Source organism: Lutra lutra, chromosome 16 (assembly GCF_902655055.1).
Source record: "Lutra lutra chromosome 16, mLutLut1.2, whole genome shotgun sequence".
In the NCBI taxonomy this organism is placed as follows: Eukaryota; Metazoa; Chordata; class Mammalia; order Carnivora; family Mustelidae; genus Lutra; species Lutra lutra.
The window spans coordinates 30,461,424-30,605,602 of NC_062293.1; the positions used below are offsets into that span (position 1 = coordinate 30,461,424).

General features: G+C 41.3%; 2 protein-coding genes and 1 pseudogene across 7 annotated transcripts; 1 reads left to right on the top strand and 2 right to left on the bottom strand.

The window, feature by feature from the left end:
• The first annotated feature begins 10,151 nt into the window (after window positions 1-10,151).
• On the top strand, window positions 10,152-115,573 carry PCTP (phosphatidylcholine transfer protein). 6 transcript variants are annotated; one of them, XM_047707441.1, is made up of 6 exons: window positions 10,152-10,173; window positions 105,942-106,059; window positions 109,028-109,107; window positions 112,060-112,231; window positions 113,172-113,239; window positions 114,346-115,573. In XM_047707441.1, the coding sequence occupies exons 2-6, from the start codon at window positions 106,017-106,019 to the stop codon at window positions 114,409-114,411; spliced, it is 429 nt and encodes a 142-aa protein (XP_047563397.1). In that variant the 5' UTR covers window positions 10,152-10,173; window positions 105,942-106,016; the 3' UTR covers window positions 114,412-115,573. The 6 variants fall into 6 exon arrangements, with proteins under 6 accessions (XP_047563397.1, XP_047563398.1, XP_047563393.1 ...); XM_047707442.1 differs by lacking the exon at window positions 10,152-10,173 and adding an exon at window positions 90,660-90,680; XM_047707437.1 differs by lacking the exon at window positions 10,152-10,173 and adding an exon at window positions 90,687-90,866.
• On the bottom strand, window positions 59,382-71,160 carry TMEM100 (transmembrane protein 100). The gene is made up of 4 exons (XM_047707443.1): window positions 71,076-71,160; window positions 64,976-65,055; window positions 62,058-62,200; window positions 59,382-60,633 (listed from the first exon to the last, which is right to left on the bottom strand). The coding sequence occupies exon 4, from the start codon at window positions 60,565-60,567 to the stop codon at window positions 60,163-60,165; it is 405 nt and encodes a 134-aa protein (XP_047563399.1). The 5' UTR covers window positions 60,568-60,633; window positions 62,058-62,200; window positions 64,976-65,055; window positions 71,076-71,160; the 3' UTR covers window positions 59,382-60,162.
• Window positions 90,968-95,534, bottom strand: LOC125087482 (probable ribosome biogenesis protein RLP24; annotated as a pseudogene).
• Window positions 115,574-144,179: the final 28,606 nt, after the last annotated feature.

The following is a 144,179-nucleotide window of genomic DNA, read 5'->3' on the forward strand; positions in this document are numbered from 1 at the left end:
AGACTGTCTCCAAAAGAGCTCAAAATACTTCCAAGTTAATAAAAGGAAAATGTAGGACAAAGGTCACTGGGTATATGCAGGTGGTCAGTAAAAGTCAGGGTGGTCATTGTCTTGGGGGTCAGTCACATAGGGTCTTGCTGGCTCAGGGCAGCCTTAGTGCTCGAGGGAGTGGTTTCAGTTCCCATCACGGATGCTTTGCCAGCAGGGTCTTTTGCCTGAGATAACAGATAAGCCGGAAAGAAGAATTTAATCAATTAGAAGGTTTGAGGTCAAAATGGAGATAGTTGAAGTTCTCTTTCATGGGTGCATGGTCAAGTTAGCTTGGCCACTTCAAGTTTCCATTTCTTTATTGACAGAATGGGGTTGCATTAGTTTCCCCCTATGCTGTTGTGAAGAGTAAATGAGATAATGAATGCAGCAGTTGCTTTTTCAACAACTAGTACATAAGATGGTCTCAAGCAATACTAATTGAAATTGGATGCTTATCTGTTTTTCTGATATCTGAGTCTTTCCAGCTTCCCTGTCCTCCAGATTTTTCCAGTTTTAGCCTTCACTGCCTAACCCTTCTCAGTTGTTATTTATACTCCTTCAAGTGAACATACTGACCTTTGCATTGGATGCCTGGAAAATTATTTGTCTCAACATTCTAAGTCCATCTGTCAATTAAGATAAATTTAGTGCATTTCTCAAGCCTTCAAGGTTCATTTCTACTGGAAAAATTCAGATGCAAATGAGACATCTGGTTCTTATATACAGATGGTCCATGCATTACTTGCATCTTTGTCAAATAAAGTTAATGTGAAGCCTCATGTAGACACAGTCCACAAGTCCTCTGTTTGCTGTGTTAGGGATTAGAAGATGATGAAAAAATGGCAAGAGTATGAGGAAACTCTTTTCTGAAGTCCTGTTAATTTATGTTTTGCTCTAAGTCTAATCATTCAATTGTTCTTAGCAAATGCTTTTTTATTTTTCCCATGTGTATGGCACTGTTTTCAATTCTGTAGGAATTTAAAGAAAATCGTGGTGTAAACTCTGCTCGAAAAGGTAACATATAGGCACCTGGGTAGCTCAGTCGGTTAAGCATCCAACTGTTGATTTTGGCTCAGGTCATGATCTTAGGGTCATGGGATTGAGCCCCAAGTCAGGCTCTGCACTCAGCGGGGAATCTGCTTGGGACTCTCTCTCTCCCCCTACCTCTACTCCCTCCCTGCTCTCACACATTCTTGCTCTTAAATAAATAAATAAATAAATCTTTTTAAAAAAAAAAGGTGACATGAACTCTCTCAAAAACCGTATCTTTTTATGTAGGTCTCAAACCATGGATTGCAGATCGTAGGGCTGGGTTTTCTAAAGTTTTTTTTTTTTTTTAAGATTTTATTTATTTATTTGTCAGAGAGAGAGGAGCGAGAGTGAGCACAGGCAGACAGAGTGGCAGGCAGAGGCAGAGGGAGAGCAGGCTCCCTGCCAAGCAAGGAGCCCGATGTGGGACTCGATCCCAGGATGCTGGGATCATGACCTGAGCTGAAGGCAGCTGCTTAACCAACTGAGCCACCCAGGCGTCCCTGGGTTTTCTAATTGGAATCATGATTTGCAAACTCTGGGTCTGATTATTAATGTAAAATCAATTAAAAGACAATAAATATTTATTAAATGAGTGCTACTTTTAGCTGTGGGTTATCAAAGATAAGGCAAGTTCAGTCTTTGCCCTTTAGAAGATTTTAGTTTACTTGAGGGAGGCAGACAAGTAACTGGATAATTGTAATACAGTATGAGCAGTCCAAATATCAGAGCTATAAGAAGGAATTGAAAACACACACACACAAGAGCTAGGGTGGGTTTTAGTCCAGGCTTAAATGCCACCTTCCTCCCCTGAACTACCTCAGCATTTCATCTGACCTGCCACGATGGTCCTTTTCCATTTTTGCATCCTCCACAAATATTTGTAGAATGAATGAACAATTTCCTTACCTTTTCCAAACACAGGAAGCTGGTATTTATAGCTGAATAGTTACTGTTCGATATCTGATCCTGTATACTGTTAGATAAGCTGGTAGCTAAGTGATAAAGTCCCTTAGAACCCCTCCCCTGAGAACTTACATCTTTGCAAGACCCTAAAGGGGATAGGAATTTAATGAAATAAGTACATAATCAAATAAAAGAACCCACCCCTGGAACTTAGAACATGGCAGATTTGGCTACACATCATGCTGGGGGATGGGGAAGGGGGTCATATGAAAACCAGATGTGGCTAAAGGATCTTTACAAATATTCATCCAAGAACACCCTCCTATTCCCTCCCTTAGTCCATGGTCTCCTTTTATTTCTCAGTTCACTTCTTCAACTCCCATGTTTAATCTGGCTTCTATCTCCACTTCTGACCCTTCTCAGATTTGGAGACCTGCCCTATTCCCCTTTCCTAACCTTTGCTTCTACCTTTATTTTTCATTTTTTTTCTGCCCTCTTGGTATCACGGTTAACTATAGCTTCAAATAAAAGACCCCTGCATGCTTCCTTCCTGAGATACCCTCACAGGCTGGTTGGACCCATTAAATTCCCCCTCCAAAATTAAGACAAGTAAAGGAGGATGGAATTGAGGTGTTCTGAGTCCCACATATGACACTGACCAACTATGTGATCTTAGAAAAGAGTCTTTACCTTCCTGTGTCTACATCCCCATCTGGAAAAATAGAGATAATATTTTATGAACACTCAAGTGGTTCTGAAAATCAAAACCAAATATATAAAGTGTCTGGGACAAAGATGACACTCAACAAATGACAGTTCTTTCCCTTGTCACCTCGCTCAGCTGTGGCTTCTGTTTCCTCCCAGGCACTGATGGCAAAGTGACATTTCTGCTAAGACAAAAGGATTAGGCAGGCCCCTTTCTAGGGAAATTCCAGATTCACCTACCTACCTTTGGTGCTTCCTCCTGCTGTTCAGAGTTTGTTTCCTGTTTGCTCTCTTGGTTCATCTCAGGAGCACTGGTGTAATCCTCAATCCAGCACAGTTATTTTGTCAGCTAACTCACTGATAGTTTAATATGACACAAATTCATGTATTGGTAGTACCAAAAGAGTCAAGTTAATCAGCAAAAAAAGGACTCGAGTTATGTTATATTATTTCCAATGGTATAAAACAAGGATATCTGGGCTATCTTATTTTTGACTGGTGCCTTAAGGGTTTTATATTGCCTTTGCGTATACATACTCTTATGTACATAAACTAAGCTGTGAGAGTGTTTTTACTTTAATAACCTGGATCTAAGTGGATCCCCATCCCCTGAGCCTCACTCTGTTGCCCTCTTGAACAGGGAATAGTAATCCCTGTGCTTTGTTCACTCAGCGGCAATATGGGGATACCAAGAAAGAAATGCAATTTAAAAGATTTAGAAAGAGGGCACAGAGGGCCTTGGTGGCACAGTTGGTTAAGCATCTGACATTTGGTTCAGGCTCAGGTTGTAATCTCAGGGTCATGGGATAGAGCGCTGCATCAGGCTCCACGCCCAGGCCAGAGTCTGCTTGAGATTTTCTCTCCCTCTCCCTCTGCCCCTCCCACTTGTGCTCTCTCTCTGTCTCAGTCTCTCTCTCAAATAAATAAGTCTTTAAAAAAAAAAAAAAGAGTTTTAAAGAAGACCAAGAATGCATTCTAACACATGGAATCAAAAGAATATGCCCAAAGGAGCCCGAGTTTTTATTTATTTGATTTTTACCATCTACTCTATCAGAATAGGGGGCTAAATGAATATCTTTACCCTTGATCCTTAACCATCCTTAGAGATTGAGAAGGCAAATGGGACACTTGTCACCCCAAGTATTAGGGTTCTCCAGAGAAACAAAACCCATAGAACAGTGTGTTTTGTGTGTGTGTGTGTGTGTGTGTGTGTGTGTGTGTGTTAGAGTATTGGGAGATCAAGTTCTTGGCAGAATGTTCAGATATATTTTGGGCATTATAAGTTTGAAATTCCTCCAAAAAGGCAATTAATGTAGGGGTTCAAAATACTAGGGAAGGATCAAGACAACTAGTTTATGTTGAATGGTAATCCAGGAAGTTGAATATATATAAAAGTTTCTGGTGCTCTTTGGGGATGTTTTATGACCAAAGTGGGTATTTGATTTTACCTGATTTCAAAAATATTCCAGCCTAAAATTATCACAGTCATGCTGTCTGGCTTGGGGTTTAGAATTAGGATTTTCCATCTCCTTGTATGCTGGAGAAACTCCCTGATTACTTTCTTAGTCTTCTTAAGAGATTTCTTTGAACTCATTCCTGTCAGGGGAGGGAGAACCTTTTCTCCATACCCTTGTCCTTTTTCCACCAAACACAAAGAGATATCAGTCTTACTCCAAGATCAGCTTTTTATTAAGATAAGTAATTTTGTCCTTAGCTGGTCTAATGAGCTGTCATGAAATGTGGCTTTAAACACAGCTCAGAAATAATGTATTTATTGTTTGCCATGAAGCCCGCATTTCATATACCTCCATTAACCACATCTTACCTGAACATTTTTCAACCTCCAGCTCAAGTGATCCCTGATTCCCCTTAAAGACATCAGTTCCCAATATTGGCGGCTGCCTGTTTTCATTTGTGCCTTCAGGTGAGAAAGGAGCATGTGGGGCGGAGTGTAAAGTTTTTAGCTAACAATTCACGTTCCTCATGCCATCCAGCGTCACCATTACTTGTCTTTCATCTGTGCCTCCAGATACTAACGTTCTGGTCATCTCCTGTCGTTCACTGAGTTTGGGTGTCTGCCTCCATCTCTTTCTCTCTACCTCATGTCCTGTCATCCTCCTGGATGTCCCAGTATCCTAGCCCCTTATTTGAATGTTTCCCTAAGGCACTCAGTGGTACATCAAGGGTTACATAAAGCAGCTGGGGGGAAAAAAAACATATATAGAGAGCCAAATATTATTTGAAGATTTTATACTTATTTTGAAATAAGTACAGGTGGAGTACGAAGTAGAATGTAAGTATATGGAGTTTTTTTTTTTTTAAGATTTTATTTATTTATTTGACAGAGAGAGAAATCACAAGTAGGCAGAGCAGCAGGCAGAGAGAGGGGGAAGCAGGCTCCCCACCGAGCAGAGAGCCCGATGCGGGACTCGATCCCAGGACCCTGAAATCATGACCTGAGCCGAAGGCAGGGGCTTAACCCACTGAGTCACCCAGGTGCCCCATAAGTATATGGAGATTTTAAACACAAAACAGAGACAGGTTGCTTCTGTGCGTTTTTTATGCTTTGTCTTTAAAGGATTCTTGGTGGAGAAGTGTGACAAGTGCTACCCTAGATTTTAAGTTCCTTGTAGGCCTCAATTCAGCCACCAATGACCATGGCCAAAACCCTAAAAAACTTACTTATCATCCAGAACTTGCTCATCTCTGAATTTTTATCTCCAAACACTGGTCTCTTTGTAACTTTGTAAACTTTGCCAGTTTACTTGTAGGAAAATGGTGTTTCAATTCAATTCACTTTACAGGGGTGCCTGAATGGCTCAGCCGGTTAAGTGGCTGCCTTTGGCTCAGGTCATGATCTCAGGGTCCTGGAATTGAGTCCCATATCTGGTTCCCTGCTCAGCAGGGAGTCTGCTTCTCCCTCTCTCTGCCTCTCCTCCTGCTTGGTGTGCTCTCTCTCATGCTCACTCTCCTCTCTCTCTCAAATAAACAAAATTTTTTTTAAAGATTTTATTTATTTATTTGACAGACCGAGATCACAAGTAGGCAGAAAGGCAGGCAGAGAGAGAGGGGAAGCAGGCTCCCTGTGGAGCAGAGAGCCTGATGTGGGGCTCCATCCCAGGACCCTGAGATCATGACCTGAGCCGAAGGCAGAGGCTTAACCAACTGAGCCCCCCAGCACCCCTAAATAAATAAAACCTTTAAAAAAATAAATTCACTTTACATTTGATTCCTAATGAGGTTGATTTTTTTTTTCATGTTTGTTGGTCATTTTTATTTTTTCTTATTTATTTTCCTGCTTAGGTGTCTTTTTTTTATAGTTGGGTAGTACTTGTACCAGCAAAAATGTTTTATTTAATTTTTTATCATTTTGTTTTTGTAAATCATTTTATTTTAAAAATTATGATTGTTTTTAATTCAGCTTACCAGACTTTAAAAACATTATTTTAAAAATAATTGGATTTAGGGGCACCTGGGTGGCTCAGTTGGTTGAACGTCTGCCTTCCACTCATGTTACAATCCAGGAGTCCCAGGATGGAGCCCCGTGCCCAGTTCCCCGCTGCTCAGTGTGGAGTCTGCTTCTCTCTCTGCCCCTCCCACTGCCTGTGTGCTCACTCACTCTCTCTCTCTCTCTTTCTTTCTTGAATAAATAAATTAAGTCTTAAAAAGAAAAGAATAATTGGGATTGGGTTAAAAAAATACCATTACTTTAGGACGGAACTGTGTCTTAACTTTATAGGTGGGTACGTCTCATCTGGCAATTGACCTGTGGCCTGTTCTTCTGAAGTGAACCTTCTTCCTGCCTCTAGTAGTTATAAATAGTATCTAGAGGCTTATTAAGAATTTTAAAAATCATTTTCATTAATTTTTGTGTTCAAAATCTCATATACCTGAGAGAAGTTTTCTTTCTTTCTTTCTTTCTTTTTTTTTTTTTAAGATTTTATTTATTTATTTGACAGAGAGAGAGATCACAAGTAGGCAGAGAGGCAGGCAGAGAGAGAGGAAGGGAAACAGGCTCCCCGCTGAGCAGAGAGCCCGATGCGGGTCTCCATCCCAGGACCCTGGAATCATGACCTGAGCCAAAGGCAGAGGCTTAACCAACTGAGCCACTCAGGTGCCCCGAGAAGTTTTCTTTCTAAGGACAGTTTCTTTTTTTTTTTTTTAAATGAATAATTAAATGAAATATCTAGTTAATGATATATATAGTATCACTCCAGACCTTGGAACTATTAGGAACTTTGAAAAGACCCAAGAAAATAAATCCCAAATAGACCTTAGACCCAAATGCTTCAGCAGCAACTACTTTCAATTTCGCCTGATGTTAAGACAGTACATAATATTAGACTTTAATTTTAGGATCAGTATTTAGGGCCCTTTTTTATTAGGATCTTGAACACAGCCTTTCCATGTGTGTTCTAACTGTGAGAGGAATGCCTCCCTCCCGTGTGCTTTATAGTTTGTCAGAGGCTTTACCAGAGCAATTTTTAGTATAAACAGACCTTTCAGTTTTGTTTTGTTTTACTACTCGTCGAATCCCTCTTCACAGGGAAAGCATCCAAATTATAGACACGACGCTGTACTCATAAACCCCAGTCCCTCTGGACACTGGGACTTTGTTTCTGGTAAAGCACATCTGTCTGCTTTCCCAGGGGTCCTCTCAGACCCTCAAGCAAATAGATCCATGGTGGGTCCTGCCATGGAGTCTGTCCAACACCCACAGATGTGTCAGAATCCGGAGGTGGTCGGGGACTCAAGCTGGCATCTCTGCCCACCACTGCCTGTTCTAGAGCCAAAGGGTGAACAGTGGTCAGAATCAGGGAGAGCAGCAGCTTCTGAGTCTCTAGAGCTATTTCTGTTCATGTGGCCACAGGCATTTCTGGTCGAATGCTGCCACTCACAGCACTCACATAAGATCTGGAAGCCATTTGGAGATCAAAGACACCCACAGACATCAGCAAAGCAAAGCTAGGGGCAGCATCTGGCTGTACAAAGGGTATTAACATACACTTCTATTTAAGAGCCCGGAGGCTTCCTGGTCGAGCTGCTGGCTGAAGAGTTGCTGAAGAAAATCCATGGCTTCACCATTTTGTCCACGTCCAAACCTGATTGGGTTTGGATCAGGAATGGGAAGCACCCTCAGTAGAATCAATGGAGTGTCCAGAGAGGAGTTTGTCAAAGGTTGGGAGATGAGGGCACCCTCTCCACCCTCCTCTTAGCACTCATATAGCAAGGACTTGGCCTTCCTGACTGCTCAGGATGCAGATGGGATCCCTTGAGGCAGTGAACCAGGGTCTGTTTCTGCTCCTCAGAGCACACAGCAGATTTCATGTGATGTTCAGCTTTGGAGTTCCTGAACCAAGAACAAAAAAGGCTACACTCCATTCCATTTCTTATTTAAGTAATCCCCCTTTCATCCCTTCCTTCCCTTTGTTTTTTCTCCTCTCTACGCTCCATCTTCTCACCTCCTCTTGCCATTCTTCCCTCTCCCTTCCATCCCCTCTCCTTCCATCTCCTTTCCTTGCTGCTGAGCCTCTTAGAATTTAACTTTAGTAGAGGTTGGTACAAGATAGTTTAATCTAGATTCTTGCCTCTTTGATCAGGGTCCCATGGTGCCTCATGACTGAGAGGAAAGAATGAATTCCTTTGGGGTTGATGAGTCTGAGCCCTGAGACATTTCTTGTAGCAACCCCACTATCAATTTCCCGTGGAGAAGCTGGACAAACTTCCAGGGTGAGACATGGAGGCAGAAACCACTGGGGTGACCCACTAGGGGTCACTAAGAGTGGGCTCTGAGAAGGGACAGGTCATGGAAGCCAGAAGAGAAACAACCTATGATCTAATCTTGCTTTCCACTTGTGAGTCCTTAGGCAAGTCACCTTCCCTCTCTGTGCCTCAGAGTTCTGTCTGCAAAAATTAAGATGCTGGACCCAATGGGCTTTTCCAGTGCATTCATTTTTTGGTCTCCTTTGTTATGCATTGCCAGAAGACTGTAGGCTTCCCACCCGCATAACAAATATTATTTTCTTTGATAAATGAACAGGCTTATAATGTCAGTGACCCTTGAAAAAACTTGCAAGCAGAGAAAAGGGAACAATTCCTGTTCACATCTGACCCTGGGAAAATGTCACACACACAGTCTCTGGCTCCTGCCTCAGTAGCTCATCTCTTACTGACATCACCCACTAGCTCCAGGAAACTCTCAATCTCTTTCTCCAGCGTGTGCCTGGGGGCGGGGGGGAAGGGGATCAATCTTCTTTTTAGAAACTCAGAAGATGTAGAGGTTGAAAACTGAATGTGCCTTGGAAAACAAGCAAAAAAGCTAGTATTTCTGAATATAGGCTTCTGAACATGTTTGGGAGCCAAGCTCAGATAAGCTACATTCTCAACAGAGGTTGTTTTAGATCCACTGAGTTCTAATGAGATCTTCAGACTCTCAGAAGACTCACTCCCTCCAAGTTTTATGGCAACAAAATTCTAGTGTTACCACAAGAGATCTAACAGTCCCCAGAGCTGGCTCTGTGATGGGACTATGACCAGTGTTTACAAAAAGTGGGGTCATCTGGAGGTGGGCCATGGGAGCAGATCAAAGATAATCCTCATTCTGCTAAGAATGCTCTTTTCACCACCTACTCTGTTCCCCCAGACCACAACTTGGGTCCTGATTGTTAAGTTCCCTCATAGGAGAGAATGAAAAAAACATCAGCCTCTCTGTTCTATGGCCAGTAAAGCCTTTGGAAATGGAAAACTAAATTCAGGAATTCATATGGGAAAATAATCACTGGTTGGTTGATTTGTTTCCTTGTCATCAGACTTGGTTTCTGTCCCTGATCATTATTACAGACAGTTCCCATGGCCCTGGCACGAGCCACACGTACGTGAGGAGGGTGGGGACCTTGGCCTTTGCTCCCCATCTATGGTGAGGGGCTTCCAAGAGCTGTGGGGAAAGAGGTGGGGCTCAGAGATTATTCCCATTTGGGAAAATAGAATGAAATACTAGGGCAAATTTCTGGTACTAGGAAATGCATTGTTGTTTCTAGTGAGGACAGTTCTCTGAGAAAGTGAATGGGGATAGAAAGCAGATGGTATTCCTGGTACTCTCAGTCGTAAGACGGACCAGTCTAGTCTCTTCTTTCTAAAATACTGCAGTTCCAAATTCTTCAGTCGATGGTATCTAGATAGCACTGGCAACAGACACCTCTGCTATTCACACTCCTGTAGCCCTTTACAAATCACACTTCTCATAATTTACTGCACAAGGAGATTAATGGAGACAGCCATTATCCTTGTCATTACACCTGGAAATCTTTGGGATGCAATGGGGTTGTCTTCCCATTTCTCTCTGAATGCTTTGTAATAATTGTGACTTCCCCAAACCTGAGGAGCTATGTCAATAAACCCTACTTTCCTTTCACAGGTGGGAAAACAAGACCAAATGACTTAATATGACTGGATGCTGCGGACCAGCGTTAGAGATGATACACCATCTAAAGCTGCAACTTTTTGGTATGTATTTGCTTTACTTTGAACCTCAGGAATGGGGAAGAATGGTAGACCTAGGTGTTATAATTTGGATCCTCCGGAAACTCCAGTGAGTGATCCAAAGGCACACAATTTGTAGTTTGAAATGGAAACTGAAGTGACTGGATAATGTCCTTAAGCACTAATGTGGGCAAGAATGTCAAGTATTAGAAAAACCAATGCTGGAACACTGGGGATGCAAGGAGGTCCCCTGAAGCCATGTTCTTTGAGTGACTTCCTGTCATGGCTGTCACCCTGTCCATTAAGGATTTATTCTTCAAAGACCGTGCTTCTCGGAACATTGCCCTGTCCCTGAGTGACTCTTCCCCGATGTGTCCTGGGCCAGATGGTCAGAATGCTGCTCTGCTACAGTGTGTGGAGACATCAGGCTATAATTGCCCTCACGAGTAATGACATGCCTGGACATACTGCTCACCTCAGCTCTGGTTGCCACAGAGATGATTTCACTGTCCTTTCCATTCCAGCTTACTGTTTTGCCCTGCCTGTCACCCCTCCAGTAACCTTCCTCTCCTCTCAAGCTGCAAGTCTCCCTCATGCCCTCAGACATGACAGACAAACAAGCATCTTCCTAGATGTATCTCAACTTCATAAGGAGGTGTCCATGAAGACAGTTTTTCCTCTGCCCCAAGAGAAATCATTCTCAACTTGGCAGTCTCCCTGGGTTATGTCCCCCCAAATTCCAAGACCTAGAGTTTTCTTTTTGAGGGATAGACCGCAGGGGAGAAAGTCTAAGAAATATATCTCCAACCTGTTCTTTCTTTCAGCTGTCCTACTTCTCTTATCAGAGAGCTTTGCAAATTTATGCCTACAATTTCTCCAGATATTCGTATTTTTTTTACCCACTACGTAAGTCACCAGCCTATTTGAATGACACAGAGTTCCTATTTCCATATGATATTCAATACAACTATGTATATATAAAACCTAATTCCATTTAAATTAAAATAGACATATATATATATTTGTAAAACTGAGAGACATTTACTTTTCACATTTTTAGTTCTTTTTTTTTTTTTTTAAAGATTTTGTTTATTTGACAGAGAGAGATAGTGAGAGAGGCAACACAAGTGAGAGTGGGAGAGGGAGAAACAGGCTTCCTGCGGAGCAGGGATTCGATGCGGGGCTCTATCCCAGAACTCTGGGATCATGACCCGAGCCGAAGGCAGACACTTATTGACTGAGCCACCCAGGCGCCCCACATTTTTAGTTCTTTGACTATAAAAGTAAGGTGTATATGTTAGAACAACTCAAAAAACATAGAAGGGTCTAAAGTCAAATAACTCTCTTCCCCCAGTTTCACAGTAAGAGGTACCAAGGGCGCAGTGCACACAAATAGATTTGTGGACATGTGTAATGTTTTATTCAAAATGTGATTACGGGCTCAGTTAAGTGTCTGCCTTCAGCTCAGGTTATAATCCCAGGGTCCTGGGATGGAGCCCCCTGTGGGGCACCCCACTCGGCGGAGAGTCTGCTTCTCTCCCTCTTCCTCTGCTGCTCCCTGCCCCACTCATGATTTCTCTCACTCACTCTCTCTCTAATAAATAAGATCTTTAAAGAAAACAAAACACAATGTGATCATACACCACATATTACTAGTCTTTAACTCTTTTTACTTGATATGACTATTCTTCTTTATTAATATACAAATCTTCCAAATTTTTCTGTTTTTTTAGTTGATTGATTTTTAAGATTAAGTAAGATATATAAAGAATATCTAAAGAGTAAAGACAATAAATGTACATTGTCAAACGTGAAAACAATGGAAAATGGGCATACAACAGAAAGTATCTTATCTTTCCTCAGACCTCTAGTTTCCCTTTCTCAGAAACCACAACTTTTAGCACTCCTGCGACTTATTTTGGAAATTTGGAACAATGGATATCTTTCAAATAAATGTCTACCTCACTTTCCCCCTTTCTTCATACTCATAGGTTAGAAAAACAAGGAAAATCCTTTCTTTTGTAAATGCTCAGGGTCTTCATGACCTCACAAAGCACTAAATAGAAATAATTTTTCAGGGAAAGCCACGAACCATCTGCAGCTGATAGAAGAGTGTAAGGATAACTCAGAACTGGAATGAGCCATGGCCATTACAAGTCTAGAGGACTGTGACTTTTTTGCAGTTCACTGACCTGGTTGAAATTTTCAAAGCTACAAAACATCTTGTCATAAAAATAAGCATATATGTGTTTGCATAAAATTATTGTGCAATTATAAAATTGCACAAATGTCCTGGAGCCTAGCCATAGGCTCCAGGTTAAGAACATCCCCTTCCTGTAGAGAGAGAAAGCTGAGGCAAGGTAGGTAAATATCACAGACAGCTTGAGACAGAGCTCTAATTGGAACCAAGGTCTTCTGACACCTAGTCCCTTACTTGGTTTAAATGGCGTGTCCATGAGGACACTGTGTTTAATCTTCTTAAATTTTTTTCTTTTTTCACTCTGTTTAATCTTACTCTCTAATCTATAAAGAAGTGAGAGCATTGTGCAAATGAACAGCATGGTGAATCGTCCTGCTTAATAGTCTAGGGGGGAGTGGGCTACATGGTGGTTGGATGATAGAATGTGTAATATGCCTGTTCAGTGTATTTGTCAGAGCTCCCCAGAGAACCAGAACCATAGGAGGTATGTTCTTGTGTGTGTGTATGTATGTATGTGTGTATATATATATATATTATATATATATATATATATATATATAATATATATATATTTATATATACATATATTTATTTATTTTAAAGAATTGGTTCATGCTGTTATGGAGTCTGGCAAGTCCAAAATCTGCAGGGTGGGCTGGCAGATCCAGGAAAGAGCTGATGTTACAGTTAAAGTCTGAAAGCCATCTGCTGCAGAATTCTTTCTTGCTTTGAGGTCAGTCCTTGTTACATGAAGGCTGCAAGTGATTGGATGAGGCCCAGTCATATTATGGAGGAGTAGCAATATGTTTTATTCAAAGTCTACTGAATCAAATGTTAATCTCATTCCCCAAGTGCCCTTCAAGTTGACACATAAAATTAACCATCATTGGGGCACCTAGACGGCTCAGTCAGTTAAACATCTGCTTTCAGCTCAGGTCATGATCTCAGGGCCCTGGGCTCCCTGGTCAGCAGAGAGTCTGTTCCTCCCGCTTCCTCTACCCACTTCCTCCCCCCACCCACCCCACCCTGCTCATGTGCTCTCTTGTAGGCATTCTGGCTCTCTCTGCTTTAAAAAAAATAAATAAATTTAAAAAAAAATTAACCATCACAGTGAGTCTTGTCCTGCTCTTTCTATCAGCTCTTTCAGACTTAGGTCATAACCCATGGGAATGTAATTGAGCCTGGAAGAGCATTTCCTGGAATTAGGAGATGCATTTGTATTATCCTCTGATGACAAAGCTAGAAATGTGTACTTTCTGGTACCAGCAACTCACTCTAATGAGTGTACATCTGTGTTCTAGTGAGGTTATACAGGAACTGGCAATTTTATACACAAACGATATTAAATTTGAAAACTTCCTTGGAGTCCAGAAAGTGTGCAGAAGTTCAGCATCCTGAACTTCTGCTCCTTAACAGTCAGGTGCCCAGCAGTTGTGTTAGCCATTGAGGAAATAGAACAGCTCCTATGTCAAGAAACTTACCGTTCCCTGAGAAGAATAGACCAGAAAATTTCCCTCCAGCTTTCCCTCCAGTCAATGCTCTGAAAAAAGAGTTTGCACAGAATGCTGCAGGAAGCACATTCTCAAGGATAGCTCCTCTCTCACAGTTCATTCCCCCTTCGTGTTTACTGCAAACACTTGCTTTTAGGACGGGCACACAGAGATCCCCCTGGCTGACTTGTTTAGCTTTCCTTATCTCTCTCCATCTTCTTCACCTTCAGAATCCAGTTTCTGTAAGTAAGGTGGTTTCACCAGAATAAAAGTGTTTCAATGCAGATTGGTGCAATGCAGATTGGAGAATGAGGAATTTGGGCCCGGAGTCTAATTTATCGCTACATCTGTGGAGGGAAGCCACATGGATTGATTTGGGTCCTCAGAAGCACAGCCCCTGGCATCAACATAAATAGAAGCCCCTTGAAGGAAGGCAGCTGGGTAGCTGATAGATTTCTGAAATAAGGGTTCTATTAATAAGGTCACTATGTTGTACTGTTATGTTAGCAATTATCACAGAGGAAGTTAGTCTGGGAGTAGGACCAGATTTTCCAAAGCTGGACTTGTAAATACCATGGAAGTAGACTTTCCTGTTGGTGATAGAAAGACTGACATTTCACAGCACACGTTTGTGAGTGCAGGTTGATTAGATTATGGTTTCAAGGGGTTTCAATTTCTGGTTCGCTGAAAGCTAACTTTAAACCACAGGTCCAAAATTTCACCTCTGATACCTTTGTGCTGTGCTAGCCCAGTCTCTGCAGCTGAGGGGAAGGTTCTAGACTGTGTTTACTATCTAAAATTAAACAGGGCTAGTACAGCACAGGCTGGTTATGAAAAGCCTAGTTCTGTCATCCTAAATTGGTTAAAAGCTCTTCTGAAACCTGCTATACTTTTCTTCTAGAAGAATTCATGCTCCAGTTCAGAATTTAGAAATTAAGCAATGGGTGTATTCACTGAATACTGGGAGCAAGAGAGTGTACATTTCTTATTTGCCCAAACTTGAAACAGAATGAACCAAACCTTATTCTGTTGTAGAAAATAGTCTCTACATTTCAAATAGGACCTAATATCTGGAACAGATTAAAGTAGTAAAAAGCTTAATGTGGTTTACTTTTGAGTAAACAAAATGAAAAACAGTTGTTGGAAAACAACCCTATTACCCAGAAAGAAGAGAAATGGGAAGAAAGTCCAATTAGGTCAACCCCAAAGAACTTTGACCTTACCTTATTAACTTAAACTGAAATCCAACAGAAGAACCGAAAATCACTTATGAAAATATTTATCATGGTAGTATTAGTTAGGTATGCATTTGATATTATTCAATGCATTATCAAAGAAATACTCAGACATCCTTTTGTTTCAAGCTGGCTAATTATCTACAAAACCAAATTTAAGACCCATTGCGGAAGAGTTTAGCAATGTTGAAAATTGGCTGCAATTAGCCAATTCTTTAAAAATACTGTGGAGGGCGCCTGGGTGGCTCAGTGGGTTAGGCCGCTGCCTTCGGCTCGGGTCATGATCTCAGGGTCCTGGGATCGAGTCCCGCATCGGGCTCTCTGCTCAGCGGGGAGCCTGCTTCCCTCTCTCTCTCTCTCTCTCTCTCTCTGCCTGCCTCTCCATCTACTTGTGATCTCTCTGTCAAATAAATAAATAAAATCTTTAAAAAAAAAAATAAATAAAAATAAAAATACTGTGGAATAAGCTTACAGGCAAATGGTCAAACATAAGGTTTAAGAGGGAGCAGGGACCTATGTGAAGTCAGTCATGATCTTAGTGTAAAAAAATATTATTCCTAAAGGTATTAAAAATCACCGAAATTAATAATTTCAAAACCCAACGGACATGCTCTTTTGCTGGGTGATGTAAGCAATAACATGAGGCACCATTTGTGATGGTGTTTAAACAGGGGTCAGGGATGGTTATATTGGCAGCTTATCCTTGGGAGTCTCTTAGTGCTACAAGAAACAAGGAAAGGGGTGATGCCAGAATGAAAAATGTTTTCTTTAGTGGTAAGTCTCATTAAAGTCTGAGGTGATTGGCTTTCTCCAACACGACATGAAAACACATCTCCGTGGCTCTGAGTATTGTGATTTAGTGGCTCAAATATTTTGGTGGGTGTGAGCCAACAAAGGACCAAAACAGGGTTTGTAGAAAAATATTAAATGGCTGGTAGATATGAATAAGAATGTGATATACTTTCTACAAATCCTAGTACCATAGAAATTCAAAACTGTCCTACAGACTTCCCTGCTTCTATCTTCAACTTCTTTTAATCTCGTTGGCTCCTTCCCTCAACTTATGAATGTGTTTAATTACGATTTCTTAAAAGCTTCCTTTAATATAGTTTATTGTTGTAACTTTTATTTTTTCACATTCCTATGACATGCAAGATTGGGATACTTTCATTTTATGTATTTCCTTATCTGTATCATTTTGAATTGACTGAAGTCATTGTAAGGGCCTATTCAGCCAGAGCAGCCCCACCCCGGTTGAACTGCCATTTTGCTGTAAAGCTTAAATTGACCTTGGCCCCCCACCCCCACCCCAGGAGAACTTACTTAAAAGCAAGTCCGGTAAACCAGTCCCAGGTAACAAAGTCCAAGTATAAGGGTGGGTCAGGCCAGGTGGAGGTGTTCAATCAGTGGGGGCGCATACTGTCTCCTAGCTACCAAGGAGTAGGGGCCCCACCCTTTGGGAGCCTTTTGGCGCCAATCCTAACCAAGGTGTGATAGGCTGGTTCAAATGTCTACTAGGGTAAATTGTAATTCAATTTGTCGCCTAGCATCACTGGAGTTTCCTGTGTGTGTGTTACAATCTCATTGGCCTCCTGTGTGTGGCCAGGCCCAACCACATGGCCTTTGCTCTATAAAAGTTAGTCTGGAAAGCAGGGAGGGGTCGTCCTTTCTGGAGGGGCGGCCCCGACCAGTCTGTTTGATGGTCGGTCTGATTCCTGATGCTTGGCGAAATAAAGCTTTGCTTGACCTTTGCTTTGTATCAGTCTCGCTCCTTTAATCACGGACCCATTATTGGGGTACCCAATTTTGGGGGGACCCAACAGTCATCTTCACAGTAATTGTTCTTGCTCAGGTCGTCAATGATTTCTTAATTTCCAACTGCAAAAATCGAAAATCGGTGGTTTTGGTCCTCAGCCCATTTGATCTCAGACACTAACACTTCCACAACCTCCTCTTTTAAAATCATCTCTTTTGAAATGCAGAGAACATTCTTTTTTGACTCTCTTCCTATCTCTGGTTCCGCAATCTTCTTTATGTGAGCTTTTCTTCCTCTTTCTCAGAGGTTCCTTCCCAGCCTAGTGAACAATCTCATTCCTCCCCTGACTTATGCAACTACCTGTTCTCAGCCCATGATTCCCAAAGTCCAACAACCATTCCTGTGTTGAAAGATCATTCACTGAGCAAGTTTTACATCCTAGGCACTGGGAATACAATGAAGACAAGGACCTTAAAGTTTAGAGTGGAAACAGATAATTCCTTTATAGAGGGATAAATGAAATTATGCTGAACAAACTATTTGAACACAGAAGATCACCTCCCTCAAGCTCCCATCTCCCTTTCAAACGTCACAGATATATCCCCAACATCTTCAGTGAAATATTTCTTTGTCACCACAAACTCAACATGTTGAGGTGAGAATAATATGTTCCTCCATCCTACACTTGCCTAGCACCTAAACCCTCAGTTTGCCCTGATACTTCCTATCTTGGTTAATAATAAAACCATACAAGCAGATGTCCAAGCATGAATTCCCATGTTTCTTTTTTCATCCCCTTTTCACCCTTTATATTCAAATAGTCACTCCCTAAGCATTTCTCAAATCTGTTTGTCCTTCTTTTCATGACATCTGACCTTTCCTTATTTTAAGATCTTTTCTTTTCTGTACTATATTATCCAGTCCTCTGAACGGTCTCCTTGCCCCTCAAATCTTCCCTTCTAATCCAAATTACTAGAAATAGCATTTTACATCTTAGGGTTGTTATTCATTTCATTCATCCAGACATGTGGTCATCTCAAAAATTGTTAAGCTCCTGTTAGGCATCATCCACTGTATAGGTACCAGGGATAGAAATGTGCATAGAAGCAATTCCTAGCCTTAGGAAATGCATGATTTAATGGGGGTAGGAAGTCATTAAACATCAGTATTCATAAATGTAGGCATTGAATATTATATTTAATATTTGAAATTTAAGACAAAATATGAATCAAGCCATTAGAGAAATGTAAACAAAGAACCCAAGGATTTGAGAGGAATGAGAAGTGAACTGCAGTTGGCAATCAAGAAAGCTTCTCTACGGGAGAAGTCTTGTACTATGTCTTACCCTCTATTAGGGATTCTACATGGGGTTTTCCAAAAACCTCTCTTAGAATCCCAAAGGTGAAACAGATTAATATTTGTTTAGAAATTACTAAACAAGGGACCTGGGTAGCTCAATGGGTTAAGTGTCTGACTCTTGATTTTGGCTTTGGTCATAATCTCAGGGAAATGAGATCCAGCCCTATGTTGGAATCCACACTGGGTGTGGAGCCTACTTGGGATTCTCTCCCTCTCCCTCTCCCTCTTCCCCTCCCCAACCCCCTTGTGAATGTGCTCTCTCTCTCTCTCTCTCTCATTCTCAAATAAATAAATAAATAAACAAATAAAAATACCATTCCAGGAACTGTAAGATATAACACATACAATATTCATTTAATATTTACAAAAAACCTATGAGATAGATGATTTTCATTTCCATTTTACAAATGAGGAAACTAAAGTTTAAATAAGTTAATTAACGTGGCTGACTTCATGCCCCAGCTAGTAGCAAAGCTGGAGATGGCACTCAGGGCCTACTGACTTCATTGCCCTGGCTCTCTTACACGTTTCTCAAGAGGCTTATCCCTAAGAGCCACGGCATATAATAAAGAAGAGCTTGGATTATGGCAAACATAAATGAGGTGTGTGCAGATCCATCACAGTCCATATGGGAAACAAAGGGCACATTCAGTGAGGTCATTGAGTGATGAGTAAGAGAAACACTTATGAAGTCATAGGCAGGAGTACCAAGCCATTCATAAGGAATGAATGGCAGAATACTCAGGCTTAGTAATGGAGGGATACCTCTCACTCCCAGGGCCAAAGGGGCAGAGGAAGGGAATAGTCACCAAGACCCAAGGCAGAGAGGTATGTGGAGAGGGCCACCTGACAGATGAAGGATGCTGCCAACCAGTAGTGACTCTGCAGATGGAGAGCCACGGGAATGACTGTCCTGACCCACTTTCCACTCAGCCTCTCATCTCTGCATTGGACAAACTCAACTGGAAGTCTGGGAGCGAGGTAGATCTTGGGAGAGTCTGGCAAATGAAAGAATGAGGGACACAGGAAAAAATGGAATAGGCCATCATGGTACCTTCCCTGAGACTATGCCATGATATTGCTGCCATTCCTTCATACAACAATGAATCTTCAAACTAACCTTCAGATGGAGTCTTTTGAGTTCTAGGACTGGGTCTCATACAACTTTCTATTCCCAATTTCTAGAATGAGGCCCAGTAGATTAACAGGCTCTCAGTGTATGCTTATTGAAATGACTTGAATTAATAAAGGAATTGTATTGCCTGGTAGATATAAACCTAAAATATTTTAGAAATATAATTTTCATCTGGGAGGGAGGGTACTCCCAAATTTCTCAGATTTTCAGACTCACAATAGGACTAGAAACTGGATAAAGGTTTGAACAAAATGTGGATAACTCAGAGAACCTGTGTGTGGCTGTCAAGAATGATCTGTCATTTTAGACACACAGTTTGATTGATTCCTCATGAGGTTGCCCAGGAGGAGGGCAAGGAGGCCGACTCAGCATTATTGCATCTTTATTCGCAATCACGAACACATGCAGAAGAGCAAAGATGATGCTGTCAACACCTGCGTGCATAGCGACGTGGAAGATTCCAACACAGTGCGTGTTGCTGTAAACAGACCCTCCAAGCAATGTGTGGTGAACAACGTATGATAGATCCCTCTCTCTGCCACCCACACATTTGTCTTAATGGAAGACCCTTCCAACCTCTCTGTCTCTTCGTCACAAGAAGTTATTCAACAAAATTAAAATCAGAAAGGTCTAGATCCAAAGGCCCTTATATGTGTTTTGTTGTATTCTTTCTTTGCAGCCGAGGAAACTAAGACCAACATACACTGGCGGAATGCCTTACTTGCATTATACCTAACAAAGACAGCATGTTCAATCCCTTACCAAGCAAACAGGTGTTGCACGAAGTCTGACCTTTGCTTTTCAAAATCCTTTGGCTGATGGCAAGTGTTGTTCTCAACCAGAGCCTAATTTGTCTGAACCTCAGTTTCTTTATTTTATAAGAAAGAGTATCATAATAATCTCCAAAGGTTATAATGATAAAAGTGAGTGGATACATATAACCTTAAAATGCACTAAAATTCATTGAGTTATTCACCAATAAATGAATGATGCTCACTGGTGGCCAACTCTACACTCCTCCACTCAGGCTTTGGAGACCAGCTCCTCTTCGAGGATTTTGCTCTTGAAAGTTTTCTTTTTTCTGTTTCATCCCCCCCCCCCCAAATAAACTTTTTATTTTATAGTGGTTTGAGATTGACAGAAAAATTGGGAAGATAGTTATGGAATTCCCATGAACCTCCCATTCTGTCTTATCAATTTTTCTCTCTCTTGAGGACCCTTCCTATCAGTGGACACACATTGTGCATCCCATCTTAAAACAGAATGACAGCGTCTTCTCCCTTCACATCCCTTTTCAATTATTACTCTGTTTTATAGGAGAGAGCACAAGTAGGTGGAGTGGCAGGCAGAGGGAATGGGAGAAGCAGACTTCCTACTGAGTAGGGAAGCCAGTGTGGGGCTCCATCACAGAACCCTGGGTTCATGATCTGAGACGAAGGCAGATGCTTAACCAAGTGAGCCACCCAGGTGCCCCCCCCCACCTTTTTTTCTAAAGATTTTATTTATTTCTGAAACCATTCACACTTTTTCCATCTCCAAACATAACCATTCATTCTAAGTTGTCTGAAGCCTAGCCTACTGAAAGGTTTCCGAAGTGGTGGTCTTGTTTCTTTTGCCTCCTCCTCCCCCAATTACTATTTCATACCTTAGTTTTAATTTCTCCATCGCACATATAACTATTTTAAATCTCACTCTTCTTCATTTATTCTTCTCCCTCTAATGCAGACCTTTGGAGAGCAGACACTCTGCCTGTCTTGTTCACCACTAACCCCAAGGCCTTGATACTGCTGGCACATAGTAAGGCACTCCATAAATATATGTTCAATGAATAAATGAAAGAATGTGCTCAGCAATAGAAATGTAGTGGCAAACAAACGTAAAAACTTGTGATTGTTTTTATCACCTTCACAACAGGGGCCAAAGTATCAAAAAAAAAACACCCATTCAGAGCCACCCAGATAATCCCACCCTACCTGGCCACACAACCTAAGAAGAAGAATGAATTGGTTGTCAAGAGCTCTGTGGTGGATTAGTAGAGGGTGGTTGACTTCAGACACCTTTGGAAGGCCAGTGGTTATGAGATGTCAGGACTACACAAGGCAGTGCAGAGGCATGATGCCACTAACTGAACACATGTGCTCTGTGTTGGGAACGCTGCTCAGTGCTTCCCTCATATTATCTCATTGCATTAGATTCTAGTCATTCCATAAAGCATCTATTTGTTGCCCTCACTTTTCTTATGAAGTAAGTGAGGCACAGAGGGATTGTGTAAATTGAAGAAAGTTACGAAACTAGAAAATGACAAGTCAGAGATTCCAAAGCCTGGTTTCTCCCCATTGCATACTACAATTTTGAGAACTATATAAGACATCTTGTCAAGTTATAGTAACAAGAAGGTGAACCAATAATTGGATCCCAGGTCCCAATGCTTGTTTGGGGTTGAATTCAGTGTCCCAGGTATTAGCCAGATGAAGAATCTTTTTGTGAGAAACTGAAATGATCATTAAAAATGTTCCGATATTAAGAATTAAAATGAGACCTATTCCCCCTCTTATTCATTTCCCAACTCCTAGTGAATATTTACTGAGTGTCTACTATGCGCCAGGCACCTGACAGATGCTAGGGAAGTAGTAGTTAACGAGACTGACATAATGTCCTTTTGAAGTTTCCTTTGGAAGGAAAGAGGCTACATTCAATTCTTTACCACATACACCATTCAGTTTCAGTGTCTTAATAGCAGTGGGGTTCTTCATGGTCTAGAGACAGCCATGGGTCCTCCAGCAGTTTCCGTGGAGATGATACATCAGTGATGAATTTAGATGACACCATTTCCATCCAGGTCATCTTTGTTAGCTTAAGAGTATGTCTTCCTGGGCGCCTGGGTGGCTCAGTGGGTTAAAGCCTCTGCCTTCGGCTCAGGTCATGATCCCAGGGTCCTGGGATCGAGCCCCACATCGGGCTCTCTCCTCAGCAGGGAGCCTGCTTTCCCCTCTCTCTCTGCCTGCCTCTCTGCCTACTTGTGATCTCTGTCTCTCAAAAAAAAAAAAAAAAAGAGTATGTCTTCCTTTAGCTAGTTAAGTTTTGCAAAAGTTTGCTTACACTGGAGAAAACCTTGGTATGTCGTAAATTATTGATTGGGTCTGGGAAATTTTTTTTTTTAATTTTTTATTTTAATCACCCAGTGCTCACCATGAAATGTCCACTCCTTAATCCCCATCACCTATGTCACCCATCCCCTCACCCATTTCCCCTCTGGTCCATCTATTCTCTGTTAAGAGTCTATTTCTTGTTTTTTTTCTTTCTCTCTTTCCCATTGTTTGTTTCATTTCTTAAGTTCTACATATGAATGAAATCATGTGGTATTTGTCTTTTTCTGTCTGATTTATTTCACTTAGGATCATACTCTCTAGCTCCTTCCATGTCATTGCAAATGGCAAGAGTCCGTTATTTTTTATGGCTGAATAATATTCTGTTATACACACACATGTGCACCACATCTTTATCCATTCATCTGTTGATGGACACTTGGGCTGCTTCCATATCTTGACTGTTATACATAATGCTGCTATAAACCTCAGAGAGCTTGTATCCTGTTGAATTAGTACTTTTGTATTCTTTGGGTAAATACCCAGTAGTGTAGTTGCTGGGTCATAATGTAGCTCTATTTTTAGCTTTTTGAAGAACCCCCATACTGTTTTCCAGAGTGGCTGCATCGGTTTCCCACCAACAGTGCAAGGGGGTTCCTTTTTCTGGGCAATGTTTAAGAAGTGGTATTGAGAGGCTTTGGGGGATTGATTGGAGATGAAAGGGATGAAGAAATGGAAGAGTCAAAGATGACTTCCTGGCTTTGAGTCTGAGCAACTGGGTAATTGGTGTTGTCATTTATTAGAAGAAATGTACTAGAAGTGGAACAGGATGTTTGTTTAAGAGAAAGATCATGAAGTCAGTTTTTGATATGTTGACACAGAGGTGCTCTATGAGACATTCATGTAGCATGTTCAGTAGGCAGCTGAACACCCAGGGTGGAATCTCCAAAAATAAATAAATAAATAAATAAATAAATAAATAAATAAATAAATAAATAGAGAGGGGAGAAAGAGAGAGAGAGAAACCTGGGGAATTATCAACATATAATAATAAAACCACAAAAGTGGAAAAATGCATCTTATGAGAGGTGAGCCATGGAATTCAATAATTCAGATAGAGGGAGTAGTTTTCTATTATTTAGACAAGGCATTTTTAACTCTGTGGATTTGTTTTCTTTAATATCCAAATACTTTACTTTGGGGAAAAAAAAACCAATAAAAACAAAAGAAGAATCAAAGTAAATGAAACAAAAAAATCCAATGTCACTTTCTCTTCTAATAATCGTCTTTAAACAATCTCATCTTGCCTAATTGTTCAGGATCAAGTCAGATAACTATTCCCCCAAGAGAAAGACACAGAAATGGAAATTGAATTAAATTCTAACAAAATGAGCCAATATATTTTTCCTCCACTTATGTGTAATCCTGTTTCATCCCAGTTGTGACTGAAACCTCTGATTAAAAGAAAAAAATGTGTGGCTGATTTAAACAGTGTTGTGCAACACATACCCTGTTATGATCAAACCTTTTGGGTTTTTTCAATTTTGTGTTGTTTATAGCTTTTTCCTCTTTGCTTTTTCCCTTGAGAATATGGTGGGATGCCCATGGACTTTGAGACAGAAAGTCTAGCTTTCTATCCCAGCTCTGCAGTCTCTCACCTGAGTAACTTTAAATCCTTTCTCTCTGACATGATGTAGATGTAACAGTTGCCATCGGGGGTGGCAAGATTGATACTTGGCCTGGTGTGAAGTGGGAGCTAGTGGCAGATGCTGTCAGTTGCCTGTCCAATGTCTATACTCTCCTTTCTTTCTAACAGAACGCCAGTTTGGTTCAGGGTGGCAAGGTGCCCAACTTTTGGGCTGAACAATATGAAACTGTTTCCTTTTTACTTGAAAATGCTGAAATACAGGCAACCTCCTGTGGTTCAGTATAAGGCAAACAAAATTTCTCTTCCTTGCTTGTCTTACCATTAGAGGTGGCACAGAGTTCTTCTGGTCAGTGAGATGTTGTAGAAGGAGTATGTGGAAGCACCCTTTCCTAAATAAAAAGGTGAAGCCTATTTTATCCTTCCAGGACTGTAGTCATGGTGCCTGGAAGAGCAGTTGACATATTGAAACTGAGGATGAAAACCATACACTAGAGATGTTGTGGCAGAAAGCTAAATAACTTCCTTGACAAATAAACCTCTTCCTCTTTCAAGTCACAGGTTATTTGGGCTTTCTGTTGCCTGCAGCTGATTGAGATCCTTTCTGGTATCAGGCTCATCAACTTTTGTTTCTTTTGACCTCTCTCTCAATAATCATTTCATTTTTTTTATAATTTCAAGATTTCTAGTGTTCTGAGATAGGGCTTCTTCTCAACTCTAAGATAAGTCCAACTCCTAGATGGAAAGATCTCAGCATGAAATAGTTATTTGGTAAAGTGACCTCACCCCTCAGAACAATCAGTATAATTTCTTGAACACATATGATGTCAGGGAACATGCCAAGCCCTTTGCATACAAGGTCTCATTTAATCCTCAAAACAACCCTATAGCAAAGTAACACTAATCATTGCCCACTATAAAGAAAAAAACAAGCAAGAGAGGTTAATGAACAGGTGCGAATGGACTAGACTAATCTTCTAATTCTACTACAATTCATTTCTCTTCCTAGCCACTATGCCACACTGCCTTGGTTCATTCCTTGTGCTATGACCAAGTCTGTAATGGTTTCCCTCCATGACCAGTTCATTTCATTTCTTTATCCTGCCTTTCTCTGTAACAACACTGTCCAATAGAACTTTCTGCAGTGGTAAAAATACTGTATGTTTTCCCCTTTAATACAGTGCTATTACCCAACACTAACAATATGTTCCCTGTTTCTTTGAGTTTTTTAAAAATTTCGCATATAAGTGAGATAACACAGTATTTTTCTTTCTCTGACTTATTTCACTTAGCATAACATTCTCAAAATCCATCCATGTTGTACCAAAAGTCAGGATTTCCTTAATTTTCATGGCTATTTCATTTAAAAATACATACCCCATTTTCTTTATTCATCTGTCAGTGTCCACTTAGGTTGTTTCCATGTCTTGGTTATTTTAAATAATCCTGCAACGAACATGGGATGTTCATTTTCTTTTAAAAAGTGATATCTCTTTTAAAAAGATACTCTTTTAAAAAATGATTTCATTTCAGGGCGCCTGGGTGGCTCAGTGGGTTGAGTCTCTGCCTTCGGCTCAGGTCGTGATCTCAGGGTCCTGGGATTGAGCCCCACATCGGGCTCTCTGCTCAGCGGGGAGCCTGCTTCCCCATTCCCCTCTGCCTGCCTCTCTGCCTACTTGTGATCTCTCTCTCTCTGTCAAATGAATAAAATAAAAAATCTTTAAAAAAAAAGTGATTTCATTTCTTTAAAAAGGGAACAAATGTTCCCTTTTCTCCACATCCTTGTGAACACTTGCTATTTCTTGTCTTTTGTAACTTTTAATTTTGTGTTAGGTAACCTAAAATAAGTAGTCATATGTGGCAAGTGACTGCCATATGGGACAGTGCTACTCAAAAAGACTACAACCAGATCTAGTCCCTTAGGTGTCTGCTTTGGTGCCTATGCCCTTGATAATCCCAGTATTTTCTAGGGTTGGTGGTTGTCCCCTACAGACCTTGCTTGTGGAATTCACTAGAAGAGACCAAGCTTTTCAGTAGCACCCACATCTTTCTTTCAACTCAGTCCTATGAAAACGATAGTATCTGTCTTCATTGTGTTATGTGTTACTCTTTTGCAGCAGAAGTAAAATAGCAAAGTCACTGTGAAATGATGGTAATAAATGTGACATTTTTGCAGGTTACAAAAGGGTTGTGAGACCATCATTTCTTTTCTTTTTTTTTTTTTGACTTTTTAAAAAAAATTTATTTATTTGAGAGAGAGAGAGAGAGAGAGATCACAAGCAGGCAGGGAGGCAGGCAGAGAGAGAAGGGGAAGCAGGCTCCCTGCTGAGCAGAGAGCCCGATGCGGGACTTGATCCCAGGACCCTGAGATCGCGACCTGGGCCGAAGGCAGAGGCTTAAGCCACTGAGCCACCCAGGCGCCCCGAGACCATCATTTCTTGAGGTGAGTGATTTATCTCAGGAACTTGGGCATTTAAAGGACACAATGGTATGAAATAAAAACCAAATGGAAGCCATAAAATCCAATAACCCTTTGATATTTCAAAGCCAGAATATCATCTATCATTTTCTTACTTCCAGCCTGGGTATTAAGTCCTGCTTTATTTCATAATTGGATTCCAGATGGTTTCTCACACTTTTAGTTGGATTTCTACATCAGGAAGTAATAAATCTGGTCAGTGGAATTTCTTAAGAAAACTATCTGTTTATAGTCAAGCAGCTGGGACAGGTACATGGCTATTTACAAACTCCCTTCAAATGATCTCTCATAGAGCAGAAATGGTGATTGCGGTTTTATCTCCCTAATTGGGACAGGAACTTAACAACTATTAGAAAGAGCCCAAGGTAATGATTAAAAAACTTAGTTTTCTACTAATTTGCTGTGACTTTGGGCAAATAATTTAATCTGTCTTAACTTCAGGTTTTCCATACATAAAAAATGAGGATAATGAAGACAGTCATTCCAACTTCAAAAGCTTGGGCTCTATGGTAGGTGGTACATTCTGGGACAGTGGCAGCATGGTACTTTGGATGAGCAGTGAAATACTGGGAGGTTCCAGTGGCCCAAGTATATAGACTAAGATGGAGGAAGAGGAAGAAGATCGTAAGTCAGTGGTTTAGATTTGGGGACAGAAAATCTACAACAGCAATAGCACACTATAGAAGTTCAGACATGCAGATTTCTGAAGTCTCTGCCTGCCTGACTTTAACAAGGGATATAGTCTCAAATGTGAATAGGATGTTTGAAGAAGGGAAAAGACTGATCACACTGGAAAAAAAAAATCTTGAGGAAGAGAGGGAAGGACATAGGAAGGCAGGAACAAAAGAAGAAGAGTAGTCATAGATGAACAGTCTAAGAAAAGACACTGCTACCTATTATTCTCTTCCATAAGTACCTTCTGTCACAGTTCTGGGCATATAGTAGTTCATGTCTGTCTTCATCTATCTAGATTATTGCAATGTATTTCTCACTGGTGCCCCTCCCTTCAGTCTTGCTACCTGTAATCCATTCTTCATATGCAGCCAAAGAGACCCAAGGTATCTCCTGCTCTACTGCTTAGCTACAGAATAAAGGCACTGACTCTGACATTGGAAAAATATAGCTCATATTTTCATAATCCATTTTCTTGAAGTAAGGAGTTTAATATAAAGCCCTAGAAGGGAGAAATTGAAGTTAATTTGGAACCCGTATCAGAAGAAAGAAGAGTAGCAGAACTGATGGCATCATGTTATTTTAGGAGAGACTACAGGTCACTCAGGGAGGTAATGTGAGTGATGCACATGGTAAATGTAGCAGGTGGACCTGAGATTTGGTCTGAAAAATACACGGACAGTAGCACTGTGACATGTAGTGGATATATCTGCTGTGTTGTTTCCATTAGGGACAGAGAAGAGATTTAGCTGGTCGAACTGACAACCAGAGGCATGCCAAGTAAGTCTGCATAGAAAGTATAAGATTAGAAAACATTTCTGATGTGGAGAACTGGTTTTGACAGGGCTTTCTGTGAAGGGAGATTATGAAAAAGTCCCTTGACAAATGTGAAAATCATCCAAGAGGTAGTCTGAAGAAGAGGTGGCAGGGGGACCAACATTTTCTTGGATGGCTGTGTATTAGGCATTGCATCTTACCACTAATAATCTTAATGAAAATTTAGGAAGCATGTCTCAATATCATGGGTAATAAAAATGAGGTTCAGGCAGCTTATATAAGCTCTGTAGGTTCATAGATCTCTGTTCTTTTCAGTGTGCTAGCATGTGCAGCAGAGACATCATCTAGCATCCAAGAGGAGAATTAAAAGAACTGAGCTGGTGGGGCACCTGGGTGGCTCAGTTAGGTTAAGCATCCAACTCTTGATCTTAGCTTCGGTCTTGGTCTTGATCTCTGGGTCATGACTTCAAGCCCCACACTGGGCTCCACGCTGGGTATGGAGCCTACTTAAAAAAAAAAAAAAAAAAAGAACTGAGCTGGTAATGCCTGCCCAACTGAATGGAGAGTGTCTCTCTTGATATGAAAAAAAGAGAAGACTAAAAGACTAAAAGCCCATACTGGGTATCTACATTGTTTCATTCACTGCATTCACTCCTCTTTCTGTTCATTCTCCTTCCTTGACAGTACCCTACTTTCATAATGGAAAATAACCTGCTCCCATTTTATTTAAATTCACTGAAATTATAAATATAGAATCCTTTCCTTTGCTGTATGGAAACTTAAAGTGTTCCTCAAGGCTATTTCTATCATATCCTTTCTCTAACCAACCTGATACTTAAGCTTAGTCAATCTGACTTCATCTTTTAGGACTTTAAATCTTGAGTGGATAAACATAAGGCTGAGGAATTGGCTGGATTTTATTCATTCCAATAGCACCTTGATAGTTGATAGTTCCTCTCCTGTTTCCAAAACTGTTTGTCCAGGCTTCCCACTGATTCTTTCCCTTAAGGTAGTTAGCACCAGGACCCAGAAAAAAGAGAATGTTAATCTAGTAGAGGAGAACAATCGAGTCTCAGATAAATTAGCAGGCTAGTAGAAGTCAAGTAAAAGAGTGTGAGGAAAGAATTCAGAAAAAGTGCTACAGCAGTAATTAAAATTATGTTATGATGTGTACAAGTACAACTTCAATTGACAATTTGTTAGTCAAATAACATAGGAAATGAGAACAAGGCATTGAGAGAAGAAATACTGGGTGTAATTTTAGAGCAATGTACAAGATTGACTATAAAGAGGAACACTTAATGCATGAGAAGGAACTGGAGTATGGGAGCCTTCACACTAATAAATAGTGGAAGAAACTATAGGAATGGTAGAAAAAGAGATGTGTAGAAACCCTATGATTTATATTTGAAAGGAGTCAAAGCTAAAGAATTCATTGGGAGTTTTATGACTCTGGCAATAAAATGGGAAGTCATGTCATATTTAAATTTATACAGTGTTATATCTCAGTTATATCTCAAAAATAAGGATGAGTTTGAGTATGCTATCAAGAAGGAAAAAGAGGGTGTTTTACGAATATAGACTGTTCTTGCACACTGTAATGAGGATGGCAATGGAAAAAGATTTATAGTACATGTGGGTAAGGAGGGATAAGGTCAGAAGTAAGCAACTTACTTGGTAATTTCTGAAGCCAAGTATTTTTAAAAAATAGTTCATAAGGGGCGCCTGGGTGGCTCAGTGGGTTAAGCCGCTGCCTTCGGCTCGGGTCATGATCTCAGGGTCCTGGGATCGAGCCCCGAGTTGGGCTCTCTGCTCAGCAGGGAGCCTGCTTCCTCCTCTCTCTCTGCCTGCCTCTCTGCCTACTTGTGATCTCTCTCTGTCAAATAAATAAATAAAATCTTTAAAAAAATATATAGTTCATAAGAGATCAAATTGAAAGGTACTTCTTTATTCAAATTTTTAACAGACTAGAATGTACTTATCAAAAAAAAAAAAAACCCAAAACAAAAAATGAACACAAACTGTTAAGATTAATGTAACATATAGGGGATAGAATTTATGACCTATAAAATAGAAGACCTTGCTGTTTTCATCAAATTTTTAAGGATTTTATTTATTTATTTGAGAGAGAGGGAGAGAGCACAAGCAAGAGAGAGTGTGCGTGTGCACAAGCCGGGGGTGAAGAGGGGCAAAGGGAGAAGGACAAGCAGACTACCCATTGATCAGGGAGCCCAATGCGGTGCTCTCTCCCAGGACCCTGGGATCATGTCGTGGGATCATGACCTGACCTAAAGCCAGATGCTTAACCAACTGAACCACCCCAGCGGCCCCTCTCATCAGTCTTTTTTTTTTTTTTTTACAGCTTAGTAAATTGACAAAAATATTTGGAGATGAAGGAAACCTTTGATAGTTGAGAAAGCAGTGCTTAATTTGAGAAAAGAATGGTCCGGAGAAGTGAAGTTTCCATGCCTAAGTTACCAGAGTGAATGGAGCAAATTAACTCATATTAAAAGAGATTTTGGGGGTGCCTGGGTGGCGCAGTCAGTTAAGCATCTAACCGCTCTTGGTTTCGGCTCAGGTCATGGTCTCAGGGTCATGAGACAGAGCCCCACTTAGGGCTCTGCGCTCAGCAGGGAGTCTACCTCTCTGCCTCTCCCTCTGCCTCTCTGCATGCTTGCCCACAAGCACACACACACAGCCTCTCAAATAAATAAATAAATCTTGAAAAGAAAGTTCTAAAGGGGGCGCCTGGGTGGCTCAGTGGGTTAAGCCGCTGCCTTCGGCTCAGGTCATGATCTCAGGGTCCTGGGATCGAGCCCCGCATCGGGCTCTCTGCTCAGCAGGGAGCCTGCTTCCCTCTCTCTCTCTCTCTGCCTGCCTCTCCGTCTACTTGTGATCTCTCTGTGTCAAATAAATAAAAATAAAATCTTTAAAAAAAAAAAAAAAAAAAAAGAAAGTTCTAAAGGGAAATTGTGAAGGCCAAGGGTTAGAAGAATAAAAGAAACATTTTCGTTTTCAGATATTAATATAGGGATGTATACATGGAAAAGTAAGAGATAGGGAAATTAGAACAGAAAGAGCAAAACTATAAAAATCAATATGACAAAACTCATTATAATGATCAAACTTATGATAGAAAAACAACAAAAAACAAAAAGTAAAGTAAGAATAAGCCTGCTGGCCTGTGCAATGGCTATCATTTCTTTCACTTGGAAAAACAAATTCATGTGTCCTTATCAATATATATGTGGTGCTAGAATGGAAAGACATGAAGGAAGGAAGTGGCATTTCATAGTTCATCAACTTGTGAATTAAAAAGAAAAAAACCCAGAAGTGTGAATGATAGAGAAAAATATGGTGGGGAAGTGGGCCAATGTCATAAACTCAACACTATGGATAGGAGAAGAGGTAGTAGAGTCAGAAAGATTTGAATACAAAATCTAGTTTTGCCATTCTATAGCCATGTGACCTTGGGCAAGATGCTTAACCACTATGTGGGGATGTATTGTATCCTAGTTTATAAAATGAGGAAGGGAGGGAAAATATTATTATTATTATTTATTTGACAGATCACAAGTAGGCAGAGAGGCAGGCAGAGAGGGAGAGGAGGAGGCAGGCTCCCTGCTGAGCAGAGGGCCTGATGCGGGACTCTATCCCAGGACCCTGAGATCATGACCTGAGCCGAAGGCAGAGGCTTTAACCACTGAGCCACCCAGGCGCCCTGAGAATATTATATTATCCTGGTCTTACAGGGTTCTTTGTAAGAATTGTCTGAAAAAAGTGAACGTAACATACTAGAATAGTTTTGAGCGCATGAGTAAGCACTCAGGAAATGGTAGCTAGTGGAGCACCTGGGTGGCTCAGTTGTTAAGTGTCTGCCTTTGGTTCAGGTCATGATCCCAGGGTCCTGGAATGGAGCCCCACACCGGGCTCCCTGCTCGGTGGGGAGCCTGCCTCTCCCTCTTCAACTGGTTGTGCTTGCTCTCTCTCTGTCAAATAAATAGATAAAATCTTTTAAAAAAACGGAAGCTAAAAAAAAAACTAAAATAAATAAAAAATGGAAGCTAGTATTTAAAAATATTTGATGATAATACTGGCAATGAACAAATTAATATGGGGGTAGAGAAAAACAATTAATATGGCATGGTACAGGACCTTGACTTCTGGATAGCAGTTGTGGAGCACTGGGAGCTGGTTCTGCATTGTAGGTCTTCATCAGAATAACCAGTAGAATAATGAAAAGACGAAAAAAGCTTCAAGAGTGTTTGAAACTAGTAAAGAGTGCCATTCACAAGACAGCAAGTCTGAGGAACCTCCAAGTGATACACTTCAGATGGAACCAAGTATTCTCACTCTAAGGTTAATTTATGACACCTCCTCATGAAAACAAAGGCAGAGTCACAAGAGGGTAAGAGACCCCTATAAATGGGTAATTAGGAGAGGTCAAAAAAGGTCAAGGGACAGAAGAGAAATATACCACTTGGTCCGTCTATTTTCAGCAGGAGTATCTAAACCACTCTGTAGAGTGGCCTTGAGATCAAAGCCTTAGTTATCTTAAGAAAGGTAGCAACTAGCCACTCGAAGGAGATATATATATATATACTTCTTCAGCTTATGCCTGAGTTAGAGACCAGATGGAATGCAACATTGGAAAGTGAATCCTGACACAATACTTCAAAAAAGATTTTATTTGTTTATTAGGGAGAAGTAGGCAGAGAGCAGGCAGCAGGAGAGGGAGAAGAAGACTCCCTGCTGAACAGGGAGCCTGGTGCGGGGCTTGATCCCAGGACTCCAGGATCATGACCTGAGCTGAAGGCAGACACTTAACCACTTGACCACTTAACTGACTGGGCCCCCCAGTTCTTTCAATAAACAAAAAGCAGAAACCATGGAAGCAGGGAATTCACCGGCTGGCACTCTCTCTACTTAGGTAACTGAATTACTGAACTCTGAAGTTCATGGTTAACCAGTTCAGTAGCTTTAGGTTAACAGGGAAAAAAAGCCAAATATGTACATCATTCCCTTTCAGAATGAGAAAACAGGATAAAATCAACATGAGGCCTATACAGAGCCTCTGTAACATAAATCTTAAAGAACATACCACTCAAAATACAACTGTAAATCTCAGACAAAGCTGGCAGTACTTAGAAGTAAATGACACTCCATAAGGGGTAAAAGCAATATTGTTTTATTTAGAACAATGAAAACTTGAAAGCAGAAGGTACTCACTAACACAAACTACTACCATGTGTCATAAGGAAAACAATTTTCTGAAATAATCCCAAGGAACCATCAGCAGATAGCACCAGGTGGAATTCTAGTAATTTGAAGATGAATGAAAAACAAAAAGGCCAAGTACTTCTAAGAAAGGTACAGTATAAGCACGATAAGAAAGTACTATAAGAAAGGTACAGGAGGGGGGCGCCTGGGTGGCTCAGTGGGTTAGGCTGCTGCCTTCGGCTCGGCTCATGATCTCAGGGTCCTGGGATCGAGGCCCGAGTCGGGCTCTCTGCTCAGCAGGGAGCCTGCTTCCCTCTCTCTCTCTCTCTCTCTCTGCCTGCCTCTCTGTCTACTTGTGATCTCTCTCTGTCAAATAAATAAATAAAATCTTAAAAAAAAAAAAAAAGAAAGGTACAGGAGGGAAACAGAATTTTGAGTGATTAGATAAATAGGGAGTGCTTCCCCACTTACTTTAGGAGGCCAGTATAACCTTGATACCAAAAAACATGTAAAAGATTTTACAGAAAAGAATTAAAAAACCCAAACAAATGTGAGCGCATATGGTAATCATGAGTTGAATGACTCAGTATTGTGACAACTTCTCCCCACATTAATCTGTAGATGCCTTACGGTTCTGACCAGAATCCAAGCATGTATTTTTGTGGAACTGACAAGGCTCATTAAAAAATATTTGGAAATGCCAAGGGCTACAAAGAGCTAAGTCTTTAAGAAGAACAAAATTGGAGGACCTACACTACCGTATATGGAGACTTATTTTAAGGCTGTAGGATTTTAAAAACACACAGTGGAACAAGGATAGACAATGGACAGAAGAGCAAATCCAGAGGCTGACCCCTGTATGACGGGCACAGTCAACTAATTCACGACAAAAGTGCCAATGCAATGCCGTAGGAAATTGCTAATTGTGTGAGTAAGCCACAGTTCTTCTCAAATTCCCTCTCCCGTCACAGCTTTGAGTCTTGGATGGAAAAAATCCAAGCATACCTTTTTAAATAGTCCCTTTAGAGGCCCTCCTCAAATCATTCTGATTGAAGTGTGTCCCTGTCTCCTGCTGGGTCACTGAGAAACATGGGGCAGGTGTCACTAAAAACATATATAGTAATTTCTTTTGCATTTAGGCAGAGATGTACTTTTAACAGCTTAGCATAATGCTTTTCTGTCCTCTCCTAGCTGTTTTTATTTTTATTTTTATTTTTTTTAAAGATTTTATTTATTTGACAGAGAGAGAGAGAGATCACAAGTAGGCAGAGAGGCAGGCAGAGAAAGAGAGGGGAGGAAGCAGGCTCCCTGCAGAGCAGAGAGCCCGATGCGGGGCTCGATCCCAGGACTCTGGGATCATGACCTGAGCTAAAGGCAGAGGCTTTAACCCACTGAGCCACCCAGGCGCCCCACCTAGCTGTTTTTAGAGAAAGAAATTAAACATCTTCCCTCAATAATGTATCCATTATTGAACCTTCTCAATAACATATCCAGCATTAAACAGACCTTTGTGGATAGAAATTTATGTTTTATACACAGTGGAAATCCATCCCTCTTTCCCTTTTATACCTACTACAGAGATCATAGGATGTCAGTGTTAAGAAGGGACCTTGGACACCATCAGATCCAGAGGCTTCCTAATGGGTGTTTTTTTTATGCCCTGATGTGTGTTCTAAAGTTCAAAAGAATCAATCCAGGTTATTCATTTGTCTAGAGTAGAATCACATGGGTTTTTCTGTTGTTTATAACATATTTAGTGGACAAAATCCTTCCAAACACACCTTCAGTATGAAAAGGTTGGGGACTTGCCAACCTAGTTGAACCTCCTCCTTGTAGCTCAGGGAGGTTATACCCAGTTAGTTTGTTGTATAACTTGAAATACAGCCCTGGTTTCCTCACTCCTGATTAGTCCTCTTTCCATTAGATAGTCCTCCTTCTTAGGTGAAGACTTCATGCCCCAATATAGCTTTATTATCTATGTTCTCTCAGGATAAATCTCCAAAAACCAAACTGCCAGATAAATGTAGCCTCGCTACTCACAGTGTGGTCTGAGAACCAGCTGCATCGGTATCACCTGGGATCTTCTTAGAAATGCAGACCCTCAGCCCCACCCCACCCCGCAACCTGTGGCATCTTAACAAAATCCCCTGTTGATTCATAAACATCTTAGAATTTGAGACACTCTGGCCTGCTAATTTCAAATCTCTGAATGACACCTGTCAGGGGCCCATTGCCAGCATCCGGATGCAAAAGTACATGCCTGTTTTCCCCTACTTTCATCACCCACAGTAGAATTGGCTATAAGAAGGGTCATAAGGAGGAAGAACTGTCTGAAATCTCTTTCTTCCCAGAACAGAAGGTTGATGCTACTTTACTATGATCCCACCTGGCACTTAAGAGTAGTTTCTCTGGTGAAATACTTTCAGCTTGTCCAGTATTGGTCATCCTCATGAGTTGAGCTTCTTGAGAAACCATGTTTCTTCCACCTCATTGTCTGAAACCTGCTAATGGAAAATAGGAAATGAAAATTGACGGAGGTAGGGTGGGGAGGGGAGAAAGCCAGCTGGACAAAGGGAAATCATCTGGAAATTAAAAACAAAGCAAAATATGAATCCAGGAGTCTGGGAGTTGAAAAGGGAAGTTTTATGTAATTCTAACCAGTTGATGTCATCTCAGCCAGTTCTCTGACTGACTAGGGAGGCCAAGGGGCTGGGGGACATGGAGGTGGGAAGGACAGAGACCTTCTCCTTTGGATCTAAGGCTCAGCCTTACGTGTGCAGGATGCGGTCAGTAAGAACAAAGGGATGTGTCTGACCAAGAGCCAGGGCCATTTCCCTGCAGAGATTATTCCGCAGTCCTCAAGAGAGCTCATTATCCCTTCTGCCCCCCGCCCCCCCCGCTAGTCGTTTTGTGGTCTCCTGAGCCCATCTGAGGCATAGTGACACCTCACAGGCTTCTAGCTCATCTGTGCTCAGGAATGGGAGGGTCGGGGCCACTGACACACACCAGTATCCTGCAGCCTATTATTTCCTGTCCATCCTGGCTCCTGTCCAAGGCCCAGCATGACAGGTGGATGAATTTCACCAGAAAGCTCAGCAATGGGCCAGTTTTCCAGGAATGCTGTTGCTAACTAGATTCACATACTGAGCCACCCGCACCACCCCAGGCTGAATGGAGAGCCTGCTGAATGGGAAGATTTTTTTTTTTTTTTGGTTGTTGTTTTTTTTTTTTTTTAAACTCTGTCTCCAGTCTGGATCCTGTGATTGTTTTCAACTGGTATAAGCAACTCCCTACTTAGGCTCCAGGGTTCCAAGTGCTTCCAAATCCCTGCAAGGAACAAAAGCGATTAATTCATGTCTTTGTCCTCAAACCAATGCTCCACAATTGAGGACTGGAAGGAAATATAGCAGGTGCCATTGGGGACATGGGAATAAGGGAGCATGAGGGCCTTTGGGCTGCTTTAGCAAGAAAAGTTTCAGGGTGATATATAGTAACCTGATTATGGAAGGAGAATGTGGGGGAGAAGCAAAAACAGATCACAGCTTTTAATGTGTTATCCAGAAATATTTAGAGAACCAAATTAAATTCAAAAGAGAGAAATTATTCCATTTGAACAGAGTTTGGAGATTGTAAAAAGTGTCTGGTCTTCCAATATACTTTTGACTATTTTTCCCCGACTAAAACTAAATTAATAGGTCAAATATTCGTGCAAATGATTCTTGTTTATCGCCTCAGGTTGTGTGGTTTAAAGACATCCCAACTCCACTGAGCGCTTACTATGTGCCTCCCACTGTACTGAGTGGGAAAGGAGAGGAGGAGGAATGACAAACTACATTTAAGTTCTTGCCCTCCTGGGTTGCTCAAAAAATCAAAAATGGAAATCCAGTAATTCTTTTTTTTTTTTTTTAAAGATTTTATTTATTTATTTGACACAGAGAGAGAGATAGAGGGAACACAAGCGGGGGGAGTGGGAGAGGAGGAAGCAGGCCCCCCACTGAGCACGGAGCCCAATGCGGGGCTCGATCCCAGGACCCCGGGATCATGACCAGAGCTGAAGGCAGATGCTTAATGGGCACCTAGGTGCCCCTGATCCAGTAATTCTACTACGGGGTATTTACCCAAAATAAAATGAAAGCACTAGAAAAGATAGATGTGGGGGTGCCTGGATGGTACAGTCAGTTGAGTGTCCTACTTTTGGTTTTGCCTCAGGTTGTGATCTCTGGGTCTTGAGATCAAGCCCTATGCTGGGCTCCACACTCAGCACAGAATCTGCTTGGAGTTTCTCTCTCCCTTTGCCCCTCCCCTCTGCTCTCTCTCTCTCTCAAATAAGTAAATAAGTCTTAAAAAAAAAAAAGAAAAGATATATATATATATATATATATATATACCCCTATGTTTATTATAGCATTATTTACAATAGCCAAGATATGGAAGCAACCCAAGTGTCCATCAGTAGAGGAATGGATAAAGAGGATGTGGTATATGTGTACACACACACACACACACACACACACACTAGAATATTACTCAGCTGTAAAAAAGAATGAGATCTTGCCATTTGTGGGAACATGGATGGACCCACAGGGTCTTATGCTAAATGAAGTAAGTCAGACAGAGAAAAATACCATATGATTTCGTTTATATGTGAAATCTAAAACAACAACAACCACAATAACAAAAGCAAACAACCAGAAACAGACCCATAAATACAGAGAACAAACTGATAGTTGCTAGAAGAGAGAGGGGTGTGGGGATGGACAAAATGGGCGAAGGAGAGTAGAGGATACAGGTTTCCAGTTATGGAAAGAATAAGTCACAGTGATGAAAGGTATGGTGTAGGGAATAGAGTTTATAATGTTGTACTAGCATTGTATGGGGACAGATGGTGCCTACACTACAGAGACCCTGAGATCATGACCCGAGCCGAAGGCAGAGGCTTTAACCCACTGAGCCACCCAGGTGCCCCAGAGCATAACGTATAGAGTTGTCAAATCATTATGTGATTGTACATCTGAAACTAAGGTGATGTGTGTCAGCTATAGTGCACTAAAAAAGAAAAAGTTCCTTCCCTCCTAGAGCTCACAGATAGGCAAGAAAGACAGACATGCAGGCAGACAAACTATTATATTGTGTGACCAGCATTGCGATGGAGGCACGTGTCATTGCTATGGCAATACAGAGACACCGGGAAAGATACCAATGTTGGGGGAGGGAGAGTTGCACTCTTAACAATTCTGGGAATAAGTAGAGCCAGAATAGGGTAGGCCTGGTCCACCAGATCTTAAAGGCAGACAATCTACTAATGGAACTATCAGGTGGGAAAGGACCTTTGTGTAAATAGGCAATAGATCTATGGGCGAGGGTCAGCATTTATTTTATCTTTGGCTCTCTTTGGATGCTAAGTAATGGACATCTGTTCCTGCTATGAGCCCAGGCACCAACTGGAGAGGCATTTTCAGAAGTCCTTAGAAGGTTCCCAATAATCAGCAAGGCTTCTGGGAGAGAGCATAGATGTCCTGGAGATCTGGAAGGAAATTATTTTGGGGTAGAGGTATGTATTTCAAGATCCTGGCCAACGTCTAAATGACTTGATTCTATTGCCTTCATGGTTAAATATTAAGTCTATCTTCCCTATGCTATAGCATCAGTGTAAAGGAATGAACCATAAGAGCCAACCATCCCCCACCCCAAACCACTTCCTCCCTGGGAGGGAAAGATTACTTGAATTTAAGGCTAATAAACCCTCTTGCTGCTCCTGTATAAGGTTTAGACAAAGGATAAACAAAGGGATTGACTCATCTCACTCTCCCTCTGGTGTAGGGTCTTCGAAGACTATATTTTATATAGGAAAGGTTTTACTTTCCTCATAAGGCTCTAGACTACATTTTTCTAAATATGAGTGTTTCTTCTTGGGGCAAACAGTATATGCCTGTGTGTGAACACATATGTGTGTGCCTTTGGAGCAATTTTTTTTTTGCTTGAAAACTGGGCAGAAAGAAAAACTTATCCGAGTGGCACACTGATAAAGATCTATTGAAAGGGACAGCCCTCGGAGTACCACAGTTCCAATGAGATGTCATTCCAGCCTTGAACTGTCTTGCCAAAGTTCCTACTCCCTCTTCTGCCTTCCTTTCCTCCAGGTATTTGTCTAAGGGAATAAATGAAATTTTGGAAAATTTCTATAACTTATTATGTTCTTCTAGCAATTGTGCTGTTGTGTTTGGAACAGAGATGGGTGAATCCTGCCCAGTACTCCCGAAAAAGGGTGAAGGATTCTTAAATAGTAAGATCAGTTGCAATGCAAAAGACTAATACAAAAGCAAAAAGCAACACTGTGGAAGAGAAAGAGCTAATGTTAGAAGAGTCAGGGTAGCTAGATAGGAGAGATTATACTCATGAGGAGCTTCCCCTGTAAAGATTTTACGTTATTTTGATCTTTTGCTTTGTTCTATAAAAATAGTACTATTTAACTGTAGGTTTGAAGTTGTCCTCTCCTACTTCGCAATTCTCCTTTGCTATAACAACCCTTTGGTAAATTTTAATTGAACTTTAAAGAATTCTGGCAGTGGTATTATGGGAATTAGGGACTTTCCATATTTCTCTTTATTGGCCGAAATTCTTACTACAGTAAGAGCATTGTCTTCAGAAGTACAGTAGTACAGGCATTCCTGGTGGGAGTAAACTTGAGACCAAAGATCCTTTTCAAAAATGTAGCAGAGGGAGGGCATGTTGAAGGAGATTTAGATGTGCAGATGCAGGCAGAATTACAAAAGAAAAAAGAGAGAAGAAAAATTCTCATGAGCCTGCTACCCTCAAGAATTTTTAATTCACTTAAGAAGATAAAGCATACACCCATGACTCTGATTTTCCAGTTGTGGTCATCATTTGCTCATCCTGCCTTGGCTCAACTTGATTCCCCTATTTTTGTTAATCCATTCAGTTTCCAAGACTGGAATTTGGATGCCAAGTTTTGATTCTTTCCTCTTCTTTACCCTCTACAAATAATCAGTCTCAAAGTCTTATTGGTTCCATTCTCTCAAATACTTATGCTATTTTTCATCTGATACTCTTATGAAGAATGACACTGGAGAAGATGGACTGGGGAAGCTGCTGGATTTAGCAACTAGAAGACCTTTAATGACTTGTAAGGGACCAGTTCAGCAGCCATATTACAAGGGGTTGAGCAAGTATGGGTGACGAAGAAGAGATGGCTATTGTGTCTAATAAGTACTTGGGGAGTAATAATATTTAGTCTATGTTTAAACTAAAAAGTCCAAATTATGCCTTCTTTAATAATTCAAATGGACACTTTACTCTTCTTATTCCACTGTTCTATTTCATTATTTCCTTTTCTTTTAAAGGAAAATGGTTATAAAAATTATGGTAATGATATTTTGGGAAAATGTTAGCCTTTCTCACCCGAAGAGCCCAGGCAGTAAAATTCCACCATCTATGCAGAACTAAAAATAGAAGTTTAAAAATCTCCTGGATTCCAAGATGGTAAATAACTTTTGGGCCCCCCCCAATTTTTTACTTTTAAGATTTTTATTTATTTTTTTTGACAGAGAGGGATACAAGGAGAGAGGGAGCACAACGGGGGGAGAGAAGGAGGGGAAAGCAGTCTTCCCTCGGAGCAGGGAGCCCGATGTGGGACTCGATCCCAGGAGCCTGGGATCATGACCTGAGCAGAAGGCAGACGCTTAACTGACTGAGCCACCCAGGTGGCCCCCAGTTTTTTTCTTATGACTACTCCTATGAATACTTTTCTTGTGAATCCTAACTTTCATGTATTTACAGCTTTTCTCTAGCTTTCCAGCTTGCTTTCTGCTAACTAAACCAGTTTCCTTACTATTTGTATGACCTTGACTTTTTTTCCTTGGCATTTTTATTTTAACTTAGTTTCTCTCATCATCCCACTAGTCTACAGTTGCAATGAATTTCCAAATTCAGCCAAAATATGACTTTAAAGTGTATAGAGAATCTGGCAGTTCGAGTATGTAGGTTTGAGTATTGGGTACACTGCAAAATGGTTGTATGAACTTGGAGAAAAACCTAATGTCATATCCTTAGGTTCTTCACCTATGAAATAGGAGGAAATTATTTCACCTCAGTAAAGGTTGGTGCAAAGGCTAAGATATGAGAGTGCCTGACTCATAGCAGCCATTTAATAAATGTAGTTTCTTCAGACACCTTCTCTAAAGTCCCCTACTTTATTCTTGAGCTATAGACTTGTATTTCCAATTTCCTATAGACAGACATCTCTACACGTAAGTCTTTCTAGTGGAAGTCACCCTTTCCATCAGACTTGTCCTTCACATTTCCCTCTGTATTTTTTTCATGATACCATCAGTCTGTCACTCAACACTTTTTTTCCCCCCAACTCTTGTTCCACCCTTCACTGATACCTGGCAAAGACCATGAGATGCCTTTAAAGTATCCCCAGGTGAGAGCAGAAGCACCAGAGTCTGCATTGAGGAAACAACAGGAGCTGCAATCTACTTAGTGAAATTCCTTGGAGAGACTTTCTAATCCTGACTTCCCTTCTCCCCTTCATCCTTTTTCTGGTGTGCTATGCTTGGCTCCTGATCCAGACTTAGGATCTGCTTTTATCTTTGCTAGTTGAGGATCCAGCTCAGCTTTTCTGGATTGCAGATTAATGGCTAATCTCTGGAACCTCAACTATTGCAAACACTCATGAACTGATCTCCCTTTCTCTAGTATCTTCCTGTCTAATCCAGCCATCCAAAAGGGATCACCTTAATTATCCAAACAATTCTTTTAATGGTATTACTCCTCTACAGATAAACCTCAAAATGCCCCTCCCCCCTACATCTATAGCATAAATACCAAATTACCTTGCCTGGGAAATAATGGGAGGAACTGTGTAACTTGGTTCTCACCTGTACCCTATATTTCTAGCCTGATCTCTGACCATTGTCCAGGATGAATTCTTTGCTATCATGTCAATTTAATTACTTATTCTCTAGAGTGTACTTAACTGTCCGAAAATTCAACCACCTTACCTTCTTATTTTGGGGAGAATCTTTCCATTACATTATTATTGGTGGGAGGTAGGGTCAAATGCATCATCTATTCTCTGCTTGCTTCCATGGTATGAGCACTGACTAAGGCTTTGACAGTCAGATGCTCCATCCAGGACAATAAAAGTGAGTGAGTGATGCAAACCCAGAGGAGCAGTTGGGATTCATTTACAGCTGTGGTGGTGGTGTGGGCAGAGTCCTCTGGCAGGTGTAGTAGCATGCTGGTTAGATTCTTTCTGCTAAAAAAAGCTATTGTGTTGGGGTGCCTGGGTGGCTCAGTGGGTTAAGCCTCTGCCTTCGGCTCAGGTCATGATCTTGGGGTCCTGGGATCAAGCCCGACATCGGGCTCTCTGCTCAGCAGGGAGCCTGCTTCTCTTCCTCTCTCTCTGCCTGCCTCTCTGCCTACTTGTGTTCTCTGTCTGTCAGATAAATAAATAAAATCTTAAAAAATAAATAAAATAAAAAATAAAAAAACTATTGTGCTTCCTGTTTCTGGGCTCTTGGGAATACATTTGCTTCTTACCATTTTCTAACCTGATCCTTCCAGCTTTCCTATGTTCTATAAGTCACTGATTCTTATTCTAGCACATTCCATTGTTCTTCTTACAGACAGAGATGTTTTCTGTTGCTTTCAACCCCAAGAATCCTAGCTTATATCCTGAAACCTGCCTTGTTGTTTCACCAGCATTTCTTTACTAGGCTAATTCTGGTGCAGAATGCCTTTCTTACTTCAGTCTGCTTTTCCATATCCAGCTCTCACCTCCTCTTTCTTGGTTATCTTAACAGTTTCTGAGTATACCCTTTGAGCTGGATCCCAGATTAAAAATATGCAGAGGAATATATACAGTCACAAAATAGAGATAGAAGACACAGCCCCCAGCTGACTGGAGTTGTCGTGCATAGTGAAAGACAAACATATGAAGAACAATTACATTTCAAAAAGTTAGAAACCAGGATGGACGTATGTCCTATGTCCATTAGGGCATGAAGGGAACGTTCTTACTTATGGCAAGTGTCCATTAGGAAGGGGCCCTGCAGGTATTGAACTGCAGGAAGGATAATACAGGCACAGAGGCAGCATGAGCAAAGGCAAGGAGGTGTGAAGGAACATGGCAGCACTGAGCCATGGCTGAAGCTTACTGTGGCCACAACATAGGATGTGAGGGGAAGGAGAGTGGTGGGAAATAAAGCTGGGGAAGTGTTTTCTATCTGACAAGTTAGTGGTATAGGCTCCATCTTCAAGGCAACAGTCTTTAAACCTTTTTTGATTGTGCATTCCTTCCTTTAAAGTCCTTATACAGTACTATGATGGATTCATATATGAGACATTAAGTATGGTTAATTTCATGTTTAAGTTTAAAAAGGTAACAAAAAACACACTAGTAATTGTCTCCCCACACTGTGAAGGATTGTCCTTGCTTGGCCTCAAACTGGTGTTATTAGAAGAGTTTATTAGAGGGCAAAGGAGTGTTTACTTTTTGTAGGATAATTCTACGAGCAGCATGGAAAAAGGATGAGACCTAAATTCTTGGAGTTTTTTTTTTAATTTTTTTTTAGATTTTATTTATTCATTTGACAGACAGAGATCACAATTAGGCAGAGAGGCAGGCAGAGAGAGAGGAGGAAGCAGGCCCCTAGTGAGCAGAGAGCCTGATGTGGGGCTCGATCCCAGGACCCTGGGATCATGACCCGAGCCAAAGGCAGAGGCTTTAACCCACTGAGCCACCCAGGCGCCCCTAAATTCTTGGAGTTTTAATGTGTGTAAAACTCATCTGGATTGTCTTGAAAATAAAGAACTGGAGTCCCCAGTGAGTTAATGGAACCAAGCAATGTTTATTAACGACGACTAATATTATTAAAAGACAGCCAGACATTTAGCGCCCCCAGATGGAAGTATTTGATACTTCACACCACCTACAAAGTATTCCCGCCAAAACCACCAAATCTGAATCTGGTCAAGGCTTTACATTTAAATGATAATAAGGAAATTATTAGTAATTATGACATAATTACTAATTTATATAATATAAAGTAATAGCTATTATATAATTACTAATAAATAACAAAGTACCAACAAATAAAAATCTATACATTATAAATTAATTATTATATAACATTATTAAATAAATCGAAGAAAACTACAGGGGTCAAAGGAAACTCTACATCACAAACAACCCAAATTCTTCAACAAATAAGAAGCAAAAAGTGGAACAAGAGTGTTATAGGAGGAAAAAAAGAGACAAGGGGTGTATCAACCATTGCAATGTGGGAAGTTTTTTGGGATGGGGCACATGGCTGGCTCAGTTAGTAGAGCATGAGACTCTTGATCTTGGGGTCATGAGTTCAGTCTCCACGTTGGGTGTGGAATCTACTTTAAAAAAAACCCAAACCAAACTGTGAGATAACATGGGAAATTTGAATATTGATTAGATGTTCGATATAAAGGAAAATTGTTGATTTCCTAAGGTATAATAAATGTATTTATATTTTTTAAAAATTCTTTATTATCTAGAGATACACACTGAAATACTTATAGATGAAATGATATGATATCTGTTACTTACTTCAGAATAATCTGGGATAGGGGTATTTATCAAACAAGATTGGCCATGGATTGATAATTATTAAAGCTGGGTGATAAGTAGGTGATAGCTTACTATATTTTTCTCTGTACTTTTAAACATGCTTGAAATTTTTCTAATAAAAAGTATTTTAAATTCAGATTCCTGGGTTTTGCCTCCTAGAGATTGTGTTGCCATAGGTATAAGGTGATACTCAGAAATCCAGACTTTTAACAAGCACCCAAGGAATTTGGAATCAGATGGCCCTAGACGATCATTTGAGCCAATTCAACCCAAGAGTGCAGTGGCTTGAAGGGAGGAAACCAAGTAGGAGAAATCGCAGTATCTTTAATAGAGTAGGTACTCCAGTAAGTATCTGAAAAATTTATTTGATGATCGTTACAAATAATTATCCCAAATCTTCATAGTGTTTGTGTATAATAATCACTCAGGGTGTGATTACTGGTGCTATTTCCTGATGTGGGTCTTTTTTCCATTAGATTTTTTGAGTCCCCTAATGCTTGCCTCATGAACCAAGGCTAATTCCCTGATTAGATAATCATCCTTGTGAATGCTTTCTTCCTAATCACAATGGTAGGAGAGATGTTGCCAGGCCTTCCAGGAAGGGAGAGACACCCAGTTGTGACCCATTAAATTGGCATCAGCTCTCACTCCACCCCTTCCAGGAGGAAAGGGGAGGGAACAGAGAGGTGACCCATCCATCGCAGTGCTGTCAGGTCACATCACATCTCACACACTCCACACCCCCTATTTCTTTCCACTTTTGAGATTTTTCAACTGGAAAGTGCCTCAGGAGTTGTATAATGAGCTGGGGTGTGTAGGGAGACAGGGCTGGTGACATGTCATAATGCAAACTAACTGAAAATGGGAAGGTCCTGCCATGGCTCCTCAGAACATGGGTCCCTCTCCATCAGTTACTGCCCCCGCCCAGCAAAGTAACATAAAAAGCTGCTGCTGGCTGAAGCATTCTGAGATTTCAAGAATGCTTTTCCGGGACGCCTGGGTGGCTCAGTTGGTTGGACGACTGCCTTCGGCTCAGGTCATGATTCCAGGGTCCCGGGATCGAGTCCCACATCTGGCTTCCAGCTCCATGGGGAGTCTGCTTCTCCCTCTGACCTTCTCCTCGCTCATGCTCTCTCTCACTGTCTCTCTCTCAAATAAATGGATGGAATCTTAAAAAAAAAAAAAAATGCTTTTCCATCCAGGCAAAGCTCTGCTGTCCTGCCAGCAACAGAAAAACAGTCTTCCAGAAGAATCTTCTCCTAATCTAGAGTAGCTCTAGGCTTCAGACCTGCCTGGGATCAGCTCACCTCAGGGTCAGTAGATGGAGTAGCCACATTCAACCCCTCCCCAATATATTATGAACTATAATAGCCTTTCCTCTTCTGCACAATCCAGGGAAACCTTGCTGTACCCCACTGATAAGGTAATGAAACAATAGTAGCCAGAGATGGGCACTGTTTGTATCCTGGTTTTATAGGCAGAGACCTTCAAGTTAAGGGTTTCAATGATTTATCCGTGATCACTCAGCTCAGGGTCAGAACCAGGATCAGGTAATCCTGCTTCAGACTTTGTGCATGTAACTCCCTAGAGGGTTTTTTGGTTTTTGCCTTGATGCAGTCACCTTGCCTTTTAAATCCTATCCTGCTCCTCCACCCCAGAGGGAACCTACCTTCCTGCCAACATGAACTCCACGTTTCCCTGAACATGTCCCACTTGTTCTCATATATTTCCCTTTTCTTTCATTTTTCCTTCTCCCTGAAACCCTTTCTTCTCCTCAACCCCCATTTCTCTCATTGAGATCCTTCTCCAGCTTGACAGACTTCTAGGATTCATTCACTGTTCTCCGTAAGGACATTTCCCTCTGCGTCTTCATCACGCCCTGCTGATAACATTTCTTGTCACTCACATTTGTTTCGTTTTCTTCTATCTTCCTTACGATGGCATCATGGCCATGTATGTACTTGCCTGTAGAATCCTGTTACACTCCAAACTTCTTGAGCCAAGTGACCGTGTACTACTCAACTTTTTATTTTCTGGGCATTTGCAACAGTGCTGTCTTACAACAGGAGCTTTAAAATTCTATTGATGTGAATGTGTGCAACCCTGCAATAATGTATAACCTCGTTTTCATTTATCAAAATACAATTAAAGTGTCCAGGGGAAGTTAAATGCTGCAAAGGATCGATGCTATGATTCATCCTCACACAGTTAAAACTAAAACTCCTTCAGCAACATCATGATTTACTCAATACCTTGAAAGTGAATCACCATATGGGAGTTTTGAATGTCTCGCTCCCACTTCTCCCTCACAGAGGTGTGGAAGCAGAGGGGACAAGACAGAACTACAGAGCTGCCTGGGGTAGTGAGTATATTCAGATGCTCACCCCTAAGCTTCCTTACCCTTTTGTGATTCCGGATTGGTTTGGGTGAGTGACTAGGGAAAGGGCAGCCCTCTGGGGAGATTAATAAACAGGTCGGAAGGATGAAGATCAAAGAGCAGCTTTGGCTGCAGACCATGGAGTAACCTTAGTAACCGGCAGAGGCTCTCTGATCTCCATGTTCCTCCACACCCGCTCTGAGTTCACACTAGAATTTGCCCCCTTTCCTGGGGGGTTACCACCCTTCTCAATTACAATCCACCCTTGTTTCTCCAAAACTCTACATCCTGCAAGACGATAGGTCTGCTGTTTATTTGCGTATAACTCACTATCTAGCCATCAGATAGCACCACCAGGAAAAGTTTTATGAAACTTTATGAAACTGGTATGAAAGCAAATGTTGGTTAGTATGAAAGTTCAGGGAGAGCTTGTTTCAGCTTTTTTTAAAAAAATTATCTAAAATGAATTATTTAAATTGCTTTTCTATAGTATTTAACTTCACTAACCTACAGCCAACTCATAAATCTTATAAAAGTTTGCCTTTTAAATCATCCATTGCATGTTGTCTGGGGTTTATTCCAGAATAATTTGGTGTGGTATATGGGAGTTGGGGGAAGGGTACAAATGACCAAAACTGGCCATAAGTTGATAATTGCTGAAGCCACTGGTAAGGGACCTGGGTGTTCATTATGCCATTCTCTCTTGTATTAGTTGATGTTTGAAATTTTCCTTATAAATTTCTTCTTTTAAAAAAAAATCATTTGGGGCACCTGGGTGGCTCAGTGGGTTAGGCCATTGCCTTTGGCTCAGGTCATGATCTCAGGGTACTGGGATCGAGTCCCACATCGGGCTCTCTGCTCAGCGGGGAGCCTGCTTCCCTCTCTCTCTGCCTGCCTCTCCGTCTACTTGTGATCTCTCTCTGTCAAATAAATAAATAAAATCTTAAAAAAAAATCATTTTGTCTTCAAATTCTGCCTCCATGTAATTCTAGTGTGGTTAACTTTTCTGTTTTGGAAGCGAGGAATCATTGTATTGGTTCATCTGCTCTCTCTGACTTCCTTATCATCCCAACATGTATTATCTGCTTTACATGTCCTAAGGTTGGCAAGACAAGGGTCTGTCTGCCTAGTTGACCTCAAGTACTATCCACAGAGTGGCCCAAGAATCTTGGGCATTGCCAGGCTGAATGCTCAGACTCCTTTCGTAACCATTTAAAAATATGCCGTGGTAGCGGGAGTTCTAAGCTTGAGGGTTTTATTTTCACTGAGGGCTTCAAATACTGCTGCTGGGCTGCAAATAGAAACTAGGGTGGTGGCTTATTTGCAAAAGTTCTGTGTTCTTTTCCTCTGTCCTCATTCCTTCTCTCTCTCTCTCTTTTGTCTTCTATTAGAAAAACATCTATTGGTGGGCGGTTACCAATCTGAGGGTAAGAGAACTTTCTGGTGTTAAATATTTCCAGGATATCAGTAACCAGAGGTGTTGGGACTGCTGTGAACAACACCATAAATTGGCACCCTGTGTCCCTTTTCTGGAGACTTCAACAATGTTATTGTTCTGGGAGGAAAACAAATTCAAAAGCTGAATGGGAGACCCTCTTTGAGGAGGTGACAGGTCGTGCTTCATAGGTGTTTTGGCAGTAGCAAGTTAAACCGGGCATTTCTTGAATCATACAAGCAGAGGGACTTGCCATCTGAGCCACAGCAGAGCTTGTCGTGCACAGACTACATCCAGAGTATTATCCTGCTCACTAGGCGATTCCCTGCAGCGTTAGTACCTGGCAGGCGTCGCCTGAAAGCCGCTCTTGGGAACTTCTGAGGTCTTGCCTTTCTCTGCAGCTTGTCTGATTCCATGAGGTCCTAGAGATGCCTTGAATGACCAAGAAAGTCAAAGTGAAAAAAAAAAAAAAAAAAAAAAGAGCAGTTCAACCAGTTAGAGCCCTGGGCTGTGGAGGAAGATGGCCAAAGAGGTTAGATTTACAGCTGTCTATCACCCCTCTCATTTTGCACAGGAAAGGCATTTCTCTAATCCACCTGTTCAATTATTTATCATGCTATGTGTTTCCTCCTAATTGTTACTCAGGCAAAGCCTTTATGTTGTAAGGGGACACCCTAGTATTTTTTAACGACCTTAGGCAAAGTGATTGACACTTGATCCTGGAGTCAGATGTTCCTAGTGACGCAGCTTGCTCTCCCAGTAGCAGAAAAACTGCCTGCCGTGATTAAGTTAGAACTGTGAAAGTGCTAAAATGTGTTGTCAGCCTTCCTCTGATGCAAGCACTTTTATTATAGAGTGTGGTTGCAGAGGAGTGAAGCAACACAAACCTTGCCTCCAAATATCCTTTTTTGCTCTGGACTAGCCACTCTATACAGAAAGGCAACATTTGTTGGAGGCTTGAAATACCAACGATCACAGTCCCGCCTTATCCAAACTTATAGTTTTTCTGGGTCGACCCCTCCCCCCTCGCTCTGTCTTTTTCTGGGTTCCTTTGACAATGTGACCCCAACTGATTTGTGCCTGGCAGGGTGCCAGTCTCTGAACTCTCATTAACTACCCCAGTCAAGCAAAACAAGAAACAATCCATTCTGTATTTGAACTTGAAATGGAAAATCATCTGTGTTTGCTTTTCTCGATAGGAGGCTGAGATGGAGCAAAAGGGTAATTCTATTTTTTTTGGACATGGGCTACTTCCCAATGAAAATGCTGGGGAACCTGTGAGCAGTGGGTATCAGACCCACTGTGACTCAATCCTGGCTGTCCATTCTATGTTAAAACCACAAAAAGGGCTTTCTCAATGCCACCTGCCTGAGTTTTTTCTACTGCTCTTCAGGGTTCCTAGGCAAAGGGTATTTTTAGGATGTGGCTGTCTCCTGAGGGAATAGTCTTAATTACTAATGATTCATTAATTTACTAATGTGTACCACAGCTAATGCAATGAAACCAAATACACATAAGGCTATGGCCTATAAAAATTAGTGATTAAATATAAAGGAAAGTGAAAGCAATAGAGTATGTTATATTCCTATTACTTTCACATTCAAGACTCTTACCGGTATTTATTCCAAATTACTATAGGCACTTTGTTCCCATTCTATCTTGATGCCAGAGATACACGAATCCAAATATATTTAATTAATACACAGATTGGGTTGTTGACCCTATAGGCTTTTATTGTTTTTGTAGAAAGTTTATGCCTGGACTACCTTAGCCAGACTTTCTTAATTCAATCACAGAATGTTTCTTTTTAATGCTTGGATTTCTGATACCTACCCATGTTTCACACATTTTACATGCCCAGTAAATATTAAGCAAGTGATTGAACTAATGAATGAATGAATGGAGAGGATCATCCCAGTCTGGCTTAAATCAACAGTTCCCAAACATGGCTGCATATTGGAATCACTTATGAGCTCTGTATTTTTTTGTTTATTTTAAAGATTTTTATTTATTTATTTGACAGAGAGATTGAGAGAGAGCACAAGTAGGCAGAGCAACAGGCAGAGGGAGAGGGAGAAGCAGGCTCTCTGAGAAGCAGGGAGCCTGATGTGGGACTCCATCCCAGCACCCTGGGATCATCACCTGAGCCGAAGGCAGACGTTTAACCAACTGAGCCATCCAGGCACCTGAGCTCTGTATTTTTATTTGTAATGTTTCTCAAAGTGCCCCTTTATTCCCCTCTCATTCTAGATTCTTTTAAAGCTAATTATTGCTCATTATAATAATCAAAGCAACTTAGAGGAGTCTAAAGAAAACCTGTCTCCTTTTCCCGGAATCAACACTCCAATGACGGACATGCTTTTAATGGGTCACCATGGGTTCTTCTATAGTTTTTATTTAAACAAGCTCAAATACACTTCCAATTTATTTTACAAGAATGGTATATGATAAATATTAGTTGAAAATTTGCCTTCCACATAATGTGTTGCAGACACTCTGCAATATATCCAAATTATAATATCCAAATAATATTAGTATATACCAATTTACGTCATTCATTTTATTAGTTACTGAGTGTATATAATACAGATGTACCATAATACATTCAAAGGTTATTTTTGGGTAAGTGTGTGCCAATGCTGGCAGTGCAGAAAGAAATATTCTTTTTTTTTTTTTTTTAACAATAACAGTTGTTTATTTTGAACATAACGGAAAGAATGGGGAACACGGGGAAAGAATCTGACTACAAAAGTAGAAACAGAATTCCAGAGAAAAACATTCCAGTGTTCCGTGGTTCTATAAATATTCTTATAGTTCTGTATATCTATGTAAAGATATAAAACTTATGATCAGATAGGTTTTCAGAAGTGAAATAAAGTTGGAATAAAGAACATACACATTGAAATTTTAATAAAATATTGCCATATTACCTGATGTCTCGCCCTTGACAAATCTATACTTAACCAGTCTTCTACCTTATTATAAATTTATTGAGAAATAAAACAATTTGTAGAGAAAAAACACTGTGGTTATTAATTTTCATTTCCTGGGATATTTGGGGTTTTTTTGTTTGTTTTTAACAGATTGAAGGTCTCATTTTGAATCTGCTGAACCAGAGCTTCTGAGGTCAGCACCTGTGAATTCTGGTCTTATAGAGCTTCTGGGTGAGTCTGAATTTGTCAGGGCTTGGACAGACATTTGGGAACCACTGATAAAGACAGTCTCTTGTTTGAAACATAAGCTGTATGGAGATGTAAGCTTCTTTTATCTAGGAACAAACAAACCAACCCTCAAAAGCAACAAGAGCTGTTTAGTGGAAAATGTGCATTTTCTACAGGATTTAAAACTACATATTTATTTCAGCTGTTGATGCAAATCTCAATTCACCACCTTAACTCTTTAAAAAATGTCTTTGTCCAATCAGAACAATAAAGCATAGCTGTAAGTATAACCAATTTCAAGGCTTGTTGAAACAGCCTTAGCTGTCTGGCCTGGGGGCATAGACCCCCAAGGGAGGGCATTCCACAGGAACCTATAATGCCCAGGTAAACAAGGCAAGGGCAAGGTGGAATGGAAAGACAGAAGACCTGGATCAGGGCATCTTATTTCTGTCATATATGAAATGTTTGATCCTAAGCAAACCATTTAACCTTTCCAAGCCTCAATTTTCCCATCTCAACGTGAGAATAATGTTTCATGGAGCTTCTGGAAAGAGTTAGCATGGCAATGAATATGGAATTGCTATGTCTACATCAAAGTACTATCCAAATGCTAACCAGCCCTCTATCAGGTAGCTTGATGCCATCAGGGTTATTTTTAAGATATGTAAATTTGGGTATGAATATGTTGAACATAAACAGCTTCTGACTGAGCAAACAAAACAGTGATAGGTAGATGGATTTGGAGGGGGTGTCTTCTTTTCTGATAAGACCAAATGCAAATTTCTATGTCAACCCATTTTCTCTGTGTTTGAAATTTCTCTCATGAGGTAAATTGCTGGTTTTCTACTAATATCTCATTTGAACTGATTTTCTGGTAATTTCTGTAGCTTTTTATGTCAAAGCATATTGGCTATGCTTTAAAATCAAGATAGATGCTAGTACCACTTAATAATATATTGAGTACCAGTCATTGACATAAAGCACTTTTTATCTGTTAAGTCAGTTAATAATTATTACAACCCTATGAGGTGTACAATTAATATTCCCATTTTGTTGACGAGGAAACTGAGGTACAAGTTTACTTGTATAGGACACAGAGCAAGGAAATGGGAAAACCAATTTCAAGTCTAGGCACTTTGTATCTCGAGTCCATGCCTCTAACAGGAGTGCTACACCATCTTCAGAGAAGATAATTATTGAAATGATGAGGAAGAGGAAGATTTTAGTTATACTATTTTTTATTTACCATCCCCACAGTGCTCATACATTAAAGTGAAGTGTTTCTGCTCAATTAGAACCTGAACATTTGGTTCTCGTTAAGTTTGAACCTTATGGATATTGGAGTTATTGAGCCTCTTTGCTTGGATAAAATTTTGTAATTGGTAAATCCCCTTAAGGAGTTTTTTCATTGTTGCCTAGAGCAATCGGGTGAGGTGGAGAGGCTGGGGGCTAATTCTCCCCATGACCTTTCAGCACTCACTCTGGGTTTTCCCTCAGGGCGTATCCCTGATTGTTTCTCTTTACTTACTCCCGTCACCTGGCCAACTCCTCTACCTGTCCTGCTCTTATCAAGACCCCACCTGCAGGAAGCCTTCTTTGATTCCCCCTAAAGTACGTCAAGTTTTCCTGCTGTGCACTTCCGTCACACCCTCCAGTTTTGGGCTGAGCCTGGCTGATAATTGTGAGTCTTGAATTTTCCACACAGGAAACTCAAGGAGGCCGAGAATGAAAGCACCAGATTTTGTGGCAGAAGATGCGGCTGGGGTCCTACATCAGTCCTATGTTTGTTAATAGGAGTGTCTTGAAAGGTGCAAAATGCTGAATTACAAGATATATTATAAGAAGACCTGGCTTCAGGTGGCAAATGATTCGGTAATCATCTACCTCTTCAGTCCTGGTTTCTCCAAACTGTTGACTCACTCTTTAGCTTTAGCTCAAACTCTTGACCCTGTATTGCTCAGCGTCTGGTTGGGACGTTTACTCAAGAATCAGGTTTTGGGGGGCGCCTGGGTGGCTCAGTGGGTTAAGCCGCTGCCTTCGGCTCAGGTCATGATCCCAGGTCCTGGGTTCAAGCCCCACATCGGGCTTTCTGCTCAGCAGGGAGCCTGCTTCCTCCTCTCTCTCTGCCTGCCTCTCTGCCTACTTGTGATTTCTCTCTGTCAAATAAATAAATAAATAAATCTTTAAAAAAAAATATTAAAAAAAAAAAAAAGAATCAGGTTTTGGAAGGTTAATGTGTACCAGGGAGTATCAACATGGTGGGTAAGTGAGTGGGTTCTGGAATCTGAACCCAGACCCTACTCTACTAACTGTGTGATCTCAATTACTTGGTTTAATCTGTGACTCTGTGTCTTCATCTATCAAATGGAAGTAATAGTAGTACCTCCTTCGTTGGATTGGGCTGAGGTTCAGATGAGATCGTCCATGCAAAGCGCAGAGCATGATGCTTCAAGCATAGTGAGAACTCTGTAAATGTTGTTAGCATGGCGAACTCAGCCTTCAGTTTTTAGCCTGGTTTCTGGTCTCCAGAGCACTTCCGGGAGAATTTATCTCTTGCCGTTTGCTTTTTCAAAGCCCAAATCTAATTTGTATTTTTCCACTCTAATCTCTTCTCCCACCTCTAGCCTGCACTGCCCTAGTAGAGCCCAGCTTCCGGGGCCACATCCCTTTTCTTAAATATATATTTTAAGAGCAAGTGTTACATCCACCACAATGACTGAAATGGAAGATTGAAAATATTTTGAGAATTGATGATGATATAATGCATCCAGAACTCTCTTGAAAGTTCTGATGAACTTTCTGATGAACTCTGATGAAAGAATAAATTGATTTTACCATTTTTGAAAACTCTGGCAGTAAAGCTGAACACACACCTACCCTTTAATCCAGTCTATTCCTAGTTGTATTCTCAACAAAGATGTGTGTGTACGCACACCAAAAGTCACGTAGAGGAAATTTCACAAGAGCACAGTGTTATCTGTTGCTGAATAACAAATTACTCTAAAACGTATAACTTAAAACAACACACATTTATTATCTCCCAGTTATTGTGGTTCAGGAATCCAAGAGTGACTTAACTGAGTAAAGGGCCATTAGGTCCAGTATGTGCAGTGCCTAGAGCCCACAATCCTTGTCAGTACAATTTTCTTTTTGTAATAAGTGAAATACATTCTCCTTTTCCTCCCTTCCCTCCCCTCCCTGACTTTCCCCTCTCTCCCCCCTTCCTCCCTCCCTCCCTTCTTTCTTTTTCTTTCTAGTGAAAGGAAGGGCCCATGAAGACAAGTGCCTAGGACCTACAAAAATCATAGACTTCAGCCCTGTGGTTCCTGCTGAAGGTGTCTTAGGAGGTTTTAGTAAAGCTGTCTTCTGGGGATACAGTCAGCAGAAGATTCCACTGTGGGAGGATCCCCTTCTAGGTTCACTGAGGTAGTTGCTGGTAGGTCTCAGCTCCTCTCTGGCTATTAGCTGGAGGCCTTAATTCCTCACCACACAGGCCTCTCCAGAGCTTCTTGAGTGTCCTCATGACATGGCAGAGGGCTTCTCCCAGAACAAGGCAGGAGAGAGAAAGAGAGAGAGACAGAGAGAGAAACATTAAGGCAAAAGCCTCAGTGTCTTTATAACCTAATATTGGACATGATGGCACATCAAGAGGCCAGGCACAAAGAGTACACTTTGTATGATTTCCATTTATATAAAGTTAAAAAAAAAAAAAAAGAGCCAAATGACTCTATGTATTAGAGGTGAGAATAATGTCCCCCTGGAAAAATAATGACTGGAAGTAGATTTAAGGGGGCCTTGGGGAGGCTGCTGCATTTAGTTTCTTCATCAGGGTTTTAGCTCTATAGGTTTGTGAAATTCTCTGAGGTGTACACTTTTCTCTATGTACATTATACTTCAAACAGAAAAGCCCGTGTCAGAGCACCTTTATTGTCTTCCTTTCCTAAAGAGACATTCTGGAAATGACATCTGTTATGGCTTGGTGTCTATCTTTTGGTCAACATTTTGGTCCTGGCTGTGAAACCTTGACTGAACAAGTCACTTATCCTCTCTGAAGGTGGTTTGCTCCTCTGAAGAGCTGGGCGGACACATGCCCTTCCAGCTTCAAAGTGTGATTGGAGAATGTTGGGTAACGTCAGGTACAGTTGAATACTGTTGTACACAAGATTAAGTCCTAGAGTAAGGGAGTACTCTAAAAATCAGCTATAAACAAACTACCCTTGACAGTTCTATAGATAAGTCCTAAATCACAGGGATGCCCTTGGAAGCTCAAAAGCCAGGTACTAGGAGTTCTCTTCTTTTGTTTCTCTTTAGATTTCTACCTTTGGTCTTCCTTTCTTTGGGGCAGGCCAGGACAAGATTGGCTTGAATGGCAGTGTGGGGGGAAGAAAAGGACTTTTTACTCTCCTAATCTTTTATGTTGAGGGCACCTAATTGAATGTCCATATTACATATACCTTTATAGCAACTCCTATGTATGTGAAAGCACTGGAAATTATAATCATATTAAGGAAATGTAAGTTATGATTCATCTTTGGAACAGGAACTTTCCTCAAATTATTTTGGGTCTAGAAAACCTTTATGGATAATGTCAAGGTTAAACAAAGTGTCTGATTAAAGTCAATTAACCAAAACAGGGGCTGCTTGATGCTTAATGACATGTTGGGATAATAATCAGAGAGAGAAAGAGAAGCTAAGGTCAACATTAGATGTTTTCATAAATAACAATTTTGTAATTATATAGTACTTTATAGTTTAAAAAATCTAAATCATTTCTTAAAAATTAACCTTATTTTAAAGATGAGGCTTAACTGCTCAAGGTCATCTGACTAGTTTTAACAGAACTGGGATTTATAGTCAGATCTTCTAAGTTCAAAACAATAATACTTCCCAGGAGACCAGGAGATCTCCCCCCACTTCATTTTATGAGTGGTGGTGGTACAAAGAGGTAGCTTTGAGGATTTGTGATCTGGCTCTCCTGGGCTTGTGCCCTGACTTTAGTCACCTGCATGATCCCTATGACCTTGACCATCTTCTCTAGGCAAGATTCCCAGGATTAATCAAGGCAGTGAGGTGGGAAGCACAGAGTTACCTGGGTGGCTATGATTCTCACCTAGTTAGAGACCTGTTCAACAGGATGAGGTCAAAAATTGTTCCTGTTTAAAAAAAAAAAAAAAAAAAAGTTCTTGTGTGACCCAAGATGAGTGGGGTTTAGGGTTATCCAGCTGGGTGAGACAGCTGGTTTCTAGTGCTGCACGATGGGGCCAGGTTTTTTTTTTTTTTTTTTTTAATACATATATATCTGCGTCATTCTTATGAATGCATTCCATATCTGCTTACCACTATATAATAAAACCTTTTGAAAAGACATCCTTGCCCAGTAAAGACATATGTTGTGAGATAATTGTGATATGGTAATTCACCCTCATGAGAGTTGGAATTCACAGTGCATAGGACAATCTTTGTGCCTTTAATGGGACTGAAGGCTCCCAGACAGGGCTCATCTGCTGACTAGGAGAACCAGATGTAGCCATTGTGAAATGGCTTAGGAAGGAGAGTAGTAGTGTGCTCAGTGGAGAATCTTCCCCACCTCCTCACATTTAGGAGATATCTTGCTGTGTCCAGATTTGATTCCATTTCAGTTGTTACAATTTGTCATTCCAGTGTTTCCTTTGGGACTCAGGTAGCAGCATGAGGCCCCCTGGTGGCCTGAAATCATTCATGAGTTTACTTACCAAGCATTTTGAAGGGCAGGTGTAGCTGGAGAAGTAGGAACAAAGGTAGTAAGCTCTCACCTGCACCTTGCTTACAGTTGAGGAAGGCAGAGTAGGATGACCTATTTGGGAAGAGCTGAGAACTAAAATATTTTCTTTTAAGAGAGTAAAATAAATGGACTGTGATTCTAGACTTGCTTTCTGATTTACACTTGCTTTCTGATTTTTCATTCTTTAGTTCATTTAGCAAACATTTATTGAATACCTACTCTGTGCAAGATGTTGTATTTGGCATCACATGAGGGTTAAAAAAAAAGGACATCATCCCTTCTAAAGAGCTTTGGAAGAAGTTAAAATATTTATGCCACCAACATGGCAGAAAATGAAAGGTACCCTCAGAGAATAAATGAGTAAAGACTGAAAGAAATAATTACTTTGAGATAAAAGGGAAGGTTTTTTGGGAAGCTGTTTTATTTAGGCTAGGACTCTAATGAGAAGCAGGATTTGGAGACGTTTAGATGGAGAGGAACAAGATGGCATTATGGAGGAGGGAAAACAGAAGTTGAATGTACATGGAAGCAGGAAACCACAGTCTGATTCAGAATGTTGAATAGTCTGATCTGACTAACTCATGAGTTTTCGGGCTGGAGTGAAATGAAAGCTGGATACATCTGTTTGGATCGGATAGTGGAGAACCTTGAACACTTGCCTGAGAAATTTCTTCATCAGCCATGGAGAGCCTTTGACTATTCTGAGCAGAAAAGAGGCATGTCAAAGCCCAGACTCTCTCCCATTGAAACCAACCCGGTGCTACATACTTGGATTTGGCCCAGTGAGGTGTGGAGGAGTATGGATACGCATGCATTTAAGATAATTGTGGTGTACTCTACTATAATGAACAACTCCAGGCTTGCCCCATCTGACCTTCAAAGCCAGGAGAAACGAGGAGGCCATCAAGGCTTCTCCCCTTTACAAAACTACTTGGGCACTAGGCAGCAGTCAGCACCACAGGGCTTTTGTCATATTTAATTAAATTCCTTAAGAGGGTGCTTCTCTTGAAAGTGCTAGATGAGGTTTGTTTTGTTTTTCTTTGCATTTCTAAGGTTTAAGAAAGGCTTCATGCCTCAGTATCTTCCCATACTCATTTCATGTGGTTTAAACTACATGGACCAGCGATATACCTGGCGACAGTTCTGGGGTAGAGTCCTAGCTGGGTTTAGAATAGCCCAATATCCACAGAAGTCAAGCAGTGATCTTACTTGCATTGTATTAGAACTAACTCATTTAAGCATCCTAAGAATCTACACAATGCCTGGCATAGAGTTGATGCTCAAAAAATAAGCAAGTATTTAACGGCTGGTGGAATAGATAACACACATTTAATAACACATTATAAAATCCCTGACTCCAGGCATTGATTTCTTTTTTTTTTTAATTTTTTATTTATTTTTTATTTATTTATTTGACAGAGATCACAAGTAGATGGAGAGGCAGGCAGAGAGAGAGAGAGAGAGAAGCAGGCTCCCCGCTGAGCAGAGAGCCCGACGCGGGACTCGATCCCAGGACCCCGAGATCATGACCCGAGCCGAAGGCAGCGGCTTAACCCACTGAGCTACCCAGGCGCCCCCCGGCATTGATTTCTTAACTGTGAACGGCATAGATGTGTTTAGAATGTAGTGAACAATAATTAATATTATTCTTCACAAGTCACAAAGAATGATACAATAAAAAAATAAAAATCCTCTAGATAAGTTAGGGAGAAGCAACATGCCCATCTGAGAGAAATGTGCTTGAGATGTTTCCAACGAGGCAAGAGGAAGTTGGGCAATTTGGAGCTGCAATAAACATAACTACAACAGCAACAAGCATTTAAGAAATTTCAGCAACAATAAGTATTTATTATTTTGAATGAAATGTACATTATCAGACTTTATATAAAAATCAAAAGTGCTAGGTTGGATTATTTTAACATTAATTTAACACCCCCCCCATGTCATTTAGTAGCTACATCTTTTACCTTTTAACTTCTGACTCATTACAATCATCTAAAACTGTCCAATGTTAAAACATAAAAAAAAATAGTTTATTCTTTAAGGAAAAAGTACCACTGATGATGAGTTATTAAAAGCCAAAGAAAAAGGAAGTTGCCGGAGAATCTACTTATTAAGAAAAATTATCACAGAATTTCATAGAAGGATGTAAAATCCGAGATGATTTAGACTCTCAGCAGAATATTTTTTTATGCTACAACGTCTTAAAAGTGTGGGCTTTTGTATTTGTTTTTGAGGCAGGTCGCTGGTGTGCCAGAACTATCTATTTTCTCATCTTTCATTGGCTACTTTCCAAGGTGAACTGAACATTGCCTAATGCCATGCACCCCCCATGACCCCTCGAATGTCTAATGTAGAGAAAAAGCTGATTTTTCAGTCTTAGAAATAGCCCTTAGAGTTAAGTTTGTCATTAAAGAAGACACAAGTAGAGTCTTCATAAAACAGAACCCCCTATACCCTCCCACACTCAGTTCACCCCCATTCCTCTGGTCTACCGCAATGCACCATTCATTCTCTCCCACTCTGGTTCTGGGTGAATTGGATGACACAGGGAGAGGAAGTTTTCCAGGCCACATATCCCATTTGGTCTCATTCAGTCCTAAGCAATCAGGCTTCTCTGATTTGCCACTAGAGCCGTCTGACTTTCCCGTCTCTTGGCTTTCTTGCTCCTCTGCCTCACCTTCCAGCACAAGGCACTGGAGGCTAACAAAAAAAGTCCAGATGACAGGAGCACCAGACCCAAGATGGAGATGATGGAACCGTGGGAATTGAAGCTGTAAGCCACAGCAGTGACCACTATCCCGGCAATGAGGACCACCACGGCGAACGGAATGATGCAGCGGTAACAGGAGAGCTCAGCACCGCCTGTAGCAGCTGTCAACTGAATCTCTCTGACCAAGGGGACCGTGGTGACCACCACTTCGCTGTTGGGGTTCTTCTCCATTGTCACAGGCTTGGAAGATGCTGGGCTTCCCACGATCTCCTTTATGGGGTCTTCAGTCATTTTTACTAGTGATGTTTCTTAGCTGGGTTCACAGACTAGGCCTGGGGGCTCTCTCCAGAGTGGAAACTGTGGAGGAGACAGAACATATCAGGTAAATGCATCAGAGTGAGCCCTGTAAGTAGAAGTAAAGAGCTGGGGAAACATCTCTTGGGTTCTTTTCTAGGACACACATGTGCATGTGAAAATCAGAGTTCGTATTTTCTTTTCCTGATTGTTTGCATTCTCTTTGCAAAATGTAAGATAAAACGATAGCCATAAAAAAAGGGAAGATATAAAAAGCAGGAAGCACTTTACAGCGTTCAATATACTCTGACGATCTACAAATGTTTTACAAGGCTTTCCGCTCTGTCTATTGCTTCTCATTCCTCTAAACACATGGAAAAGTCTCAATCCTAATCCAAAAGACAGCCTCCTTCATGGGGAGAAAGCACTATAAACAATCCTTCAGATAGTTCATTCCAAAACTCATAGCAACTTAGTTCTGCCAATGTTTTCAGGCATAACATGCATTCCAAACTATCACCAATTCACTGCCCACCAAATGAGTGTCAAGACCAGCAGTGAGTGTACAAATGATGTTCTTCTATAGCAGATGACTGTCAGTAAGTCTTCATTGTTGTAACTGTTTAACAGTGCAATATGTGCCCTGGGACCACGGTAGGGGTGCAGGTCAGCAAAAATTCAGCAGCAATGAGACTAGGATTTGTGATCTGAAATGGGGCAATACCTTCTAATCCATTTGAAAAAGGAAGAGCAGGGGAGAAATTCAGTTTTGTAGGATATAATTTTGTACTTATATTAAAGATAAGATTAACTCTTAGAGTAATGAGCTATCAATTCAAAAATTTCCATGGAACTCAACAAGGAATTTCAACACTATGCAGACCATGACATGTATTAAAAAATAAGCGTGCTAGATTTTCAGCAAAGTTTTAGACTTTCTCGATTTTCCCATGCCCTTGCTGCTCTTTCTGGATATTTTGAACCAGAACATTTTAGGACAAAATCTGAAACTCTTGGTCAAAAGCATCTGGTTGAAAGGCTGCCTAGGAGAAATCAGTGAATGCTCTTGTCTGCTGTTCAGACATGTTAAGTCATTCTCTTTTGTCCCTGAGAAGCGATGGAGCAGCCAAAGAATGGAGCAGTTGCAGTCACTGAAGAAATTTAGAGGAAGATTCTTGAGGCTGTTTCAATGAGATTAATACTTTGAACATATGAAGCATCCACTGAAAACAGATTCAAGCCCAAATCAACATATCACTCCCTGTGCAATGAAGCTGGATGTTAGAACTGCCTGCCTGCATATAATTTTTAGTCACCAAAATTAATCACTGCTGTCCAGTGATATCCTGGTATCATCATTTCACCAGTAAAAGGGTATTAGAGATTATATAAGAAAGCAAAAATAAATAAATAAATAAATGGCCCCCAACGCTGAGGCATATGTTAACTTGCAAATGAAGATCTGTCCCCAGACGACATACACCTACCTCAGAGAAAAGCAATCCATTACCAGGGGAGCCACCGGACTTGGGAGGGAATAAACAGCAGCCTTGAGCTTCTTCCGTCAACTTCTGGGAAAAGAGCCTGTAATAGCACGTCTGTCAATAAAATGACAGGACAAGAATCTGCTCTGGGGAAAAGAAAAGATAGAAAAATACTGTGCCGTGTGCTTGGTTTCAGATCCTGGAGTTCCTTCCTTCACTCTACCTCTGTTCCTAAATGACGCTTGTCTTTCCCTCTCTCTTTTTATTTCCTACCCCTCCGGATTGCCCCTCCCTGTCATTTTTTTTTTTTTTTCCTTCGTTCTCTTCCTTGCCAGCAGATTTCGAGTTTTGGCTTCCCCCAACTCTGCTCTGTGACATGATAAGTCAGAATCATTCTAGAGTCCCCAGAGACAGGAGCCAGCTTTTACTTTTATTTCTTTTGCAGCATTTACTAAGTAGACGGCTTTGCATTACTCATTTTTCCCCAGCTAACCTCCAGATCTTCCTCCCACCCATCAGGCATTTTCATAAGAAAATCCCAGAGTCAGCGTTGCAGACCCAACTGAGGGGACAGAGCCGACGGGACAGACACTTTAGGGCAGCAGGAACAGCTGTGAAGTCATGGGGCAGCTGAATTCAGCCTGGAAGCCAGCAAAAATCCATGTTCCTAGGCTTCCCCAGTATTCTTTCTTTATATGTGTGTGAGGCCATCCAAGGCTTAAAACCTCCCTTGTTTGATATTAATTCACTTAGCAACGAGGGTAGGAGATGCCAAACATTTATGATTGAGGGAGAAACCAATCATCTTTATTTAAACACAGTCACTTACTGCTTGTGCTAGGAGGTGAGTACTGTTGGCAATGCTGAAATTATCATGATCATCACCACCTTCATCACTGTCATTTACAGAGCACCTACTATGGATGTGACCCATACAGTGTTCATGCAATAGTGTTAATTCCCACTAGCTTAAAATGAGTTTGTAGTAGTGTATAAATGAGGCTCGGAGGGGTTAAATAATCTCATAGAGGTCACGCAGAAAGAAATCCTTGGTTTGAGCCCCAGTCTTTAATGGGCACATAAATCATGTGGAGAGCTTATTAAGTGTAGACTCTGAGTTAGTAGGTGTGTAACAAGCTCCTTGCTTATGCCATGGCATTTGCTGCTCTTTGGCCCACTTTTAGGAACAAGATATTTGAAACATTCAAGGACACATGGCTTGATGCATCCCACTCTCAGACAATGAAGTTAAAGGTTTATATTCACCTATTCCCCAAGTGGCCTTACAGGTTTATACTTTTTTGCAGATAAGCTATTTGAAATTTTAAAGCCCCAGATTGCCCTTTTGAGAGAACAGTGAGATAATACCGGGACAGTTATAAGCTCATCCCTATACTCCTGGAGCTAAAAGTTATCCATCCTCTCTATTTTAATCTGTGCAAGTTGTAATAACTTCTTTTTAATTAATACAGTGAATCTGCAAATGTAAATTAAATCTCAGAAGAGATTTGTTCCCTTCTTTCTCTTGGGTTGTTAGATTTCTTTAATTATTGGTGCAGGTCTTGGACATTCCCAGGCATCCCCCTTCTGTTCTAAGATAACATCCTGCATCTAGTAAAAATACGTTGATGATTTTGTCCTAAAAGGGGAGGGAACAGAACTCCTTTTTTTCTAGAATGGAAGTCGGAGAGAGGGCTTCCTCATCTCAAATAAATAAATAAAGTTGAAAAGTCCCTGAGGTCTGACTTCACCGACTCAGGGGAGCCCAGCGTGCTGAGAACAGTGACTACCTGGAGGTCCTCCTAGCTGCCATCCTTGTACTTTTAAAATGTGGGGGCAGAAGAGGCCATCATCCGGGAAAAATGCTGTCACTTGGTGTCAAGGATAAGGGATGCTTAGGACCTGGGCTTCTCAGCATTTGGCTAACATTGCCCTGGGAAATGGTGATATGGAGGCTGCTGGCTACATACACTAGAGGCTTTGGGCACACTCCTAATAAAAACATCAGTCCCTCCCATCTGTAGACTGTGAAGTTTGGGCACAGTTCCTCTCTGTCTCCTAGCATAGGTCTCTTCCTACCCCCCGCCCCCCAATAATCCAGTAAACCCAATGAAGTTCTCAATATCACCTTACCTTGCTGAACATCATATTCCCCTTTTACTAAAATCAAAGGTACATAAATCAAACTTTTGCCAGAGAGAAACCAGAGGCAGACTTTTTCCACAGTGAGCCCTTGGCTGAATCTATAATAAGGGACAGTGAGTGTATCTGTGTGCTGGGAAGGGGGGCAAGTCTGTCACTACTTGTAACACCAAAGTATTCTTCAGCCTTTCCAGGCTCCAGGCATCTCATTCAACCTAATTCTTCAGAGAGAGTATGCATATGCCTAGGAACACAGATGCACATCTCCAGACTCCATAAGTAGACAGTTGATGACTTGTATTGATAAATACAAAGACGAAGAAAGTTTTGGGATAAAACAGAAGTTGTATGCGAAGAATGGGCACCAATCATTATACCTACCGCGACATACAGTTTCAACTGACTTTTAACTCTTCAGGGAGAATTCCTAGTCATCAATGCTTGATGTCTTTGAATATTTTTACCTGCTTCCACTCTGTGCCTGTAAGATGTTAAACCCCCTTGGGAATTGCTTAAGGGACACCTGCCCCCAAAGGCAAAATCTTCTCTACAATGCACCCAGTCTTCTTTCTGCAAGCCTTTCAGAAGGGAGAAGAAACCTTTCTGGTTCTTTTTGAAAACACATGGCTCCAGGAGATTCTTTTAAGTTTGGGGAACATTTCAGAAAGCTTCCAGTGCTTGAATTAAGTCGATGCCCTGCCACCACCCCCTACCACCCCTCTGTAGGCTTTCAACATTGTTCTCCCAGATCTTTCAGAAAGCAAGGCAAATACTCTTACCTTTCCCAGCCAGAATCCGACTGAGACAGCTGCCAGCTCCGGCCAACAGCAACCCGGAGAGGGGGATGCAAATCACCACACTAGGGACCGTAAACAAAGTACTCAGCAAGGCTGAAACACAAGGGACCGGAGAAAACTTGGAGAGAGGAAATCCTTTAAGTGCTGCTGCATTTTGTTCTATTTCCCTCTGTGAGAATGTCATCCATATTTTTAAAAAGGGAGCCAAGTTTGAAAAGAATGCCCTGCTTTGTTTTACTCTCTTTATAGCCTCATTCAGGCTTCTCATTTTCATTTTCAAGATGTTCCCTACCCAAAACCCCTATCCTGATAGTTCTCTGCCCTACTTGGAACCTGCAGAAAATAATTTGTCATCTTTGTTCTATACTTCCAGACAGGCTCGGGTGGGGGTTGGAGGTGGGGACAGGTCGGGGGCGGGTGGTTCGGGAGGTATGGGGGCAAGGGGAGCTGGGTGTAAACTAATCTCTTTCGTCCTGATAGGCAAATAAGCAGAGGGATAGTTGGAGAGGAGGATTCATGGTGAAAATGGCATGTGGTCCGTGTGTGGACCCTGTCCCTAAAGTCCCAGTCAGTAATGGTCTGATCAGTACTCTTCATCAGAGGATGGCAAGGCACCATGGAAATGATGGTTTACTGGAAAATCTTATTTCTGAGGAACTGAACTCCTGATCAGCATATAATTTCCAGGCTTCAGCATCAGTCTGGTGGTGGGAAATTGAAACCACCCTGCAACATGTAATATTTCCACCAAAGGCATCAGCAGAGCTTGCTGTTCTGGAGAGAATTTCCCCAAATTTGAAAAATCTTATTTCATTCAGAAATTAGATAAGGAACGAAGCTTTTTAAGTGCAGAGGATACAGAAGTGGAGGAGGGCACGGAAGAAAGTGGTGACATAGAGGAGATTTCGCCCCTTCCCTTAGATAGAAGCCAAGGTTCAGTCTCTGGGCTGGAAAGGGGGGCATTTTGATTTTGCCATTGCCTTTATGCTGCTGAAGACCTGGAAGCTGCTCCTTTGGGAGCACACAAGCTTTGCATTTTGTGAAGAGCACCCCCATGTGTATTCAATTACTCGCCCATATTTACTTTCAGTTTGCTTTTGCTTGGGGTGGTTGAGTTGGCTAATTTCTAGCAGCTCTGAAGATGCCAGGTCCTTCCGGCACTCTGTCCAATCACTGCATGCCTTTGATCTGGGTCATCACCCAGTCCAATTGGATTCAGTGAGCTTTGGGAAGCTGGCCAGTTTTTCTTCTTTGCAGTGCTTCTTTTAAGGGTGTGTCTGCATTTATGTTCTGATATCACTAACATTTTGGAAAGTGATCTGTGCGTGTGTGTTCATTTTGGATAACAGGTCATGTTATTACTGCTTTCCCCACACCACTCCCCTCCCCCAGGCACTTTTCTTTGAGCTCTGGGACATTAAATAGAGAGATCTGATAGCACCAAGAGGAACAATAGATATGCCTTAGGTATAAATATATATTTTACTATTTGCTGGTCAATTTCCATCTACCAGAAACTCATGAAGTCCATGTGAGTACAGAAAGGAAAACAAACATCTTTTAGATACAAATCCTGGTCACCATTCTCTTACCCATTTTGTTCTGAGTAACTATGAATAATCATATAAACATAAAAAAACAGAGTTGCTAAATCAAATGACACAGTGGAACCTTAGGGAGGGCTGAGTAAATCACCTCCCACGTCAACAAGGAGCTAATGGGCACTCCAGCCTCGGATGAGAATTGACTTTCTTGTTTCAAAATCTGAATATATGTTGAACCTACTGTGTTCCTGATACATCCCCCTGTATCTTGCATAATCCTTTGTATTTATGTATTACTACTCTTTTGAGCCCTAAGATGAGGAACCTCAAAGGTCAAGAGTTATAGAAAATTGGGCTGACATTTTCCCAAACAGGTACATACTGCTCAGGTCAGCCTTCCCTAGTAGACTATGGGTCATGTATTCAGGGGCTTGTGGGAAACCCACCATATTTGCCTTTTTTCCAGGAGAGGAAAAGGAAGGGATAAGAATGAGCTCACTCCTTTGCCACTCCTCTTGATACTTGATAGTATGAGGTCTTACTATGCCTTTTTACAGAAGCCATCTCCCCCTAGCCTCTGATGAGAAATGTCCCTTGTCTTGTCCATAAAATAATTGGGGTGCCCATCGTGTGACCTCAGTCTACTCCTGATCAGCACATAATTTCTAGGCTTCAACATGAGTCTAGTGCTGGGAATTTGAAACCACCCTAGAGCAGATAAAATTTTCTGAAAATGACTGATCTGTGACATCCTATAAGGATCAGTTAGCTTTCCTTTGTTCCACATCCATAGAGCAGGATACACATTCCGACCCAATTAGCCATCTCTCAGTTGTGTCGTGATGGTCTTAAAATGACCCACATAGGATGGGTACATCAGGGCTGGCCTTCCCCCACATCATGAAAGCTACAGTTGAAACTATAGACTTTAAGCTCTCTATATATGGGCAAGAGGGACATCAAGTAAATTGTCATGAATAGTTTTTGTCAACTTTCAGCTATCAGCAACTCATTAAACCCATGTGAGTATAGAATAGAAACATGGTTGTAGAAGCAGAGGTTCAGAGGAAATCACTGTTCCCAGGTTTAAGGCCAGAGTCCGGATGCCTTGGTTGTGAGCTGCCCCCCACAACACTCCCAGGGGAGAGAGGAGGAGCATATTAACACTTGCTTGGTGCCCAGTGTGCACCCCCCGTAACACAGACCCCATCTCAGGTGTTCATATTTTCATTTCGCTGATGGAGAAACTGAAACTCAAAAGGGTTAAGTACTTGCCCAGTATCTACTACTAGGGAGAGAGGCAAAGCCAGGATTCCAGTCCGAGTGCCTCTTTCTCCTGTGCTGTGCTGGGAGGACTCTGTTGGGTAGGATTATTTACGAGGTTGTGTGTCTCTTCCTAACTTCAGAGGGCGTCCCATTTTCTTGGGTTCGGGATGACATAGTCTCACTAGGTTTCATTTTGGAAAAGTGTTTTGAGAAGGCGTACCTATTGCTTCTAGGATGTTGAAACCATGTATGTTGCCTCATAAGCATCTGGGATTTAAAATTGAGCTGTGTTACTAAGCAGATTTGAGGAGGTTTAAGACACAGGTCTGGTACCAGTGGACTCTGTGCCAGATACCACAGCACTAGGGACATTTCAGATGTCACCAGGCCATTCCTGTGCTTTCATGAACATTAAGTTCCACTCATTTTTACTATACTCTTCTCAGGTGCCAGGGATTTGTTTAATGCTCTAAGTTGAGAAGGTACAAACCAGTAAACAAAGCATGGTCTCTGCTCTCAGGGAGCTCATAGCCTAGGACAGGAAAGCCATAGGGTAACCTATGTGAGTGACCTTTTTACTAGAGGGAATAACAAACTGCTATAGGGAAGCCCAGGGAAAATCAAGTTGGTTTAGTGTAGGTGGGAAGGAAAGCTTGATGGTAAGCAGACATCGAGAGTATTTTTTTTTATATTTTATTTATTTATTTGAGAGTAAGAGAGAGCACAAGCAGGGGGAGAAGCAGGCTCCCTGCTGATCAGGGAGCCCAATGTGGGGCTCGATCCCAGGATCCTGGGATCATGACCTGAGCCCAAGGTAGACACTTAACTGACTAAGCCACCCAGATGCCCAGACATCGAACATATTATAAGTAGGGAAGGAGAGAAGTGATTAGAGGTGGAAGGATGCATATAAACATAGCTCAGAAAAGTATGGGTCTTGTGTAGAGAGCTAGGAGTAGCCCTTGTGGCTGACTTGTAGAGCGCCAGGGACAGACAGAGAGCAGTCCGAATTAAGACTGGAAAGGGTTTATGATGAGATTATGGGCTCAATGTCAAGGTGGGACTGTATTCTGAGAATAGTGTTTTTTGAGCAGAATGGCATGCTGAGCTCTCTGCATTATCGCAGGTAGCCTGGCATGAGAATGTGAAATGCAACTTGGGAAGTAAAAATGGGCAAGTCAGAGAGTATGACTGGGACACCAGTTAGGAAACCTCTATCCAGGTGAGAGGTGCTAGGGGCCTGATATTAGGAAATGTGGGTAGGTCTGAAGACACCATAATAGGCAAAAGCAGCAGAACTTGGCAATGAATTTTCTGTGGGGGAGGTTATCAAGGGAGAAGGAATGGTAAGGTTTTAAGACCTAAGCAATTAATCGGTTGGTGATACTGTCACCAGAAACGGAAGGCCAGGACGAAGAGCAGGTGGGGTGGAGGATGAATGCTGGATTTTGCTAGCACAGCTGGTCATGTCTCCAGTGGAGACACATTATTGCCTGCCTACTAATTCGTGAACCGGTGTCTGACCTGCCAAATAATGTCATTATTAGCTCACAGGTAAATTTGCCTCTAAAATTATGAATGAATTTATAATTTACTTCATTCCATACATGTACACACAATTGCTGACACATATACAGTATACACACATGACTTGACATTGCTAACTTTTTTCATACAATGAGAAAATCAATATTTTAAGAATTCCAATTCGATGGCGAAAATGAACCAGTCAGGAAACGACAGGTGTTGGTGAGGATGCAGAGAAAGGGGAACCCTCCTACACTGTTGGTGGGAATGCAAGCTGGTGCAGCCACTCTAGAGAACAGTATGGAGGTTCCTCAAAAAGTTGAAAATAGAGCTCCCCTACGACACAGCAATCGCACTACTGGGTATTTACCCTAAAGACATAAATGTAGTGATCCGAAGGGGCACGTGCACTCGAATGTTTATAGCAGCAATGTCCACAATAGCCAAACTACGGAAAGAACCTAGATATCCTTCAAAAGATGAATGGATAAAAAAGATATGGTATATATACACAATGAAATACTATGCAACCATCAAAACCCTGAAATCTTGCTATTTGCAATGACATGGATGAAACTAGAGGGTATTATGCTAAGAGAAATAAGTCAGAGAAAGACAATAATCATATGATCTCTCTGATATGAGGAATTTGAGAGGCAGGGAGGGAAAAAAATGAAACAAGATGGGATCAGGAAGGAGACAAACCATAAGAGACTTTTAATCTCATGAAACAAACTGAGGGTTGCTGGGGGTTGTAGGGTAAGGATAGGGTGGTTGGGTTATGGACATTGGGGAGGGTATGTGCTATGGTGAGTGCTGTGAAATGTGTAAGCCTGATGATTCACAGACCTGTACCCCTGGGGCAAATAATACATTATACATTAGTGAAAAGAAAAAAAAAAAGAATTGCAATTCAAGCCTTTGGTTGTCCTAACTATGCGCAAAGAATATATTGATCCCATTTTAAAGTTCAATTTTAAACTTTTTGAAAATGTTAACATAAATAGCAATTCCTTTGTATAGGTGTGTACCACAAAAAACAAAAACACAGATGTTTTCTGGGAATGAAAGTGTTTTCTCCTGCATTGATCACTACCCCAAGCAAGGGACTACTCATGTTTGAAGACTAAATGAGGAAGTTCCAATCTCCCCATATCACAGGTGGAGAACAGCCTTTGTCTTACCAAGAATTATTTTATGTTCCCCCTGAGCTAATGCTAAACAACAACCAAAAAAAAAAAAAAAGAGAGAGAGAGAGAAAGAGGAAAAAAAAAGCAAAAACCAAAGAAGAGAGAGAGAAAAAAAAAAGGCAGTCCAAACTCTCTGTGGATTTCTTTAGAAATGTCATGTTTGGTCCTCAAGCAATGTAAGCAAGCCTTTGTATTGGGGTTTACCAAGATCGTATTGACTGGAAAGTCTCCTACATCCTCAAGGATAGTATCAGCGATTGTGTGTGCTCAGAAAGTCTTTGCAAATGAATGAACAAATAAATAAAAGACTGACTGCACATTGAAATCAGATATAAACTTGGAAACTCAGAACATTATTCAAGTGGATAATTTCAAAGTGACTGGTATTTAGTGCTAAGTACATTAATCAATTACTACTGGCATTTTTTTAGTAGTCTTTGGGTGGTAGGTACCATGTAGATCCAGCCACAGACTTCACCTAATAATAAATATTTACTGAGCACTTTCCTTATGTTATATACCTTTTATAGATTTATTATTTCATTTAATACTCACAAATAATCTGGGAGTTCATGCTAGAAATAGTTCCATTAAACAAGAGACTTGCCTGGGGAAGTCATCGTTTGGAAAATGGTAGAGTCCAGGGTTAGAATCAAAGCCTGTTTGACTGCGAATTTTCCCCTTAATCCTTGTGCAATATTGTTTCTGTGTTCAGTTGATGTGCACACTTTCTGTTGCTCACAAGGAGTTTATATTTCATCCGAAATAAACTCTCGAGTTTTGAAATGATTGTTTTGCCAGAAGAAACACACAGTCACCTTCCCATAGAAGGGCCCACTGAGGGAGAGTAGGGTCAGCTCAAGAGACTGTTTGAAAACATTTTTATCCACTCACAATCTGATATCCAGAATGTGGGTGGGTAGTGGGAAAGGGAGCCATTTGCCCAGCTGGATTTCATTCAAAATAGAACTATTTATCTTATGAGTTTATCTTATGGAACAATGCAGAGAACAGATCTCTTCTTTCTTTCTTTAGATAAAAATTTTAAAGTTTTGCTTCAGAGAGGAGATGGTACCTTGCCGTCTCCTTTTTGTTTACTTAAATAAACTATACAGGAAACAGGCATCATTGTCTTTGTAAAAGCAGTTGTAAAGCTTGGTCAAACTAATGATCCCAAGACAGCGGAGTGGCCACAGAAGAAGAACAGTGTTTCTTCTGTTGGTGTCGTGAGGGGCACCCAAGTTCACTTTCAACTCCTACTGGCCTCTTGAGCTTTGTGGGTAAAGCTGCCATTGATAACTTTGGATGATTTCCAATGTGATGGGCTCAGGAGTCTCAGGAGAAGCTCTCTTCCCTTATTTCTTGGTATTTATTTTCCAAGTTAAACTTAGTTTGGAAAACTTTCTTCATAGTTACAGTTTAATTCAATCTTTTTTCCTGGGGTCACAGGGTAAGGTTTTGGATCGCTTCCACAACAAAATGAACATCTCTGGCTCTCTACTCTGGTTGTGCAATGAAAACAGCCATGAACAGAAAGTCAGGAAACTTGGACTTGAATCTTCTTTCCTCTGTTTCAGAGTCTTGTCTGTCAGACTTCAGGGTCTCTTCTGTAGATCTTTTACTATTCTTTCCTTTTATTCTGTTTTAAAAAATCCTATTTGGGTTCATAATATCTGAGAACATAGACAAGACAGCTTGGGGGAAACCACTAACACTATGACCCAAGCTACCAGAACAGCTGTAGGAAGCCTCTAAAAGAAAAAAAAAAAAAAAAAAAAAAAAAAAAAAATCCCTGGTTCAGCGTCTGTCAGCAAAGCCATTGACCTTTTACTGTGGATATTCATCTATTTCCCAGTGAAGAGAGTCACAGACATCTGGCTCAGAGGCTGACCACAGTGCAAAGGTTTTCTTCAGTTCCAGTCAGAAATTCTAGGTTTGCAGTGATCACACACTAATCTCCACTCTTGCTGATCCAAAGCCAGTGCAGTAGGGAGTGTGGGGTATCCAAGGATATCAGTAACAAGATAAATAATAAATTGAATTTGGAAGTCAAGCAGCAGGGGTCCAGATTTCCACTTGGGGAGCATTACTCTGCTGTAACTGACATGACATGACGTAAGTCGGAGACCTCAGTTCACAGTTTTATGTGACAGGACACAGGAGTGGCCGGCGTTAGGGAGGACTGATAGGAAAGCCTAAGGGTGAGTTTCTCTGGGAACAGGAAGCAGGGAACGCTATACCAATGAGGCTCTGGGACAGAGAATTGCGACAGGTTTTGTAGAGCAACTGGGCTCTCCAGAAGCTGCCGGAAGGGTATCACACAGAGTGTGTAGTTTGTAAGCACTTCTCTCCTCCCAGGCCACAGGATCCAGAAAGAGCAGCTGTGCCATTCGCTGTGTGACTTGCCTTGACTCAGTGAATTCCTACTGTGCCCAGTTCACATTCTCACGTTTATGGGTTAGAGCCGAGAGAACGATAGCCTCTTTCTAAAATTCCTTTTTATTTTCTTGGGGATGGGATCACAGTCTTAGCGCCATCAAGTATATTCTGTACCCCAGCAAGGATTTGAACTCCCTGCATCAGAACCGCACAGTGTACTTGTCAAAAACACAGGTTTCTGGGCTCCAGCCCAGACGTGCTGCATGACGGCCTCGGGATATTTGGTGCGCACGTGTGTGTATGGGAATCTGTGTGTCTTTGAAAGGTCAGGAGTCCGCATTGTTTTATATGTGTCCCAGATGAAGTTTGAGATCCTCTGCTTGATGCTAGTATAGCAAGCCATTGAGTGCTGGAGCCTAACCCCAGGACTCCTCTGGGTAAAACCCATCAATGGTGTCTCTTCATGGAAGGTTTGGAACCTCAGCATGACACACAGAGCACAAAGCCCCTTCCTCCCCACTCTCTGCTCCAGCTAGGATCAAATGACAAATTACAACTACCACATGCTTTGTTCCTCGTGACTTGCTGATTTACACTCCTTGAGACTCACAGGGATGTGTACTGCTCTTTCCCGACTACCTCAAGTATCCCCTTCACTGATAAGTCCTCCTCCCTCTTCAGATCAGGTAGGCTTCAGTTCCCTCCTCCTGTGTCCACTTCTTGCTTGAAGCTGGGGTTTCTTAAGCTGGGCATGTTTGATATTTGGGGCTGGATGATTCTTTTTTGTGGAGGGGCTGACTTGCTCATCTTAAGATGTTTGGCAGGTTCCTGGCGTCTACTCACCAGATGCAGGTGGGAACCCCCGAGCGGAGAACCAAAAACGTCTTTGGACATGGCCAACTGTCCCCTGGGTGCAAGATTGTAGCAGACTGAGAACACTGCTCTACTTACATGTAGTCCTCACCAAGTTATGCAGGAAGTAGCTATTTGCTTATTTATCTCCTCTAAGAGTCTGAGTTCAAGTGCAGGGCTATACAGAATTTATCCTCATGACCCCTGTGCCAAAGCATAACACCCAATGCATACAATAGGCATATAATACACATTTCCTCCGTAGCAAAACTTCGAGGTGCCAGGTGTCAGAAGACCTAGATTTTAGCTTATTTTGGTCAGCTTTGCTGCTTAAAATGTGCCAACTGTGGAGAAATCAAGTAGCATCTCTGTGCTCTGATTTCCCTCATTTGGTTCTGGTTCTTTTCTGCTTTGTGCTGGGATGGGTGCTTCTTGGTATGCTGACCTTTAATATTAGTGGTAGGAAATTAAACAGGTTTTGCATCTGCAAATGCTCAGGATTCACAGTATTAGTAGGGAGACTCATTCACTCTGAAGGATGATCCCCCTTCCCCCAATTCACCCTATGAAATGCCTCTCCGGTTATTTCATTATCTTCAAGAAGGACTTCTCTCTCTCTGTTTACTTACTTTATGACTTCCTTTTATATTCTGGGCATTCCATCAGTGTGGCTTCTGTGTTCTCCCAGCACTGTGCTGGGCTGGTTTATATATCTTGCTCTCTTCTTTGAGCAGAGGAATTAGTTTCCAGACTGAGTTCAGCTGAGAAGGACCCCTTCGCAGGGAAATGTGGACTCTGTCACCACCAGCTCCCCTCCAGCAGTTGCTGGCTAGGGCTTTCCGTTAACCATTTCGTGCCCCGAACATGGAGGCTACAGAAAGCACTGACAAATTGTAAAATTCTACGCAAATGAATCAGTAAGTGCCAGATACATATCCTTTAGGCTGCAGGGGGAGGGGGATTGAAAATCATCTAGTCTAGCTCTTTCATTTTCAAGTTGGGAACAGTGAAGCCTGAACAGATCTGGGGACTCACTCATTACTATTTTCTTTGCAGTTTCTTACGATTTCAAAAAGTCAATCTCAATCATTCTGTTGCTTTCTTAATGCATCACAGCTAATTTTTATTTTCCATCTTTTCCTATACTTCATGATACCCTCTTTAAGCTTAAAATAAGAATTTCCTTTCAATACAGGGTTTGGGGATGTCTCTCGTCTGAAAAAGGAGACAGGTGTTTTTAACATAGTGAGCTCTGTGTATTTAGGTCTGCAGTAGCACATGGTCTAGAGGGATGAACAAGGCTTTGGGTTTTTTTTTTCCTACCCCCAAGGGACAGTTCTTTTCATGCAAATTGAAAATAGTTCTATTCTTTTCCTCAAATTTTTTTTCTTACAACTTTCTTTTAAAATCTTCTTAGGCAGATTAGCAGGATTTGTTTGTAAGAAGACAGCTGTTGAGAAAATGTGCAGTACTCATTAGCCACTAAAACGTTTTCTATTCTAGAATTTTGGAGAACTTGCAATAGGAATGCACCTGTCTGTTAGTTTACCTGAAGAGCTCATGGATGTCCTAAGAAACTTGGCAGCCTCTTGCGGCTGGAGAGTCTAGGATTGCTCATTGCTGACCCACAGTGGTGCTTCCTTGGAGACTCAGAGAAGTAAACAAGTACAGTGGGTGGGGAGAGACTGACAGGATTTCAAACTTTGGTGTGCTAAACGGGGAGGGGGGGCGGAGAAGAAGAGCACCATCATCCACAGCCAAGATTGTTTCTTAAAAGAAGGAGTACTGTTGCTCGAAGGCAAAAAACAAAACAGGATATAATCTCACCACGTTGATTTTACTTTTTCACATTTTGAATGCACATCTCCAAATGAGCATGCTGAAACCACCAGACCTAGATTAATTAATCCAAGAGTCAGAGATGGGAGTTATAATGTCAAATCCTGTTAAAAAAAAAAAGGGCTAAAATTATTTGATTTGCCTTCGTGTTAACTATTGCTCATATCATTTGTTTCTTCCGTGGGGCCAAAGTGTTAAGTATGTTCGAAGATTTCTAGATTACTAGGGAAACAACACAGTGGAATCAGTATGCCCAGACTCACAGATGTGGGCGGTGGGGGTGGGTGGGGAGGACTGCTAACTCCGCCACCACATTCCACAGACCACTTAACCTGTTTGTATCTTCCTCTTTAAAAACACAACCTATTTCACAGGGTATTGCGTAAAATGAAATTATAAGTCTCCAAGCACTTAATAAACTACAAAGTGGTCTGCAACTGTGAGATTTTGTATCTCTAAACTTTGTGGACTTTTTTTTTTTTTTTTTTAATTAAAACCTTATCAGGGTTGTGTTAATCTGTCTATAATGTTGAATGAAATTTATCAACACACACTTTTCATAGGAGACGGCAGTATATAAAGTATGTGTCAGTGCCTGGCATAAAATAGACAATTATTTTTATTCCCTTTACCCACTTGCAGTACATGTTTGACTCTCCAGATAATATAAATGTCAAAAATTTTGCAATGTAAGTGATCGCCAAGCTGAAATTATATGTCTTTGATGCTTTTGAAAAATTTTTGGATACATGAGTGAACAGGATATCAAAATAACCTTTAGGTTATGGAACCATAAAACCAGCTACACACTAGCTCTTCCACCTTACTTCCTTCTCTGACTCATCTGCGCCCTCTGCCGACTGAAGACCTGTATTTCATTAGCAAATTTAACTGTTTTGAACAGAGGGATCACAATTTTCCCCAGCCCAGGACTGGAAGTCCTAACACGCAAATTACCATTTCAGAGAATCATGGTGTCTTCTTTTTTTCCTTTTTAATAATACCAGGAAAACTTAGTCACAATGTAAAAACTAAATAGGGATAAATTTAAATAGAAAATAAAAAATCAAATGTGAAACTCTGCCTTCAATAGTACTGTCAGCAGGGGCGCGGGGTAGCTCAGTGGGTTAAAGCCTCTGCCTTCCGCTTGGGTCATGATCCCAGGGTCATGGGATGGAGCCCCGCATCAGGCTCTCTGCTCCGTGGAGGGCCTACTTCTTCCTCTCTCTCTGCCTGCCTCCCTGCCTACTTGTGATCTCTCTCTCTGTCAAATGAATAGGTAAAATCTTTGGAAAAAAAAAATAGTACTGTCAGCATTTGCTGTATCTTTATTCTATTTTTTCTATGTAAGATGTGCGTTATTTTTCTTACAAAGATAGGGTTATACTGTATATAATTTTTGCAAACTTGCTTTTGATACTATTTATGGTAAACATCTTCCCATGTCAATAAAATGGACCATGAAGTGGCTACTTAGTGTGCCATTGCAAGGATGTCCCATAATACTTTTCTATATTTATAAAGTACATGTTCAGTCTGGTTTCAGCTTTTCTGATTGCTGTTTTTTTTTTTTAAATTTTACTCTTATGCCCCATACTGTCCATAAAGATAGGTCAGAAGCTAAATCAAAAATTGATAATACTTCATAATTAATATTAGGGACAAAAAATGATACACCAGTACCAAGATCTCAATATACTGTATTGTCAAATATTTCTACTGCCTGTTTCCATTTCCTGCACTTACTGCTTATCCTTTTCTACTAAATTGTATTAAAATATATTTATCATAGGCAAAGAGTGAACATTTTAGAAAGATTTAAAGTCTTTTTCCCAGTAAGACTGAAGAAGATATTTCATCTCCAAAATGAGAGTTGACAGCATAAACAAGAAAAAAATCAGAGGTCTGGAAAGACTGGGTGAAAATTAGAAATACATTTGCCAAAAAAAAAAAAAAGAAAGAAAAAAGAAAAAAAGAAATACATTTGCCATGTTCACTCCCAATGAAGGAATGAATATCCTCTGTCATACTGAGAAAAGTCCGATTAGTGAAGCTGAAGATAAACTTGAGAGTTTCCTCAAGACTCACAGGAAATAATAAATAATAGAAAATAATGAGAGAACAAGATAGGAAATAAGCCTGAAAGATGTAGTTTGTGTAAAGTAAGAATTCCATAGCAGGAACTGGAACCACGAGAACACAAGCAAAAATAAAAGCAACAGAAGAAGAAATTTTTGAGCTAAATAAATATTTGAGTTTGAAGTTTAAAAATGGTTCACTGAAAGTAAATGGAACACATGCCTAGGTATAACCAGGCAAAACTCTTGAATGTAAAAGACAAACTGAACTTTCCATAAGAACGGAGACTCTTATAAGAGTCTAAAATATGCATTTTAGAGAGAAATACAAGCCAATCCAATCCCCCTAATACTAAATGCCAATTGTCAATACTTATAGGACTTTGAGGATTAATCAAAATTAAAAGCTCAAGAATAGTGAAGGCGTACTTTAAAATTCCCCTTGTAAACTTTTTTGCAGACCTCAAATAAGGAAAACTAGTGAAAGCTTAGCTCTTAATTGTGAAGCAGGGATGGAGGACTGGAACTCGACCTGCTGGTTTGCCCTCCCTCCCATGATGGAACCAGAGGTATCTCCTCAGGTAGTTTGAAAACCACTGTTCCAGTCCATTTAACAACATGAAATAGGAAAATAATTGGTATAGCTCCTGGAAAAGCTATGGTGAATTTATCATTTTTTCCTCCCTGGCAATATGATTGTCTGTGTAGAAAACTGAGAACAACTTAAAAACGGAACTAACAAAAGAATTAGTATGGTGGTCAGTTTATACATATATATTCAAATATATGTATTCATCTATACACACATATATATGAAGATCAACAGAATATATACACATACAACTCATATAAATGTGTGTATATATTCTGATACTGGATATATGAATATCCCATAATAATGAATATCAGAAAGCAGAGCAACAGAATTCTTCTATTAATTCACTCAACAGATGTTTATATACCGGCTGTGTGCTAATAACTGGGGACACAGTGGTGAGAGGGATGGACATGTGGAGCTTATGCTCTGGTGGGGGAGAAAGATACTCAGCTAATTACAGATCAAGATCAGTGCTAGAAATAAACTAGCATTTATTTGTTTACCTTTTATTGTTTTCCTCTTGCCCCCACTGGGATGCAGGTCCAATCACAGGTGGAAATCAATTTTTTTTAGAAGGGGGGGGGCAGTGTGAGAGGAAGAGAGAGAATCTTAAGCAGGCTCCATGCCTAGCAGGGAGCCCAGCACGGGGCTCGATCTCAGGCCCATAGGATCATGTCCTGAGCTGAAATCAAGAGTAAAACACTTAACTGACTGAGCCACCCAGGCGCCCCTGGAAATCAATTTTGTACGGGGCGGGGTGGGGGGGAGCCAGAGGCTGAGATAGCACATAAAAGAGGCTGGAGAAGAAGAATATGGAGAAAAGATTAGGGCTAACAGTCAAAGACGGGAATAAGTGAGGAGTGTGGGGAGGGCGGCTGAGACTAAGAGAAGCTGAGGAAATATGTGGCTTGACCCCAGACACCAGGGAACCGGAAGGCTGGAAGGCAGAGAGGGGAGAACGGGGAAGATGGGAACGGGGCACCCAGAAAGGTTTAGTCAGATGGCACAGGATGCTGTAAGCTGGGGTAAGAACTCTGAAAGTTGTTTTTCGCAACGTGAAGCCAGGTTGTCAGGAGAGGAGTGCCAGGAGCAGTGGACTCAGAATTGTATTACAGTGCTCTCTGTCTCTCCATTGGGGGGCGGGTGACTTCTTACCAACTGGTTGGAAGGAGCTCTGGGCAGTCAGGGGAACAGCGATGGTGGCTTTGGCGAGAGTAGGCAGTGCCGATAGAAAGAAGTGAACAAACCTAAGCTATGTGGAAACTATAAATAGGAAAAACTATTGACTAATTGTACACGAGGTTTGAAGGAAAGAAAGCAGTATCAGTGTGAGGTTTCCAGACTTCCAAGCAGATCTGATGGGCATGCCACCATAGGGAGATGGAGGCAAGGAGAGGTGACCCGAATGAGTCCTTTGCGGGTGCAACTGGCCTCAGCTGGGTTGTCTGACTTCACGAAGAATTTAGTCTATATTCTGGGGGAAGACAGAGAGGCTTCTGACTCAGACTTGAGATCTGTCCCCTGAGAGAGGACTCCAGGTGTGCAAAAAACAAAGGGCAGTGGTGTTTATGCTGATGAGTATCAGCGTGCAGTCTGGGGACCAGAGCCCAAGTGAAACCCTAAACTTTTGTCTGAAATGCCCTAATGCTGAACTCCGATCCCCCGCAGTGACTAGTCAGGGCAGCGGAAGGGCTTGAGAAATACAATACTTCCAGTTCATCTCCGGAATCCCTTTATTGGAAGGAAGGTGGTTGATGACTTTATTCTGTGATCCCTTGCAGAATTCAAACACCTGGTTTTCTGAACTGTCAGTTTTAATAAAGCTCACATACACTATCTGTCCCAAAAGACAAAGCTATAAACTCACCTTTCTTAACACCTGATTTGTATGTCTTATTTTCCTTATATTAGCAGGCTAAATGGACTAGGAACCTTCAGTCTTTGTGGGTCTGTGACCACATGGTTTGATTCACCAGATAACCAAGTGGTTATGCAAGGTATTATCTCTTTATGCCTTTGTTCTCTTATTCTCATTCTTCCTTATAAAATAAAAGGGGAGCCACAGAAGACCCCTGAATAACCAAAACAATCTTGAAAAAGAAAAACAAAGCTGGAGGCATCACAGTTCCAGACTTCAAGCTATATTGCAAAGCTCTAGTCACGGATGCAGTGTGGTACTGGTTCCAAAAAGTAAAAGTGATGGACTAGGTAATATATAATACATACATAAAATAATTTCTCAAATTAATCATGTGTTCATGAGGATGGCAAGCTGAGGATGAAAATTTGCGTCTTCTTTGTACCCTACAATTGCTGTTACGGGCATAAAAGCTTAGGGGCGCCTGGGTGGCTCGGTCAGTTAAGGATCTGCCTTCAGCTCAGGTCAGATCCCAGCATCTGACTCCTTGCTTATCAGGGAGCCCACTTCTCCCTCTGCCTGCCCTTCTCCCTGCTTGTGCTCTCTCTCTGATAAATAATAAAATCTTAAAAAAACAACAACAACTCATACTTAAGGAGGATTCAGATATTGCCTTTAATTTATTCTTTTATCTACTAATGTACTCACTTCTTTGATAAATATTTACTAATCAGTATTTATCAAAGAAGTGAGTACATGAATACATAAATGAGAACAAATTGAAGGTAATATCTAAATCCTTTTCTGGTATTAAATGTTATAGTTTTATGGCTAGAATAGTTCATAAAAAGTCTTTTAAGAGTGGAAACCCTTACAGATATAACTGAATTAGCAGCTACTTTCAGTGTTTCATGTCTATAGATCCTGTGTTGGTAGTAAGTGACACAGGTATGAGAAAGTAGGTTCTCAAATCCAATAGAAACAGCTCCCAGCCTAAACTCTGCCTTTGACCTACCCATGTGACCTTGGACAAGTTACTTCATTTCTTTAAACTTTAGTTTATGTAAAACCTAGAGATCATAATGGAACTGATTATAGAGGGGATATTGCAAGGATTAAAAGAAAACACTTAGCATAGTTTCTGGCTCGTAATGAGTACTCAGCAGGATTAAGGTATTATTAAGCGACTTACAGGATGTTATTTTATAAGCTTTGGAGCCCAGAACAGCCTCATCATCCTCTTCTGCTTCTCACTGCCCTAGCAAGGCAAAACTCTTGATCATTTTAGTAGGAGCAGACATTCAAGCGTACAAGTTAAATAGAAAAGAAGTAAACTGATTTGGACCACTCTCGAGAAAGATTAAATTCAACTCAGCTATAGAATGTATCAACAACTACTGAGAGAATACATTTCCATAAGGTCCTCTTTCACGTTACATAGTGCTTTCATTTGTATTATTTTTGTAATCCTCTCAGCAAATCCCCGAGACAGGTATTTTATATCACTGTTGAGAAAATAGGTTTAAAAAATTAAAGTGATCTGCCTGGTTCTTAAAGTGACTAGAACCCCAATCTTTTGATTGCAAAGCTAGCTTTTATGATCATGACTCTGTCTTGGGAATCCACAAACCAAATTCGTTCCTTCCTGTGAAAAATATCCCTACAGAAAGTGAGAAGTTCTGATCTTTACCCATTTGTTTTATTCATGAGACCCTATAGTTCATTCTCTTCTCAGTTGCTTGATGCCCAGCAGATTTTACTAGTAAATTAGTCCCCCAATTAAACACACACACACATACACACACACAACAACAACACTGATCAATCACAACAGGTAATCTATATTTGTTCTCTGTGCAAAGTTAGGCATTTGTGAACCTTCATCACTCACTCATTCATTTTGCATGGTATTCCAGAGTAGTGTTTTTCTTTTTCTTCAGCTATTTTTAATGAGAGTGATAGTATTATATCTTTATTAGAATTATTTCTTTAATTTGTTTATAATACATGAATCTCAAATATATAGAAAAGTGCAGAGCATAATATAACATTCATCAACCTACTACCCAGCACATACATTAATATCACGCCTTACTCACACCATAATTTTTTAAAGAAATAAGACTGGTACAGCTACTTTTGACGTTAACATGAATCCTTCCCATTCACTTGTGAAGTTTTCAGACTAAACGCTATAAATACAAAGTATCGGGTGCCTGGGTGGCTCAGTTGGTTGAGCACTGCCTTCAGCTCAGGTCGTGATCCTGGAGTCCTGGGATCGAGTCCCGTATCGGGCTCCCAGCTCCACGGGGAGTCTGCTTCTCCCTCTGACCTTCTCCTCGCTCATGCTCTCTCTCACTGTCTCTCTCTCTCTCTCTCAAATAAATAAATAAATAAAACTTTTAAATACAAAGTATCTTACTCCATACATCTTTCTTCAATTTGCTTTTGCTTTCTTCATTCAAATGTGTTTTCAAGATTTATCCATGATATACAAATAGGTTCCTTTTTTATATCAAAATTTATAAAATGAATATATCACAGTTTATTCTGTTTGTTGAATATTTTATGTTGTTTCCATTTTTTTTTTGCCACTAGAACAATGTGTGTCTTCACACAGCATTAGTGGTTCTCTCAGGTACACTTTTTTTTTTTTTAAAGATTTTATTTATTTATTTGACAGAGAGAAATCACAAGTAGGCAGAGAGGCAGGCAGAGAGAGAGGAGGAAGCAGGCTCCCCGCTGAGCAGAAAGCCCGATGTGGGGCTCAAACCCAGGACCTGGGATCATGACCTGAGCCGAAGGCAGCGGCTCAACCCACTGAGCCACCCAGGCGCCCCTCAGGTACACTTTCTGAAGTGTGCTTTCCTGCGGGGCCAGGAAGTATGTGGATACTCAGTCTTAACAGGTCTTCCCAAGTCGTTTTTCAAACTACCATTTACATTTTATTATTTTTTAAAAAGATTTTAGTTATTTATTTGAGAGAGAGGGCAGAGGGAGAGTGAGAGGGAGAAGCAGACTCCCCACTGAGCAGGGAGCCCTACCTGTGGGGCTCGATCCGAGAACCCCAAGTTCATGATCTGAGCTGAAGGAAGATGCTTAACCAACTGATCCACCCAGACATCCCCGCCGTTTACATTTTAACTAGAACATTTTATGTCTGAGCTTTCATTTCCTTGTATATTACCAACTTCTACTATTTAAGTTTTGGACAATTTAATAGAAATGAAATCGTGTGATTTGTTTTGCATCTCCCTAGTTACTGTGGAACTTAAACAATTTTCCATGTGTTTATACGCTGTTTGTTTTTTTTTTCCCTGTTCATATTTTCAATTGCCTTATTTGGGTTTTGCTTATTGATTTATAGGAATTCCATTTATATAATCAATACTGATCCTTTGTTGTCTATGTAACAAATGTCTTCTATTATCTGTGTGTTGGGTTTTGATTTATTTATAATGTATAGTTGAACAGGAGTTTTTGCTTTCTAATATAGATCAGTTAATGTTTTCTTTCATGGTTTGTGCTATTTTATGTTTTTAATAAATCTTTATTTATTTATTTATTTACTTTTTTTATAAGAGAGAGGGAGAAACAGAGAGGGTGAAGGGAAGGGGCAGAGAGAGAGAATCTTAATCAGGATCCATGCTCAGTGTGGAGCCCAATGTGGGGCTCGCTCTTACACCCTGAGATCATGACCTGAGCAAAAATCAAGCGACACTTAACTGACTGAGCCATCCAGGAGCCCCAAGAAATCTTTCTTAACCCTTAAGTCATAAAGGTTTACTTTTATATTGTCTTCTGAAAATTTCAACATTTTGCCTTATGTGATCAGTTCTTTATACATCTGTAATTCACATTTATATGTGATATGATAATGGAATTTCATTTTTGTATAAAGATAGTCCATTTTTCCGATATCACTTTTTCTTTACCATTTTTTGTGTTTGCAGTATAGTTGACACACAATGTTACATAAGTTTCCAGGGTACAATGTAGTGATTTGACAACTCTCTGCCTTATGCTCTGCCCACCACAAGTGTAGCTACCACCCGTCCCCATACAGTGCCCCTGATACTATTTTTTAAATTGTCTGTTTTCTCTCACATGCTAAGTTTCAGTATGCCTATGGATTTTTTCCTAGGTGAAAAGCTGTTTCATTATTTATTTATTTTTCCTTGTCAGTATTATCGTATTTTCTTTATATATCCTTATATCTGATAGGGCAGTTTTCTCCCCACCCCCCCACACCTTAAAAAGTAGCTTTCCTACTTTTTCAAATTGCTTGATTCTTGTAACTTTACTATGAAGTTTAGGATTGGTGTGTTACGTTCCTTGAACTCTCTTAATGGATTTTTGTTTAAATTTCATTGGATTTATAGTTTAAATTGATAGAAATGGTCTTTTAAAAAACATTAAATATTCAGGCACCTGGGTGGCTCAGTGGATTAGAGCCTCTGCCTTCAGCTCAGGTCATGATCCCAGGGTCCTGGGTTTGAGCCCCGCATTGGGCTCTCTGTTCAGCGGGGAGCCTGCTTCCCACCCCACCCCCCACCTGCCTCTTTGCCTACTTGTGATTTCTGTCTGTCAAATTAAATAAAATCTTTTAAAAAAATTAAATATCCTAATCTATGAATAAGATATCACACAGGCGTAAGGACTGAAAACAAGAACCCTTCCTTAGGTGTTTTTTTTTCTTTTCTTTTTTTTTAAGATTTACTTATTTATTTATTTGACAGACAGAGATCACAAGGAGGCTGAGAGGCAGGCAGAGAGAGGGGAGGGGGAAGCAGACTCCCTGCGGAGCAGAGAGCCGGATGCGGGGCTCAATCCCAGGACCCCAGGATCATGATGCGGGGCTCCATCCCAGGACCCCAGGATCATGACCTGAGCCGAAGGCAGAGGCTTTAACCCACTGAGCTACCCAGGCGCCCCCTTCCTTAGGTGTTTTAAGCAGAAAGGAATTTGATGCAGAGGCTTAATTGCCAGCTAAGTTCCTAGAATAAGTATGTATTTGTTTTGTTTGTTTGGCTATCAAATATATGGGGGCAGGGATTCGCTATTTTTTTCTTTTTTTTTTCTTTTGCTTTTGCATTGTCATCAGAGAATGATGTATTCTTTAGTGTTTGTTGAAAATATGTGGGTTACAAGATCATCAATTTTAATGAACATTTGATGAGAGTTTGCAAATAATGTTTTCTTTATCCTTGCCAATTTTTTGTCTTCTTAATCAGTTGATTTCCTAGAAAAGAGCCTTAAAATGTTCCATTGTGAATTTATATATAATTTTTATATATTTTACATATATATAAAATATATTATATATATATATATATTTTAAAGATTTTATTTATTTGACAGACAGAGATCACAAGCAGGCAGAGAGGCAGGCAGAGAGAGAGGAGGAAGCAGGCTCCCTGCTGAGCAGAGAGCCCGATGCGGGGCTCAATCCCAGGACCCTGGGATCATGACCTGAGCTGAAGGCGGAGGCTTAACCCACTGAGCCACCCAGGCGCCCCAATTTCTCACCTTTTAAGAGTTCTGCCAATGTTAGGTTTTAAAATTATTCAGACTTATCTCAAGACATTATGGTTAGACTTTGGAGGTCTTTGTTGGGAAGACCAACCATGTGCAACAGGGAGCTGTGGAGCTGCTCGTGGACATGGGAAGAAGACTTGGAGTAGTCTTTCCTGTGTGATCATCCCACGCACGAGACCCTAAGGCTCCCTGGAGAGCAACTTGGGGCTATCTGTGATAGAAAGTTAATGTGATGTGATGTGTGCACTCTGTGATTGGGCAATATTTATATATATAATATATAAAATATATTTTATATATTATTTTATATTTTATATATTATATATAATATAAATAACATATATAATTTTATATATGTAATATTTATGTATAATATTACATGCACATATGCACACACAATAATATACACACATTTGAATCATTTAACATTTTATTTCTTGCTAAGTCACTGATGGATATTTCACAGTGTGTTTTAACAGTTCACTCACTGAAGGACATCTGGCTTTCCCCACCCCCAGTTTCTGACTATTACAGATTAAACTCTATCAACATTTGTATACTAGGCATTTTTGAACAATGCTATTTTTCTGTCCTCTTAGGTATATGCCTAGGAATGGAATTCCTAGATTGCTAGATTGTATGGTAGGTGTATGTTTAACTTTATTTATTTTAAAATATCTATTTATTTATTTATTTATTTTAGAGAGAGAGAAAGAGGGTGGAGGGAGAGGGAGAGAGAGAATCTCAAGCAGGCTCCCTGCTGAATGTGGAGCCTGCTGTGGGGCTCGATGCAGGGCTTGATCTCACCACCCTGAGATCAGGGCCTGAGCCGAAATCAAGAGTCAGATGCTTAACTGACTGAGCCACACAGGCGCCCTGTAACTTTTAAAGAAACTGCCAGTTTACCGAAGTGCGTCTATCTTTTCTGTTCCACCAACAGTGTATGAGAGTTCTGTTTCTTCCACATTCTTGCCAATACATGCTTTGATCATAGGTGCATAGTCATATCTCATTGTGATTTTATTTTATTTTATTTAAGTTTTTATTTGAATAATCTCTATATCCAATGTGGGGTTCGAACTCACAAGCAGGAGATGAAGAGTTTCATGCACCTCTGACTGAGCCAGCCAGATGCCCCACATTTTCCATGTCTTTCTGTCTCCCTGTTGCTTTCTAGAGAATTGCCTCATTGCCACCTTCTTATCCCTTTCTCTTGAACAACCCCTCTTTTAAAGTTCTAATTTTAGGGGTGCCTGAGTGACTCAGTGAGTTAAAGCCTCTGCCTTCAGCTCAGGTCATGATCTCAGGGTCCTGGGATTGAGCCCTGCATTGCATCAGGCTCTGCCCAGCAGGGAGCCTGCTTCCCCCTCTCTCTGCCTGCCTCTCTGCCTACTTGTGATCTCTCTGTCAAATAAATAAATAAATAAATCTTTAAAGTTCTAATTTTAGTGACTATTGTATTTTTCATTTGCGGAAGTTTCTTTTTCAAGTTCATTTATCTTTTTCTTAGTATTCCTTTTCTAGACCTTCTTTGCTTTACTTAGTTGTCAGAAAGACATATTGAAAGTTACTCAGGGGCGCGTGGGTGGCTCAGTGGGTTAAGCCTCTTCCTTCGGCTCAGGTCATGATCTCAGGGTCCTGGAATGGAGCCCTGCATCGGGCTCTCTGCTCAGCAGGGAGCCTGCTTCCCCCTCTCTCTGCCTGCCTTTCTGCCTACTTGTGATCTCTCTCTCTCTCTCTCTTTCAAATAAATAAAATTTTTTAAAAAAGGAAAGGAAAGAAAGAAAGTTACTCATATTGGCTTGTTGTTATCTGTAGCTCTTTGGTCTGATAGTCCTGTCTTTACATCTGCTAACTCTCTCATGTGGAGAGTTGTTCCCTCAGATCTTCATAACTCACTTATTATATAGGCATCTTCTGTGGGTGTTGTTTTCTCCCGGGTAATTCCATATGTCCTAGTTGTGAAAGTGTCCCTGGCTCTGATTCCCACAGGATCCCAGGGGTTTCAATGGTCCTGGATAAGATTTGGTGTTAATTTATCTCTTTGTGATTCCCATACAGTACAGGTTACATGAATTTAGGTCCCATCTCTGGCATACACTTGGGGTTTAATTTCTCCCACTTGTCTTTTTATTTCTTTCTTTTTAAGGCTTCAGAAAAAAGATGCGCTTCCTTGAGGCCTCCACAGTGTACAGGCTGGGGACTTTCTGGTTTCCTGGGAGTGGAAGGGGCAGATCTTGAAGGATCCTGGGTTTATTTTGTATTTTCTTTTGAGAGAGCGAGGGAGGAGAGGAGGGGCAGAGGGAGAGAGAGAGAATCTCAGGCAGACTCCATACCCTGAGCCTGCAGAGCCCAACTTGGGGTCTGATCTCAGATCCTGAGATCATGACCCAAGCAGAAACCAAGAGTTGGATGCTTAACCTGCTGAACCACCCAGGAGCCCCAAGGGATTCAGGCTTTATGAAGGAGTCCCCCGTCCAACCTCCCACCACTTATGGCTCAGTGCCTTGTCTTCAGTCTTAAGTCCCTGGGTGAGTATTAGAACCCCAGCCCCAACCCCTGGAGCCTCTTTTTGGAACTTAGGAAACTCCAAATACATTATTCCTCTCTTCTGAAGAGAATCCACTGAGATAGATGGGGAAGTCTGACAGTGGAAATGAGCATTTCACCTTTACTACAATGAAGCAGTTTATAGAAGAGAGGCAACAAAAGAATTACAACACTGCCTATAACCAGACTTGCCCTTGAGGCACAGACAGCATGGGAAAGTCTCAGTTCTAGTAGCACACCTGCACTCTTGAGTTTACTGTATAACCTAGGACAGATGAGAATGCACATTTTCTACAGATGGAGAGGTACCAGAAAGGAGCAGCCAGAAGGGCTTGATCCAGACATGCCTGGCAGTTCCTTTTTTCAAACTCATAAATCACCCCTCTTCTCATGAGAAGGAGGGAGCCAATGAGTGGGTCCAAGAGTATTACTCTAAAGGAAGAAAGTTCCTTCACTGAGAAACAAGCCATGGACATGTGGGGTGGGGGATAGTCAATCCCTTCTAAAGCTATCCAATGTGCTTGTGTCTCTGGCTTTCATTCTCTCTTTCCTTTCTGAAATCTGGTGTATACTCTCTATTTTCAGTTAAACTGTATATTTAAGACTATTTGTGATATTTTTTGCCCAGAATTTCCATGTTTGAGGCCAGGAGCTTCAAGCTGTCATGTTGTTGGAAGTTCCTCTAGAGAATGTTTTCACAAAGGAAACAGGATGGCCTATTAAAATAGGGAAGTGCTAAAGGAGAACAGGCTGATTTAGACCTCTCTCCAAGTCTTTTCTAGACTTCTGAGGTTGCACCAAATAAAAGCTATTTGCTAATATGATTCTTTCCTTTATTAACTATAATAAACATGGGTATAGATCTCAGCATATCCAAATATATGTGTATTGACTTGCCGAGCCTAGAAGGTAAACACACTTTTAAACATGTTTGATGCATGCAATTTGAATTTCTGGTCTTATATCTCATATCTTGCACAGTGTCATTTACACTCTCATGTTGTTTTTATTAATCTGTTGTTATACAGTGATAAAGGTGCAGCTTCATCAAAGCACACCTTTATAGTGGGATTCCTTGAAGATATTTGAAAATAGTTCATAGCCAATGGGTTTTGATGAAATTGCTCTATTCAAGCAATTGCATTTTAGTTTTAATACAGTTTATATAAAGGAGAACTTAAAAGGCATTCTAAAAACACTAGGAAAGTATGTCTCTCATTTCTTGTGCATGCAGTCTAGGAAAATACCACATCCCTCCTCCCATCCTCATAAAACAAAACAGAACCAGCACTGAGTTGAATAAAAGAGAAACTTATCTGTACTGCCACATCTGATCTTATTTCTCTTCTTGGAAATTGGCGTGAACATAGTTTGTCCTCAATTTCAAGTCTTTACGTTTAGAAGAAGAAACATTTCAATATAGTAATGTAAAATAAGAGTAATTTTTTATTGAAATTTACTTACTTTGATAGGCGTTGCCCAAACATGGGCAAACATGTTCTGGGTTTATGTTATAGTGTCACCTCCTCAATTCTCACTGGTTGCACCGTTCTTACCCCATTTTATGGATTAGGAAACATGAGTTTTCAGAATTTATTGGCACCCATGTGGTGTTATATTATTTAAACTACCTACTTTATCCAAAGCCAAATGCAGTGCGCTGGTAGGACATATAGTAATACCCCAGAGTCTGAGGGAACAAAAAGATCTTGGAGCATTCAGTTTTAGCATCTGATCCTTGAATAGCACTCGTGCTAGCATCTAGCATGCTTGAGATTTTCAATCATATCTGCTCTGTCCATCTCACCTCTCGAGTGTACCCATCACCTCAGAGACTTTCCCTACCTTCTTCAGAGAAGATAAAGGAGGGACACCCAAGCAGGTTTAGAGGGTATGGGGGTGGGGAAGAGTATGAGATGGGCTACGGAGAGGTGTTTTTTTTTTTTTTTTAAGATTTTATTTATTTATTTGACAGAGAGAAATCACAAGTAGGCAGAGAGGCAGGCAGAGAGAGAGGAGGAAGCAGGCTCCCTGCCGAGCAGAAGGCCTGACGTGGGGCTTGAACCCAGGACCTGGGATCATGACCTGAGCCGAAGGCAGCGGCTTAACCCACTGAGCCACCGAGGCGCCCCTACGGAGAGGTTTCTGAAGTGACATTAGTTTCTTTCATTTCCCTTCCGTCGAGAGGCTTCCTCACTTCCCCAGCCCCTCTGTCCTCCCTCACGATCGAGTCCAATATTTTTCCGATTTTACTTCCCTTCGGTCCTTGCAGTCTCCTGCTCAGCCCCGCCCGCCTCTCTGAGCCCGCCCCCCGTGACCACGCCCCTCCGTGACCACGCCCCTCCGTGACCACGCTTCCCCCTAGGTTCCTCCTTCCCCGTAGTCCTGCTAGCTCCCCGTCATGCCTCTGTTCCCTGCCAATCACGCTGGACCACCCTCTCGGCCCGCCCCGAACGCACACCCCAAAGGTCAGTGGCCTCGCCGGCAGGCGGACAACCGGGGGCGGTGGAAAGATGGAGTGTGCGTTTGGAGGCTTCTCCGATGAGCAGTTCCAGAAGGCCTGTGACGAGCTCCAGCAGTTCGGGCGGGTCGGGAATGACTGGGAGCTGCTGATGGAGCACGAAGGTTTCAAAATCTACAGGCGGCTGGACGAGGTAGCACCTGGCCTGCTGGAGGAGCCTGGATTGTCGCTCACCAGGGGCACGCTTCCCGGGGAGTGTGGGGTTGAGGCCGCGGAAGTCAGGACCTGAGTTGGTCACGCGGAGCTGGGAAGAGCGAACATAGGGGGCAGTGCCTGCAGCTGACTGCCCCCTGCCGCTGGGAGGGCATCCAATTCAACCTCAGGTCTGAGGGTCGAGGGGGAGTGGTCCTCTGGAAGTTAAGCGTGGAGTTAAAACGTGGATTTCCTGAGTCTTGGCCCCATGCACTTTCCTGCAAGGGACGTAGATACCCCTCCCGGGTGGGTGCCACTGGTGTGTGTGTGTGTGTGTGTGTGTGTGTGTGTGTGTGTGTGTGTGTGGAAAACCTTAGGGTTTGCATATAGGTGGCAAGGAGGTTGGACTTCTCGGAGACTGGGTGGGTATGCAGGATGATAGTGTGAGTGCCGAGCAGCGTGCCTGGGAAGGAAGCCACTGTCATCTCCCATTTTAGTGGCTTGTTTCTGTTCACGGCTGCCGCATCTTTGCAAGATGCACTTAATATGTTCGTCTGAAGCTTTAGGGAGAAAGTTTAATTTAAAGGGCAGGAGGAATGGAGTTGGTTATTAAGCAAGTCGCCAGGTGCTCCCAGAGGCCTTTGAAACCAGGTAGCTAGCCTTGAAACTAGGTAGCAAGCTATCCAGGTGGAAAGATTGCAGTGCACCTGAGATCTGTTATCAGTTACCCTGTGATAGCAGCTGCATAACGCACGGGTTAAAAAGTCGCCTTTAGGCAGGGTAAGTGAAATCAAGGCTGAGAAGTAAGGAGGCATTCTGAGTGGGTGTGTAGCAGAGCCACAGGGTGTACAAGATGAACAAGCTCACAACCCAGAGCAGGGAGAATTAATTACTAAGTGTAATTTCAGTCGTTCAGTCCAAAAATGGACATCTTTTCAGACAAAATCCTTTATTCTATTTCATTTTCCTTACCACCCACATTCAGGCATTTGCCAGGTTTTGTCAATGTGACTGCTCAGACATTCTGATAACTGGCCCACTTCCCTTCCCTCTTCTTTCCTTTGTGGCTGCCGCTTCGGATGCTACCTCTCACCTAGAATTGCCGTGACCTCTTTAACTAGTTTCCTGGCCTTCCACCTCTCTGATCCCTTCCCTCCTACATGTTACAGTCTGCTCAATCACCTGAAGGAAAACCTGTGGTCTTAACCACTCTGCTTTCAGAGGCACTGTTGGTTGCAGAATTAATGCTAAGAATATCTAGTGTAATAGCTCACACATTGCAGGCTTTCTTATGTTCCAGGAAGTGCTTAAGTGCTTTATAGGTATTGACCTACTCTCCACGTCAGTCTTTTTTTTTTTAATTTTTATTTTATTTAAATTCAAGTTAGTTAACTTGAATATACTGTAGTATTGGTTTCAGGAGTACAATTTAGTAATTTATTCCTCACATTCAACACCCAGTGCTCATCCTAGTGAGTACCCTCCATCACCCATGTAGCCTATCCTACCTACCTCCCTCCAGTAGCCCCAGTCTCTCAACAGACTCTCTTATTGTTTACCACCCTCTCTGTTTTTATTTTTCCTTGCCTTTCCCTTTGTTCATCTCTTTTGTTTCTTAAATTCTACGTGAATGAAATCATGGTATTTGTCTTTCTCGAACTTATTTTGCTTAGCATAATACACTCTAGTTCCATTCACATTGTTGCAAATGGCAAGATTTCATTCATTTTTTTTTTTTTTTTTACTGCAAAGAAAATTTATTTTACATATTGCCAGCCATGAATTTTGGTCGTTGGTTCACATAAATCTGCCTTAGTGCCACTATCTAAGTGGCAGGACCATTTTATGTCCACACTTGTATTTACAAAGAGAATTTTGATGACTTACATAAATGCAACTCTGAGTGGGTTTAACAATGGAGATGCAGTCTAACATCCATAATGACAGCAATGTAGGAGAGACGTGTTTTTTTAATATAATTAAAAAAAATTTTTTTAAACACATAATGTATTATTAGCCCCAGGGGTACAGGTCTGTGAATCACCTGGTTTACACACTTCACAGCACTTGTCATAGCACATACCCTCACCAATGTCCATAACCCCACCCCCCTCTCGGTACCCCCCTCCCCCCCAGCAACCCTCAGTTTGTTTTGTGAGATTAAGAGTCTCTTATGGTTTGTCTCCCTCCTAATCCCATCTTGTTTCATTTATTCTTTTCCTGCCCCCCAATCCCCCCATTGCATCTCCACTTCCTCATATCAGGGAGATCATATGATAGTCGTCTTTCTCCGATTGACTTATTTCGCTCAGCATAATACCCTCTAGTTCCATCCACGTCGGAGAGACGTGTTTTTAATTACCTTTCATTTGCGTGACCTTACTTAAGATATAAATTGATGATTTAGAAGTTCTTAGTCTCCTAAGGAGATTTTCAAAAGTGCTTATAGAAGGAGTTAGTGAGATTTTTAAAAAAACATCTTCCATGTCCACATCCTGTTGTAATTTCTGCACCATTTTTTCTTCCAGGTGCTTTTCTTTGCCTGCAGGAGGGTCCCAGATGAGTGTTTTGCTTGACTTCTTTGATATCCTGAACTTTCTCTAATTCTTTATTTTTCTTTAATCCGTTCATTATAAATTTAGCTTGGTGCTTCTGTTTGATCTCTTCAACTCTCTTCATTGCAACAGTAGTTTTATTCCACAGCTCTCGCTGGTATTTGACAGGTTCATTTCACGTTTTTCAAATTCAAATGAATTATCCACTGTAAGCTCTTTACCAGCTGCTTTACGGAATGCTTTAGTCCACCTGAACTTGCGAGGATTCTGCTTCTTTTTAAAGTTTTTATGACACTTGGATTTACAGAATCTGAACACCTTGCAGTCGTTGTGAACAAACATCATGCCATGGCTGGAGTAAATAGGGCCTGAACAGAAATGACACCTCTCCAAGATTTCATTCTTTTTGATGGCAGAGTAATAGTTCTTTGTGTATATTTACCACATCTTCTTTGTCCATTCATCAGTCCATGGACATTTGGACTCTTTCCATATTTTGGCTATGTTGATAATGCTGCCGTAGATATTGGGCTGCATGTGCCTCTTCCAGTCAGCACTTTGTATCCTGTGAATAGATACCTAGTAGCCTCACGTCAGCCTTAATGTCAGATACTGTAATTATTACCTTTTTTTACCTATATGAAAAGGAGTATGTGGAGAGGTTGATTGCTGAGGGTTTGAATTGGAATCAGAGCTCAGCTGTCCACTTCCAGGCCTGTGCTATAAATAGGCTCCTTCCTGCTCTCCCTCTCTGAAAGAAGGCAAATGCCATGTAGGCCATATAGATCTTTCTCACCTTATGATGGGTTTACATCCTGATAATCTCATCATAAGTTGAAAATATCTTAAGTCAAAAATGCATTTGATATACTTCCCCTACTAAACATCATAGCTTAGCCTAGCTGATCCTCAGTGTGCTCAGAAGGCTTTCATTAACCTACAGTTGGGCTAAAACATCTAACACAAAACCCATTTTATACTGAAGTGTTGAGTATCATGTAATTTATTGAATAGTGTACTGAAAGTGAGAAACAATGATCGTATGGGTGCAGAACAGTTCTATCAGTTGTCGACCCTGTGGCTCACAGCCCCTGCCCAGCAACAGGAGAAGATACTGTACCACATATCACTAACCCTGGGAAAGATCAAAATTCCAAACTCAAAGTACAGTTTCTACTGAATTCGTATTGCTTTTGTGATTTTGTAAAGTTGGAAAAATGGTAAGCTGTACTGTCAGAAATTGTTGACTGTACTGAACTAGTTTGGGTCCAACTTACATTTCCAGCTTTATGTCCCTGACTCATCTCCACATCCCCTGTCCTCTAGCTAGCCCAGACCACTCTACTCTTTACCCCTCCAATGGACCTGTGCTCTTTTGCTTTTGTGCCTGTGAGCTGAGGCAGTGCCTGGCTTCATACTGTGTATTGTTTTCATTGTGTATTTTTCCGTAGTAGAGCCCGCTTCCCTCTGGTGGGGAGGATTTCAGTGGTCTTTAGAATAGCTCCCACCCCTACTAAGCATAGTATATGTCTTATTTCAACCTGCTCTGAGATGGGGGGGGGGTCATGCTACACTGATGTAAATCACAGGTGCTCCCAGGTAACTGCTCTAAAGTTTGAAGGGCCATGGGATTCTAGTAGGTGTGCCCTTGGGCCTCAGCAGCTAGGATGAAGGGCCATCCATGGCCACTTTGAATTCCATCTGTATTAGCAAGATGCAAGATAGCAAGAGGCTCTGTTGGGTCAGGGTATGAGCCCTTTCCTAGAATCCTTACTGGGTTCTAGCAGCATTATTTGCTGCCTGGCCCACTTTGCTTAAAGCTTCATTTTCTTTCCAGGTTGACTCCCATGTTTTACCTTCCTCCCAGAAAGGAATTCCCTCTAATTTCTAGTTAAGAAATCTTTTCATCTGAATACCACACCTTATCAAAAGTGAAATCACCTTGCCCCACACTCTGGGTAGACCTGCACCTATCTGCCCCAAAGCCCTTTATCTGTCTTATGTGCCAGTGGTTTAATTCACTCTTCATGTTACTGTTACATGTCTTTTCTTCTACCCACCCAAGCCATTTTACCCACATGAGTGCATATGGCCTTGGGTCCTCAGGCCCAAGGTCCAGCTGGGGGTCAGACCAGAATACCGGGGGCCCCTTTGTCAATCTTCATCTTGATTAATCTACCTGACCATTTGTGCAGGTGAGTCCAGGTAAGGTTTTTTACTGTAGTCTTTGCTTTCCAACAACTGGGATAAACAGAGTGGACTTATCTGGGACCCCTTAATGTTGAAGGGCCACCAGGGGGTCCCTAACTTTCGAAGATGCTGTATTAAGCCTTTTGCCTCAACCCCATCAATATCTGCTTCATTCATCCTATTTCTAAAGAGCCATCTAAAGATTTTGACTTTATTGAGATGAGTGCCTTGAGTCCCCCTGTCTTTCCCCATTTTCTTGTTAATTACTCTAATATTTTTTAAAGATTTTATTTATTCATTTGACACAGAGAGAGATCAGAAGTAGGCAGAGAGGCAGACAGAGAGAGGGGGAAACAGGCTCCCCACTACCAGAGAGCCCGATGCGGGGCCTGATCCCAGGACCCTGAGACCATGACCCAAGCCGAAGGCAGAGGCATAACCTGCTGAGCCACCCAGGCGCCCCTAGTTACTCTAATTTTTCTTGGCATCTGTAAGACCCATAAAGGGAAACTGAGATGGGTAATCTGGTAAATCTTCTTGGGTTGCTTGAGTTTTGCAGGAGTAAATTTACATGTAGTGCCCATGCAAAAGGGACCCTCTTTATCAAAGTGTTTATCATGATTTGTGTAAGGAGCATTTTTTTTTTTTAAAGATTTTTATTTATTTATTTATTTGACAGAGAGACAGAGAGAGAGTGCGCGCACAAGCAGTGGGGGAGGTGCAGAGGGAGAGGGAGAAGCACGCCTCCCACTGAGCAGGGAGTCAGATGCAGGGCTCAATCCCAGGACCCTGGGATCGTGACCTGAGCCAAAGGCAGACACTTAACAGACTGAGCCACCCAGGCACCCCAAGGACCATATTCTGTAGATGACTATCCCCATTGTAATAAAGCCAGGCCTACATCTGGATCATGTTTAGCCATTTATGTCGGTCCGTTGTGAGCTCTGATGATGATCTATTATTTTTTGAAAAGGTTGAAGTAAGTATAGAGGCATTTGAGTTTTCCACTGTAACAATTAAATTATATTTTAAAATTAAAAAAGATTATAGCTTTTTTTAAAAGTAGATAACTAATTCTGAATCATGTTCTTGGATAGATGGCTACTTTCGATATACAGTATTTTGATACTTTTTAATTTCCTCCTTTCCTATTAAATCACAGAATTTTTGGACTTTGAAAGTTTCTTTGAAACCATTTTGTCCAACACCATCATCTTTTCCGTTCACTTCTTTTCTGTACTCCCTTCGCCTGCTCTGTTTCCATTCTCTTTTCTCTTTTTCTCCTCCCTAGGTGGTAATATGAATAACTTACCTTTACATGGTGATTTAATTTAATGCTGTCACGTGTAAGTTTCCTTTATCCCTGTAAACCAATCTGGAAAGTAGGTAGGGACAAGCTTATTTACCTATTTTATAGTTAGAAATAAGACCCAGAGTTGTGAAATGAGCAGCACGAGACCTTGTGACTGATAACTAGACACGAACCAGCCTGCTTTGGTAAGCTCAACACCAGATTTACATCTTGGTTCAAGGCAAGAACTACTTTCTGGAGACTGGGGGAAACCAGCCCAAAGCTGCCATGTGGTATTATGGGAAGAACATGGGTTTTGGAAGCAGCTTGTCCTGGGTTAAAATCCCCATTATGTCTACTATCATTCTTCTTTTCATTCAGAGAATGTTCATCAGATGCCTCCCATCCCTCACAGGCACTGGGGATAAGCAGTGAACAGGAAGACGCACCCACTGTTTGAACGAATGACACTCACTGATGAGAATAAACGCATGGTATATAATGAAATGTTGGGTGAAAAATGCTATGAATAAAGTAAACTGGGATGAAGGGATAGAGAGGTGGTGTGACAGTGGTAGCTGTGGGTGATGTGATGTGTTTAAGATAAGGGAATCTGGAGAGCTCCTCTGCAGAGGTTAACATTTGAGTGGAGATAGGAAGGAAGTGGGAGATGGCATCATGCAACTTTCTGGAGCAGAAACGTACCAGATAGTGTTTGTCAAAGCTCACGCACATTAGAATCACCCAGGAAGCTATAAAGACATGATCACCCCATCCTGGATCCCAGGTTTAATTGATCTGGGTTGGGGCTTGGGTAGTCCTTTGGAAAAATTCCCCTTTCATTATTGGGGCTCATCTACTTTTCCCCCCCCTACTTTTGTGTGTGTTTGAAATGCTTCATAATAAAATGATTTGTTGTTGTTGTTTTTAACATTAAGGCTTCCCATGAGATTCAAATGGACATGCTGGGTTTTAAATCACCGTGGTGGAGGGAATGCTGAGTGTGAGTCCCTGAGCCAGGCTGAGCTTTTTAGCAGGGTGATAAAGTTACTTTTTCTTACAAAACAAGGACAGTATTTACCTTTCAGGATGATACTGACCTCTCAACAGTCATGAAATGAAATGAAAGATGGCAGTGTGATACTCAGACTTCAGCATGCAGCAGAATCACCCACAGGGTCTGTTAAAATTCAGAATCCAGACTCCACTCCCAGTTTCTGGTTCAGTGGATTGGTATGGGGCATGAAAGTTTGCATTATATTTCTTTTTTCTTCTTCTGTTGGTGTTTTATTTCTAACCAGTTGCCAAGTGCTGCTGAAGCTACCAGTCCAGGGACTATACTTTTGAGTATCACCGATGTATGAGACATCCAGCATGGTGTTGGGGGACGGAGAGTGGGGGTTCTGATGTCAAGAGGAGGGGAGTACCTTACAGAAGATGTAGAAATGGAAAGGTGAGAGTGGAAAAAAGGAATATTGTAAGACAAAAGCAACGTCCAACTGAGGTCTCACTCTTCTTGATTTTTAAGTTAGTGGCCACTTGGGAGTGAATGTTGACCTCTGAGCTGTGCTGAGCAGTCAGTCCCGCGGGTAGAGAAGGGCCACAGGCCACTTACAAAAGCATTCCCAGTGATCTGCAGTCAGGTCTTGTTGGAGCTTTGGGCTGTGTTACCATCCCAGTGGACCTTGTGACATGCCAACAGACAGTCTGAAAGCAGTCTGCAGGGCTTCACATCCTCAATTTAGACCAAGCGAACAGTGGTCTGAGCTGATCTGGTTAATGGCTTGACTTCTTAACATTTATAAGTCTGAACGTGTGGCACTGTGTGAAGCGACTGTCTGCATTGTGCCTCTGTCCTTTCATCGGGTCTTCTAATCAAAGAGTGGGGTGAGGGGCAGACAGTTCTTTTCCAGGAACTGTTCTTTTCAATGCTGTGCACCTACTGAATTACCAAACCCCAGCACTCTTAGGAAAATTGTGTTTAGCCAGGCTGAGTAAGAGAAAGTCTGGCCTTTCAGAGGGAAACACAGATTCAACTCCCACAAGAACAGATTTATCTCCGTGGATGAAAAGTTTTCAGTACCACTCCCACAGGAGATATCATAATCTGATTTGCGTCATGAGTGTCTCCCAGATGCTAGGACAGTTCTGCCCCTTCTATCACCCTTCTGCCTCTCTGCTAAGGGAAGAGGAGTTACCACCATGAGTGATAGAACAGTTATTGAACCTGAGACACTTACCAAGTCATATTTTACTAGTGGGCCATGTCTGAATGCAGAGCACCCATGTGTGGCACGCTTCTACCTGGTAGAGATGGAGGCCAGCTCTTATGCTCTCTTGCTCATGCTCTTTCTCCCTCGTCCTTTTCCATCTTCCTGAGCACACAACTGGTTGGATGTGTCAGAGCCTCACGTCTTCCCCTCCTCACTTCTCTCAGGGTGAACATGTGGTATGAGACTGTATGAGAATGTTGGTACCAAGATTTAAATTGGGGGGATGAGGGGCGCCTGGGTGGCTCAGTGGGTTAAAGCCTCTGCCTTCGGCTCAGGTCATGATCCCAGGGTCCTGGGATTGAGCCCCGCATCGGGCTCTCTGTTCAGCGGGAAGCCTGCTTCTCCCTCTCTCTCTCTCTGCCTGCCTCTCTGCCTACTTGTGATTTCTGTCTGTCAAATAAATAAATAAAATCTTAAAAAAAAAATAAATTGGGGGGATGAGAGTAGAGGGGTTAGGACATCCCCTTCTGTCTCTAGATATAAGCCAAACTTTGTGCCCTCACCCTGTCTTTCATCAAATTCCTATATGGGATTCACAGGAGGTGACTATTAATAAAACTCTGATTGTCTATGGGCCTTGGGCACCCTTTGAGAGAAGTGACTTGCTAGTAAGGATCTGGACATTCTGGATCCTTGGTCATGATACCATACCAATATCAGGGTGAACCAGGGCTGAACTGGAGCAATGGAGAGTGAAATAAGGTTCTTGCTTCGTCTTCCAACCTTCTTTTGACATCAGAGTCACCATGTGTGGGCAGAAGGAGAATTCTAGTGGACCTCCAGTGGGAATAGTTTGTTTTTTTCACAAGCTCACCATCCCCTGACATTATTTTGTGAGGCTAGTTTATCCTTCAGAGAAATTATGCAAATGAATATATATATATATTTTTTTAAATTTATTTTGACAGAGAGACAGCGTAAAGGGAACATAAGCAGGGGGAATGGGAGAGGGAGAAGAAGGCTTCCTGCTGGACAGGGAGCCCAACGCGGGGCTCCATCCCAGGACCCTGGGATCACAACCTGAGCTGAAGGCAGACGCCTAACAACCGAGCCACTCAGGTGCCCCACAAATGAATATATTCTTGTAAGAAAGGGAGCATCCAGGGCACCTGGGTGGCTCAGTTGGTTGAGCGACTGCCTTCAGCTCAGGTCATGATCCCAGTCCCGGGATCAAATCCTGCGTAGGGCTCCCAGCTCCGCGGGGAGTCTGCTTCTCCCTCTGACCTTCTCCCCTCTCCTGCTTTCTCTCACTTTCTCTCTCCAATGGATAAATAAAATCTTTTAAAAAGTTATATATAAAAAAAGGGAGCATCCATGGAAATATGAATCTTTGAATTTTAACCTGGGACTTTTAGTGTGTTTTTAAGACCCAAAAAAGCTTAGAGATAGACCTAACAACCTTATCTTGCCATTTAGTTTAGGATAGACATGTTTCCATAGCTACCTTTGGGTTAATGAAAAGAAAACTCCAAATTATTTGTCCATGTACTCATTCAAGTGGTCTTTAGGACCTGTTGTGTACCTGGCATTATGCTAAGCCCTGGTGATACCTGATAAGTAAGACAAAGTTCATACCTTCAAGAAGCTTGAAGACAATAAAACAGGTACTTTTTATGTTATGTAGATCTGAGTTCCTGACTTATCATTTTTTTTCTTTGAACATCTTTTAACATTTCTTCCACAATAGGTCTCTGCTGATGAATTCCTTCAGTTTTTATTTGTCTGAAAAACTTATTTCTCCTTCACTTTTGAAGGACAGTTTCATTGGATATAGAATTCAAATTGATGGCTTTTTACTTTCAGTATACTATATATTTTACTCCACTCTTTTTTTACATGGATGGTTTCTGATGAGGTGTCTGGTGTAATCCACATGTATGTTCCTCTATAGGTCAATTTTCTTTTTCTTTTCTGAGTTTGAATAAGATATACTTAAGACTTTTTGGTATTTATCTGGTATGGTGTACTTTATTGGCAGATTTACTTTGAAGGGTGGTCTAAGTCTACATGGTAAACACCCATGTGACTCACAATATAAATATGAATCTTATGACACAAATCTTCCTCTCTTATATGTATCATTGCAATACCACAGGAAACTGTACTAACAGCAATTCAATGAGGTTTATTTTTCTCACTTAACAAGTAGGGCAGAACTCTGGAAAACAGTATAGGGTTTCCTCAAAAAGTTGAAAACAGAGCTACCCTATGACCCAGCAATTGCACTACTGGATGTTTGCCTTAAAGATACAAATGTAGTGATCCGAAGGGGCACGTGCACCCAAATGTTCATAGCAGCGATGTCCACAATAGCCAAACTATGGAAAGAGTCTAGATGTCCAGATGTCCATCAACAGATGAATGGATAAAGATGTGATGTGTGTGTGAGTGTATACACACACACACACACACACACACACACACAGGAATACTATGCAGCCACCAAAAAAACTGAAATCTTGCCACTTGCAACAATGTGGAGGGAACTAGAGGGTATTATGCTGAGCGAAATAAGTCAATCAGAGAAAGACAATTATCATATGATCTCCCTGATATGAGGAATTTGAGAAACAAGACAGAGGATCATAGGCGAAGGGAGGGAAAAATGAAGCAAGACAAAACCAGACAGAGAAACAAACCATAAGAGACTCTTAATCTCAGAAAACAAACTGAGGGTGGCTGGAGGGGAGGGGCGTGGGAGGGATGGGGTGGCTGGGTGATGGACATTTGGGAGGGTATGTGCTATGGTGAGCGCTGTGATTTGTGTAAGACTGATCAATCACAGACCTGTAGCCCTGAAACAAATAATACATTATATGTTAATTAAAAAAAAAAAAAGTAGGGCAGAAGTCAGTGGTTGCTGGCACTGGTGTAGCTGATCAGTGATGCCAGTAAAACGCTTGCGTCTTTACTCTTTATCCTCATGTTGGTTACCTCTTCATTACAAAACAGCTGCTGCAGCTCCAAATATCCATATTCAAACCTGCATAGACTACCAGCAAAGTTAGCTGTGTATACTGCCACGGAGGTTCTCTTAGCAAGAAAGAAGGTACTGTATGCTATGCGAAATCTTCTGTTTCTTCTGGTTATTGTATTCTACAGAAGATATTTACTGATTCTCTACCACTGAATAATTTTTACTTTATTTATAAATGGAGCATTACAAAAGTATACACTGTGTTTTACAACATGATAAAGAAGTGGAGACATGCTTAGAAATGGTTTCTGGAGGAGCTTCAGGAAAGGCAGTAACCTCTTGCCTAAACTTTTTTGGAATCAAGTACTAGTAATTTTAGAGACGTATATGCAGAAAGATTTTATTTCTAATTTTTTTAAATTTATTTTTTTTGCGTGTGTCCCGAAATTCATTGTTTATGCATCACACCCAGTGCTCCATGCAATACGTGCCCTCCTTAATACCCACCACCAGGCTCACCCAACCCCCCACCCCTCTCCCCTCCAAAACTCTCAGTTTGTTTCTCAGAGTCCACAGTCTCTCATGGTTGTCTCCCCCTCCGATTTCCCCCAGCTCACTTCTCCTCCCCATCTTCCAATTTTAAAGAGACCTTACACATCAGTAATAAAAACTGCCCCAATCAAGCTAAGTTTCATGCTTTTCCCTATCAAATTGTTTGTGTAAACAACGGTACCCAGTCCTTTTGAGATGCTCCTGTGCTGCTGGCAAGAATATACATTGGTACAAACTTCTTAAAGGTTTATAAGCATAAAGAACCTTAAAATGGGGCGCCTGGGTGGCTCAGTGGGTTAAGCCGCTGCCTTCGGCTCAGGTCTTGATCTCAGAGTCCTGGGATCATCGGGCTCTCTGCTCAGCAGGGAGCCTGCTTCCTCCTCTCTCTCTGCCTGCCTCTCTGCCTGCTTGTGCTCTCTCTGTCACATAAATAAATAAAATCTTTAAAAAAAAAAAAAAAAAAAAAAGAACCTTAAAATGGTAATACTCTCTACCCCCAAACTTCTAAGGAAGTTTTTGTAATGAAAAAATTAGAATTATGGACAAACTTGGTCCATATGAAATGATAGATTATTCCAGGAATATTTATATTTTAAAAATATTGGGAATGTTGACTCATGAGAAGCATTAAATTAGGTTTGATCTCTCCATAGCTTGTTAAAAATAAGAATACAAGTTCAAACCATATCATTCCCATTTTGTAACATACACAAGTATTTATGTGCTTAAGTATGTTAAATATTAAAGTAGGTCTTTGTGGATTATGGAGTTACATGCCATTTTTATTTTCCTTACTCTCTTTTTTTGGCATGTTCTACTTCTCCTATAATGAGTATTACTTCTACAGTTATAAAAAAATTCATTTTTTAAAGACAATTTGCTGAGATCCTTTTTAGAAAGAAATAATGGGTGAAAAAGTGCCTTGATCCAAGAATTTGGGTGGCCTCTACATTACTTGAAAAGAACATTTAACTGATAAGTGAGGGAAGTGGTACCAAGTATTTTGTTCCTCTGGAGTCTTGGCAATTCTCAGTTCTGCCACGAAGGGAGTGTTTAAAGGAAATTGTAACAATAGTTCATTCTTCTGTATTCACGTAAATCACATTGTTCTATTTTTCTCTTCCTAAGAGGGCTTTCTGTTTTTCTTTTTTGTAAAATGTATAGGACTGAGGTCACTTAGGTCAGTGACTAAATTCAGAAGGGGGAAGGGAACACTCTAAGGAAACAGTTTGTCTTAATTTATCCAGATAACCAGTTAACTCATGTGAGCTGAGATGACCATCTCAACACATATTTATCCCTTTTGCTCAGTCAGTGTGTACAGAAAGTGGGGCCCCAATATGTTTGAACAGGAAACTAATGGTCTCTCTTCCAAAGATGATTTATAAACAAGTGGGTATATATAAACCCTCACTATCTTCCTGTATGTGTAGGGGAAAGGACAGAAGAGAGGAGGAGATGTTTCTCCTGATGTTTGCCCTTCCTTTGGGATATCCATGGCACAGCCCGTGAGGGGTTCAGATCTACTAGTTTGTCATTTGCTGGTTGGAAACCCTTGGTATAAAGTCATATACTTCTAGATCTGGAAGAATTTTATGAATTCAGTTCCAATGCCATCTTCCATTTCTTACCAGGTATTTTAATGTATCTGTGAGATTCCTAAACTGGGACATGTTTTTCCCTGGGTTATACTCCCTGAACTAGGAAGAACTTGCAGCCTCAAGGTCTCTAGAAAGCTTCACCATGTTTACCTCTTGACTTCATGTAACTCCTTGGCATTGGGTTTAAGAGGATAGTTTTATTCATGTTCACTAGTCAATAACATTTCTTTAGCACGTGGAATAATGTGTCATTCTAAAAGCATCATTTTTATTTGCTTTTGCATGGAAATTAATCTAAAAGCCTTTGGTTTAATCTTAAGGACAGAGCCTTTAGGCAAGGGGAGAGTCAGGAATTGTTAGCTGCTGTTGGACAGATAATGAAATGTGTAGTATGGCCTACTCCAGCCCAAACCCTCACAAAGGAGGATATGGCCTCACCTGAAGAAAAAAAAAGGGGGGGGGGGCAGGGGAAGACTCTTATGCTTTCAAATCTAGAAATGTTTTTTATCCCCCCCCCCGAATAAAGGGGAGTAATGTGATTTGACACTGCTGTTATTTCCTTTATACACAAATTCCTTAAATAAAAAAGAAGCTGTTGAAAAAATTTGTCTTGGAATTGATAAAAACAACGTGTTGGGTTTCATTATGACCTGTGGATGTCCAAAATAGTAACCTGTCCCCCTGAATGCTAGCTGCCTATATGACACTCTCACTGGGATGTTTAATAAGCATCTCAAACTCAAAAGTAGAATTCTTGATTTCCCCACAGCCCACAAATCACCTCTTCCCAACTTTTCTCTGTCTTAGAGCATGGAGCTCCCATGCTGGGTGTTCAAGCAGAGGTTCTAAGACGTAATTCTTCTTTTTCTCTTTACCCACAGGCAATCTGCCAGCACTTCCTGCTGACATTACTTCTAAAAATATCCCTAAATCACTGGACTTCTCTCTATCACATTGTCACCTCCTCGTTCAGATCCCCATCATCTCTTATCTGGACCATTACACTGGTCTTCAAATCCATCTCCTTGCTCCCTTATGATTACTTTCTACCAAGCAGCAAGAATCATCTCTTTATTTATTATTCCCCCCAATTAAAGTCACTCATTGGTTTTCCTCAGTAGTTAGAACAAAATCCTTACCCCTTACCCTGGTTTAAAAAGCCTTTTTGAAGTCTGCCTCCCATTACCTCTATGAACTCAGCTCCGACCATTCTCCTCCCATCCATGGTTCTCTGGACCCTGTGACTTTCTGTTCTTTCAGCATGCCAGTCCATCAGTCAGAGGGCTTTCTTCCTACCAGGAATGAGTTTTCCTTAATTTTCCATTACGGCTCTTAATATTTAGAATAAGATGTTCTGATAAAGGTTCTCTCTCATAGAAGCCTTTCCTGACCACCTAATTACATAGGGAAACCCTCCCCACCAATCCAGGCACCACTAAATATAGAACTTTCCTAATATTCTATTCAAATTTCCTAGATATCATTTATAGCCACTACCACCACCAATGTCTACAAGCAAATATAAGACTCATGAGAGCAGGAACCTCATCTGCTTTTTCATCATCATGTCACCAAGACCACAGAGGATGTAGTCGCTAATGGTGTTGAGCGTACAGCTGTTTTTCATATGCTGTGTAACCCAGCTGTCTCTCAATTTGGCAATCAATAGGTTATTTCTGCCTGTTCTGTTTTTATAGCAGACTGGACTTTATGCGTATAAAGTCTTTGGTATTCTGGATGATTGCCCACCGGCTGTGCTGGCAGATATCTATATGGACTTAGACTACAGAAAACAGTGGGACCAATATGTTAAAGGTGAGTAACACTTATTTTTTTTTTTTAAGATTTTATTTATTTATTTGGCAGGGAGAGAGAGGGACAGAGATCATAAGGAGGCAGACAGGCAGTCCGAGAGAGAGGGGGAAGCAGGCTCCCTGCTGAGCAGAGACCCCCCCTCATGCAGGGCTCGATCCCAGGACCCCGAGATCATGACCTGAGCCAATAGCAGAGGCTTAACCCACTGAGCCACCCAGGTGTCCTGACTTACTGTTTTTTAAAGTCATCTAGAAAGTAGAATCTTTTATTATTCTAGCCAGTAGAAAGCAACAGGTTTAATCTCTACTGTTTCATTTTTAATTTTGGCATGAAAGTCTTGAATCCTAGGCTGAAACATGTCTTTATGATTCCTTGCATACTCTCAAATGCCATTCTTCAGTTTGCTTCAAGGCCTACTTTGCTCTCACTGTAATTTTGTCATCAACCCATATATCCAAGTAGTCACAGAAGGCTTCTTGGAGGAGGCAGTGTTCAAGCTTTGTTTTGGAAGTTGAATCAAAGTTTTATAAACAACAGGAATGCAAGCAACAACAACAATAACAAACAGAAAACAAGAACATGTATAGGAGAGAAAGTGAGAAGCTGAGAGGGTAAGGGGGTGAGTGGTTGGAGGCCATATGAGGCCCAGGGAACAGCATGAGTAAAGCAAGGAAGGCATGAAACAGCATGGCATGTTCAAAAACTCAGCAATTTGGTTTTATTGGGTTGTTGGGGTAGCAGAATCTAGAGCTAGGGTGGGAGAAAGGTCAGATCCTCAGGGGCCCAGCTTGGCCACCAGGCTACAATGCTTAGATTTGACCCTGAAAGTGATGGACAACTAGGAAAGGCACGAAAGAGGTGATCCTCCTGTCGCTTAGAGCTGGGAGTGGCGTCCGCCATTCAGTCATGGAGGACTAGAACTGCAGAACTAGCCCTGGGCCCTGAAAAGATTCTTGCCAGAGTCAGGATGCTTGGTTGCAAGCAACAAGAACTCAACAAATGCCAGTGTGAGAAAAGGAAAAAGAGTATAGGTTCACGGCATTGAAAAGTCCAGGGGTTTCTGACCTCCAGGACGCTGCATCTAATGTTTAAAAGCTTTTACCATCTGGATTCAGTTTTCTTTTGAGTTGACCCAGTTCTCAGGCAGATCGTTATATCATGGCAAAGATGGCCCCCAGATGATCCAGGCTTATAGTCTCACCATATAAATAACCCCACAGGAACAGAAATGAACATTCCACTTTTCTACTCGTGGTAGCCAGATTCCCACAATTTGCTGTCATGGCATCCTGTGGATGTTTGTCATGGTTTTGGTCTCTTAGTGTTTTCAAATACCATTCCTGTCTGGGGTGAATTGTGATGCTCCAGTGTTCAGGGGAGAAGCCAGATGTTCTCCGTCCCAGTCTCCTTAGCAGCCATGGTTCAATGGTGTAATACAGATGTTGCCAATAAGACAACATGCAGCTTCAATTTGAGAGAGAACAACATGAGCAAGCAAGGAGCATCACGATCAATTTTCTGGTGATGGTAGGGCTAAGCCTAGCCATTCACGCTAGGGTGTCTAGTCTAGTCACAACAGTAGCTTGGCTTCTCTGGTACAATCCTCAGGTTCTAAGCCTAACTCTGGTCCTTCTAGATATTTGTGAGTTACCTGAGAGCCTTTACTGAACCACTTTTTGGCCCAAACTTTGTTAGAGTGACAAGGCAAGACCCTGGCCAGACGCACCATCCTAGAACAAATGACTGGGCCATGTCTTGCTCATTTTCCCAGCTCTGAAATTAATGCTGAGTGAATCCTGCTTAAACTACATAGTAAGGAGGAGGGGAAGGATGAAGCCCTGGGGGAAAATTGGGATTGCTGGTCCGGGAAGGGGGAGGTGAGGCTGAGCATGCAAAGGTAACATGTCCACTTCTCCCTTCCTCTCAAGGGCTGTCGTTAGCCTCCTGTGGCACCAGTACCCTGGCAAGCTCTTTAATCCATGACTTGCTTCTAATAGATTTTCTTTAAAAAGCTGAATTAAATAATGCATTTCCCCTTCAGGAGCTCCTCAGGGGGTTCTCATGGTTATTTCAGCAGCCTTGGCTTAGCTCCTTCTCTAAATGGTTAGTTTGAAGCTTACTGCACAGCTTGGGGTCATAGGGTGTGCTTGTCATTGAATTCCTTTGCTTTCTCCAACTGAGAGTTGGCTGCTATTTGCACACAATATAATGATGGAATATTAAGGAATTCTGGTCCTTATAGCTGTGGTAAAATGTAAAGAAATAGGAGAGAAGGAAGACACCCAGGGTTTGCCACAGTTATGCCACTTCCTAGCCTTTTAGGAAGGATACTGCCATCCCTGGAACCTTCTTTTCCCAGCTGAACACTCTAGACTGGGTGACTCAGTCCCAGGCTAGTTGTAAAAGGTCAAGAAATCTAAAGAGAGAAGGTCTCAAAAGCAAAACTATTGGGATTCTAGTGACATCTGGTGGTTGCCCTGATTTTAAAACCTGAACATTTGTTTTTGGATGCCTAATTTTGTTTTATTGCGTTCTTTTTGGGAATCTTGCTTGTGCTATACAGTGCACATGTTTTGCTGAGTTGTTTTATTTTTTTTATTGTGTGTTTTTTTTTGAGAGATCACAAGTAGGCAGAGAGGCAGGCAGAGAGAGAGAGGAGGAAGCAGGCTCTCCGCCAAGCAGAGAGCCCGATGCGGGACTCGATCCCAGGACCCCGAGATCATGACCTGAGCTGAAGGCAGCGGCCCAACCCACTGAGCCACCCAGGCGCCCTTTTATTGTGTTTTTATGTCTACTAGACTCTGCCGTTGGGCAATAAACTTTCGGCATTAATGAATGTCTGATTTTTTTCTAGAATTCTGTGCCTTACGAGTTAGTGGTTTATCATATCCTCAGAAGTCATCATACCTAGGCTTGTTAATTGGAGCCCAGAAGCTCCAGATACATTAACTTCTTTTGTTCTCCTTAGAACTCTATGAAAACGAATACAATGGAGAAACCGTGGTCTACTGGCAAGTGAAGTACCCTTTTCCCATGTCCAACAGAGATGTATCCTTCCTACTTGGCTTTCTAAGTGTTTCTTGTGCCCCTTGGCCATAGCCCAATAGTAGCATGCCTAGCAGGTGTGGACAGCATTGTCCTTGATTCTTGTAGAAGCATATGCTAAAACTGTTGCTTCTTGTGTGACTTTTGGAGACCTCAGTGTGTGATGTCTGGGCTTGACCATGTGGAGCCTCTGTGATTGTGATCCTGGAGGGCAGCTCAAACTTTCCTGAGAGGTGTTCTAAGGCTTGAAATTTTGGGGCCACAGAATTGGGGACCTGGAAATAACTTTTTATAGAGTGTTTAATATATTCCCTCAGTCCAGAGGTAGAAGTGGGCACCCAGAGAGATAAAGTAATGGAGGCGTAAGTATAGATGATTATTGGCCAAGTGGGAACTAGAATTCAGGCCCCTACTTTCCAGCTCTCCCCTTCTCCCCTCCTGTTTTATTGGTCCCACATGATCCCTACTTGACTGTTGGCTCTACAGATTGGGTGTATATTTCTTCCCCTCATTTACCATTAAAACAGTTGAATGGAATGTGGGAAGTTTTAGCTGACATTCCAAGGTTCTAAGAAGCCCTCTCAGGACTAGCCTAGGAAGGGGGATGCAAATCTGAGGACAGGCAGGGAGGGGGCAGGATGACTGATAGGTGAGATTTCCACTCCTTCACTGTCCTCTTCAATCACAGCAGCAGAGTATGTTATACACTGAATTTCCACAGAAGATCCTGTCAACAAAGGGTTGTGTGGATAAAAAAAAAAAAGTCTGGAAACCACCCAACTGGATGATCACTGGGATCTCTTCTAGCTTTAGCTTTGTATAAGTCTGTATTTCCTACATAATTATTCTCTAGAAAGAGAAGGAGTGTGTTGCTGTGTTTTATGTATATTGTTTGTATGTGTTTTTGTGTCTAAGTCTGTGTGTTTTCCTTGGTCCCAACTAGATTATAAACTCTATAAGGGCTTATTTCTTGTTCACATACTGCTAGGTAGCTTGTACAACATATGGTATGTATTTCAACAAATTGTGGATTAATAATCCCTTAGATTTTATGTGGTTTTCCCTGATCCTGCCAACATCTGTGCAAAGTAAATACCATCATCCTCATTTCACAGTTAAGGAAACTGAGGCAAAGAGAAGTCCAGAACTTTGCTCTGGTTAACAACTAGTGGGTGGCAGAGGCAGGTTTGGAAGCACATCCAGTTATTTCCAGAGGTGGTGACCTTGATCAGGCGGTGACCATGATCCCATCTCTCTGACTTCAGTGTGACACTGATGGTTAGGTCTTAGGGGTAGATACTTGGGACCACTTCAAGTTCTATATATTTGGTTTTCCAATACCACACAATCTGATGATGAGTTTTTTAATCTTACTATGTGCATGTCTCTCCACTAGTGGTTAAATTTTTGAGAACAGAGAATAGTGCAGAGGAAAAGAACATTCATTTGGAGCCAAAGATCCCAGACTGAATGTGAGCTCATTCTCTGATTTATTGTGTGACTTTGGAAGTCCCTTCACTTCTCTGGGCCTCAGTGAACTGGTGGTTCTCTGGTCATAAGCCCTCTGGTAGGCTGGACCTTCCAACTTTTTGAAGACTCTGCCAAGTTTTAATCAATACATCAGGTTGATTTTTCCTCAACGAAGTGTCAGGTGATACCTGTCACATGAGATGAGCAAGTTTTGAGAGAAAGCGGGACAATTTTTGTTGTGAGGAAAAAGTAAAAGGTCTTGATGTCAGACATCCAGAGCCAAAGCAACAGCATATCTCCCGCAAAACATTTAAGAACTTTACTTGTATGTCCCCAGAGTCGGGGGCAGTAGCATATCCTGCAGGATGCCTGAGTGAGGGCTGGGACCCGTGGGTGCTGCAGAGATTCTGCGGTGGCTTGGGGTTATGGTTGCTGCTGTTACAGTGAGTGTATTACATTATACTTAGAATTTTTTAAAAAATTACTATTGTTTAGGCTTTGAATTCCTTCTAGTGTGAAACCTAAAATTCTGTTGAGATCTGCCCAGCTATGAAAGTCCAACTAGGTTTCGGAGCCAGATCTGGTTTTGCACTCAGGTTCCAGTTGAGCGATGGGATCTTTGGCAAATTTCTTTACTTCTTGGAGCTTTAATATTGTTATCTGTAAGATGAGAATACTTACACCAAATTCAGAGGGACCTTTTCAGAATCAAAACTGATGCTATATGTAAGGCTTATGGTAAGGGCTTAATAGATGGTAACTCTCACTGTTTCTTAGGAGTCAGTTACCTTCCCTGTTATAGTACCACAGACATAGTGAGTGCTCTGTGTTTATAGAGATGAAATGGCTTGGTTATTCTTGGTGGTTAACCAATGTTAACCCAGAGAGGACTTCTGCCTACTAAATACTCAGGTTCTCATGCTCTTCCTCTGACCACTAGGTGTAAGTAACATTGCTTGACCATCCTCTGTGCATAGAGGTCACTAACCAGAGCTTTGTGGGAGGGCAGGACAAAGTGGAATGACTCCAGTGTTTATCGAGTACTTATTCTGCCCCAGTCTTTCTCCAGTGCCCCCACCAAGCTTGCCCGCTGGGGAATATAGCCCCCTTTCCCTACAGAAGGAAACTCAGCTTCAGAAAGGTTGAGTAACAAATGCAGAATCACACCGCTGGTGAGCAAGCAGTCCCTCATATCTCATAGTACCTTCTTAGAGAAAGGAGGAGTAGTTTCCCTGTATAATTGAAAGCCTCAAGGAATCATTCCCAAGTAGGTAATGCATGCTGTCAAATGAGAATATCAGGTTGTATGGGGCACCGTCTTTCAGTGCAGGTAGGGACACAGGGCTGAGAAATGGAGGAACCATTAAAGGGAGCAAGGGCCATTTGGGAGGAATAGAATCATCTCACTTTGCTTCTGGCTCGTAGGGTTTCCTTTCGACCATTTGAAATGCTGGCATTGATATCATGCCTTGACTAACAGTATAGTACATCTACATCCGGCAGCGGCGAGACCTGGACATGGACGGGCAGAAGATCCACGTAGTCCTGGCCCAGAGCACCTCTGTGCCACAGATTCCTGAGAGGTCTGGTGTGGTCCGGGTGAATCAGTATAAGCAGAGCCTGGTGATCAAGAGTGATGACAAGAAAGGGAGCAAAGGTAAAGCTGGGGAGCGTGTTGGCAAAACAGCTGGGGCCACCATATGTAGGCCATACTGACTGTTAGGCATGTAAAATGCATGATGCTTATTCTCTGAGGTCAGAGAATGGGCACGAGTATAAAACAAACAAGGAATCAAAACCTGGGGAGAGACTTAGTTCACCCCCAGAAACCTGGCTTGAGTGCACGGTAGATGTTTAAATCTGACTCAACCCATTCTTTATTGACTCCTGCATTGCCCAGAGGAAATCAAACCATGAAGTGTAGAAATTCACTTCAGGCTAGTTGTGGGGATACATATATCGGGCCTCGGGGGTAGGGTGGTAAGGAGGCTGGCATGACTGCCCCTGAGGACAGAGCTCCTGCTCAGCAGACTCAGGACCTGCCTGCCTCGAGTTCCAGCCTGCACAGAGAAAAGCTGTGAGTAGAGCAGGGGCAGCCAGCCACTCACCCTATGGGAATCAGTGTGGCTTTGTGTGTGAGGCAATGTCTGAACCATAATTCTGAAGCTGTTCATATCTGTCACCTTGGACATGCCACCCAACTGCTCTGAGTCTTCATGTCGTCCTTTTTAAGTGGGGGTTTAATCTTACCAACTCCCTTGTACTATTAAGATAATTAATGAGAGAAATGATTAAATGAGAGACTATATCCAAGTGTCTAGCACTTGACAGGCATTTAATAAGTAGTAGCAAAATGTGCATGTGGCTATGTTTTCAAAAATGTGTGTGTATATATGTATTTACATATATATATGTATATATACACCCCCACACATACATATATACATATTCTGGGAGGCAAGGCAGAGGAGAGAAGTTCTCCTGAATCCCATGTTCCCTCCCTCCTTACTTTTGGGACCTGATGATAGAGGGAGAATCTTTGCAGGGTTTATTGTTGTCTTTCTAACATTTTTCCTCCTCCTGATTTTCCTTTCTAGTTTACATGTATTACTTCGATAACCCAGGTGGCCAAATTCCTTCCTGGCTCATTAATTGGGTCGCCAAGGTGAGATCCCAGGAGGCAGGCGGGGGGAAGTGTGTTTGACAAATGTTGACTTAGCCCACAGGGCTGTCAGACTGAAGAGACACTGTGTCTCAGGCCTAATGAGGCTCTTTTATGAAGCACCTTGGTTGAGTGACTACAGTTGGGACTAAGGTTGCCAACACCCAGGATGTGAAGGCTGGAACAAAAGAGAAGAATCCTTAGCTGGAATGTTAGACCCGCCCTACCAGCAAGACCCTGCCAGGATCACTCTCTGCATCCTCTGGATAGTAGCCTTTTCTTGTAGGAAAAATGAAAAATGTGCCTTTTGAACCTCTGTCTGCTTATGGAGGGAGGAATCTGACAGGCCAGCCTGGCTTGAGAGACAACCAGATGTGTCCAAGCTTGGAAGCCTCCAGTTTTGTTATTGTTGTTTTGTTTCTCTGTAAGGAGAGGGGACTGCAGTAGGGGCCGGATTGCTGGAGACTGCCAGAGAACCTGGCTTTATGGGAACCATTCAGTGCTTTGTAGGAGTCCTACTTACTGCTGGGAAGGCTCAGCACATTCCCTGGGAGACTGCAAAGTGCACAGGCTTTGAGTCAAACACGTGTGATTTTGAGTCCTTGTCCTGCTTCTGTCTGTATAATCTAGGGAAGCTGTTGATTTCTTCCCTGTGGAAAATGGGGACGGGTATTACCACCCTGTAGAGTAGTGGCAAGTAAGGAAGTATCTGGGGAATGTCTTGCACAATGCTCAGCATGAACTAAGAAATAACATAGTCTACCCTTTGCCCCACACCCTCACCATTTCCTAATTCTGTAAAAGAAGTCCTTTCTATGATTACTAGGTTAGAATCCCAAAAGTCCAACCCAATACCATTTCCTGTGATTTTTCTTTTCAAAAAATAGTCTCTCAAAATCATCTTATCTTTTTACTAGCAAAAACCAAGATACGTAACAGTGTCTCACCTGTGCCTTGGGTCTTCTGTCATGTTCTGCAGAAATCGGACAGGGGCCCTATTGTCATATTTATCATTCTCAGAGTCATCTTTGTTTACCTTTGCCATAGCCTAAAGAATCAGGAATAATGACCATGAAGACATAGAAGTGACAGTCTCCTTTGTTTTGTAGAATGGTGTTCCTAACTTCTTGAAGGATATGGCAAAAGCCTGTCAGAAATACCGCAAGAAAACCTAAGAAAGGAAATCGTGTGTCCATGGAACGATGATCTGGGAGTGCCACAGCCCACCGACGCTCAGCTTTCCTTTCACTTTTCTGTCTTCAGAGGCCTGCACACTGTCCTGCACGTCGTCCCTGAGTGTGTTTGCCTGACGCCTGGCTTCCTTTCCCACTCCCCACCCCGGGACTGGCTGCCTTCTCCCACTATTGAATATGGGTCAGATTAGGGAAACTTTTGCTTGTTTATTTTAAAAAAGGGAAGTCCTCAATAGAGAACACAGTCATTCCATTGTGCCATTTCAGGGGGATGGGTGGGCGGAGGAACCATGACAATGCAAGAGCAGCTGATCCTGCAGAGCTGGCTCCTTCCCGGAATGTGGCTTCTCGAAACCCGGAAGGGGCTGCTGGGAGCCCCATCCCCTTCAAAATGGACTGTCCGTGCACCAACACTGGAAGACACTGGCTGATGTCCGTTTGCCTTATGCTTTGGTGTGCTGATCTGGCTGGGGTTTGAGGTGATAATCCAGGAGGTGTTTCTGCTGTTCCTACTTGTGGAGGATCATGAGCTGTTCTGATTTCAAACCATTCTGAAAAACACTGCAGGCCTAAGCACTAAATGTAATAACCATTTTTTCTCATCATCCATATCTGGATTTCTTTTTCCCACATCCACTGGTACTAACTCTGCATTTTATTGGAAACTGAGGCATCATGATGACTCTGGCAGTTAGCAAAAGTCAAGATGCTCTGCACACAGCACTGTGATAAAGTGTCTTTCTAGGCAATAAAATGAATTTCCCTTCTAGAATGTTTAGCGATATTGAACAGATAATAGTTCATAGTCAGGGAAATATTAATTAGTGGATTAATTGACTCTACACTTTTTCTCAGGAATTCTACCTAAGTTGCCTGCCTCTTCTACTACCAAAAGACTTCCTGTTTTCTGTTTTCTCCTGAATTTTGGTAAGGCAAAATATTGTATGGCTAAAAGCACAGCCTTCATGATCTCAGGGAATAATTTTAACCACTGTGTGATGGTACTGAGCCTTAATTAGAGGTCACAGAAATTCAGGATGTAAATCCAGAAGCAGAGGATTTATTAAAATGGGACACATCAGACTGTATGTCTTCTCTCTGGGAAAAATAAATTGAATACCAATAAATACAGAATGACTTAAAATTATCCTTCTTGCAGCTTTCTTCCTACCTTGTTCCTTTTGTGAGATGGAATCAATAAGGTCTCAATTGTTTGCAGGGCACATCCAACCTAACTAATGAACTTGAACATAAGAATTTTAGGTACACCTGCATGCAAGGCCAGGTGCAGAGTGGCCTCATGTTCGGGTTGATACAGGTGCTCAAACGGACATTAAAATCTGGCGACGTTCATCTTCAGGTTATCCTTGATGTTGGGCTGTGTCTGGTGGCAGGACTGCTGCTGACAGCAAAAGGTAGGCCTGCATCTTCCCAGGCTCATGCTGAGCCAAAAAGACAGCATTTCTTCCCAGCAAATCCCACACCATTCTATGACTTTCTCTCAACCATGTGCCTGTCCCTTCCCTAGTCACTGTGCTCACATAGATAGATTTATGCAAATAACTGACTACCTCATATATTTACCAATTTAAAAAATATCAGTAATATTAACAGTAATGTACCTGGCATTTAATGTTAGGTAAATTAAATCTAAATGTCTTTTGTAATAGAGGGTCGGGTTGAAATTTTAAGTATAGAGTCATTGGAACACATGCACTACAATTACAGTTTTTGAGCACAGAATCAACATGAATTGATGTCATGGCAACCCATGTCTTTAAACAGTGTTTGAGAATTTGTTAAGAACTACAGAAATGCTACGAATATGGGGTGTCTAAGTATTTACAAAAAAAGAGAGTTTGCAATAATCAGTAGAGTTTTGACCTTTTGGCATTTACGTGTGCTAATTTGAAGACCACAGACTACACAGCATTGAAATATGAGGTTATGTGGGAAACAGAACCTGTGAGCCAGTAAGCAAATGCCAGAGATGCAGAAAATGTACAACTGGTGCTTTAGAGGTTTTCCTGATTCCTCAGGGTATGCCTCTCTACAAGGGCTGGGTGTATCATTTGGAATTTGGAAGTTGCAAATGTTGTACACTTGTTTTTCCATGCCTGTCTCTCCAAATAGATAATAAGATCTCTGTGGGTAGAAAGAGTTATTTCACTTTGATTATTGCCCCCTAGGGGACTACACAGTAGGCACTCAAATGAGTGACTAAATAATTTAGAGAAGATGAACTAAATGACCCACACCCAGAAGGCCAGGTCCATCCAGACATGGAGGTTTAATCTGATTACCTTAAACAATAATTACTATTATTTAATAATTTAATTCAGGCCAAATTATTTCCCCAAGTCATCATTTTCTGGGGGAGGGGGTTCTAGATTCCTCAGGCTCTTTCTCATTGGTCCTTTATTTGTTAAAGGGTGGCTTCACTGGTATAGTTATAGGTTATTTTTTAGTGTTATGTAAAAGGCACGGCACAGTGTGGACTGAGTCCAGTTGAGATTAGTCAGGATCACTATTATTATTACTATTATTTTGAGAGAGTGTGGGCACATAATCAGGGAGAGGGGCAGAGGGAAAAGGAGAGAGAGAATCTTAAGCAGGCTCCATGCCCATCGTGGAGCCTGAAGCGGGGCTCCTTATTATGACCCTGAGATTATGACTGGACCTGAAATCAGCAGTCAGATGCTTAACCAACTGAGCCACCTAGGCGCTCCAGGATTTCAGGAATTTAGTGAAAAAGTAGTCCAACTACTGTTGGACCTAATTTTTTCCATAGGCGAATTATTCACACTGCATACCAGTAAGTTATTGACCACACTGGAATTGAGGGGCTCCAGCAAAGGGTCACTTCCCTTGAAAATGTTCCTATTTCACAGTGAGAGTCCTCACCCAGAGTCGCTATCTACAATGCTGTCCTTCAAACCTGCTTCCCAGCTGGATTTGGGAGACACAAAGCAGAAAGAACCCATTTAGTTCTCATGTTTCTGGTAGCACGAGAGAATTATACTGATATACTATCAGTCAGGTCAGAGAATTATACTTGAAAGTGTCAAGACGTGCATTCACCTAACAGATATATCTTGAGTGTGGTGTCCACCCGGGAAAGGGACAGACATGGGAGTTCCTGTGATGAATGAGACAGACTTGGTGTCTACCCTCAAGGAGCTTAAGAAACTGGGCAGGCTGTTGAAAGACTGGTGAGCTTTGACACAGGGCAAGTAAAGTATGCCAGATGTTGTAAAACTGGGGGCACTAACCAAATTTGAGGGGTCAGGGAAGAACACGTTGTACTTGGCTGCATGAAGGTTGGAGAAGAAAACTGTTTTGCATGTAAAGAACTATTGGCATAAAGCTCCTCCAGCAGGAGAGCCAGTCATATGTGAGGAACCACCAAAGCCAGTATGGCCAAAGCAACGGGTGTGAAAGAAAGGCACCTCACCCATGACTGAAGAACACAGGCCATGGGTGATTGTGAGAGCCATGATTTGAGACTTTATACTCAGAACACCAATAAGCTTTGAAGGATTTTAGCCTGACCTAATATCAGCATTGACCTGATGAATTTATTCATTCTTAATGGCTGCTCATGTCCCCCTGTCCCCCACCCAGAGTTCTTTCTTCACCACCTCTAACTGTCCCTCCAACACCATGGGCATATTCTCCGCAGTGCTTTAAGCCTTGTCAGTTGGAATCCTCTTCACCAGCCGGCAGCTGGCAGAGTAGCCCACACCCACATCTAGATTGCAAAGTGGAGCATCAGCCTCTGAAGTCTAACCAGAAAAAAAGAGAGGCAGGGAACATCCATGCACATCCCCTCTGTCTCTCCCAGCCCATGCTGGCATATATGACATACTCTCCAATGGCTGTATCATGCAGCCCACGTGAGCAGAGCCATTTCAAGATCCAGAAGATGGAGAGAAAAAAGAAAGGCATAAAAAATACAAGCTTGCCTGCTTTCTCCAAAGCTGCTTTTTCCACACTCCTGCCCAACTACAAAAGAAGAGCTTTTTTTTTTTTTTTTTCTTGAGAAGACAGTGATATTGTTTAGGTTCTCAGAGTTTAGAACAAAACGGGGAAGGCTTCAAGTCATTTATATTGCTAACCTATGTGTATTTTTGTATGTCTGCGTGGGTATACAATGTACTCCGTTTCATAAGATATAATAATGGAACAACTAAGTGGCATTAACATAAGCCAGGTTCCATGTTAGGCAGCGGAGTTCATAAAAGTAGAACACATTCTTCTACCAGGGAATTAGCAGTCTAGAGAGCATGTGACATATATGCACAGTTCATGATAATGGGATCACCAGCTTATGAAAAGAAAACATGCAGTATTTTAGGGGTTTGTGGCAATCTGCTGTTAAAAGAAGTCAACAGGTCCAAAATGGAATCGCTTATGCTAAGCGCCACTCACCAAAGGAAGATTTAACTTGACTACAGTTATGGCTCGCCCGGAAATGAACTCTTAAACCTGTCCAGTCAGGTTTTTAAGATCAGGAATCATCTGATCCGCGCTAGTTGGGTAATCTGCCTGATAAACCCCTGCCATCCCCTAAAGGAAAGTGACCTTGTAATAACCAACCTGCTTTGCTGTGTAGCATAACTTCCTTGTTCTCCCTCCCTTCTGCCTCCGTCTTTTTATCCTGTACAGCTCCTCAGAGCTCTTTTCTCTGTTTGATTGGATGCTGCCCAATTTGAGTCGACTTTTGTTCAAGCAAGCTCTTAAACGTTTTAATGTGCCTCGGCTTATCTTTTAACAGCTCTGGTCAGAAGAGGAAACAGAAGGAGACCCTCCACAGGCCCCTAGAGCAAGCAGCAACCAGGCTCCCCTACCTGGTGCGGCTCCTGAGCTTGCGGCTCTTCCGCTCCCTAGGGAGGTTTAAGGCCCTCTTGGATCCTGGCTCTGCAGCTTTGCTTTCAGACTTCTTTCTGCGGACTGAGTCCGGACACCGGCTGGAGTCAAGACGGGCCCTGTTTAGAAACTGGACCAGGTGCTGGATCAGCCCGGGTTTGACTTAGAAACTAGAAAAGACCAGAGGAAGGCCGGGTCCAACTTAGATCCTTGAGTGAGTCTGAGAAGCCTGGGCCAGACTTGGAAAACAGAGGAACTCTCTTCCGGCCCGTGTCTGTCCTAGAAACCGGAAGTGCACTGGGTCCCACTCAGAAACCAGACCGGGCTGGGGCGGACTGGGTACCCCTTAGAAGCTGGACCCAATGGGGGCCGACCGGTTCCGTTTAGAAACCAAACGGGGCGAGAACAGACTGGGTCCCCCTTCTAAACCGGACCCGGCGAGGGCAGACTGGTTCCAGATTAGAACCCTGCGTCAGTCTGAGGAGACTGGGCCTGACTTAGAAAACGGAGCAGGCCCGAGGTGGCCTAGGTCCGTCGTAGAAACTGGGAAGGCCCACTTAGAAACCGGACCGGGCTGGGGCGGACCGGGTCGGCTGAGAAGCTGGACCGGATGGGGGTGCGTCAGGTGCCCTTTAGACGCTGGACCGGATGGGGGCGGGCTGGGTCCAGCCTAGAAACCTGATTGATCAGAGCCGGGCGGTGGCCCGCGAGAGGCCTCAGGTGAATAAAAGATTCTGGGGCTGAATCAGCAGGCTCTGCTTACCAAAGGTAATCTTGAGTTCCCTAGGCCACAATGGAGAACTTTTAGCCTACATAAACTTCTCCACTTAGGAGGTGCCCTAGAACCAAGCACTCACCGTTAAAGGGCAGAGGGAAAACTATTGTTCCCCCCACTAACGTTTCTGGTGGCCAGGATGAGACCCACCGAGACACCCCTCGCCCACCCAGAGCCTGCGAATGGGATCCGGAAAAAACTGGCAGAAGCCCGTGGAAGGTAAGAATTCTGACCAAAGTTAGCTCTCCCATTTCTGTCTGTGTCTGTGGAGCGTGGTTGAGAGAGAAAAAAGGCAACATTACACGTTGTTTCTTCCTAAATTCAGATTGGAGGCAAAAAAAAAAAAAAAAAAAAAAAAAAAAAGAGTTTGAAAGAACAAGGTCTCTGAATTGCGACTGGTGAATGTGTACTTAGGGTACTCACTCGTGGTCAATCCCTTCCCTCCCAGCTACAGCTGTTGCCTTCTCTCTCTCTCTCTTTTTTAAGGTTTTATTTATTTATTTGACAGAGATCACAAGTAGGCAGAGAAGCAGGCAGAGAGAGAGAGGGGGAAGCAGGTCCCCCCGCTGAGCAGAGAGCCGGGTGCGGGGCTTGATCCTAGGACCTTGAGATCATGGCCTGAGTGGAAGGCAGAGGCTTAACCCACTGAGCCACCCAGGCGCCCCAGCTGTTTACCTTCTTGTTGATCTCGTTTGTGTCTTGAGAACTTGGCAGTCACCTTGGGGACCCGGATGATATGGCTGTACAGAAATGTGGGTTGTTTTCCGTTTGTGGCTGGGATCCTACTGACTGTTTCCAGCTCTCAGGGCAGTTGTCTGTCTTTTGAGAGTGGCTGTGAGTCTTGGAGGGTAGTAGTATCTTTGCCTCTTGTGCCTATGGGGTTGTTCTTCTGCTGGGAGTATTTACTGCCTGTCCAAGACTGAAACTTGACAAGGTCTTCAAAAGGATTCCTTTTTTACTTTTCTTCCTTTTTAAGTAGTTCTGTGGTCAAACATTGGCCAGACTGGAAGCTGGTATTCAGAGCCGGACAGGAAATGTGTTTAGGCCTTTGAAAACTAAGGTAAATGAAACTATGGACCCAAAAAGAAAGAATAACATTCTGGAGCCTTTGTATAAGGATTTACTAGAACATTCCAAAGACACATAGCTCTGAATCTAGAACATAGGAATCTTTTGGTTTTCACCTTAAATGGAAGGTCTCCCTGAAACAAAGATGCAGACTGAGGGTAGTATCGTTGGATGGGTGGAGCAGTCTCTGTATCATTCAGGTTGCAACTCAGTTCTTCGAGGAATTGAAAGCAGTTGTGCTTATCTTACAAATCGAGTCTTTATAAGAACAGAAATGTGGTTTTGAAAACAGATTCAAAGTCCACTTGTCTTTTTCACCAGTCCCTAAACCTCCGGTATTCATCTTAAAAGGCATGCAAATATTGTAAAAGATCTGGACTTAAGGAACAAGAATTCTTCTGGAGGGAGCTTGCATTTTTCTTTGTGCCTATTGTGATATAAGTATTTTAGGTAGTTTTTTCCAGGAACCAAGACAGTTTTTATCAGAAGAGGAAAAAAAGAAAAGGCTATTTTGAAAACTAGTTATATGAAAAGTCTTAAGTCTGTTTCACAAACATTAATAAAAAGCTATCTGAGCAGGTAAGCTTATTCCATCTGCTGGAAACACAATTTGGATCCAGCTATCCTATTATAAGCTCCTGTCCTTTCATAAACTTGTGTTTCGTACCTGTCTCATGGCTAAAATTTTAAATAAAATGAAAGCTGTAAGATCTTTTCAAACTATTTGTATATGTATGTATAGTTATGTATGTATGCTACAGATACATTGGGGTTTGTTTTTTTTGTTGTTTGTATCTCTGACTGGTATCACCAAAATTAGCATTTTTTTTTTAAAGTTTTTATTTAAATTCCAGTTAACTTGCAGTGTAATACTAGTTTCAGGCATACATTATAGTGATTCAGCACTTGCACACATCACCCTCATCACAACAGGCATACTCCTTAATGCCCATCTTCTATCTTCCCCATCTCCTCACCTCCCTCCCCTCTGGTAACCATCGATGTGTTCTCCATAGCTGAGTCTGTTTCTTGGTTTGCTTATCTCTACCCCCCTCCCTTTGCTCATTTGTTTTGTTTCTTAAATTCCACTTATGAGTGAAATCATATGGTATTTATCTTTCTCTGACTTATTTTGCTTAGCATAACACTCTGTAGCCCTATTGATGTCATTGCAAATGGGAAAATTTCATTCTTTTTTATGGCCGAGTGATAGTCCATTATATATATACCACATTCTCTCTATGCATTCATCAGTCAGTGGACACTTGGGCTACTTCCATAATTTGGCTATTGTAGATAATGTTGCTATAATCCCTAGGTGAATGTATCCCTTTGGGTAAATACCTAGTAGTGTAATTGCTGGATTGTAGATTGTAGATAGTAGTTCTATTTTTAACCTGCAAAAATTAATTTGTAAAGAGTTCTACTTAATTAGCTTAAAGACAGATAAGCATTACATAAATACACTCTCAGAAATACAGAAAGTAACCCAAATAATTTGCAAGTTCACATGATCTATGACAGTCCTCAGGAAATAAAAGCTAGTTTAAGTTTATTGGTTTAATTAAAACAGGAATATCTTTAGAGTTATCAGTATTAAGTATAATACTTTTATTCTATTTCAGCTTACTAAGAGTCAAATACACTCATGTTAAATTCACATCAAATTCTGTCACAGAGTTTGTTAGCAAGAAAGGTAACTTTAGATGGTTAGCTATTTCATGTCTCCTGAAATTTTCGTGAGTAATCTAAAAATAATTATTATGAACAAGTAAATTAAGTAGATTTGAGTAAGCCAAAAGTTTATAAATGACTTTTATAAATAAATGACTTTACAGTAACTGTATTTTATGATAGGTCTACTTAAAATTAGTTTCCAGAATTTTGTTGGGACCACTCAGCCTACGTAATCATGTGAGCCAATTTCTTATGATAAATGTTGCATTTGGACAGAAATTTGACAAAACTTAGGATTTTCTTCTCAGACAAAAGCCAAAGCTGGAGAGGCAAAGCAGAGGCTGGAGAGTGAGAAACAGATAGACATGGGCAATTGGGGGTAGTAGCTAATAATGGCTAACATTTATTGACCACTTATGAAATGTCAGGCACAGGCTTAGCACTTTGCATACATTAGATCATTTCACCTTTGTTCATGTATAAAGACTCTGAGAGGGGCGCCTGGGTGGCTCAGTGGGTTAAGCCCCTGCCTTCGGCTCAGGTCATGATCCCAGGTCCTGGGTTCAGGCCCCACATCGGGCTTTCTGCTCAGCGGGGAGCCTGCTTCCTCCTCTCTCTCTGCCTGCCTCTCTGCCTACTTGTGATTTCTCTCTGTCAAATAAATAAATAAAATCTTTAAAAAAAAAAAAAGACTCTGAGAGAGAATGGAACCTTGTCTTGTTCCCAACTATATTCTTAATATACAGAACACAAAAAATACTCAGAATGTCTGCTGAAGGAATGAATGAATCCATGGTGCAGCAACCCTAATGCCCCATGATCTCAGTTTGACCACTATGCCAGAAAGAAGGGCACCCCAAAAAATTTATGCTTAATCCTGTGTTCCACCTAATTCTTACCGGCCTTTGAGAACAAATGAATTTTTAGAATTTTTTTAAAGCTAGAATCATTTTATCTTTCGGGGATTTTTTTTTTTTTTTTTGCTTTATTACTTAAAATTTAAAAAAAATTCCTTTTTCCTACCCATTTGGATTCAACAGCCTTGAAGGACTTATACTGACTATCTAAAAGTCCCCACACTGGACTGGAAGAGATTATGCTGAGTGAAATAAGTCAAGCAGAGAGAGTCAATTATCATATGGTTTCACTTATTTGTGTTGCATAACAAATAGCATGGAGGACAAGGGGAGATGGAGAGGAGAAGGGAGTTGAGGGAAATTGGAAGGGGAGGTGAACCATGAGAGACTATGGACTCTGAAAAATGATCTGAGAATTTTGAAGGGGTGGGGGGTGGGAGGTTGGGGGCACCAGGTGGTGGGTATTGTAGAGGGCACGGATTGCATGGAGCACTGGGTGTGGTGCAAAAATAATGAATATTGTTATGCTGAAAAAATAAAAAAATTAAAAGTCCCCACACTGGAAAGCTTTTATTGAACTGGGGGAGGGGAAGATGCAGGAGGCAAAGCAGAAGGAGAAGAGAAGAGCTCTTCATTTGCAGGCCAGAATGCTGAATGTTCAGAAAACCTGTATTCCCCCAGGGACAGCTATGGAGGCTGGTGGGGGAGGGGGCAGCATACAAGTCCATTTTCTCCTATCTATTTTACCTGATTTCTCTAGTGGTTCATAAACTGAGAAAAAAACAGTAGATACCAAGCAGGACAAAGACAGTACTTAGAGCTCAGCAAAGGACATACAGCATCTTTTGTTTTCTGTCAGACAACTTACCAGGGTCTGGATCTGTTTTTAAGTGGTCATGGATTCTGCGTACCAGTGAATGTGGTGTTTCATTTTCCAAGGGAAAGTGAATAGTAGTTCTCATCAGGAACCTGTATTTCAGGCCTGGTCCTGAATCATTACTGGACTGCTGAAAGCTTCCAAGTAGAAGTTCACCCTCCACTATACCGCTTGGCTCACATTCCCATTTCAGCTACTTTGAGCTCTTGTAAACAGCATTTGTTTTCCATTACAAGCTAGGAAATGTGACTGTGTGGCAGTGGTGCAGGGTCCCTGGAGAGGGCCTGCCAGGGAGGCCATTTCCTCACATCTCCTTTCAGCTTGTAGCTCGCCATTGAGGTTGGTTAATCACTGAAGCTCCATGTCTTCCCATCCTATTCTGTTCCCCTAACTTATAAAACAGCCAGAGACCTGCTTGAGGACTAGCGGATCAACCAGATGTTTCCTGAGCACAGACAGCGTGCATTTCCCCTTGCACATCATCTTGTGATAGGGAAGGGCTGGCAGGGCACTCACCCTGGCTGACATCATTGGGCGAGGTAGCCTGGGGAAGAATTTCAAAGCAGAGCAGCTTGGCCAGGGAAGAGCTCAGCTGGCAGCTCTGTGCTGGGGTAATTGACCCAGATGACTAGGGAGAAGGTATCAGCAATTTAAGCGTGTTTGTTCTCTGGGAGGAAGTAGACCCTCCATTCCCTGAACATTCATGGGCTATGGGTGGACTTTTCCAGTGGCTCCACATACACAGTCAGGATCGCCTTCACTGTATTACTCCTCATCCTTTCATCCTTGTGTTCCCTGACGTTTGCTTGAGGTTGCAGTGAGACAGGCTCAGTTGATTGCAGTGAATAATCACAAAATAATAATTAATAATGATAATAAATTAATGAGTCCTTGTTCCCCAAATGCAGCAAAGGGGAGCTCACATGACAGAAAGTCTATGGTTTTGAATCATCTCTTTATAGATCACCAGTTTGTCAGATTCAGGATGGTAGGAACCAATAAAATAATTTTTAAATATAGAGACCAACTATGGACGTGGAATTGCCAGCTTCCTCTCCGAAAGGTCATTATAAGTAAATCAAACCAAACAAATAAGTGAATAGAATATGCCATTTACTATCACCACAATTTCATAAACGAAAGGTTAGTTTAATCTCTTCTGCTCAAATCTCTCCAGGGAATTTTCTTCACCATTCATAATCAAATCCAAACTGCCGAGACCTCCACAGTTCCATGTGACCTTGGATCTGGCCCCTGCCTGCCTTTCAAGCTCTATCTCCTTTTCTTACTTCTCTGCAACCTTCTCTCTGTACCTCAACTTCGCTTTGCTTTTTGCATTGCTTTTCCCAACATCTGGAATGCTGTTTCCCCAGATCTGTATACAGCGCTCTCCCATGGTAGGCAGCTTTCTGACATGGCTTCCAGTGTTCCTTACCTCCTGGTAGTTACACCTTTGTGTAATCCTCCCCCCTGCCCTGTGTGTGAGCTGAACTTTAACGACTTGCTTCTAAAGAATGGAATGGAATAGAATAGGCTTTGTCTGAAGAGTAGCTACTGTGATGTGATGTCATATAGGCCTCAGGTTATCAAAGACTGTGCCTTCATTCCCGCTTACGCTCTCCGGCTCTTCTTGGCACTTGTTCCAGTGAAGCAAGTTGCCATTGGTGAGTTGCCCTATGGAGAGGCTGGTATAACAAAGAACCGAAGGTGGGCTCTTGGCCAACAGTCAGTCAGAACTGAGACACTCATTCCAACAGCCTGGGAGGAACTGAATCCTTCCAACAACCTTTTGAGTGAGATTGGAAGCTGATCCTTCCCTGTCAGGTTTTGTAATGACTGCAGTCCAAGAGGACATCTTGATGGCAGCCTAGCAGGAGCTGCTGAACCAGGGACACAGATCAGCTAACCCATGCCCTGGTGCAGACACTCTGAAATACTGAGATAGTAAAGGTTTTGTTTTAAACCAGTAAGTTCTGGGGTAATTTGTTACATGCAACAGATAACTAATATACTGCCTCACTTTATGTAGGCCTCTGCTCAGATGTCTCCTTCTCTGAAGAAGTCTAAGCTGAAAAACAAAATGAACGACACAAAATTAATCATATATTATTCCCTGTAGCCTTACCCATCTGTATTTTTGTTCATGACAGTTATGACCACTTACATTTATATTACATATTTATTTATTAGCTGGCTTTTTTACTAGAGTGAAAACTCAGTACCCACTAGGTCTGAATATCGAACACTTATTCATGTCTGAAGAAGATGGACATGTATTTGCCCTGGTAGTGCTTAAGTTTATTCAACAAATACTTATTGTAGGCTATTGTATGTCAGACCCAGTGATTATAGGTTATTTATTCCTGTTCCCTGAGATCTGGGCCAGTTAATTTTAGTCTCTTGGCTAACCATTTTTTTTTAAAGCTAAGTTGCTCTGTTTTGATAACTTATCTTTGTGTGCCTTTAATTAAGCATTTGATAAAAATGCCATATAGGATGGAATCAAGGCTAGAGCTGTATGTGCTTTATTGAAGTTCATTGTTGAATGAACATTGTTTTCGAGAAGTTCTTATTTCACACTGTGTTGAAGTCTAACTTCCTGCTGCTTTCATCTACTGGCCTTACTTAGCTTTACTCCAGAAATAATAAAGACCATATCTAGTCTTTTTCCAGAAGCACTGTTCTAATTGCCCTATTAATTCTCCTTTTTCAGGTTTAAGTTTTTATTTGTTGAATTTATTGTCTCCTTTCATGCTCAAAACTTTTCTTAGCTATTTGGTGTTTCTTCATTTTGTACTCATCTTTGTAGTTGAGATTGCAAGTTCATCTTTCTGCTTGCTGGAGAGGCAGTGTGTGAGCTGTAGCTGTAACCCTTTTCCCACCCAGTTTCCAGTGGGCATGGCAGGACCTCTGGTGCCATCACAGGGTCTCTTGCAGCAGCAGCACCTAGGAGCTACCATATTCGTCTGTCTCAAGCTCCCACATTCATCATTGGAATCTGGAGACAGATTCCTCTGTTTCTGGGGCGTTAGAGTGTAGAGAGTGGGGGATAGATGGTGGTTAACCTGCCTGGCTGCTCTCCTCCTCTTGTGGGAGATACCAGAGGTAGCCTACCTCTGAACTTGGGTTATCTTGTTGTGTCCCTATCCTTAACAAGTGCTTTCTTCCCATGAGTCCTGACCTCCAGCTGTCTCGGCAATTTTATCTCATCTATTTTCTCTTTGTTTTTGGACCATGAAGTATAATAGTCCTTATGTTTCAACCCCTATGTTTGAATCCCAATGTATGTATTTATATGTGTATATTTTATGTATTTAAAAAATATAAAGTGTGACTATGTGTATATTTTATATCCATAAATGTGTGAGTATATGTAGTCAGCTTATGTGCCATCTGAGACCATTATCTCTACTTCCTTTTTTTTTTAAGATTTTATTTATTTATTTGATAGAGACCATAAGTAGGCAGAGGCAGGCAGAGAGAGAGAGGAGGAAGCAGGCTCCCCACTGAGCAGAGAGCCCGATGTGGGGCTCGATCCCAGGATCCCGGGATCATGACCTGAGCCGAAGGCAGAGACTTTAACCCACTGAGCCACCCAGGCACCCCTCTACTTCCTTTTTTATTGGCCCCAGATAACTTGAAGATCATTATCATATTCTCCCTTGTTTTCTCCTCCTCGGTCTAAACATCCCAAGTTCCTCCCCCTCCCCAGCTTTTTGGGGAAAGGATATACATCAGCATACCCATTTAAGGTGTATAGCATCATGGCTTTGTTTTTATAGACTGCAAAAAGACCACCACAACAGGCTCAGCCAATATCCATCATCCTATATAGACACAATAAGAACAATAGAACCCCTAGAATCCACTCCTTCAACAGCCTGCTATGTAACACACAGCAGTGTTAACTGTGGACATCGTGCTGTACCTTATTATATCCCTAGTTCCTTTAGTGATGCTAACTAAGATAATTTTCTGACCCCTTCTTACCAAAACCACCTCCTGTCTTCCTGTAGACATGTTAGTCTACTGAATAGCACTATTATGGCTCCCTGTGTTGAGAGGAATACTCAGAGTACAGTGGGACTATTCCTTCTTATAATCTATGCTCCCCACACCCCTTGCTCACTCATACTGTCCAAATGTGGCAGACTTTTTTATGCTACATATTTATACTACTATCTCATAATAATCAATTCCCTTTCCACCCTCCTTCCAAATTTTAATAGATGAATTCTGTCAAGCAACACTCGCCCCATCCTCTGCTTGTATAATGATCCTTCGCTGAAATGAAAGACTTCACACTAAGGTCTGAGGCATTCTACCATGTTAGTTTTAACCTCCACATCCTGGTGCAGTGTATGCTGGCAGAAAAACGAGCTTCAGTTTATTTTTGCCTTCACCAAACTGATACTCCTCTGATATGTTGATTTCCAGTGAATTGTGGCTCCTTCCAGCTATAGAACATTTTCTCCTCTATTATTCATTTATCAGAGAACATACTATAGGAGCTTCTTGAGCTGAAACCCATTTTTACTCACTGGAATTATGTTATCCGTCCATTTATAAAGTTTTGTCAAGGGCCAACTCTGTGCCAAGAGCCAAGCTGAGCATTGGTTATACAGAGATAAACAAACATAGTTCTTGACCTCATGGAACTTATGGTATAGTATTTACATTTTTATAATCATTTATAGACTTACTATTATACTTATAATTGCTAGTGATTACATATTCAGAATTTTACTTTTTTTAAAAAGCCATCTTGATGAAGCAAAAATGGCACAGTGTTTGTTAATTATACAGTCTAGGTGGTGGGTTGATGGGTGTTCACTATACAGTTGTTTAACTTTTCTGTATATTTGAAAATCTTCATAAGAAAATGTTGGGAGAAAACTTGCCTATCCTTTACAAGCTATATTTCTTTTAGAGTCTTTAGCCATGGAATTGTACATATCCCTTTTTAAAATTGTTTATATTGCTTTACTTTTTATGTAATTCAGGTTACTGCAGCCTCTTTCCCCTGTGTTCTTGGGAGAAATTAGCATGTAACAGAAAGAACACTTGCATTGGTGATGACTAGGTAGGACTCATACTGACTTCTGCATCTACTGGCTTTGTGTCCTGGCAAGTCACTAAACGTCTTTGAGCCTCGATTCTTCTCATCATGAAATGGGGGTAATCATATTCATACCCCAAGTTGTTGTGAAAACTAAATAAAATTATGTACATAATCAGGCATATTTAAAATGCATCCTGCTCTATTTCTACCCCTCCTTCCACTTATCTACCTTGCAGATACCATTTTTTCCTTCCTTACAAATCTGAATTAAGTGGGTAATACACATTGATCCTTTTTTCTTCCTTTACCCTTTGGAAAATAAAATTCCTAGAAACTCAAATCCATAATATATTACTGGATGCTTTGGGTTAGCAAATATGGGATCAGAAGATATGAATTTATCCATCACCTTAAAGTTTCCTTTTTGTTCAGCTATGGGATTGATGTTAAGGAAGTGCCATTCATATCCTGACCAGGTGCTCTGAAATTGCTGCTGTGTTATAAATGCTTTGTTGTCAATTCTTGTCTTGATTTAGTCTGTTTATGCTACTGCCTGTGTGTCCAGATTGCTCTCTCTGCAGTATCTTCCCCCTTCCAGCCTGAGAAAGCCCCATACTTCTTTGAGAACTAGTCCGGTGTCTTTAACTCTTAATGTTTTCACTGAATCCTGTCATATCTCAAGGTATCTTAAAGAGCTTACTACTAGCCATCATGTAGCCAGAGAAAAGCAACTCTTCCATCTTTGAGTTCCCTTTATATACGACTGGCAGCACCCAGTAGGCACTTGTTAGAGATGATTCATGGATGCTTGCGTGGATCATGGATGACTAGAATTCATTATCCCTGGGCCTCAGTTTATTTCCACAAAACCAAGAGAGATAGCCAGGTGACTTCAGAAGCCTATTTGAGCCCTGAAATGCTTTGATTTCTTGTTTTTATATTACATTATTCACATACAGTATACCTTTTTTTAAATTTCAGGTATTTGTACTAATGCCAGAGCTTTCTATATAGTCAGAAGCTTCTTGATTTTTAAGCACCTGGGATTTGGAGGTTTACATATCCCCTCTCTCTGACTTTTTACCGTTAATTACACTGAGGGTATGCTGAGTTGATGTATCTAACCAGTCCCTGACATATCTCCCATTCCAAATACACAAACGTGGATCTCCCCATCTTCACCCTTCCATCCCCTTCAGCTCCCAGATTACCCAGTTTAGAATATTCCTTCAGTCCCGTGACCTAGCTCTGAAGGTTGAATGGATTCATGTCTCCCGGAGGAGCCTGTTGGGTTTCTGGATTAGTACTAAGATGATGCTGGTTCTTTTGAGTCTTTATCTTCCAAGAGCTGTGGAGTTAGTTGCTTGGAAGATGTTTAAATTCTGAATTCTAAGATATTGTAAGTCCTCTCTGATTATTCTGGAGAGAGCAGCATGCAGGGAAGACAAAGGAGGCATGTCAGGGAGATGTCAGATCACATCTCCTTTGTGTCCTCTCTCCTCACCCTTTAAGTGCCAGCATGCCGGACATATTTCATGTTCTCACTTGTCTGCTCTCTCTACTGTACACACTCTTTAAATCCTCTCCACCCGCTCTGACTGCTAAAGTTTATTCATCCTCCAGATCTCAGTTAAGGTACTACTTCCTACAGAGTTTCTCAAATCACCTATCATAACACTTACTGCACTGTTGGTGACTGATTATTTTTGTGATTTCTTTACTTTAAATTTAATGAGGGAGGAGATAACAGTCTTTCTTGTTCACTGTTGTATCTCTGGAGCTTAGCACAGTGCTTGATACACAGTAGTTTCTCATTCTTTTTTTTTTTTAATATTTTATTTATTTATTTGACAGAGATCACAAGTAGGCAGAGAGGCAGGCAGAGAGAGAGAGAGAGGGAAGCAGGCTCTCCGCTGAGCAGAGAGCCTGATGCGGGGCTCTTTCTCAGGACCCTGAGATCATGACCTGAGCCAAAGGCAGAGGCTTTAACCCACTGAGCCACCCAGGCGCCCCAGTTTCTCATTCTTTATGCATTAAGTGAATTAATGAATATAGTGGTCCCTTTTCTTATGGGAATTGACATAAGATGCACAAAATAAGCACACAATGTCTGTCATTGTATATTAAAAAAATATGCAACGTGTGGTATATTAATGCCTCTTATTTTGCAACTCCTAAGGATCCTATGGATATAATACTGTTTCTCTCATTTTACAGAAAGAAATATTTATGCTTAGGAGTTACACTACCATTAGAAAGTAGCACAATTGGATTGAACTTCTGGTATCAAATTAAGTGCTCTCTCCATTAATGCTGCAATAGTGTGCAGCAAATGTTATAAAATTGGTACAAATGCTGTGTTGCAGAAATGGGAGAATTCACTCCTAGATAAGATGTTATTTGAGTTTGGATTTGAAGGACAAGTAAGATTTTTTATTTAATTAATTAATTTTTTAATTAATTAATTAATATTTTATTAATTTATTTTAATTTTTATTTAATTATTTAATTATTTAATTATTTGGTTACCAAAACCAAACCAAGCAACAACCTGCATGCAGTTTAATGAATTCAGCCAATACAGATGTATTTAATGTAAGAAGTGAAAATTCTGCCTGTCTTACTCTAATTTATTCCCAAGGTATAGCCGTCATAAACTCTATCTGTGTATATATACACTATGGTGGTTTTATTTGCTTAAAAGAAATCACACTATAAATACTGTTATGCATCCTCCCTTTCTTTTCTTTTTCTTTCTCTCTTTTTTTTTTTTTTAACTTTTTTTTAACTTCAGTACAACCTGGACAACCCGGTATTTGGTACATTTCTCTTCACGTGCTGCATTTGTAACTGCTGCATTTCATTCTTTTGTTAGGAATGTTTTGTAGTTTGTTTAACCAATCTCCTACTGTGGGCATTTACTTAGATGGTTTTCCATATTCTCCTTAAAGATTTTTTGGCCATCAGTTACTTAGAATAGGATCTCTTGTTTTGTGGGTTATATGCAATTTACATTGTGAATGAAGATGACGACAATGCATAGAATGTGCAAAAGCTAGAATTGGAGAGCAAAAAACATTCAAGGTGGGGAAAGTCACGTAAATAAAGGTACCAGAAAACGTAAGTCACATTCCTTTATGGTACCTGAGATGTTTCAGCATTTTGACTCTCTGTGTGAGCTCTGATGACAAATTCCAGCTCCTGCCAGGAGACCAGAAGCTATTTGTCAGCTTACGGTCTTTTTATCCTCCCTCCTGTCCCTTCAGTGATGAAGTCCCTAGAGGTTAAACACTCTCATTATTAATCTTACCACAAGAATCCCTGAAAACCAATGTTTGCTGCCCTTTGGTTCTTTACTTTATGACTCCTCACCACACACAGACCCCTTATTGTGCTAGTCACAACTTTCCAGATGAAACCAAGGACTGGATTCAACTGTAGTCAGAGAACACGAATTCTTCACAAACAATTCCACACATGTACGTGCACTAATGCTCCTCTTTCCACCAGTGACTAAAACTTAAAATTGAATGAACTTGACATGAGATTTTTCTCAGGAGTTTTCCCCTCACAATCAGTTTTATTAAAGGCACAAATGTGCAATCGCATTTAATGGTGTTTACTTTAAAACACACTGTGTTTACTCTTGAAAACCTATTATGCATCTCTCACCTTACAGTGAACAAAAGGGCATTGTAACTTCATGTAGTCTGACTGCTTGCTTAAATTTAGGTCTGCACTCAAATGAGAAAAATACTTGAGTATCAGTCATCTTGGAATCCAAGGACTTATTCATAAAGCATGTGGGGCTCTATTCATAAATGATTTATGTCTTTGCATAAAGGGGAGTGGGGGTTGTGTGTGTTGCTCGGAGAACCATCGACTGCCTCTCCTGAGTAATTTATACAAGATCAATATTTATCAAAGTGAGCCAAAAATTGTGCCATAACTCTCTGAGAGCCAAATACTTCGTTTACAGTTCCTTCACCCATGGAAGGGAGCATGACAGATTAAAATGTTTGCATAAAAGCTACTTAAAGTGGTTCTCACTTGGTTGCTGTTGCTTTAGATACAGTGTGATGCTTTGACAGAAATTGCAGATTTCTGTCATAGATGTTGCTCAATGACTAACACATAGTAGATGTTTTTAAAAATCTATTTGTTGAATTAATGACTAAAGGGAAATAGGCAAACATTCCAAAAAGAAAGGAAGGTTGCTCACTGTGTGTATTCTTTTAACATCTATTAAGCACCTGCTAAGCCTTATGCATTGAGAGAGGACACAGTTATTACCTAGAATGATCTCTCAGATACACACACACACACACACACACACACACACACACACACACACACAATTAAAAGCATATTGATAAAAAGTGCTGTTTACTCTGTTAAAGATTTTAAAAAAGCATTTTCGAGATCCAGAGGAAGAAACAACTAATTCTGCCCAGAGAAGTGTGGGAAAGGATAAGAATAAGTAGGAGTTAAACAGTGGATAGTAAATGGGGAGGGAATTTTAGGAAGAAGTAATGACATGAACAAAGAAAACAGGAGAGACCTTCAGAATGCAGGATTGGGGTAGATGTGTTGGCATGAAAGATTAGAGTACTCATGTCAATAATGGGAAATAAGTATGAAATTTTCCATTAGAACTGGATTGAAAAGGCCTTATATACTCAACTGTTGAACTATTACTTTATTTTGTAAGTAAAGGGAGATTTCCACAGATTATTAAACATAGTAGTGACATAATCATATTTCCCTTATCAGTATATCTCTGGTGGCACAATTTATACTATCTGTATACCATCTGGTAGAGAAGGATAGAGAGGAGATGACAAATGGGTTTCAATTTGCTTGTCAACTCTATGAAATTTATATGCATCTAGAGGAAAACAAAGTATGTCAGAACATGTGAAAAATAGCTATGAGGGGGACAGTGATTTTGATGGTGGCCATCTCTTCTTGGTTTTCAGAATTTTCCTTTCATGCAGGAGTTAGGCCATATTGAAGTCTACAAAAATGAGGTCTGAACAACAGTGTAATCCTAAAGTGATAAAATACATGCTGATGGGTTACAATGATTTTTTTTTTTTATTAGCATCACCACCATGACTGCAACTTAGAAACCACCAAGTTTAACAACAGCTGTTAATTGTTCATTAATGCTTGAACTCTCAGAAGTGTTTGTAAAACTAATACAACTTGTGGATTTCTCCTGGCAGGAACCTGGTCATCAACATTCTGGGTGTCTTAGCTTCTATTCCTTTCCCACATGGGGCTTGGCAAGACAGAGGTATCAGAGCCATATGTACAGTTTTGGTGGAAGATGGATTGTCGTCTTCCCCTTCCATCTCCTCTGGCCATAGAAGAATCCTTGGATCCTTACTGTTTTTCTCCCTAGTTATACATTTAAGAATATCCCGTTTTTATAAGATAGTAAATCTCTGACTAATATCCCCTCCTTTTTGATGGAATGCCCTATAGGAAATTTGACTGAACTTGTTAAAGCTTACACATGAAGCCAACAATTAACTGAGTGATAAATATATGGCTGACCTTCATACATGCAAATATCATAGCTTGGAGAGATCGGTGAAATATTTTTGCTCTTTCTTTCTTTCTTTTTGTTATGCTCAATTAAATCTTTCAGTATTGTCAAGAGTTTAAACTCTGGCTAAGACTAGAATCAAGACAGTTGTGAAGTACACAGCAGTTACTTTGCATTTAATTTATTATATTTGAAAATTATATCTTTCAGTTCCCTCAGATTTAAAATAAATTCCAACACTTTTAAATTGCTTTTAGTTTGTTTTTGGGACAAGGCATTTTTATAGCTGTTATCTTATATCCTCCTAAGAGTAAATAAAGTATTAGTGACAATGATAATTCTAGTATTAGTAAGAGTAATGGTTTCGATGATGATGATGGTAACTACAATTTGTTAGAATTTCCTATGTTCTAGTATGAGATAGAGACTAGAACTCTAGATTGCGAAGTGATTTGTCTAGGGTTACACAGAAAGTTAAGTATTAGAACACATTTTGGAATTTAAGTCTTTTAGTCCAAGCTCTTTCACCCATCTACTGCCAAATCTCGTATATAAAATGCCCTTCTTATTCCTTAGTTGATGCCTCTCACTTCTATCATAACTTGGATTAACCTCACATTCTCTGAGAAGCATTCCTTGCCACTTACCAGCCATGTGGTTTTAAGCAAATTATTTAATGTGAGTTAAATCATTAAAAAGAAGGTAACAATATGTGGCTCAGACATTGTTGCAGAAATCAAGTGGTTTAACCTAGAGGCCTAGAAAAGTCTGGCAGAAACAGGCACTCACTAGATTGTGGTTCGTTTTTCTGTACTGGCCACTAGACTCCTTATGTCCTATCCTAATTATGGGGAATACAAGGGACAGTTAGAGAGTCATGTTAACCCAAAGCTCACAGAGTGGATATCAGCACATTATTCCAAATCACTGATGTTAGCGAGCAAATTGAAATCTTTTGTATGTTCAAAGCTCTCATCAGCATTGCACTGGACCTTAATCCTGCTGCCACTAATGGGGAATAAAATGTCCTAAAGGAAGATGTCTGAAGTGGAGGGAAACACAAAGAACCATGGTAGGTCAGTCTTAGAAAGAGCCAAAGCTTACACTTTGTCAGTGAGTACAAAGGAGCATACGCTTTCCCTTGGCACACTTAATGTATAGTTTCTATACATTCTATTCAGCTAAAAATAATGAAGTTCAGCTAGTCCAGTATCCGGCAACTGCTCCAAAATATTTCCCTTCAGTACCTGATGAGCGGCAGTGTCTAAGAAACATCTAGGCAATACAAAATAAGCAGAAACCCAGCCAACACTGAATGCTGCATCACCAATCTCCTCTAACCTTGGGTCAAAAAAATGACAAAATAATATTCTACCTTTTTTCCTTCTCTGTCTCTAAATAAGAAAAGAGAATTCTGACATGCAAAACATAACATTAGAATTCTTCTCTTTTAGTCCTCAAAACAGTGGCTGTCTTTTTCATGTTTTCCTCCTCCTCCCGTAAACATCTTTTTTCTTTTACTTTAAACGAATAAAACAAAACTTTTTATAAATTGAGATTGAGTTCAGTCTTATTTTTCCTTCATTTGAGAAGGTTCTGTAGGTATGATTTTATATCTTTTATCTCTTGGCACTGTGATTCTCCTTAGGGTAAACAAAACTAGTCCCATAATCTCTGTTTTATAGATGTGGAAGGAAGTTTAGAAAATTGTATAATACACCCAGATGTCTTCACTAGCAGGCCTTGGAGCCAGAGCTAGAACCTAAAACTTCTGACTTCATGTTTTTCAAAATCAGAATCTCAGAGTAGTTTTGGTTTTGCTTTTATTGTTGTTCTTCGTGTGTGTGTGTGTGTGTTCCCTACATATATAACAAGTGCAGAATTTAGCTTTCTAATAACATAAAAACAAAAAATAATGAAGCTGTTACTACCTAGAAATTTACCTTCCAGCTGGCAAATAGATGACACTACCCAAAGTAGAAAGCAAAGTCATTATAATTGAGTGTTGGAACAACTGTACAAACCAATGGTAGAACTTACATGAGGGTCATCAGGGAAGATCTCTGGGAATATATGAGAATCTATTCATCTGTGAAATCTGGAGCCCTGGTTTCACATCCTCTGTCAGAAGTGGGTGTGGGGGTTGTAGAGGGTAGGGAGGGGTAGAGGTCTGTGCTGAATGGTCTATGTTTCTAGGAAGTTCCTTCATTGAATATGACTTTAATAAGCTTTTATTACCTTCTGCTGCCTTGATTGCCAGAGTGAGTTATTCTACTTATTCATTGGCTTAAAACATGACAGGGCCTATGACAGCTTACCCACAAATTACTCATTAGAGGGGCTCCCTGTAATATAGTATTTGGAAACAGGATTCCAGAGACATGGATTCCCCTGCAGGAGTGATTCCCAAGAGTGTTCTAGAGGAAACCATGGTCAGGAGGGAAATCAGAGTCAAAAACTTAATGACCAAACCATGTTTTGCCCTAATGGTCAACATCAGGTTAAAACAGTAGCTAGGCCATCCATGCCAGTTAATGGCAGAGAGGTCAGGAGAGTGAAAGCAAGGGTTGATGCATGAAGCAGTGAAATCAAGAAGTTTTAGCAAATTCTGAAAATTGTGGATCTTTCTTTTTTGTGGGTGGAGTTAAAACCAAGCTGCCAGAGTTCTTTGAAGACATCCGGGAAGGCTAGGTGGTTTTTATGAAGCAATTTACCCTTCATATAATGCTCTTTCCCTTCTGTCCATGACTTTGGTTCCTAAATTTCCTCCAGTGCTCAGCTCTTAAGATTTTCTCCAGCATAGAATTATTCCCAGCCACCCAGACAATAGGGATCTTGTTCAGTTTTTCATGTATTCAGACAGGTCTGTTTTATCATTTCATTTGTCGTATATGAAGTTTTTTCTCCAAGAAGAATATAAGAGGTGAGAATTTGATGCCTTTGGAAAGTCTCAAATGCCTTAGTCCAATCATCATTATAATTATAGCAAATACATGTCTGGCACTAAAACTGTGTATGATACTCTCTTTTAAGCATTTCTCACACATCTTATTTATTTATTTTTTATTTATTTATTTTTTTAAAGATTTTATTTATTTATTTGACAGAGAGAAATCACAAGTAAGCAGAGAGGCAGGCAGAGAGAGAGGAGGAAGCAGGCTCCCTGCTGAGCAGAAAGCCCGATGTGGGGCTCGAACCCAGGACCTGGGATCATGACCTGAGCCGAAGGCAGCAGCTTAACCCACTGAGCCACCCAGGTGCCCTCACACATCTTATTTAGACCTGACAACAACCTATGCAGTATTTCCTATTGTTATCTTATTTTACACATGAGGAAACTGAGTCTTAGAGAGTTTAAGTGATATTTCCTAAGTTACCTTGGTTGAACCACTAAGATGTTGACCTCTGAAATCTTCCCAGAACAATTCTCATAGGCACTTTTGCCTTGCTCAGCTGCCAAAGAAGTGGATGTTATGTGGAATCTGAATACAGCACCTGGCTGGAGAGGGTTGATTTTCTGATGATTCACACTTTTAAATAAAAATAATAAAACCCTTGGCTGGATAGCTTCACTTCCCCAGTCCAGCTGGGATGTGGTCACTGTGGTTCCAAAACACACTTGGGTGATATTCCAGCTTGAATAGCATAATTTGCACTTTCAGTTGTCAGAGTTCTGCACGGTGGTCTTGTGATCACACTCCTTGTCCAGTGCCTGCCAAAAGTTTGCTAATGCTTTGGCTCCCTGTCCTGCTCTTGCTGGAAGCGGCATCGAGGAGAGTGGGATGCCTTCTTTAGTTGCAAATCTAAGCTAAAAAGAAATAAGTGGGGTGAGTGACCTAAACCTAAGTCCTGATTCAACCATTATTTACTGGGCATTTAGTATGCATTGGGCATTTTCCTGTATCATTTTACATTGGATCTTCCCAGTAGCCCTGTGGGGGTGAGTGTCACACTCTGAATTTTATAGATGTGGCAGAAGATTCATATGTACAAAGTAACTTGTCAAAGGTCATTACTCAGCTAGTAGAATGGAAGAGATCCATTTTCTGTAGATCTCTAGTTTCTGTGCACTTGCTGCTGCATCAAGGTATTTCTAGATCACTTTGAGGTGGATAAAGTGAAGAATGGAGGGGCAGTATAATAAAGATGATGATAGTAATAACCATCACTACTAACATTTATTGAATTCCTCACTTTAGGGTAGGAACCATGAAAACTCTTTACAAGCACCATTTCATTTCATCCTCATGACAACCATATGAAGTAGACACCAGTATTTCCCCATGTTACAAAGAAGGAAGATGATGCTCAAAGATGTTAAATCATTAGTCCAGACTAAAAAATGATACCACTAAGATTTGAGCCTAGGCATTTGTCTGTCACTATAGCTTGTTATAATAGCTATACATAAACATACAACATAGGAATCGTGGGTTGGATTCTTCCCCTGCTCTGGATCTTCATAAGAAAGTATGAGATGAGCACTTAAAAAAATTAGGTCAGACTGACAACATTGCCAATGGAATCCATTCAACTGAAGTTATAATTCTCAACTCTTACCTCCATGTTTTAGGGGTGACTTAGGAAAATCGCAGACAGACTGTGAGGCAAATGATGGGAATTATTGGGATGCAACCTTACCTGGCCTGGAGTTTCAGATGCCCAAGCCAGTTAACTGTGTCAGTGAGTTCTTCCCACTTCATTTTATTAGGAGTAAACTGGGGATGAGATGTGGATGCCTTGCTAAGCCTTTGGGAATCCACACCTCTCTCATTGAGCTATGAGAAGGACCTTTCGTTAAGAGTTCTCAGACATCTCTTCTGAAAGACAGTTAGTCATGTGTTCTCTGCAGCCATGGGGTTTATCACTCCTTGCATGAGGGGAATAGGCAGCCACAGGAAATCTAGAAGTGGCAGCTACTCCCAGAGTGATTGAGAAAAGAGTTATGCCTGGCAAGGGAGAAAGGGAAAAAGAAGAGGAATGACAGATTGAGGGTTAGTTTTATATCCAGTTATTAACACACCAAACTAAAGGAGCAGGGTTACTTTGTTTGTGTGTGTGTGTGTGTGTGTGTGTGTGTGTATGTATTGGTACGCTATTTTCCTTTCCTCCTCATTAAAAATGAAAGACATGGGGTGCCTGGGTGGCATAGTTGATTAAGTATCCAACTCTTTTTTTTTTTTTTTTTTAAAGATTTTATTTATTTATTTGACAGAGAGAGAGATTACAAGTAAGCAGAGAGGCAGGCAGAGAGAGAGAGGAGGAAGCTGGCTCCCTGCCAAGCAGAGAGCCCGATGCGGGGCTCGATCCCAGGACCCTGGGATCATGACCTGAGCCGAAGGCAGAGGCTTTAACCCACTGAGCCACCCAGGCGCCCCAAGTATCCAACTCTTGATCTCAGCTCAAGTCTTGATCTCAGTGTTGTGAGTTCAAGCCCTGCTTTGGGGTCTATACTGGGCATGGTGCCTACTTAAAAATAAATAAGTAGACATTATTTAAACACTATTATAACAACAACAGAAGAATATTGATATTCTACTTTTAGGTTTTATAATCCTTGCTCTTCTCCCCCCATATGTCATCAATTTTTATGTGACTAATTGTAGAAGAGAGTGTTTCTCCATGTTGGCCTATATTTCTTAAAAACATTTCTTATCAGAAGCTAACTCAATGTGTGGAGGACATAAACCTATTTTTCCTATTTTTGCTTCCTTGATATCCTGAATATTTTTATCTCCATTCTAGAATGTGAGCTTATTCATAACTATTCTAGAGGGTGGAGGCCTGAAAAATCAAGGGGAATGTAAATTTGTTTACTCTGCCATGTAGTAATGGCTCCCATTGAAAATAAAACAACTACTATATAGGAGAAGAGCGGGGGGAAGGAAAAAAAAAGGGCCAAAATTGTTCATTAAAGTGAGTTTTTATTCTAGTTATTTTCAGGTTAGGAAAACTGAAGGTGAAGAAATGCACTAACAAGCTGACAAACAGCTCTGCACTGTGGAAACTTGGCAGTGGCCCAGTAATTGCTCCCAAGGGAGGACGGCTCTGGCGATGCCAGCAGCAATGCCAAGGCTGGGTGAGGCTAGCGGTGGGAGAGAAATGCCTTGCATACCTTTGGATCTGTTCAGTCATTGACTCAGGAAATAGGCCTGTGTCACTCAGCTGGTAGCATCATTACTTTTGCATGGGAGGCCAAGGGTTCAAGTCCCACACCAGAAACTTGGCAGCTTCCCAAAGCCAATGCCTGCGTTGTCATAGAAGGTAGATGATGGCGAGCACTGGACAAGAGAGCTCTTTCTCATTGGTTCTTTTAGGGAAATGGAGATCAGAAGAGTGAGGGTGGCAACACATCACTTAGCTGAGTTTGACCCACAAGCTTTGAAGAACTCCTCTATGGAACTGGAAGAGCCATCACCCAGTTGCAGGCCCTTTCCAAGAGGAGAGGAAAGATTAAGCTCTGTGCCAATGCTGTACCATCACTTTAACTAAACCCTCAGCTCGGTCTTTGTTCCAGCTATAATAAATGTAGAGGACAAGGACAGCAAAAAATGGTGACAATTCCTGATTGTCAAAGTGAGGAAGCAGCGGTCCCTGGTTAGTGAGGACATCAAACCTGGAATGCACATCCACACTCCTGTAGAAAAATCTCTAGATGAACTTTTCTCTAAGATAACTCACGTGCAATGTTCCTTGGCAGTTCAGTGTGACCTATGAAAGCAATTTGTCATTTAAAATATTTGAATTAGTTTAAAAGTTTAAAAAGTATCACATTTAAAAATACTTGGAATTATGTATATTAAATATATCCAATCAAATTGCTTTTTAGTAAATATTGGAAATCGGGGGAATAAACAAACAAAAAGTGGTGGCAGAGAGGGGCCTGCCACTTCAGTGAAAGTGAAGGTGGTTGATGGACCTTTTTAAATAAAATAAACTTACTCCAATAAAAGATACATCATGGAGGCATGAAATACAATTTCTTCTTCTGTCTGAAGAATTTCTATGACAGCTTATGGGGCCTGAAAGAGAGGTTTGTGTCATGTGTTCATGGAGTAGTAGTTTAGCTTCCAGTTTAGCACAGGGCTGGTTCTGGTTGATCTCCTTTGTGCACAACCCTGATGCCAGAGCCCTTTGCCCCAGGAACATGGGAGGCTGACTGGGTTTGGGGGTAGTGCTCTCCCAGTTGTCTCCCAGTAAGTTGTCTTTAGAATGGAGAGGCCTCAGTGACAGGAGCTGTCTCTCAGCCTAACAAAATCACCTTTCCCTCTTTTTCCCTTTAAATACAATACCTTGCTTATGATCAGCTGTAAGGGAGGTACCTTTGTAAGGGAGGTGCGAATGGTCTGGATATTATTAGAATGGAAGGACAACTTATGATTCGTAGCTTTCCCTAGGTCAGATTCCACAGACACAATCTCCTGTATTCCTAGTCTGTTCAACGATACAACACGGATGCCATAAACTCAACAATTCGAAATCGATTCCTTAGAAGACTGGAGTTCTCTCATGAATTGGCACACCACACTGCGTGTTAACAGGCAATAACACTAAAATGCACTAAAGACCATGTAATTTATTCCCAACATGCTGTTATTCTTTCCAAAACATTAGCTTTGGAGCAGAACGTTTGCTAAATGTTGTCTTTATTTCCAAAGCTTGGGGTAAAGATCGAATGCACCCAATGGCTGAGAGATAATTGGCCACTTTACAGTTTCAACCTCAAATGAACTCCCCTGTCTGAGTAAATTTCCTGGTAAGAGATCCCGTTTTAATAGAATGTGAAAGCTGCAAGAAGGATGGAGCTTACAGATCGCAGTATGGTCTGTTAGATAAATGACCAGGGGTAATATATCTTAAAACCACATTTTGTAGACATTTAACAGAAATTCCAGAAAAAAAAAGCACCCAGTGGTTCGGCATTCATGCCTAAATGAAAATAACATGTGTGCCTTCAGCCCAAGATGTGCCAGGGCTTGGAGGGAAATTGGCAAGGATTAAGACCAGGAGCCTTTTGGGAGCTATTAGACATTGTCATCCTGGGCCTGACCTCACAGCTTTCTCTTAGAGGAGAAAGCAAAAGGTGGCTACATTAAAGCTTTACTCTTCAGAATTGCCACAAAGAGCCCCCCAAAACACCCTGTAGCTGGCATCTTTTCACTGACTTGGCTTTGAGTCAGAAGTAAAATTGTCATTTTTGTTTAGTAGCTGAAGAAATGGATGGCTTGTACTATTTAATCTAAAAGTGGTCTCTGGCACTGACAGTGGATTCCTAGGTGTTCAGAAGTGCGTAAGAGCATGAGGGTGCTCTTGCTCTGTATTTAAAGTGAGACTGTTTGTTTCCTCCTCTGGATTATCCTCTTTCCTGAGGTCTGCCTCATGGTGACCTCGTGACTATGAGTTGTGTTTTGCAGAGTGGAAAGGTGGTTTTACTGTTTTAAGTTCAAATTTCATAGGCCTGAACCCCTTGATTTCGGATTCAGATTCTCCAGAATGTAAGGGAACAAGAGCTCCAACTCTTAATTTATTTCAATAGAGAGGTGGTTTAAATCTGCTACCAGAGATGGCATCTGTTTGTAGGAGCTCTCCTGAAGATTCAGTTATTTAAAAAACAAAGGGCCACGAACTATCCTTGGAGACAGGGAGACTAACCATGGCTCCACCTTGAAGGTGCTCATGATTTATCGGTCTTAGGGGAGAGGGAGGAGAACAGAAATGTGAGTGCTATGGCTAGGTCCATATGAGATATAATAGGGCACAGCCTAGTGTGAATCAGAAGGACTTCCCAGGGAAGGTGATTCTTGTATTGGGTATGAAAGTAGGAATAGGAATTGTCAGGCATCTAGAAGTTGGCAGTTGAGTAGAAGAGAGTGTTTTTGAGCCAGAGATAAGAGCATATCCAACTGCATAGCAGTAGAGATAGCATGATGTGATTCAGCATGTCTTAAAATGGTGGGCTTGTGTTTTTGCAAGATAGGTCTGGACAAGTTGGCAAAAGCCAGAGCAACAGA

Bases quoted from the DNA above. Each gene is read 5' to 3' on its own strand.
- TMEM100 (XM_047707443.1), bottom strand. From the start codon at position 60,567: ATGACTGAAGACCCCATAAAGGAGATCGTGGGAAGCCCAGCATCTTCC.
- PCTP (XM_047707437.1), top strand. From the start codon at position 90,726: ATGGAGTGTGCGTTTGGAGGCTTCTCCGATGAGCAGTTCCAGAAGGCC. The intron at 90,867-105,941 runs GTAGCACCTGGC...CTGTTTTTATAG, and splicing joins TCTACAGGCGGCTGGACGAG to CAGACTGGACTTTATGCGTA. The intron at 113,240-114,345 runs GTGAGATCCCAG...TTTGTTTTGTAG, and splicing joins TCATTAATTGGGTCGCCAAG to AATGGTGTTCCTAACTTCTT.